Source organism: Coregonus lavaretus, assembly GCF_964263955.1.
Source record: "Coregonus lavaretus genome assembly, chromosome: 36".
Taxonomy (NCBI): Eukaryota; Metazoa; Chordata; class Actinopteri; order Salmoniformes; family Salmonidae; genus Coregonus; species Coregonus lavaretus.
In genome coordinates, this window is record NC_140023.1 from 16,601,602 (window position 1) to 16,719,936 (window position 118,335).

The window sequence follows — 118,335 nt, forward strand, 5'->3', positions numbered from 1 at the left end:
GTTCTGAATTTAGCACCTGCAGATTCACAGCAAAGCAAATGTGTTGTCTTGCCCTTGCAACCTTTTAAGTCTACCACAAAATTCATCCTTAGTCAATAGAACTACCAGAGCGGTAACAAGACCACTTTACTCTCCTCTGTTTACTGAGAAAGGTCCATGTGGATGTGGGTCAATATATGTTTGTTTTTGGATATGAGGAGTTGTTCATGTGATGAGACAATTCGTTTCCTAAAATCCAGACACCATAAAAGCCCACTGCTGTTAACTAAAGACACCCTCTACCTTCAGACTGAAATTACACCTCTGTCTCAAACCACAAAAACACATCCAGCAGACACTCAAATTACAATTTGTCCTGGCAAATCCAGCTGCTATAGACAGCTGGTAGGATGAGACATCATGAGACAGAGGCAGGTTACATGACGCGTACTATACCTTTCCTCCAGGGGGTCAGGATGGCAAAGGACTTCTGCCAGCTGAATACCATGCTGGCTTTAGTCCTCCTCTGGCTCATGAATGGAATTCCACAGGTTCAGAAACTGCAGAAAAAGTGAGTAAAATACTCCCTCCTCCTCAGCCTAAAAAACAGCAGTCAAGCACTCCTCATCCCGTCTTGTTATTTGTCTTATTTTCTGCTTACTCCAGCTCCTCTGAGGCTCTCAAAGTAAACTTCAGTGTTCAGTTCTGTGGTTGACATCTGTTGTCACAGGTCACCGAGCTGAGGCTGTTCACTGTTTGGGTCATGGTGCCTGACTGCTGCCTACCTGTCTGCCAGTCTGTCTGGTAGCCTGCCTGCCTGTAGTGTGTTGCGTCTGTATGTGAGTACAACACGCACAGAGTCGCTGGGAGGAGTGGCAGCGGGAGGAGGGAGGGAAGAGAGGGAGGAGGGGGAAGAGAGGGAGGAGGGAAGAAGAGAGGGAGTTGGGAAGAAGGGAGGAGGGGGGAGGAAGGGAAAAGACTAGGGAGAAGCCTGGGACTCCAATTTATCCTGAGGGTGAACGAGAGAGAATAATAACAGATGGATAGAAGGAGAGAGATAAAGGTAGAGGGGATCGATTGGCGGATTATGTATTATTCACTGAAATATTGAAGAATGGGGATTTTCTTAAAGGTCCAATGCAGCCGTTTTTATCTAAATATCAAATCATTTCTGGGTAACAATTCAGTAACTTACTGTGATTGGGGGGGGGGGGGGTTCTGCATCATGTGTCAATTATGCTATCATAAAACAGATCTGTTTCACTTTTGCCACTCAATATAGAGACAGGATGGAGAATGTGCTTTTCTGTCTTTCATTATTAACTGTCACATGGGCCAGGAAATACCATAGCAAATGAATATGGATTGGATGATCCCGTCTGCCTCACAGTAGAGTTCCTAATCTTCTTTGACAGCAAAAGAAAATCCTCTAAAAGATTCTTCATTTTATTCCACTAGCTAGGTTTCCATCCAATTGGCGACAGACTTGTTGCGGATAGAAGGCTGTGCGTGATGACACATAACAATACCTTTTGCGGTTAAATGTCCATGTACTGAATAAAAAAGACAAGTTAAATGGGTTTCCATCACATTTTCAACTCTACTGATGATTTTCTCACAAAAAAATGGACCTTAAATAGCGAGTGTGCCCACTCTGGTATTGACACGTGTGCTCTAGCCTACAGCTCGCAGATACAGTGTGGGTATAGCCTACATGATGAGATGATTATAGACAAAATAACAAGATTATTTTTTTTTGTCAAATGGCAGTCAAGCATCGATGCTCATGTCAACCAGAATAAGACCCTCGATACTTATTGGAAATCAAATCAAATCAAATCAACTTGTATTTGTCACATGCGCCGAATACAACAGGTGTATACCTTACCATGAAATGCTTACTTACAAGCCCTTAACTTTATTTTCTTAAAACTGCATTGTTAAGAAAATATTTACTAGATAAACTAATGTAAAAAATAAAATAATAAAAAACACAATAAAATAACAATAATGAGGCTTTATACAGGGGGTACCGGTACCGAGTCAATGTACAGGTTAGTCGTGGGGGGGGGGGGGGGGGGGTGTGGGGGGGGGGGGGGGGGGGGGTGTCATGGCCATTCTATTAATTGTTCAGCAGACTTATGGCTTGGGGGTAGAAGCTGTTAAGGAGCCTTTTGGACCTAGACTTGGCGCTCCGGTACCGCTTGCCGTGCGGCAGCAGAGAGAACAGTCTATGACTTGGGTGACTGGAGTCTTTGACAATTTTTGGGGCCTTTCTCTGACACACCTAGTATATAGGTCCTGGATGGCAGGAAGCTTGGCCCCAGTGATGTACTGGGCTGTACGCACTACCCTCTGTAGCACCTTACGGTCGGATGCCGAGCAGTTGCCATACCAGGCGGTGATGCAACCGGTCAGGATGCTCTCGATGGTGCAGCTGTATAACTTTTAGAGGATCTGGGGACCCATGCCAAATGTTTTCAGTCTCCTGAGGGGGAAAAGGTGTTGTCGTGCCCTCTTCACGACTTTCTTGGTGTGTTTGGACCATGATAGTTTGTTGGTGATGTGGACACCAAGGAACTTGAAACTCTCGACCCGCTCCACTACAGCCCCGTGTCCGGTTGGTAGTGTCACGATCGTTTATGAACGGGACGGACCAAGGCGCAGCGTGATATGCGTACATGTTTATTTATATAGAATAAACACCACAACGACAAAATAACAAATGAAATGAAACGTGAAGTCCAAGGTAACCTACAAACAACATACCTTACACGGAACAAGATCCCACAACTAACTGGTGCCAAAAGGCTGCCTAAGTATGGGCCCCAATCAGAGACAACGAGCAACAGCTGCCTCTGATTGGGAACCACACAGGCCAACATAGATCTACACATTCTAGATCTTAAACATAGAACATCGACATAGCAAACACAACACAGAAAATACACACCCTGACTCAACAAATACAAGTCCACTGGCTTGGTGCGGGGAGCAGGAACAGGCCGGACCGGGCTGGCGACGCGCACCACTGGCTTGGTGTGGGAAGCAGGAACAGGCCGGACCGGGCTGGCGACGCGCACCACTGGCTTGGTGCGAGGGGCAGGAACAGGCCGGACCGGGCTGCCGACGCGCACCACTGGCTTGGTGCGAGGGGCAGGAACAGGCCGGGCCGGGCTGGCAACGCGCACCACTGGCTTGGTGCGGGGTGCAGGAACAGGCCGGACCGTACTGGGAACACGCACCACTGGCTTAATGCGGGGAGCAGGAACGGGCCGGACCGGACTGGCGACACGCACCACTTGCTTGATGCGAGGAGCGGGACTGGGTTCCTTTATAAACCCCCGCTCCTTCTGCTGCCTAACCAGCTCCTCTCGCCGTACCTCTACACTCTCCTTCTCCCTTATCGTCTCCTGTAGCGCCTCCGTCTGACCTAATAACTTCTGCTCCCTCTGAACCAATAGCCCCCTTAACCTGGTGGCCTCCTCTCCTAACCTGCAGATCCGCCCTGTCGCTGCCTCCTGCTGCCTCGTCGTCCACACCGTGTGCCCCCCCCCCCCCAACATTTTCTTGGGGTTGCCTCTCGGGTTTCCGTTGTCGGCACTGTTGGCGCCGTTTCTCCTCTCCTACCTGGGCATCCTTCATCGCCTTTCGGTAGCGGACGGCCTACTCCTCCGTGATTCTCCCCCAACCGAGGAGGACATCTACTAACGTAACCTCCTGTTTAATTCCCAGCGTTTGCTCCTGAACACGCTGCTTGGACCTATTTTGGTGGGATCTTCTGTCACGATCGTTTATGAACGGGACGGACCAAGGCGCAGCGTGATATGCGTACATGTTTATTTATATAGAATAAACACCACAATGACAAAATAACAAATGAAACGAAACATGAAGTCCAAGGTAACCTACAAACAACATACCTTACACGGAACAAGATCCCACAACTAACTGGTGCCAAAAGGCTGCCTAAGTATGGTCCCCAATCAGAGACAACGAGCAACAGCTGCCTCTGATTGGGAACCACACAGGCCAACATAGATCTATACATTCTAGATCTTAAACATAGAACATCGACATAGCAAACACAACACAGAAAATACAAACCCTGACTCAACAAATACAAGTCCTCAGAGTCAGGGCGTGACAGGTAGGATAGTCTCGACCGGAGCTCATCCAGTTTATTCTCCAGTGATTGCACTTTGGCCAATAGAACGAATGATACAGGCGGGTTACCCACTCACATGGCACCCTGATCTCTGCCCCCTTTATTTCCTGATTTTCTTCATGCGAATGACAGGGATTTGGGCCTTGTCTGGGAGCAACATTATATCCTTCGTGTCAGACTATTAAAGAAAAAATCTTCGTCCAGTTCGAGGTGAGTAATCGCTGTTCTGATATCCAGAAGCTCTTTTCGGTCATAAGAGACGATAGCATCAACATTATGTACAAAATAAGTTACAAACAATGAAAAAAAACACATAAAATAGCACAATTGGTTAGGAGCCCGTAAAACGGCAGCCATCCCCTCCGGCGCCATTCTTGAAAGGAGCATCACCTTGCACTTTCACCCCCCTGTAAAGTTCATAATCATACATTTCATATGTAGCCTAATAACCCACTGGATACAGATGTAAATACATTTTACAGACAAAAAAAGATCCCACCTTGTCTAGCCTATTTTGTTTTGTCAACATTTGGAAAGTTTACCGACACATTTTCTGTTTCCATCAGGCATGTCATGACATTTTTTATCCAACACGTACTTTATTCACATAAAAAGGTTGGATGGAAAGCTGGTTAATGCTAAAGCCAGAATGTATTGACATCCGCTAATGTATAACATCTCAACAAAACAATGGATCTGTAAATGTTTTACTACACTTCATGCCTGCTACTGTACCAATTGTTAATCAATGATAGCCTAAGTGAGACGTTTGAAAACATTCCAGAAATATCATTGAATTTCCAGTCTTATCGTTTGTTGCTCCTGTCCTGATATTATTAGATATTCATATTACTTAGAAATATTATTGACACATAATTGGATACCATCCAGTCTCCCCTTTTTAAAACAAGTCTTATCCTGTTTTTCTTCTATCGGGAAAACAAAACAAGGTGATGGAATTTAGACACACCCATACACTTGCTGCAGTCAGCTCGGCCACAATACAAGACTTATCCTTTAAACCTTTCTCTCTCTTTCGCTCTCTCTGCAGAGGGATGAGGGGGTGGATTAGCTTTTTGTCTGTTGAGACACTAATGATACTTTCCATTAAGCTTTTCTTTGTTCTGGGTTGAACAAATTAAAGCCTTGTAGTTGTTTGGATGAATAAGCCAAGCGTTTGAGTGATTGTTGGGAGGGAAAAGTTGAGTAGATTCTAAATATACCAAATTCCTTTTAGAGACAGATTAGGCCTTTGTGTTTTGACATTTTTTTCTCCAGTGCTGGCCATTAACAGTGCTTTGGTAAGGGACAGGTGGAGAGGTTAGAGGAGAGACAACACAGGGGTGAAATCCCTCCAGGGTGTGGATGGAAATGAGTGAGTGAGCACTGATAAAGCTTGTATAACTGGATAAGGATAGCCCATCCTTTTCCACCTTTTACCATACCTTCTCAGAAGCTGTGATTTGCATCAGATTTTAAGGAAGGGGATGCAATGCAATCTATATCCTACAGTAGGCTAAGTACTCATTGACCTTATAGCATTTACACACTGGGTTCACCTACATAACTTCTGAAGTCACACCAATGGCTAGTACAGTAGCGCCTAAACAGGAATACTTTCCCACATACATTATTGTGATGGGAAATCAGACATACCCATCTTTCCCATGTCCTCATCCATCCTCTGTGATATTTTTTAACACGTGGAAAAACAAAAGCGCTCCACTCACTGTTGGGTACATTGTCACAAGTGAGATAATGAGATGTGCAAGCGAGTGTTGGAGCCAATACAAATAGGATTTTGTTCATGGTGTCCGCAAGAGAAAACTATTTATGCATACTGATGCGGAGTTAGCTTTTTCAAATGGACTTTTGCAAATGGTCTTGTTGGTCTTGGATCTGAATGGGAACTTTCTCTGCAGGTTCGATACTGATCCTTTCCATGTGTTATATAATATTGACTTTTAAGAATTTGCACAGGCTCATCGCATGCTGCTTTGGACCATCTTATGCGTTATTTTGAAATGTCATAACAGGGGTTCCTTTTCAGTCAGCAGAAAAATACATAACAACATCAACCTGGGGCCTCGTTGACACCTCAGATCCAAGTACAGACCAAGGGCCATGTTCAGTCCACCTACAGTATATTAGACATGAGATTTAGATTTATTTTGTTATTTCACAACTGTTGAGATGTGTGCTGCTGCATATGTAGGATCTTAATTTGATCACCCTGCTGCATGAGAATTTGTGGTGTATTTGAGGTTTTAAAATGTTTCTGAAGTTTGTAATTTCCACTTTGACATTTCAGACTTGATTTCCCCTTACGAAAAATGTATCAACCCCTACAAAAATGTTAATTAATTATAATCCACATAATAACTTCCTGTTGCTGCAGGATTATTTTCCTGCTGTAGCAAACTGGCTCAAATTAAGATTTTACATCTGTAGGCAATCACATGCCATTGCCTAACTATTGGCATGTTATTGTTTTGATAGCCTACAGTTACTATATTAGTCACGTGTCGAATTCTGATGGCACATGGTAAAGGAAATGAAGACTAATTCTCCAAAGCAGAGGTTAATAATTTGCAGGTTTCAGCAGTGACACGTTCAACTGTTGTTTCTTCATGACGGTTTCATTCCAACCATGACATCACAGGGATCCGGTTGACTCAAGCATTAGAAACATATATCTCACTCCTTGCCCTCAGACTGTTCTTGCCTGAAGATCTCAGACAGGTCTCATTGTTACTTTTGGCTTAATGTTGTACCATATGGGTTCGGTTATTACTGTTATGTAAAGTTCAAGATACTTGCTTTACAGTATGAAATGGCCTGATTAAAAAATGTAATGGGGATGAATTTGGTCTGATAGTCCCACTTCCGAATTATTCCTGGTGTTGTTTTTAATACAATAACATGAGAAAGGAATAATAATATACAATTAGAATACAAACACATATGTGTCCTGTATTTGCAGACTCAGTTGGAGCTATTGAGCATGCCACTCTCCAGACATGACTTATCTGAAGGGCTTGTCAGAGCTACAATGTGGGCCACTGATAAACTAAACGTATGGTCAACAGGAGTTGGGGTAACTTTGCAGATACTGAGAGTCTATTGAAGAAAGACCTCCTGTTATAAGATAATTTACTTTACAGGAGAAAACCTGTTCCTTCACTATATTGGCGCAGGGAATTGACGGGCAACAAAGTACAAAGGTGAAAACAACGTTCTACTTTTGACTTGCATGAGCTTGTCTGGCCAGGTAGTCTGTAATTAGGTGTTGAACCCCGGGAACTGAAGATGTCTGAGAGGATGCAAGATGTCTGAAGGGTTCCAACAGAGACGTGATTCCAGAAAATAGGATCTAAATGAAAGAGGAAAAGAGTGCAGCCCCAAAATGTTGGGTTTTGACGTATCACAATGCTGCCGTTGTGCTTATCTTCATAATGAGCCGCCAAAAATGGCTCTAAACTGTCTATCTCTATCCTTATTTTGCTGGTTTCCTCCAACTCTTCACCTTTAACAGTGAGTCCTCTGGTAAATCTAGCCCACGAAGAAATCGTTTTCAGTAAGGTTGGCGTGAGAGGACAACAGGGCAAAGGTTCTGTAATATTGTTAAAGTTAATCCGTACTTCTGAGAATCCTACTTCTGAGAAAACACTAGACACTAATGTTTAGAAATGACTTGGAAGCTGTATATCTTGGCGTTTCTATAAAATGATTACAGTCTGAGAAGATTCTTGGATAAATAAAACCATATGGGTCTCTAAATGTGCCCTGTTCTTTTGAATTAATACTTATTTAGCTGATGAAATGATAAAGGTTGGATCAAAAGGGATGATTTATTCTACTAGACTTTTTCCAATCTTTGCCTTTCTGTTTTATCCCTGAGTTTGGTGAAGGACTCTGAAGCACACACCATGAAGAGGATACGCAGTGTTTACAGGTGGCATGGTTGAAACTTGTACACATTTAGTCCCACAAGACCCTGCCATTGTTTCACTGTGTTGCTCTTATTGTATAATTTCCCTTTTTAGTCAGATCTTTCCTAGATGAGGTCAGAGCGACAGTTACTGCGGAAACGTATGGTGGACAGCACGTTCACTGTTCCAGACCCCCGGCTGCCCTTTCCATCACGAGCAGAGAGCCGTCCTCCCACCTGATCCACAGCCTTTGTCTTGCTTTCCTTTGATTGAGTGAGTTTGACAAAGACATCAATGGGACAGACACCAAATGAAAGCATGAGGGCACACTCATCCACCTACACTCCTACAGTATGCCAATGACATGGCCTTCACCACACACACATCTAAGCCTTTCGCTTTGTCACTAACATTTTGTTTTTCACCCCTCATGTTTGGAGGACGAGGGAGAGACAGCATCTGTGATCATATCTGCTTGGTAGAGTCAGACTGATTTTCTTGGGAGCGCTTTTGGACAATTACTGGGTGGACATAAAAGGAGCTGAATGCTGACTAACCTAAGAATGACCCAATTTAGGGTAATTTGCTTCTGGTGGTCAGAGGATCAAAGAGAAGGGCCATTGAGTTGTTTTAACGAGCCCCCACCCCATCAACATTTCCACATAAACTCTGCTTATTTGTATTTACTGTCAATGCCCGATTACACTCTTGGATGTCCTTTTTTTTTTAGGTGTTAACTTAACTTACTATGTTTGCACGAAACTTACAGGAACTGGGTCAAGGGGGGGGGGGGTTTATTCCAGATCACGCTCTCTTGAGTAGGGGGATGACCTCAGTAATCGGATTATTGTCTCTGTTATCATAAGGCATTACGACTGCTTTTAATAAATCTGACTGCGTGCCTGCAATAGCTTTGCAGCTAACAAACGTATTAGGTGTGCCTGAACTCATAGAGGCTAAAAGCACTGGGGTACATTGTTGGACAATGACGCACCTTTAACCTGAAGCAATAGGATAGGGGTGTATTATTGAATATGTCAGTCTAATATGTGACAATTCATTGTGAGGGTAATGGTATTGGCAAATCATCGCTAAATTGGTTTGACTCATATGTCAATCAAGGCAAAAACCTTAATCAGATAATATACTGTGTGTTGTTTGATTCATGATTTAATGTTAACAAAATGAGAAATGGTCACAATAGCACCCACATATTCTTTAGTGGAAATGAAATAGGTCTCTCTTTTTGACAGCACACTTGTATTTAATACCCACTGATAAAAGTGTGTGTTGATTTGGAATTATAGCCGCTCTGATCCAGTCCCGTTTTCTCTTGAACTTTACAAGGCATTTTGAACTACATGTGGCCTTTATGAGATTAGTTTATGCACACATGATAAAGATTACAAATGTCAATTTTTGTTGTTGTTGTACTTGTTAAGGTGTGTGTGAGTTGTGTCTTTCACAGTACTTAAAGTGCAGTGTTTTCCACATGCAGTATGTGGACAGTTGTAATTCATCATTGTTACTACCATTATAATTGGGAAATAATTGGTGTTCTGACACAAAAAAAAACGAAAGTCCTCAGCTTTATCAATGAATGATAGGGCAAAATGTTGATCTCTGCCTAAATAGACATGCCCAAATGTAACTATTTTCATGAGATGGCCATAAACAATAACTGGTAATGTCGCATAGTTTTAGAAAGGTCTGGAACTCACCTTTCTGGTAAAAATAGTTATAAATTGCTGAGGTGTACTCACTTTTGAGGACACAAGGTCAAGTACACAGTACAAATATGATGAAAATATGACAAATCATGTGATTTTTTTCCTATTCAACAAAAGTGGGGCAATAGGCTTAAAATGACTGAAATGCTTTATTAATTCATTATAAACTACTTACTATAAGATTTCACATTTCTTATAACTGTAAAATAAATATGGTCATACTTAGTGACAGTACAATATTAGCACTATTTCATATAACTTCTGACAGATCATTTTTTCCTAAACGTCCACTGAGTGACGCAGAGACACCACTCAAATGTGTGCAGACTCGTTACAACTTCAGCTTAAAGCACAAAAGGATTTTGGCCATCTGTGACCAAGAGAACGTGGTCTTAGTTCAATTCTATGAAATGATTTAGTATTTTGTCACATTGAGAGCTCTAGAATATCACAGTGAGATGATACTAGTATAGTTGCATCCGTTAGATTCTGCCGTTTCATGAGTTTCACAGACACAGGAAATCGTTCCTTTGTCTAGATAGGCCAGAAAATGTGACACGTCATTCCCTATGCAAATGTTGGGTCTGAAACCTGACACTTCAAGTCAGCCCCGCTGGGAGAGTGGGAGTAGAGAGCAGAGAGATGGGGCTTTCTTGTACTATAAGATGCGAGACCCTACGATGTTCACAGAGTGCTTTGTACCAAAATGTCAGTCGGAACCGGTCCAGAACCGCTCAAAGTCTCCCAAATAGGGGACATAACATCTAAGAGGTTTTAAAGTCTTTATAAGCATAAAGAATTTGACCTGGCTAAACATTTGATAAATTAATTGTTTTATTCCGATTTTGTGAGACAATAACGATATGACCTGAGACATCCTTCAACATGACATATTTCAGGATATATCCCATCAGAGAATCAAACAGTAACTGAGGAAGCAATTGTAATAATTCATCAGGGTACACCAAGGTCAACCCCACTGAATCCCACTGTGAGACACTGGCAGGGAGTCCTATGTAATACTGTGATGTATAGGTTACAGTGTATTTACTCCTCACATCTTGACTACCAAATCGCCACATGAACACTCTCCCCTGTAATTTGAGCCTGCTTGACTCTCAGACAGTGTGTAAGTCTATACTTACTGGGGTTGACTCGATGGAGGAGGCTTGCCTCTTAGCCTCTAGATTTATGATGAGGAGGGATGGCCTTGATGTGTCCACAACAAAGTCCCAGACAAGTCGTTTCTTGCATGTTGCTCTCTTGGTTGAGTGTATAGTGAGAATAACAATATCAAAATGAATGCACAATGAGGCTTTAATGAAAGTCATTGCAAAATGGCAGGTGGTGGGGAACTTTGTGTTAACAACATTTGGTTATATTTTTAACAGTAAAGCGGAGAAACAGTAGCCCTATAAGGTCTCAAAGGGTATAGGAACATGTACAGGCCTTTTCTTTATAAAGCACAAAACTTCCCACACTAAGGGACAAAAAGAAAACATAGCTGAGGAGCCTTTTGCTAAACTAACAGATGGGGCGATGCAATGGAGGAAATGGGTTAATGGGTAGTTTCCATATGTTTACAGCTAGCAGAGTCTCATTGATAACCTCACAGATAACCCAGGCATATTTGTGTGGGCCTGAAGCCTGCACGTGCTGACCCAACGTCTGCTCCTTAGCGTGGGGATTGTAGTCTAAAGCTGCCAAGTCATCCTGGGGTTATAGTATTGTTTCACAGTTTCTTTCTTATCCTTATCACATACTGGCATGACTCACTCCTATGATGTGAATATAGGCCAGGGTGTGATGTGGGGAATTGTGTATTTTCTGATATCTTACCAAAGGTCTATTTGTGGTTGAATGGGGTGCCCATTTGTGTCGATAGAACATGAACCGCAGTTAATAATGCAGAGCCTGTATAAAATGACTAAATATACTTTTCATTCCCTTGGATATCAGATAATTCATGCTTTTTCAGCTTTGAAAGTCCTCTTAAATTGAGCAACATCAGTGATTGTACAAACATGGGCATACCAAACTCAAACAAAAACTGTTTTGCTCTTGAGGACCTCTTCACCACACGTTTTCACAACATTGTTAGCCAAGCCTGGGCACAACACCCAGGAACACAGCAGCAGCTAGTTTACACCATTTACAAGTTTCCACACACTGTCTCCCTGTCAAGTAGCCTATCACATGAAGGGGGGGGGGGGGGACTGTGAAATAAATTGTACTGTAAAATACATTTAGCACCCTCCACCCTCATACAATTAACTCAAAATAAGGTTTACGACCACAAATAACAACTGTAGCGACCCTGTGTTTATAAACGTGAATATTTACTTTGCTTTTGTGGCAGAGCCGGTGCCACGCAGGGCTACGGGCCAGAAGGCTGAGGGTTCGCGGACCACCACAGAGGAGCTCACTCTCCCTGTCTGTTTCATTACTTCACTGATCAAAGCTGGTTGCAGACAATGATCAGCTAGGGGGAAATCAGATTTTCAACATTTTGATGCCATATTCATAATTATATAAAATATTTGCAATGAATTTTCCACCAACAGGTTTCTGTGCCAATCCACCACACAACTAATAAACAAAACATACCGACATGGTTTGCTTTTTTAACACCACAATAAATAGACTATGTCAATCTAGACAAAGATTGAAAGCTCTAATCAAATCCAGACATTAATATGCTTTATATGCTTTAGAATGACACTTCCGGTTTGGGCGGGAAATACCGGGTTAACCGGGAGAAAGGGTTTAAACATAATTTTCTCCAGAACCGCTGGACCGATCGGCACTCCAGAACTCTAGCTCAAACAATATGTCTGCTATGAGCCTATTATTATAATTATAATTATATTATATGACACAATGAGCTTGCATGAATAGTTATTCCTGTCCAACAGCGCCACCATGTGGCCAAACTGAACCATACTTTACAGGTTAGCTAGACTCATGTCCCTGAGCATGTGTGCCAAATTTCATCTGAGTCAAACAGATCAAGAGATATAAACATATGCCCGTGATAGCGGACCTTATGGGTCCTTGATGCGAATGTGTTCCTTTTGAGGACAGGGACCTACAGTTGAAGTCAGAAGTTTACATACACCTTAGCCAAATACATTTAAACTCAGTTCTTCACAATTCCTGACATTTAATCCTAGTAAAAAGTCCCTGTCTTAGGTCAGTTAGGATCACCACTTTATTTTAAGAATGTGAAATGTCAGAATAATAGTAGAGAGAATTATTTATTTCAGCTTTCATTTCTTTCATCACATTCCTAGTGGGTCAGAAGTTTACATACAGTGGGGGAAAAAAGTATTTAGTCATCCACCAATTGTGCAAGTTCTCCCACTTAAAAAGATGAGAGAGGCCTGTAATTTCCATCATAGGTACACATCAACTATGACAGACAAAATGAGAAAAAAAAATCCAGAAAATCACATTGTAGGATTTTTAATGAATTTATTTGCAAATTATGGTGGAAAATAAGTATTTGGTCAATAAAAAAAGTTTCTCAATACTTTGTTATATACCCTTTGTTGGCAATGACACAGGTCAAAAGTTTTCTGTAAGTCTTCACAAGGTTTTCACACACTGTTGCTGGTATTTTGGCCCATTCCTCCATGCAGATCTCCTCTAGAGCAGTGATGTTTTGGGGCTGTCGCTGGGCAACACAGACTTTCAACTCCCTCCAAAGATTTTCTATGGGGTTGAGATCTGGAGACTGGCTAGGCCACTCCAGGACCTTGAAATGCTTCTTACGAAGCCACTCCTTCGTTGCCCGGGCGGTGTGTTTGGGATCATTGTCATGTTGAAAGACCCAGCTACGTTTCATCTTCAATGCCCTTGCTGATGGAAGGAGGTTTTCACACAAAATCTCATGATACATGGCCCCATTCATTCTTTCCTTTACACGGATCAGTCGTCCTGGTCCCTTTGCAGAAAAACAGCCCCAAAGCATGATGTTTCCACCCCCATGCTTCACAGTAGGTATGGTGTTCTTCACAGTAGGTATGATGCAACTCAGCATTCTTTGTCCTCCAAACACGACGAGTTGAGTTTTTACCAAAAAGTTCTATTTTGGTTTCATCTGACCATATGACATTCTCCCAATCCTCTTCTGGATCATCAAAATGCACTCTAGCAAACTTCAGATGGGCCAGAACATGTACTGGCTTAAGCAGGGGGACACGTCTAGCACTGCAGGATTTGAGTCCCTGGCGGCGTAGTGTGTTACTGATGGTAGGCTTTGTTACTTTGGTCCCAGCTCTCTGCAGGTCATTCACTAGGTCCCCCCGTGTGGTTCTGGGATTTTTGCTCACCATTCTTGTGATCATTCTGACCCCACGGGGTGAGATCTTGCGTGGAGCCCCAGATCGAGGGAGATTATCAGTGGTCTTGTATGTCTTCCATTTCCTAATAATTGCTCCCACAGTTGATTTCTTCAAACCAAGCTGCTTACCTATTGCAGATTCAGTCTTCCCAGCCTGGTGCAGGTCTACAATTTTGTTTCTGGTGTCCTTTGACAGCTCTTTGGTCTTGGCCATAGTGGAGTTTGGAGTGTGACTGTTTGAGGTTGTGGACAGGTGTCTTTTATACTGATAACAAGTTCAAACAGGTGCCATTAATACAGGTAACGAGTGGAGGACAGAGGAGCCTCTTAAAGAAGAAGTTACAGGTCTGTGAGAGCCAGAAATCTTGCTTGTTTGTAGGTGACCAAATACTTATTTTCCACCATAATTTTCAAATAAATTCATAAAAAATCCTACAATGTGATTATCTGGATTTTTTTTCTCAATTTGTCTGTCATAGTTGACGTGTACCTATGATGAAAATTACAGGCCTCTCTAATCTTTTTAAGTGGGAGAACTTGCACAATTGGTGGCTGACTAAATACTTTTTTCCCCCACTGTACACTCAATAAGTATTTGGTAGCATTGCCTTTAAATTGTTTCACTTGGGTCAAACGTTTCGGGTAGCCTTCCACAAGCTTCCCACAATAAGATGGGTGAATTTTGGCCTATTCCTCCTGACAGAGCTGGTGTAACTGAGTCAGGTTTGAAGGCCTCCTTGCTCGCACACGCTTTTTCAGTTCTGCCCACACATTTTCTATAGGATTGAGGTCAGGGCTTTGTGATGGCCACTTCAATACCTTGACTTTGTTGTCCTTAAGCCATTTTGCCACAACTTTGGAAGTATGCTTGGGGTCATTGTCCATTTGGAAGACCAATTTGCGACCAAGCTTTAACTTCCTGACTGATGTCTTCAGATGTTGCTTCAATATATCCACATAATTTTCCTTCCTCATGATGCCATCTATTTTGTGAAGTGCACCAGTCCTTCCTGCAGCAAAGCACCCCCACAGCATGATGCTGCCACCCCCGTTCTTCACGGTTGGGATGGTGTTCTTCGGCTTGCAAGCGTCCCCCTTTTTCCTCCAAACATAACGATGGTCATTATGGCCAAACAGTTCTATTTTTGCTGCGTGGTCCCATGGTGTTTATACTTGCATACTATTGTTTGTACAGATGAACGTGGTACCTTCAGGCGTTTGGAAATTGCTCCCAAGGATGAACCAGAGTTGTAGAGGTCTACAAAACATTTTCTGAGGTCTTGGCTAATTTATTTTGATTTTCCCATGATGTCAAGCAAAGAGGCACTGATTTTGAAGGTAGGCCTTGAAATACATCCACAGGTACACCTCCAATTGACTCAAATGATGTCAATTAGCCTATCAAAAGCTTCTAAAGAAATTACATCATTTTCTGGAATTTTCCAAGCTGTTTAAAGGCACAGTCAACTTAGTGTATGTAAACTTCTGACCCACTGGAATTGTGATACAGTGAATTATAAGTGAAATAATCTGTCTGTAAACAATTGTTGGAAAAATTAATTGTGTCATGCACAAAGTAGATGTCCTAACAGACTTGCCAAAACTATTATTTATTAACAAGAAATTTGTGGAGTGGTTGAAAAACGAGTTTTAATGACTCCAACCTAAGTGTATGTAAACTTCATGACTCTAGGTCACACGATGTGAGGGCCGTGGCCTTTCAAAATGTGCTACTTTTAATTACTTGTTATAGCACCACCATCTGGCCAATTGCCATAGCATTGCATGAGAGGGTGTGGACTATGGGCTTTTACCATCATGCAAGGTTGCACCTTCCTAGACCTCATCATTTCATGGGAATTTGCATTTTTAATTTGACCTTACGGAAGAAGAGGAATAATAATAATTATAATAATGAACACTAACAAATAAAATAGGGTTTCATCAGCTTCGCTGCTTAAACCCCTAATATAAATAGAACCACAAGAGGAATAAAATACACAATAATTAAGCTATCTATATACAGGAAGTACCAGTACCAGATCAATGTACAGGGGTGTGAGGTATTTGAGGTAGACATGTACATAAAAGCCGGGTAAAGTGACTAGGTATCAGGATAGATAATAATAAGAGTAAGAATAAAGAACAGAGTTGCAGCAGCATATGTTGAGTGTGAAAGTGTGTATGTGTATGTGCGTGTGTACTTGTATGTGTGTGTGTGTGTGTGTTGTGTCGGTATACGTGTGTGTTATGCGCGTGTGTGCATATGTGGTGTATATGAATGTGCATGGGTTTTGTGTGAGTATCAGTGTAGTGACCATGTTAAGTCCTTAGTGATGTGGACGCCAAGGAACTTGAAGCTCTCGACATGCCCCAGCTAAAAACAAACGTTCCCACAAGTTTAGTTAAGAGTCTCATTAGTTCATTAAATAACGTTTTCATAGGAATGTGCAAGGAATGTTTCCAAGAGACCATCCCCTTAATGTCAAGTAGATCTTACCCAGAACGTGGTTACCATGTTCTCAGAATTCTATGACATTAATGTTCTAGACAGGTTTCATGTCAACATTGCAAGAACATTCATGTGTCCAATTTTCTGAGGGTTAGGAGAATCACACCAAACATCCCACCAACATCCCACCAAACACACACAGAACATGGTTGCCATGTTCTCAGAACATAAGATGTTAATGTTCTAGGCAAGTTTCATAGGAACGTTGCAGGAACATTTATACGTATCAGTTGTCAGGACGTTGCCTAATGGTCTCAAAGAAACGTTCTCCAAAAATAAAGTGTTCACAACCTACATATTTGACACACGATTACATTGTGCATGTTCATTGTTCTACGTGTTCTCACCTGGGAATTGTACTCACAACCTCGTGGTTCACGGTACTCCAATTTTCCCGCTACACAACCATCTCTGTCTCAGGTGTCAGTTAATAAAATAATTTTGAGTGTACTTTTAAAATAAGTGAGATTTACATCAAACTGCATTCACCCTGTTACTTACATCTATCAAGTTGTTTCATCTACATAAGTGCCTAGGGAGGAGGGATTAGGGTATCTTATGGACAGGGACTAACTATACTGGCCCAATTAGCACACTCCCTAGAGATATCCCTTATTGGGACAGTGGTTAGGGTGTTTGTCATTGGTGCTGGTAGCCTGGATTCAAGATCTGCTAGTGGAGTAACAATACACTTACACAGTGATGTAAAGTACTTAAGTAGTTTTTTGGGGTATCAGTACTTTACTATTTACATTTTTGACAAATTTTACTTCACTACATTCCTAAAGAAAATATTGTACTTTTTACTCCATAAATTTTCCCTGACACCCAAATGTACACGTTACATTTCAAAGGCTTAGCAGGACAGGAAAATGGTCCAATTCATACACATCAAGAGAACATCCCTGGTCATCCCTACTGCCTCTTATCTGGCAGACTCACTAAACACAAATGCTTTGTTTCTCAATTATGTCTGAGTGTTGGAGTGTGCCGGTGGCTATCCGTAAAAAATTTTTTTTTTTAAATAGTGCCGTCTGGTTTGCTTAATATAATGAATGTAAAAATGATTCATACTTTAACTTTTGATACTTAAGTATATTTAAAACCAAATACTTTTACTCAAGTAGAATTTTACTGGGTGACTTTTGAGTAATTTTCTATTAAGGTATCTTTACTTTTACTCAAGTATGACAATTGGGTACTTTTTCCACCACTGCACTTACATTCTTAGCAATATACAGTACCAGTCAAAAGTTTGGACACACCTACTCATTCAAGGGTTTTTCTTAAGTTTTACAATTTTCTACATTGTAATGAATACTCAGGGAGAAAAAGGTGTAGATTCACGCGCAGAGCGCGGCAGGTGTTTATTTAGCCTTTAGCCCGCAGAAGGCAGTAATCGTCGTCACAGGCAGGCAATGGTCATACACAGGTAGGCAAACAGGCAGGTGAATCAGAACTTAGGACTGAAGACTAACTGGTTCTCACAAATGAGCTAGGAAAAGGCTTAGTTGAGTCAAAACGAACAATACCTCACAAGGCACAAACAGAATGAACTGAACTAAATAGGAGCTGAGGAGACCAGGTGAGTAACTAACACAGGTGAAATCAATTAACAAAAATAAAAAAAAGACAGGGCTACGTTCAAGAACACAAGTTTGACTAAGAAAATAAATAAACCCCCCCCCCCCCCCCCCCTCCTGACGACCCAACGTCACCGGAGGGTGGAGCGGGAAGACGGGGGAGCAGAGGCGGCCGCCTATCTCGGGGGCGAGGTCCAGCAGGCTGGTTCGACAAGGTCGTGGACTGACCCGACGTTCTGCGTCGAGGCTGATGTCCAGTGAGTCTGTTCGGGGGTCGACCCCGAGGTCGGGGAGCGGGACGATCCGGACGGTTACGGTGGAATGCCTGAATCATCTCTGGGTCGAGGATGTCCTGGTCGGGGACCCAGGACCGGTCTTCAGGCCCATAACCTTCCCAGTCCACTAGATAGTGCATGGGACCTCTCAGGCGTTTGTAATCAAGTATGGCCTGAATGGCGTAGGCAGGTTCCCCTCCGACGTCCAACGGTGGGGGCGCACTGCGGGTTGAGACTGGAAGACGAAGAGGAATGTAGGTGGCCGGTTTTAACAGAGACACATGGAAGGACAAGGAGATTTTATACTGACGGGGGTAACTGGAGGCAGTACGTGACAGGGTTATCTTGAAGGGACCAATGAAGCGAGGACAGAACTTTTTGCAGGGGAGGCGGAGCCGGATGTCTCTGGTAGAGAGCCACACACGCTGTCCGGGGTGAAAGAGGGCGTAGGTCGGCGGCGTCTGTCAGCAAAGCGTTTCTGGGTATTAGAGGCTTCCTTCAGATGCCGGTGAGCGGTCTCCCATACCCGCTCACTATGCCGAAACCAGTCATCGACAGCTGGGACAGCATGGGGGGGTTGGTAACCAAGTACACACTGAAACGGAGTAAGGTGGAGGGATGAATGCATGAGTGAGTTCTGAGCGTATTCGGCCCAGGCCATATACCGACTACAGTCGTGTGGAGAGGCAGAACATTGTTGGCAGAGGTACTTCCCTATTTCTTGGTTCTGGCGTTCCGTCTACCCGGAGGAGAGGCTGAGGACGACCCCCAGTTGGTCACAGAAGGCTCGACAGACCTGGGAGACAAACTGGGGCCCGCGGTCAGAGACGATGTCCTCCGGAATCCCATACAGACGGAACACCTGCTGGAACATACACTCAGCCAATTCCATGGCGTTAGGTAAATGAGGGAGAGGAACCAGAAGACACATTTTTGTCTACTATGACAAGGATGGTGGTGTTACCAGAGGATTCAGGAAGGTCTGTGATGAAGTCAACAGCTATGTGGGACCAGGGTCTGTGAGGGATTGGCAAAGGTTGAAGCTTACCGGAAGGGAGATGACGAGGGCTTTTGGTTTGGGCGCAGACTGGACAGGAGAGTACGTAATCCCTTACGTCGGATGCCAGTGAGGACCACCAGAACTTACGGGCTAGAAGTTCGGTGGTTTGTGTAATGCCCGGATGTCCTGACCCCAAGGATGTGTGACACCATTGCGTCAGTTGGGGTCTAACAGCTGCTGGTACGTAACTCTTCCCAGCTGGTGTCTCAGGAGGAGCCGGGTCCGTGGTTAGGGCTTCTTGTATGGCAGAGTGAACCTCCCACTGTACCGGTCCCATAATGCAAGAGGAAGGAAGAATGGGTATAGGGTCTGAGTTACTGGTCGGAAGGTCAAACTGGCGGGAGAAAACATCAGCTTTTACGATTTTCTTTCCAGGGATGTAAGTAACATGAAAATGGAAGCGTGTAAAGAGCCCAGTGGGCTTGTCTGGAGTTTAACCTCTGGGCCCCTCTGATATATTCCAGATTACGATGATCTGTTAGGACGAGAAAGGGAGGTTGTGCACCCTCCAACCAGTGGCACCACTCCTTGAGGGCCGGCTTGATGGCAAGGAGTTCTCTGTTCCCCACATCGTAACTCCTCTCAGCTGAGGATAACTTCCTGGAGAAGAAGGCACAGGGATGTGATTTTGGAGGTGTTCCCACCCGCTGAGAGAGTATGGCTCCTACACCTACTTCGGAGGCATCCACCTCCAGGGTGAAAGGAACGGTTTGATCAGGTTGACGAAGGACAGGAGCTGAGGTGAAAATGCGTTTCAAATTGTTGAAAGCAGTCAGGGCGGTATCAGTCCATTGAAGGGTCCGGGTATTTTGGTTGGTAAGGGCAGTGAGGGGAGCAGCAGTAGAACTGAAGTTCCGAATGAACCAGCGATAGAAGTTGGAGAACCCAATGAAACGTTGGAGTTCCTTAACGTTGTTGGGTTTGGGCCAGGATGTCATCAATGTAGACGATGAGAAAGCGGTTGATCATATCCTGGAAAACCTCGTTCATAAAGGATTGGAAGACGGCGGGGCGTTAGAAAGGCCGTAGGGCATGACCAGGTATTCATAGTGTCCTCGTGCGGTGATAAAGGCTGTCTTCCATTCGTCGCCTTCATGTATACGGACAAGGTTATATGCACTTCGCAGATCAAGTTTTGTATAGATGTTGGCGCGGCCCACCTGTTCAAGGGTCGCTGGGATTAGAGGAAAACAGTTCTTGACCGTGTAGCTCAGTTGGTAGAGCATGGCGCTTGCAACGCCAGGGTTGTGGGTTCGTTTCCCACAGGGGGCCAGTATGAAAAATGTATGCACTCACTAACTGTAAGTCGCTCTGGATAAGAGCATCTGCAAAATGTAAAATGTAAAAATGTGACGTCATTCAAGGAATGGTAATCAATACATGGACGAGACCACCGTCCTTTTTTCCAACAAAGAAGAAGCTGGACGAAGCCGTGGAAGAAGGACGAATGAAACCGTTTGAGTGCTTCATCAATGTAGTTCTCCATTGCCTCATTTTCCGGGATAGATAGGGGGTAAACACGGCCCGTCGGTGGGGACACTCCAGGGAGTAAGTCTATGGCACAGTCCCCTGGGCGATGTGGTGGCAGAGTGGAGGCCTTGATTTTGCTGAAGATATTGCTGTACTGGACATATTCAGATGGTATGGTGGGTGGCACTGCAGAGGCAGAGTCCTCAATGGTGGTGGCTCTGCAAGGTAGGCTGAGACAACTGGTGAAGCAGGTAGAAGACCAGGACAGTAGATCACCTTGTCGCCACGAGATGGCAGGGTCGTGACGACAAAGCCAGGGGTGTCTGAGGATGAGTGGCTGTTTGGGGGATGAGAGTTCAATGAGTTGAATGGTTTCGGTGTGGAAAACTCCAATCTGGAGGGTGACGCTCTGTGTCAGGTGCGTAATGAAGCCCGAGCACAATGGCTGCCCATCCAGGGTGTTAATCCTTAAGGGAGGGGTGACAGGTGTTAGATCAATGTCAAGCTCTTGTACTAGCTGGTGAAGGATAAAATTACATGCTGCTCCCGAATCTATCAAGCCCTCTATGTAGTTAGTAACCCCCTTCACGGTTATCAATACTGGGATGGAGAATTGCTTCTGGGAGACATTTAGCAATAAGGACACGTCTACCTGCATGGCAGCGGAGGGACCCTTCTCATCTCTCAGTGGGGGATGAACAGGGCAATGGCTGAGTAGATGATCTTTCCCTCCACAGTATAGGCAGAGCCCTTCTTGGATCCGCCTTTGACGTTCGATACACGGGAGAGGAGCATGGCCCAACTGCATGGGCTCTGGAAGACTCGGACGGGATGACAGATTCATGGAAAGAGAAGGTTTCGGGTTCCTGGATGACAGAGTTCTTTGGTGGTTGATGGAGATGGACATACGTATGTATTGATTTAAATCCTGAAGGTCACCTCTACAGGCCAGTTCCGCCTGAAGCTCCCTGTTGAGCCCTCTTCGGTAGTTGGTTAGTAAAGCAGCCTCACTCCATCCACTCCCTGCAGCCATGGTGCGGAACTTGAGGGCATACTTGGCAGCTGAATTGCGTCCTTGTTGAAGTTCAATGAGGAGGTTTCCTATATGACGACCGGTAGGAGAGTGATCGAAAACCTCTTTGAAGAGGGTGTGGAAATAGGTCTCGGATCCAAGTTCTGTGCTGTTGGTAGTCCATATGGCGGTGCCCCAATCCAGGGCTCTGCCTGTGAGTAGAGACAACAAAATCCACCCTGCTCTTGTCGGTGGAAAAGTTAGTGGGGTTGTGCTCAATGTATTTGCTGCATTGCATCAGAAATCCCTGACATTTCCCAGGTGAACCGTCATATTTTCCAGGCCTGGATATGAATGAAGGAGGGCTATGGGATACGATACCGGGCATCGGAAGAGTAGGGATAGGCTGGCGGAGAAGTTGTCAGATTTCCTCCATACGCTCCTCTTGCTGGGTTAGGCGCCGCTGTAGCTCTGCTGAATCCATTTCGTTTTTTAGGTGAGGTATTCTGTAATGAATACTCAGGGAGAAAAAGGTGTAGATTCACGCACAGAGTGCAGCAGGTGTTTATTTAGCCTTCACAGAAGGCAGGAATCGTGGTCACAGGCAGGCAATGGTCATACACAGGTAGGCAAACCTACCAGCCAGCTCTAGCCTGGACTATTATCGGCCAGTCTGCACTGTCTGCACAGCGCGTTATCGGCCCAGAACATATCGGTTTTTCTGCCGGAATCACTGAATCACTGGACCTTTAACACCGGATCATCGCAGCTAGCTAGCTGCAACCAAATGGATGTTGTTGTTGGCTAATCAGCCTTGAGCTAGCCTAGAGCCAGGCCCATCTCCCGGCTATCTCTGTCAACCGGACGGGACCTCCTAGTGTTGACACGGAGCCCCGCCGATCCAACACGACTGGTCTGCTGACGAAATCGTCTGATGTGGTTACAACAGGCTTCCCGTTACGATGTCGACCACAAAGATCCATCTGCTAGCCCCGGCACGCTGGCACACGCTAGTCGTGGCCTCTTGCTCGCCAGTGCTATAGCAACCGCCGAACTACCTCCTACTCTCCTATTGCTGTTCACCGGACCTTATGATAACTCAGCTATACAGATGCTTGCTGGACTGTTCCTTTGTATGGTACCGCATCCTGTTTATGTTTAGCCTCAGCCCAAACTTTGTCGCCATTACCAGCTGTTGTCTTAGCTCTCTCGAATAACACCTGTGATTGCTTTATGCCTCTCTCCCATGTCAATATGCCTTGCTTATTGCTGTTTCGGTTATTTCTTATTGTACTATTTCACTGTAGACCCCCCAGCCCAGCTCAACCTGCCTTAGATAGCTCCTTTGTCCCACCCCCCATACACGCGGAGACCGGCTCAATCGGTGCCTCCAGTGATGCTATCTCTTTCATCGTTACCCAATGCTTAGGTTTACCTCCACTGTACTCATATCCTTCCATATCCTTGTCTGTACATAATGCCCTGAATCTATTCTACAACGCCCGGAAATCTGCCCCTTTTTTTCTCTGTACCCAACACAATAGAAGACCAGTACTTAAAGCCTTTAGCCGTAAAAACTCAGAAATGTCCATCCCCAACTACAACTTTTTCCGTCTCGATAGAACTGCCAAAGGGGGTGGGGTTGCAATCTACTGTAGAGATAGCCTGCAGAACTCTATAGTACTATCCAGGTCTGTGCCATAACAGTTTGAGCTCCTACTTCTAAAAATCCACCTTTCCAGAAATAAGTCTCTCACTGTTGCCGCTTGCTACAGACCCCCCTCAGCCCCGAGCTGTGACCTGGACACCATATGTGAACTGATTGCCCCCCATCTATCCTCAGAGTTCATACTGCTTGGTGACCTAAACTGGGATATGCTTACCACCCCGGCCAACCTACAATCTTAACTAGATGCCCTCAATCTCACACAAATTATCAACAAACCTACCAGGTACAACCCTAAATCTGAAAACATGGGCACCCTCATAGATATCATCCTGACAAATTTACCCTCTAAATACACCTCCGCTGTCTTCAACCAGGATCTCAGCGATCACTGCCTTATTGCCTGCGTCTGCAATGGGTCCGCGGTCAAACGACCACCCCTCATCTCTGTCAAACGCTCCCTAAAACACTTTAGCGAGCAGGCCTTTCTAATTGACCTGGCCCGGGTATCCTGGATGGATGTTGACCTCATTCCATCAGCAGAGGATGCCTGGTTGTTCTTTAAAAGTGCTTTCCTCTCAATCTTAAATAAGCATGCCCCATTCCAAAAATTCAGAACTAAGAACAGATATAGCCCCTGGTTCTCCTCAGACTTGACTGCCCTTGACCAGCACAAAAACATCCTGTGGCGTACTGCATTAGCATCGAATATCCCCCGCGATATGCAACTTTTTAGGGAAGTCAGGAACCAATATACACAATCAGTTAGGAAAGCAAAGGCTAGCTTTCTCAAACAGAAATGTGCATCCTGTAGCACTAACTCCAAAAAGTTTTGGGACACAGTAAAGTCCATGGAAAATAAGAGCAGCTCCTCCCAACTACCCACTGCACTGAGGGTCACCACTGATAAATCTACAATAATCCAGAATTTCAACAAGCATTTTGCTACGGCTGGCTATGGCTACCTCTACCCCAGCCACCAGCTCTGCACACTCCGCTGCAACTTGCCCATGTCCCCCCGCTTCTCCTTCACACAAATTCAGACAGCTGATGTTCTGAAAGAACTGAAAAATCTGGACCCCTACAAATCAGCTGGGCTAGACAATCTGGACCCTTTCTTTCTGAAATAAGCCGCCGAAATTGTCGCAACCCCTATTACTAGCCTGTTCAACCTCTCTTTCGTAACGTCTGAGATCCCCAGAGATTGGAAAGCTGCCGCGGTCATCCCCCTCTTCAAAGGGGGTGACACTCTAGATCCAAACTGTTACAGACCTATATCCATCCTGCCTTTCAAAAGTATTTGAAAGCCAAGTTAACAAACAGATCACTGACCATTTCGAATCCCACCGTACCTTCTCCGCTATGCAATCCGGTTTACGAGCTGGTCATGGGTGCACCTCAGCCACGCTCAAGGTCCTAAACGATATTATAACCGCGATCGATAAAAGACAGTACTGCGCAGCCGTCTTCATCGTCCTGGCCAAGGCTTTCGACTCTGTCAACCACTGCATTCTTATTGGCAGACTAAATAACCTTGGTTTCTCTAATGACTGCCTCGCCTGGTTCACCAACTACTTCTCAGATAGAGTTCAATGTGTCAAATCGGAGGGCCTGTTGTCTGGACCTCTGGCCATGTCTATGGGGGTGCCACAGGGTTCAATTCTCGGGCCGACTCTATTCTCTGTGTATATCAATGATGTCGCTCTTGCTGCTGGTGACGCTCGGATCCACCTCTATGCGGACGACACCATTTTGTATACATCTGGCCCTTCATTGGACACATCTGGCCCTTCATTAACAAACCTCCAAACAAGCTTCAACGCCATACAACACTCCTTCCGTAGCCTCCAACTGCTCTTAAATACTAGTAAAACTAAATGCATGCTCTGCAACCGAACGCTGCTTGCACCCGCCCACCCGACTAGAATCACTACTCCCGGCGGGTCTGACCTAAAGTATGTGGACAACTACAAATACCTAGGTGTCTGGTTAGACTGTAAACTCTCCTTCCAGACTCACATTGAGCATCTCCAATCAAAAGTTAGATCTAGAATCGGCTTCCTATTTCGCAACAAAGCCTCCTTCACTCATGCTGCCAAACATGCCCTTGTAAAACTGACTATCCTACCGATCCTTGACTTCGGCGATGTCATTTACAAAATAGCCTCCAACACTCTACTCAGCAAATTGGATGTAGTCTATCACAGTGCCATCCGTTTTGTCACCAAAGCCCCATATACTACCCACCATTGTGACCTGTACACTCTTGTTGGCTGGCCCTCACTACATATTTGTCGCCAAACCCACTGGCTCCAGGTCATCTATAAATCACTGCTAGGCAAATCCCTGTCTTATCTTAGCTCACTGGTCACCATAGCAACACCCACCCGTGGTCTGCGCTCCAGCAGGTATATCTCACTGGTCATCCCCAAAGCCAACACCTCCTTTGGCTGCCATTACTTCCAGTTCTCTGCTGCCAATGACTGGAACAAACTGCAAAAATCTCTGAAGCTGGAGACTCTTATCTCCCTCACTAACTTTAAGCGTCAGTTGTCAGAGCAGCTTACCGATCACTGCACCTGTACACAGCCATTCTGAAATTAGCCCACCCAACTACCTCATCCCCATATTGTTATTTATTTTGCTAATTTGCACCCCAGTATCTCTATTTGCACATCATCTTTTGCACATCTATCATTCCAGTGTTAATACGAAATTGTAACTATTTTGCACTATGGCCTATTTATTGCCTTACCTCCATAACTTACTACATTCGCACACACTGTATATATATTTTCTGTTGTATTTTTGATTTTGTGTTTTGTTTACCCCATATGTAACTCTGTGTTGTTTTTTATCGCACTGCTTTGCTTTATATTGGCCAGGTCGCAGTTGTAAATGAGAACTTGTTCTCAACTGGCTTACCTGGTTAAATAAAGGTGAAATAAAAAAATTAAAATAAAAACAGGCAGGTGAATCAGAACTTAGGACTAAAGACTACCTGGTTCTCACAAATGAGCTAGGAAAAGGCTTAGTTGAGTCAAAACGAACAATACCTCACAAGGCACAAACAGAATGAACTGAACTAAATAGGAGCTGATGAGACCAGGTGAGTAACTAACACAGGTGAAATCAATTAACAAAAATGAAAGACAGGGCTACGTTCAAGAACACAAAGAAACAGGGCTATGTTCAAGAACACAAGGTTGACTAAGAAAATAAATACAGAACCTTACAAGAATAGCAGTGAAGACATCAAAACTATGAAATAACACATATGGAATCATGTAGTAACCAGAAAAGTGTTAAACAAATCTAAATATATGTTCTATTTGAGTTTCTTAAAAGTAGCGACCCTTTGCCTTGATGACAGCTTTGCACAATCTTGGCATTCTCTCAACCAGCTTAATGAGGTAGTCACCTGGAATGCATTTCAATAAACAGGTGTGCCTTCTTAAAAGTTAACTTGTGGAATTTATTTATTTATTTATTAATGCGTTTGAGCCAATCAGTTGGTTGTGACAAGGTAGGGGTGGTATACATAAGATAGCCCTTTTTGGTAAAAGACCAAGTCCATATTATGGCAAGAACAGCTCAAATAAGCAAAGAGAAATTACAGTCCATCATTACTTTAAGACCTGAAGGTCAGTCAATCCGGAACATTTCAAGAACTTTGAATGTTTCTTCAAGTGCAGTCGCAAAAACCATCAACTACTATGATGAAACTGGCTCTCATGAGGACTGCCACAGGAAAGGAAGACCCATAGTTACCTCTGCTGCAGAGGATAAGTTCATTAGAGTTACCAGCCTCAGAAATTGCAGCCCAAATAAATGCTTCACAGAATTCAAGTAACAGACACATCTCAACATCAACTGTTCAGAGGAGACTGCGTGAATCAGGCCATGGTCAAATTGCTGCAAAGAAACCACTACTAAAGGACACCAATAATAAGAAGAGACTTGCTTGGGCCAGGAAACACGAGCAATGGACATTAGACCGGTGGAAATCTGTCCTTTGGTCTTGAGTCCAAATTGGAAAATTTTGGTTCTAACCACTGTGTCTTTGTGAGACGCAGTGTAGGTGAACGGATGATCTCCGCATGTGTAGTTCCCACCATGAAGCATGGAGGAGGAGGTGTGATGGTGCTTTGCTGGTGACACTGTCTGTGATTTATTTAGAATTCAAGGCACACTTAACCAGCATGGCTACCACAGCATTCTGCAGCGATACGCCATCCCATCTTGTTTGGGCTTAGTGGGTCTATCATTTGTTTTTCAACAGGACAATGACCCAACACACCTCCAGGCTGTGTAAGGGCTATTTTACCAAGAAGGAGAGTGGTGGAGTGCTGCATCAGATGACCTGGCCTCCACAATCACCAGACTTCTAACCAATTTAGATGGTTTGGGATGAGTTTGATATCAGAGTGAAGGAAAAGCAGCCAACAAGTGCTCAGCATATGTGGGAACTCCTGACTGTTGGAAAAGCATTCCAGGTGAAGCTGGTTGAGAGAATGCCAAGAGTGTGCAAAAAAGCTGTCATCAAGGCAAAGGCTGGCTACTTTGAAGAATCTAAAATATACACTGCTCAAAAAAATTAAGGGAACACTAAAATAACACATCCTAGATCTGAATGAATGAAATAATCTTATTAAATACTTTTTTCTTTACATAGTTGAATGTGCTGACAACAAAATCACACAGAAATTATCAATGGAAATCAAATTTATCAACCCATGGAGGTCTGGATTTGGAGTCACCCTCAAAATTAAAGTGGATAACCACACTACAGGCTGATCCAACTTTGATGTAATATCCTTAAAACAAGTCAAAACGAGGCTCAGTAGTGTGTGTGGCCTCCACGTGCCTGTATGACCTCCCTACAACGCCTGGGCATGCTCCTGATGAGGTGGCGGATGGTCTCCTGAGGGATCTCCTCCCAGACCTGGACTAAAGCATCCGCCAACTCCTGGACGGTCTGTGGTGCAACGTGGCGTTGGTGGATGGAGCGAGACATGATGTCCCAGATGTGCTCAATTGGATTCAGGTCTGGGGAACGGGCGGGCCAATCCATAGCATCAATGCCTTCCTCTTGCAGGAACTGCTGACACACTCCAGCCACATGAGGTCTAGCATTGTCTTGCATTAGGAGGAACCCAGGGCCAACCGCACCAGCATATGGTCTCACAAGGGGTCTGAGGATCTCATCTCGGTACCTAATGGCAGTCAGGCTACCTCTGGCGAGCACATGGAGGGCTGTGCGGCCCCCCAAAGAAATGCCACCCCACACCATGACTGACCCACCGCCAAACCGGTCATGCCGGAGGATGTTGCAGGCAGCAGAACGTTCTCCACAGCGTCTCCAGACTCTGTCACGTCTGTCACATGTGCTCAGTGTGAACCTGCTTTCATCTGTGAAGAGCACAGGGCGCCAGTGGCGAATTTGCCAATATTGGTGTTCTCTGGCAAATGCCAAACGTCCTGCATGGTGTTGGGCTGTAAGCACAACCCCCACCTGTGGATGTCGGACCCTCATACCACCCTCATGGAGTCTGTTTCTGACCGTTTGAGCAGACACATGCACATTTGTGGCCTGCTGGAGGTCATTTTGCAGGGCTCTGGCAGTGCTCCTCCTGCTCCTCCTTGCACAAAGGCGGAGGTAGCAGTCCTGCTGCTGGGTTGTTGCCCTCCTACGGCCTCCTCCACATCTCCTGATGTACTGGCCTGTCTCCTGGTAGCGCCTCCATGCTCTGGACACTATGCTGACAGACACAGCAAACCTTCTTGTCACAGCTCGCATTGATGTGCCATCCTGGATGAGCTGCACTACCTGAGCCACTTGTGTGGGTTGTAGAATCCGTCTCATGCTACCACTAGAGTGAAAGCACCGCCAACATTCAAAAGTGACCAAAACATCAGCCAGGAAGCATAGGAACTGAGAAGTGGTCTGTGGTCACCACCTGCAAAACCAGTCCTTTATTGGGGGTGTCTTGCTAATTGCCTATAATTTCCACCTGTTGTCTATTCCATTTGCACAACAGCATGTGAAAGGTATTGTCAATCAGTGTTGCTTCCTAAGTGGACAGTTTGATTTCACAGAAGTGTGATTGACTTGGAGTTACATTGTGTTGTTTAAGTGTTCCCTTTATTTTTTTGAGCAGTGTATAATATATTTAGATTTTTTAACACTTTTTTGGTTATTACATGATTCCATATGTGTTATTTCATAGTTTTGATGTCTTCACAATTATTCTACAAGGTAGAAAATAGTAAAAAAATTAAGTAAAACCCTCGAATGAATAGGTGTGTCCAAACTTTTGACTCGTACTGTATGTTCATTTCATTATTTGGCAACAGTTACAACACACCTATCTGATCTAATAAAATTAGTTTCTCAATGACACGTTTGTTCTAAATGATGTATGTGGTCTAGAGTTCTCTTTGAGATGCTCTGCTATATAGAACTAATAAATATGAATAATTTGTGAGGTATTGGAAATGTGGTCATAATTCATGCTCAGGGGAAAATCCTACAGATTCCCATCTTTCAATGGGAAACTCATTTTAATTATATCCGATAGGTGTGTTGTAACTGTTGCCAAATAATTAAATTAACATATTTTGCTAAGACTGTGGTAGTAGGGTGACTGCCCTCGTGGGTCTCAAACCCAGGCCACCAGCACCAATGACAAATGTCCTAACCACTGTCCCAATAAGGGACATCTCTAGGATGTGCTTATTGGGCCAGTCTACTTAGGCCCTGTCCTGTCCAGAAAAATAACCCGACCCCCTCCTCCCTAGGTACCTGTGTAGCAATAGGGTGAATGTACTTACAGTGAGGGAAAAAAGTATTTCATCCCCTGCTGATTTTTACGTTTGCCCACTGACAAAGACATGATCAGTCTATAATTTTAATGGTAGGTTTATTTGAACAGTGAGAGACAGAATAACAACAAAAAAATCCAGAAAAACGCATGTCAAAAATGTTTTAAATTAATTTGCATTTTAATGAGGGAAATAAGTATTTGACCTCTCTGCAAAACATGACTTAGTACTTGGTGGCAAAATCCTTGTTGGCAATCACAGAGGTCAGACGTTTCTTGTAGTCCACCAGGTTTGCACACATCTCAGGAGGGATTTTGTCCCACTCCTCTTTGCAGATCTTCTCCAAGTCATTAAGGTTTCGAGGCTGACGTTTGGCAACTCGAACCTTCAGCTCCCTCCACAGATTTTCTATGGGATTAAGGTCTGGAGACTGGCTAGGCCACTCCAGGACCTTAATGTGCTTCTTTTTGAGCCACTCCTTTGTTGCCTTGGCCGTGTGTTTTGGGTCATTGTCATGCTGGAATACCCATCCACAACCCATTTTCAATGCCCTGGCTGAGGGAAGGAGGTTCTCACCCAAGATTTGATGGTACATGGTCCCGTCCATCGTCCCTTTGATGCGGTGAAGTTGTCCTGTCCCCTTAGCAGAAAAACATCCCCAAAGCATAATGTTTCCACCTCCATGTTTGACGGTGGGGATGGTGTTCTTGGGGTCATAGGCAGCATTCCTCTTCCTCCAAACACGGCGAGTTGAGTTGATGCCAAAGAGCTCCATTTTACCACAACACTTTCACCCAGTTCTCCTCTGAATCATTCAGATGTTCATTGGCAAACTTCAGACGGGCCTGTATATATGCTTTCTTGAGCAGGGGGACCTTGCAGGCGCCGCAGGATTTCAGTCCTTCACGGCGTAGTGTGTTACCAATTGTTTTCTTGGTGACTATGGTCCCAGCTGCCTTGAGATCATTGACAAGATCCTCCCGTGTAGTTCTGGGCTGATTCCTCACCATTCTCATGATCATTGCAACTCCACGAGGTGAGATCTTGCATGGAGCCCCAGGCCGAGGGAGATTGACAGTTATTTTGTGTTTCTTCCATTTGCGAATAATCGCACCAACTGTTGTCACTTTCTCACCAAGCTGCTTGGCGATGGTCTTGTAGCCCATTCCAGCCTTGTGTAGGTCTACAATCTTGTCCCTGACATCCTTGGAGAGCTCTTTGGTCTTTGCCATGGTGGAGAGTTTGGAATCTGATTGATTGATTGCTTCTGTGGACAGGTGTCTTTTATACAGGTAACAAGCTGAGATTAGGAGCACTCCCTTTAAGAGTGTGCTCCTAATCTCAGCTCGTTACCTGTATAAAAGACACCTGGGAGCCAGAAATCTTTCTTATTGAGAGGAGGTCAAATTCTTATTTCCCTCATTAAAATGCAAATCAATTTATAACATTTTTGACATGCGTTTTTCTGGATTTTTTTGTTGTTATTCTGTCTCTCACTGTTCAAATAAACCTACCATTAAAATTATAGACTGATAATTTCTTTGTCAGTGGGCAAACGTACAAAATCAGCAGGGGATGAAATACTTTTTTCCCTCACTGTATAGGAAAGCCACTCAGCAGCTGGGCGAGAACCTAGGTACTTAGCACACCAGACTTTGCATGTTGGCAAAGAACTGTGAGTTTGCAGATGTTGACATGGAGATCAAAGCACAATTGATACAGAGCTGTACCTCATCTAGGCTGCGCAGGAGAACGCTGACAGAGCCTGAAATGACTTTAACCACTCTTCTCGATCATGGGAGATCATTGGAATTATCTTTAATCCAGGCAACAGGCATAGAACAGGGCACAGGTGCTGTAGTCAATGCAGTGCATCAGAAGCAATACAACAAGGAACCAGCTGCCAACAAGCGCATAGAAAGGGCTAAATCAAACAACCAATGCAGGAATTGTGGAGTCAAATACCCACATAATGGAGACTGTCCGTCGAGAGGAAAAGAGTGCAAAGCTTGTGGGAAACAAAATCACTTTGCAAAGCAGTGCCACTCAAAACCAAAGCAGGAGCAGCACACGGATACCATAGACAATGCTAAACAACACAGATCACGCCAGAAAGTTAACCAAGTAGGTGCAACACATAGTGATGGTGCAAGGCCAAACTCATCAAGCAGTGATTTGTAGTTAACAGTGACAAAAGTGTTAAACAGCCACAGACACACATTCAGCTAAATTATATCAGAGTAGCAGTTCTGATAGATTCAAGGGCTGCAGTGAACATTATCAGTGAGGTGGTTTTCAATACAGTGAAGCCACAGCCGCAGCTCAGTCCAGCAAGAATCAAAATCTTCTTGTATGGCTCCACAAACCCACTACCCATCGCTGGTGCACTCACATGCAATGTAGAGGCAACAGACAAGAACACTTAGAGCACATTCTATTTCATCAAGATGATGTCTACTCCCTGCTAAGATACCAAACAGCTGAGGAGCTAGGCCTGATCAAGATAATCAACTCAGTGTCTCCCCAAACAGTCAAGCGAACAGTGGCAGATGAACTTGTGGACAGTCATCCAGAGCTGTTCAATGGAATCGAAAAGCTGAAATATTTCCAGGTAAAACGTCACATCACATCCACCATGGACGATGTCATCCACGAGCTCAACGGAGCCACAGTGTTTTCCAAGCTGAATCTAGAAGCTGGATATCACCAACTTGAACTACACCCCAAAAGCAGGTACATCACCACGTTCTCCACTCATCTAGGCCTGAGGAGGTATAAACGTTTGAACTTTGGTATCTCTTCTGCTGCAGATGGGTTCCAGTATGCTATCTGTGAGACACTCCAAGGCATTGCAGGTGTGAAAAACCTCAGCAACAACATTATTGTGTATGAAGCACCACAAGCTGACCATGATAACAGCCTGAGAGCAGTGTTCCAGAGGCTCAAGGAGAGCAGACTGACTCTCAACCGCAAGAAGTGTGAGTACAATAAATCCAGACTCAAGTTGTTCTCTGCTGGCGGCATCTCAGCTGACCCGAAAAAAGTCACAGCTATTCACCAGGCCAGTAATCCCCAAAATATAAGTGAAATCAAGAGTCTTCTAGGCATGGCCAACTACTGCTCAAGTGTTTCATCCAGGATTATGCCACCATCACTGCACCACTACGGGAGCTCACAAAGAAGGAAGTTCTGTGGCAGTGGGTTGAGGAACAGGAAATCGCGCCAGCAATACCAGCATATCATACTTTGATCCACAGAAAGAAACAGAGCTCATCGTGGACACCAGCCCGGTCGGACTGGGTGCCACTCTCTACCAGAAACACAGGGGAGAGAGACGCACCATAGCATACGCCAGCCGCAAGCTCAGTAACGTGGAGAGATGCTACAGAATGCAAAGCACTAGCCATCGTATGGCGTTGTGAACACTTCCTTCTGCACATACAGTATATAGCAACCCATTCACTCTGGTAACAGATCACAAACCACTGGAGATGATCTGGAACAACCCGAGGTCAAAGCCACCTGCTTGGATCGAAAGGTGGGACTCCGGCTTTATCCATACAACTACAGAGTCGAGTACAGAAAAGGAGCCGATAACCCACCAGACTACATCTCCCTTCACCCGCTCCCAGCAAAGACAGCTGACAGCACACGAGCAGTGAAAGTGGCAGAAGAATGTCAACTTCATGGCACAGCATGCCACACCCAAAGCAATGACACTGGAGGAAATCAAAACAGACAGTCAGAAAGACCCTACAAAAGGTCAGTGCCCATATCAGAGACAATACATGGCACACAATCACAAATGACACACCACATGCTGCTACACTGACACAATACAAACAAGTCAGTAGTGAGCTTACTGTGTCAACCAACGATGACATCATCCTGCGAGGCAACAGGATCGCCATACCCTCAGTTCTTCAAAGCAGAGTGCTTCAGCTCGCCCATGAAGGACATCAGGGCATTGTAAAGACCAAGACACTCAAAGAAAAGGTATGGTTTCACTGCATAGACCGACAGGCAGAAGCCACTGTTAGAAACTGCTTAGCTTGTCAGGCCAATACCCCAATCACTCACTCAGAACCACTCCAAATGTCTGAGTTACCAGAAGCCCCCTGGCATAGTGTTAGTGCAGATTTCTAAGGCCCTCTCCCCACAGGAGCGTATCTTACTAGTCATTGTAGATGAGTATTCTCGCTATCCAGCCAATGCTGTCATCCCAGTCATGGACAAGGTGTTCTCCATGTTCGGGATCCCAGGAGTCATTAAAACAGACAATGGCCCTCCTTTCAACAGTGACCAAATGACTCAGTTTCCAACCTACCTAGGGTTTCACCACCGCAAGATCACACCCATCTGGCCTCAGGCTAACGATGCAGCAGAACGGTTCATGTGCACTCTAGACAAAACCATCCGCATGGCAGTACCCCAACACTTTCCTCCGTGAGTCCCGTTCCACACCACACAGCACCACAGAGACATCACCTGCTGAACTGAGGTTTCAACACAAAATGTACACAAAGGTCCCCACAGCTGTCCCCACCAAGCCAGGTGGCAAACTGTGAAATCCAACGGAGACAACAAGGCAAAGGCAAAGATGAAGGCTCACTCAGACAAACACAGACACGCCATGCCTAACAATCCCACTCCAGGTGATATCGTGCTACACCGCCAACCCAAGCACAACAAGCTCACAACGCCCTACAACACAAAGCCCTACACTGTGTCAAAGGTCAAAGGCTCAATGGTCACAGCCATAAAAAATGGACACTACATCACAAGGAACTCCTCATTCTTCAAGTACCTCAACCCAGAGATCCAGGGCTCCTCAGCTGAGTCTGATGATGATGACGACACTGTCACTGTCACACCACCACTACAAAGGTCTCCCAGTAGGTGTAACAGACAGCCTCCATCATCCCCCTGTGACTATGACTAGTCTCATGTACTACAAACAAAGACTGTTCCAAACAAGAAATGGTAAAACAAATATGTATTATAATAAAAAAATACTTCAGAAACAAGAGACAGTTGTGTCTTAAAAGGACTGTATGCTCAGTTGAGATAAAATAATGCTTTATGTTTGCATTTGAGTGAATTGTTCACTTACTGCAAAGAGTAACAGTCAAGTTTAAATGTGTTTGTTTGAATACACAGAAACGTTAACAGTTTAAATGCATTGACGGTGATAGAATTACAACCATATTGTCATTTTTTTTTAAAGAGTAATGTAATGTTTAGGCACGACAGTGCAGTAAGATTGATAACTGTTTATGACAACGTGTGTGTGTGAGCCATGCAATGCATCTAGATAAACGACCATCAACTCGATCTGGACATTACTTTATTATTCATATTGAACATATAGAATATTACATATGCCATTACATGGTTATAGCTCATTCATATCCATTCATTACTTTGTTCTATTCATTTCATTCCATGTATATATTCATAGCATTTCCATTTATGTATTACAGAACCATCACCATCATGTACATCCCATGTACTTCTCCATGTTCATCTTGGTCAGTGTGTGTAAATAAAGTTTCCTGTGTGTGTTATCTCTTGGGCTGCCTTATTCCCCTCTAACTGGGGCGGTGTCAGTGGGTCAAAGGTCAGCAAATATGTAGAGCCGGGTTGCTCTCTTTCATGGTCCTTTGTCTCACCGGATTTGAGACTTGAGACCGGGCAGGGACACGTCATGTTCCCAGCCTCCACTGGTCCTCACGAGTTGCTTGCTTCAGAGACTGAGTCCACCCCAGATGTCATTCTCGATCCTCCTTCCACTGCTGTGGAATCTGGGGGAACCCTCTCCCTGGCTCGGGCAGCCAATGCGACTCCAGCAGCATTGCCACGCGGTATTGAGCCTACGATGCTGACCGGACCCCATTCCTCATCATCACCAGATCATCACCAGCCAAAGCTAAGTCTCTGCCCACCAGAAACACTGCCTCTGGGTGTGCGGTTTCTTGTTTGTTCATGGCCCCATACAGTTCTGTTGGCTTGTGGAGGGATGTAGACAGCCGTGATAATTACGGATGAGAACTCTCTTGGTTGATAAGAAGGTCTGCAGCTTACCATGAGGTATTCTATATCAAGTGAGCAAAAGCTCGAGATTTACTTCACACTGGAAGCAGCGCACCAGTTGTTGTTTATGAAGAGGCACACCCCTCCTCCTGAATAATTTCATATCTTAAAGATGAAATAGGGGAAACCACGCCACAGGGGCAAAATTGCAGGGTTCCCAGCACACCCTGTACAAATGTAGTGTGCAGTCTCTGCATTCACAGTAGTCTTTGTTGCATGATACAGCAACTGTGAATCCCAACTTTGTTTCAATTCATTATTTCAGAGCCAGCACCATAGTACCACCTGATTATGGCTTGAACCAAAGACAATGATCCTATTGTCTAGTCTGAGGTAGATACAGGCTTTAGACATTTGTAGCTGTTCAAGGTTGAATGAAAAAGTGGTAAGATGAAGGCACTAGAGTATAATTCTGAAGGTTGAGGAAAAATACCCTGAAGGTTCTCCATTTCACAGTGTATCTGCTGGATACATGCAGCTACCGCTGAGCAGCAGAGGGCAATAAGGTGATACAAAGAGGAGGAAAAAGTACCACAATATTATCATTTGGATAGTGTTATGATGAGGGGTCATATGTCTTGTCCAAACAAAGTACACATTTCAAAACATTAATCACATTCAGATGTCTTCAGTTACTAATAGGTTATAGTATCATGAACATAGCCTATGATGAACATTTACTATGGAATATTTACAATAATAACCAACAACCTAATATATTTTGCTTGTATATACTGCACCTCAGTATATCAGGAATGTTTATACAGAATGAACTCCACAAAGTTATCTAGATTAGATAGTACTTTATTGTCTGTTGTTCACAGAAATGTGTATTACGTACAGAAAATACACTCTGTTAAAAAAAGGATCCATAACAAAAAGAGAGACATAGAACATCTTATAGAACCTCAGAACGGTAAATTAGACAAAAACTGCTGGACTAATTGGTGTTACAGTAAAAAAAAATATTGAGCAGGAGAAGTCCCTAGTGGTTAAGCCAAATCAAATGTAACTTTCAACACCTATCTTGTGGTGCCATCTTGTGGTAAAGGGAAGACATGACATAAAAAAAAACAGCCTTTGAGTATTCTGCAGTGGCGGCTCCTGAAAAAATTCTCAGGGGGGGCAATTTTTCTGATGATTTAGGTGACCTACACACATTTTAAAAAAGATATGTCCAGCAACAACATGAAGACAGGGGCAGCATATAAGTCAATACCAGAAGCATTTATTGACTGATCTGGGGAGATGGATTCCAGTTTCTGTGACAGATTATAAATAATCTCTGATGCCTTTGTTATATTAGCTTTTGGTTGAATGTACACAACGGTAACAAACAATTGGGGGAACTCACGGGGCAGATAGTAAGGTCGCAGTGACACAGAAAGCAGTTCAATGTCGGGGGTACAGAGTCGCTCTCTTACCAGGATCGATTTTCCCTGTGACTGTCAGATCGCGGTCCGCTCTGACCAGGGTGAAGCCGGCCGGCTCCACTTCTCTGTCCGGGACTCTGTCATCCAGCCAAGTCTCAGTAAATGCCAGCAAACAGGCCTCCCGATATTCGTGTTGGAAGCGCAGATTCGCTGACAACTCATCCGCTTTCCCCCTCAGTGACTGGGCATTAATCAGCAAGGTGGTGGGTAAGGGAAGTTTGTTCTTAATTTTTTAAAAGTCGTTGTCTGATTCCCCCGCGTTTTCCACGTTTGCATTTGGGTTTGTAATCCACTCGCAGACAATCAGGTATTAGATGGGCCATTGGGATATCCATCGCGTTCGTATTTGAGTTGCATTGTAGTAAAAACAGCAGGGAGTATTGGATTCCGCTGCCAGCAGCGTTTTCATTATTTAGTCCGTTCGTAGCGGGTATGTACACGATCAACAAGATCAGTCCAAAACCCACCACTGGAAATCCATGGTTGGCAGAATGTTTGTAAACTAAGTGTACAAATTAAAAACATAAAATAACGCCACTAAGTGTACAAATTAAAAACATAAGATAACGCCACACTGCAGGTCGCAACAGAGACGCTGCTACCCGCTATTTTCTTAGTTACGTTCATGGTTACGTTACGTATGACGAAAGCGCGTAAGTGCAAGCCCTCAGAAACCCATAGAGATTGTATTGAAAGCTCTGAAATTTGAAAAAAATAGATTTTACATGGGAGTCTATGACAGACTTCTGGGCGATTTTCAACCTGACTGAAATCGCCCCAAAAGGGGGGGGGGCCATTTGAAGCACGACTTTAGCCTGATTGGACATTTAGTGGCAGTCAGATCAGATTAGAACACTGATAACTACTGTTGCCGTGATATAATTGATTAGAAAAAAAATCCCTTCCTTTTCCCGTTTGGCAGTGCGTCGCCCATATCGCCCTATTGAACACACCGCCCCTGGTATTCTGCACTAGTTCAATAGTGATTTTGTAAAATCAGTAGGCTACTTATGAAAGAGTTTAATTTCTGTGTTGGAATAATTATTTTACAAACAATATGCTAATACAGAGTTGACCTGTAGCTACTACATTTCATTTGAGCTGCAGTGGGCTACTGTAGGCTACACATTATTAGGCAAGTGGTTTGATATGGTGATTGGGATCATCATTGTGGAGTTCTAAGCCCTGAGGGAAGTGTGGAATTCTAATGGCTACTTGAAATACAAAAATATATACAGTGCTTTCAGAAAGTATTCACACCCCTTGACTTTTTCCATATTTTGTTGTGCTACAGCCTTTAAAATGAATTAAATTGAGATGTTGTATCATTGGCCTACACATAATAACCCATAATGTCAAAGTGGAATTATGTTTTTCAAAATGTTATCTAATTAATAAAAAATGAAAAGCTGAAATGTCTTGAGTCAATAAGTATTCAACCCCTTTGTTATGGCAAGTGTTACGAACCCCGTGGCTTTAAACGTCTAGGGTGGATGGAGAAGAGACCCGTAACATAAATCATGCAAATTAGAATCGTGACATGGAACAGGGAGAACAAAAACTACACGACAACCATAAACTACCATCAAACATAAAATGTTTATTTGTGAACACACGGTAAAGGTTTGGGAAAAAGGGCTGAGCAGGACCCAAGAAATGAAACAATAGTGTAAAACACCCCTAAACTGATCTTGCCTGCCTCAAGAACCGCTAAACTACTGCTAATCATACAAAAATACAGTGGGTGGTCCGCTCAGGTCTAACTAGTGTTTATAGACAGTTTTCTTTCTACGGGTAATGTATGCCCAAGGGCAGCTTGCTTAACTTCCCCTTTTCCCAGAAACACACAAAGTTACCAAACAGCGTAACCAGCAAATGAGTGAGTACACAAAACACAGGACACCACAGTATCCATACTCACATACGGAAAATAGTATTCTAACAACAAACACAACTGACCGGCTTTTAAACAATGGGATGTGTGATTGAAAAACCAGAAACAGGTGGTGCAATGCAGAGGAATGTCCACTGATTGGTCCACCTCAGCAATCAGCAGACACCCCAACGACCACCAATCAGGAACATACAGGACACCTGTGATTAGGGCAGAAGGAGAGGAAAAACACAAAAAGACACAGGATACCTGTATCTGTAACAGCAAGCCTAAATAAGTTAAGGAGCAAACATTTGCTTAACAAGTCACATAATACATAATATGCTGCATGGACTCAATGTGCAATAATAGTGTTTAACATTATTTTTTAATGACTACCTCATCTCTGTACTCCACACATACAATTATCTTTAAGGTCATTCAGTCGAGCAATGAATTTCAAACACAGATTCAACCACAAAGACCAGGGAGGTTTTCCAATGCCTAGCAAAGAAGGGCACCTATTGGTAGATGGGTCAAAATTAAAAAGGTAGATATTGAAAATCCCTTTGAGTATGGTAATGTTATTAATTACACTTTGGATGGTGTATCAATACACCCAGTCACTACAAAGATACAGGCGTCCTTCCTAACTCAGTTAACTCAGAGGAAGGAAACTGCTCAGGGATTTCACCATGAGGCCAATGGTGACTTTGAAACAGTTACAGAGTTTAATGACTGTGATAGGAGAAAAGGATGGATCAACAACATTGTAGTTACTCGACAATAATAACCTAAATTACAGAGTGAAAAGAAGAAAGCTTGTACAGAATAAAAATATTCTAAATCATGCATCCTGTTTGCAATAAAGCACTAAAGTAAAACTGCAAAAAATCTGGCAAAGAAATGAACTTTATGTCCTGAATATAAAGTGTTATGTTTGGGGCAAATCTAGCACAACACATCATTGAGTACCATTCTTCATATTTTCAAGCATGGTGGTGGCTGCATCATGTTATGGGTATGCTTGTCATCGGCAAGGACTAGGGAGTTTTTTAGGATGAAAATAAATGGACTAGAGCTAAGCACAGGCAAAATCCTAGAGGAAAACCTGGTTCAATCTGCTTTCCACAAGACACTGGGAGACAAATTCACCTTTCAGCAGGACAATAACCTAAAACACAATGCAAACTATACACTGGAGTTGCTTACTAAGACAACCTTGAATGTTCCTGAGTGGCCTAGTTACAGTTTTGACTTAAATTGGCTTAAAAATCTATGGCAAGATGTGAAAATGGCTGTCAAGCAATGATCAACAACCAACTTGACAGAGCTTGAAGAATTAAAACAATTATAATGTGCAAATACTGTATAATCCAGGTGTGCCAAGCTCTTAGAGACTTACCCAGAAAGACTCACAGCTGTAATTGCTTATTCTAACATGTATTGATTCAGGGGGTTGTACTTATGTAATGAAGATATATTAATGTTGGATATTTCATGGATTTTTTACAAAAGTTAGAATTTTTCTTCCACTTTGACACTACAGAGGATTTTGTGTAGGTCGTTGACAAAAAATGACAATTAAATCAATTTTAATCCCACCTTGTAACACAACTAAATGTGGAAAAAGTCAAAAGGTGTGAATAGTTTCTGAAGGCACTGTATTTACATAACGTAGGCTAGGTAATTAATTGCCTCTAGTCTGGGCATTGAACTCCACACACACTCTCACACGGTCAGTGCAGTATATGCCAGCTGGGCTCGGTTTGGCATGTTCTGACAGATGGTCAGTAGGTCACCCTTCAAATTTCATTTTAGTTTTTAAAAATGTGTTTATTATATTTGATCAGCAGTGGGTTCCATCTCTGTAGTGGTTTTGACTCTCATGTAAGTCAATTTAGATGTTCTTGTGAACTTTATCCCCTCTTGGTTCTTGATTATTCCAAGTTCCTCGAATGAGATTCCCTTCAACCTTACAGAAGACCTGGAAAAAAACATACACATATAAAAATATTACACCTGCACCATAAACTAGACCTTATCAAGCTTATCATACTTTGTTTGATTTACCTTCTCTTCTCTGCTCCTAGAAAGGTTTTATGTTTCTCTATATCCAAAATGAGAATGACCATGGGCCCATCCTCTTGGTTTAGAACAGCTTGGAAGTATTTCCTCCCCGAGCTCCCCGTCTTCACCTTTGAAACGCCATTGATGGTTCCACACGCTATGGTATTTCTCCTAGTCTTCTTCACAACTGATTTTATAGTTTTCTTCACCGGTGTCGTTGCCGATGTCTTTAGAGTGCTTTTCTTTTTCACAGGAGTAGTTGGAATGTTTGAACCTAATAAAAACAACAACACATTTCATTTCTCCCAGATGCCATATCGGTTTATGATTTAGCTCCATTCCAATCATAGTAAAGTTTTAAATTGCAGGTTTTGCCTCAACGTTTTTTCGGCTGTTCTGTATAATAGGTTCACTTTAATGGGACATTGAGTCCTCAAGTTTACATGAGGCTATTAATTACTTAATGTGTATTATCTTATGGTGGACAGATGCACATAACATAAATGGTGGACAGACTGGGATGCGACGACTAACATTTACTAACATTTCTTCCGGTACTTAATAGAACTTAATCATCTGACGCAATTACGTGATATTTCTAGTTCTGGTTGTCTGAAATTACTTGATCTGCAACCCTTTACAAATTAAAATGAGAAGATAAAGGTGTATGCATACATCTTGGGGCTTCCAAGCACATAATATTGGTGTCAGATATTTGAACTACAATTCCACTAACGGTGGTCGAGGGTGGAGCAGGAAAATGAGTAGATAGATTGATAATTATATAGGATTTATTCATAGAATACATAGTCCATGATTCAATCGGTCTGTGCATCTGTGCGAAAAGAATGGAAATGTATGCTTTAAAATGGTTCTACCTGCTGTGGATGGACCTGGGGTGTGGACTGTGGAGGAGGCAGAGGTTGGGACAGCGTCTGGGGGTGCTGGGCCACTGGGTGCCAGAGCTATGTCGCTGCTGTCATTAGATTAGATTAGATTAGATTAGAAAACGTTACTTTGCTTTAATTAGGAGAGCACAACCAACATACATACAAAAAACAGGGCTACATTATATACAAATGTGCTTAATAGTGCATAATATTGTACATACTATATCATCTGTTTGATTTCATTCAGTTTGGGGAGTTCTTTTATGATGGCTGGCTGCTGCAACAGGGTCAGGAATCTAGTGCATTTCTCATCTCCTCCTTTCGTGATGAGTGTATCCAGCAGACCGATGATGGTTTTCTCTGGAGTTAATTCACTGGCAATTTTCAGTTCCATGTAGACGCGTTCAGTCACCAGTTCCTCCTGGTGTACATGCTGCAATATGAAACAGGCTTCCACTGGCAGGATTCCCATCAGAACTGTCTTTAACTTTAGCAATTGATCCATGCTGGACAAGAAAGAGAGTTTTTTTTTTTTATCTACTGTTTAGGCAATGAAATGGGAAGCAACTGAATTGAAGAATTTAACTTAATAAAACCAACATTTGCTATATGATTGGAATCTAATCATTTATACCCTACAATTAGCCTACTGTAGGTACACTAAAAAGTATGTGGACACCCCTTCAAATTAGTGGATTCTGCTATTTCAGCCACACCCGTTGCTGACAGGTGTATAAAATCGAGCACACAGCCATGCAATCTCCATATACAAACATTGGCATTAGAATGGCCCATACTGAAGATCTCAGTGACATGCCAGGAGTACGCTACCTGCCCCAATGCATAGTGCCAACTGTAAAGTTTGGTGGAGGAGGAATAATGAAAAATGTATGCACTCACTAATTGTAAGTCGCTCTGGATAAGAGCGTCCGCTAAATGACTAAAATGTCCCAAAAAAAATGGTCTGGGGCTGTTTTTCATGGTCACAGTTAGGCCCCTTAGTTCCAGTGAAGGGAAATCTTAATGTTACAGCATACAATGACATTCTAGACGAGTCTGTGCTTCCAACTTTGTGGCAACAGTTTGGGGAAGGCCCTTTCCTGTTTCAGCATGACAATGCCCCCGTGCGCAAAGCGAGGTCCATATATACAGAAATTGTTTGTCGAGATCAGTGTGGAAGGACTTGACTGGCCTGCACAGAGCCCTGATCTCAACCCCATTGAACACCTTTGGGATGAATTGGAACGCCGACTGTGAGCCAGGCCTAATCGCCCAACATCAGTGCCCGACCTCACTAATGCTGTTGTGGCTGAATGGATGCAAGTCCCCGCAGCAATGTTCCAACATCTAGTGGAAAGCCTTCCCAGAAGAGTGGAGGCTGTTATAGCAGCAAACGGGGGACCAACTATATATTAATGCCCATAATTTTGGAATGAGATGTTCGACGACCAGGTGGCCACATACTTTTGGCCATGTAGTGTAGTAGGTAGGCATACATTCTATTTCAGTGAAACCCTTAGCCTAGTTCTTCATGATTACATTATTGATAATATAGGATTTTTTTTTACAAAGAAAGACATAGGAGAAAACTGAGGATGGATTAACAACATTGTAGTTACACTTCCGGGTATACAAGGTGGTGTATTGAATACACAGCGGTACAAATCACCTCAAGATACAAACATAATAATCAATATCAATAAGTTAGACTAAATATTAGCACTTCATATATTCGAGGGTAATAACATTCAATCTGGATAATAACACAAAACAAATTATAAGGCTAGAGAAATGTATCAACAAATATTACAACAACACGCAACACCCAAACATGACGGAATATGAACGAGGAGAATCAATCTCCAAGAGAAAACGCGACTCCTCGACTGATACAGATGATTTATGCTTTTCACCACTGGGACTGGTAAGTGTGGAAAGCGACCTGTTGAAGTCGATAAATAACAAACTGGGCATACTAGAGTTGGTCAGTAATGATGTAAAAGAGTTGAAGGCGAGTCTTGAAATGAGTGACGGAAAAGCTGCGATAATGGAGAGCGATACCAAAAAACTAAAAGGGACAGTCACTAGGATGGAAACGGACGTTAAGGAACTTAAAAAGGAGAACAACTTTCTGAGAGAAGCCTTACTAGACATACAAACTAGATCGATGAGAGACAATCTAGTACTTACGGGTATCCAGGAAAAAGAAAGTGAAGTTACAGAAAAAATTGTGAAGGACTTCTTACTTACAGCGCTTCAAATCCCACTCGAGGCTGTCGACAAAATCCAACTCGAACGTGTACACCGTTTCGGACAAAGAGGACAGAGATATGACCGTCCAATCGTTGCCAAATTTGCTTTTTTTAAGGATAAAGTAATGGTTAAAACCCTAGGTAAAAGACTTGCTGGCACGAAAATAGGCATGAATGATCAGTTCCCGATGGAGATTGCAGAACGGCGCAAAGTTCTCTATCCAATCTTCAAGGAAAATAGATTAAAAGGGAAGCGTGTTGCTCTCGTTGTCGATAAACTGTATATTGACAACCAAATGTTCCGCGACACAAAGACTACTCCATGGCTATTCTGAAAGTTCTAATAGAGGAGTAGAATAATGGAACACCCAATACTAGCCATGGTAGGGTTGTAATAATAAAGCACATTTATAGTAGGTATAGTATTTTATAAAGGGAGAAGACGGTATTACAAGAAAAGATAACAAGCAAAATAATACATCTTCAAATACAACTAAATTAGAACACAAGTACTCAATCAACATAGTGGAGATAAAAACATAGAAAAGAGAAGACATAGAAGGCACAGTATGTGGGTATGAATTGTGATGGAAGGTGTGGTGTGCGTTTTTGTGTTTGAAAAAGTGTGGAGTTAAGTGAGTGAGAAAGGAAATGGTTGCATATCCCAGAACCAACGTGTGTATGTGAGCAGGGGTTGTGAGAGAGAGCTTTCAATGTTGTGCAGATGAGGGATATACATTTTAAAATATAGTATACATCTAATCAATTTTTTTATTGTCCTATCATGATGGAACGATCCCCAACCCTATATCCTAGACACCCACCTGAGCGACCCATACACCAAAGAGAAGTCCCCATCTGTTTTATGGACCTGCTGTGAGTTGCCTATATGCAGCCAAAACAGAAAACTAAATGTGGTCAGAGACCTACTTGAGCAGCAACGCCCCCTCATGATTCTGAGCCTAGCTGGCAGGGTTGGTCCTACAAAGCCAGAGCCCCCTGATGGGAGAGCATAATATACATGGAAATTCTCAAAGCTGCTAATGAGAACCTTGACGACCTTGTACCTAGCCGGTGGGGATTCCGGTGGGGTACCCCCACCCAGGTAGTGGCAGTGCTGGCAACACTGGCTGCAGTAACCCATGGGGAGGGGGGTCACACTCGGACAATCATAGAGGGGGCTTATTATTGTGGCCCAGGTGGCACAAAATTATCAAAGGTCTGACTGCACGGAGATGCTTTGGAAAAATGGTTACAACGGGGGACCAGAGTGTTTGTGTCTCAGGTGAAGAGGGTGGATCAGATCTCCATCACCTAGGACTTGACATAGATTAAATAGATTAATCAAATCTCACATTGTTGTCAATTTTTGCTCAATCTTGCATGCTTTCTCAAACAGCTGTAACTGCATTCGTAAATCAGGTCCTTTCTTGAGTTGGGCTCTGGGATGTAACAACCGTTGAGCATCTGATCTTATGGTTGATTGTGGAGGAAAGGGGTTGAGTGTGTTAGAGTATGTGCGTGTGTGTTTATCCCACATCTGTTGCAAGGGGGTGAGGATGTTAGGGAGAATATAGGATGAACCACAATAATTGTTTGCTAAAATAATAATTGCTTGTCAAAAATGTAATGTAATACAATCATACGCATGAACTGCCAACATTATTACACATATTAATTGATAATGATGGAAAATAAGATATGCAAGATATTTGAATAGATATATATTTTGAAATAGCTAATGGGGGGGGGGGGGGGGGGCGAAATATACTTCTCCCATGGGCAAAGAAACTCAAAAGGGGTGATGATATTAATTAACAGTAATTTCGATCCGAATGTGCAAATTGTCCAAAAAGATACACAAGGTAGATGGATAATATTAAATATGTTTTTGGACCATAAACAGATATGGCTCATTAACCTTTACGGACCAAATAATGATGATCCACACTTCTTTGACAATATATATAATAAATGATCAACCCTGCAAGCAATACAAGACTCTATTATTATGGTGGGAGATTATAATACAGTTTTAAATAGCTCAATGGATCGTAAAGGAAATCACACTACAAACAATCACTCTCATGCTCTTAAGGAAATCGTGAATGTCATGGATACATTAGAACTAGTAGATATATGGAGGCTTAAATATCCTGATATAGTGAGATATACATGGCAGAGACTCAATCAAGCTAGTCATCTTGACTTCTTTCTTATGTCATTCTCGTTGGCACCAAAAGTTTAAAAAGTGTTGATAGGGGACAAAATGCGGTCGGACCATCATATAATTGGTATATACATTACTCTTACTGAATTTCCACGTGGGCCAGGATATTGGAAATTGAATCAAAGCCTATTGGATGATAACTTGTTTTTAACTAGGACAGAGGAATTTATAACAGATTTTTTCCAATATAACATAGATACAGCGAACACCCTTATTGTATGGGACACCTTTAAATGTGCCTTTAGAGGCCATGCAATTCAGTACTCATCTCCAAAAAACTAAAGCAATTTAGGTCAAAAGAGTCCATACTAACAAAGGAAATAGAAGGCCTAACAGAACAGATAGATAGCAATAAAAACTGTAACATAGAGGCTCAAAATAACTTAGAGGAAAAACAAAAAGAAATGGAGAAACTTATTCAAGAAAGATCAAGTGTAATATATTATAAAAATAAAGCAAACTGGATGGAATATGGGGAAAAATGCACCAAATTCTTTTGATTCACCAAATGATATTTTGAAGGAGGAAACAAAGTACTTTAAGCATATGTTTTCGTTTCAGTCGCCTCCATCTCCTCTAACTGAAGCTAATTGTAGAGATTTTTTTTTCTATTGATAATGTAAGATTAACAGCCATACAGAAAGAATCATGTGAAGGTTAAATTACATAGGAGGAATTTCTGGATGCAATTAAAGACTTTAAGTCTCCAGGAAAACTACAGGGTTGGATGGCATACCAGTCGAGGTATACCAAACCTTTTTTGATATACTCAGAGGACCGTTATTAGCATGCTTTAACCACTCCTATGTAAATGGTAGATATTCAGACACTCAATAAGAAGGTCTGATTTCATTATTACTGAAAAAAGATACAAGTGGAAAATATAAAGATCCAGTCCATTAAAGAAATTGGAGGCCCCTTACACTTCAGTGTTGTGATGCAAAAAGTTTAGCAAAATGTATAGCGCATAGAATTAAAAAGGTATTGTCGGACATTATTCATTCTAATCAGACAGGTTTTTTACATGGACGATACATTGGAGATAATATAAGGCAAGTATAGGTGTAAAATGGTAAATAATGGCTATTTCTCCAAAAGTTTGTGTCAAGAGGAGTGAAACTGTCAAGAGGAGTGAAACAAGGTTGTCCACTATCGGCATATCTATTTATTATGGCCATCGAGATGTTAGCTATTAAAATCAGATCCAACAATAATATCAAGGGATTAGAAATCCAGGGCTTAAAAACAAAGGTGTCATTGTACGCTGATGATTCATGTTTTCTTTTAAATCCACAACTTGAATCCCTCCACAGCCTCATAGAGGATCTAGATACATTTTCTAACCTCTCTGGATTACAACCAAATTATGATAAATGTACTATATTACATATTGGATCACTAAAAAATAAAAAATTTACATTACCATGTAGTTTACCAATAAAATTGTTTGATGGTGATGTGGATATACTCGGAATACATATCCCAAATGAGATAAATGATCTCATTCCAATCAATTTTAATAGAAAGTTAGCAAAAATAGATAAGGTCTTGCTACCATGGAAAGGTAAATACCTGTCAATTTGTGGAAAAATCACCAACATTAACTCTTTAGTATTATCCCAGTTTACCTATTTGCTTATGGTCTTGCCAACAGTTTTTTAAATTATATGAAAAATATATATTCCATTTTATTTGGAACGGCAAGCCAGACAAAATTAAACGGGCCTATTTATATAATGAATATGAATTCGGTGGACAGAAATTAATAAATATTAAAGCATTAGACCTATCACTAAAAGCTTCAGTCATACAAAAGTTATCCTTAAATCTGAACTGGTTCTCTAGCAAATTAGTAAGATTGATCCACCCAATGTTTAAGAATGGCCTTTTTCCCTTTATTCAGATTACAACCTCTCACTTTCAGTTACTTGAAAAGGAAATCATCTCCTAAATATCACTATTTCTAAAACAAGCCATAGAAAGTTGGTTGCAATTTCAATTTAATCCTCCAGAAACGACAGAACAAATAATGCAACACATATTGTGGTTAAACTCAAATATACTAATTGATAAAAAACCTTCTTTTTTTTAAATATTTTTTTTTTAAGGTATAATCTTCGTAAATTATATCATCGGTAGGACTGGTGGAGTTATGTCGCACATGCAGCTATCAAAAACATATGGAAATGTCTGCTCTACCCAAAATAACAACCAAATAATTGCAGCAAAAATGGAAGAGGAAAGTGGAAGGGGGGAAAAGTAAGGAACTTGTCTGTCGGCCTTGCATTAAAGAACATAATTGGTTAAAGAAAACTGTGATAAATAAAAAAGTATACCAGTTTCATTTAAGGACCAAAGGATTGACAGCCGTCCCATTTAGATTGCAAAATAGTTGGGAAGAGATTTTTGACGTACCGATTCCATAGCATAGTGTTTATGAACTGATACGCAAAACGACGCCGGATTCAAAACTTAGAATTGTTCAATTTAAATGACTATATAAAATTATTGCTACCAATAGAATGTTATTTATATGGGGGATACAATCTTCCCAGCTCTGCAGATTTTGCTGCGAAGTGGTGGTCCGCCAGGGTAGTGGGTTCGATCCCCGGGACCACCCATACGTAAAAATGTATGCACGCATGACTGTAAGTCACTTTGGATAAAAGCTTCTGCTAAATGGCATATTATATTATTATAAGAGACAGAATCATTAGATCATTTGTTTTGGTACTGTCCATTTGTAGCTTGTTTTTGGACACAGGTCCAGGAATAGCAAAGGATTGCAATATTTACCTGGAGCTAACCCTGCAGATAGCATTACTGGGTGATCTGAAAAGTCATAGTCAATCGATCAATAATATAATAATACTTTTAGCAAAAATGTTTATTTTCAATTTACAATCTGTAGAAACAATGAGAATAGAAAGGTTCAGAACTTTTGTAAAACATCACAGTACAGTTATATATGGCAAATAGAAATCCAATATGGATGGTGTTAAGAGATAGATGGGTGGTGTTGAATGGAGTTGAAGGATGGGACTAATAACAACTAACAACAACTAATAACAACAAGATAACTAATAATATAAGCATACTGTGTCCATAATAAGTATATAGGTTATAGGTTGAGAGCTTTTGTGAAAGAGCACAGTTAGAAAGATATGGCATATAGAAGCAAACCGGATGGACATCATCAAAATGATCGGAGAGGTTGAGGGTAGAGGAAGTTCAGGAGTAAAAACAAACAAAATATAATTATTGTAAAATTGACTGTGTCCATAAAATGTATATAGTATGTATAAGCTGAAAGTAGAGGCCTAAGAATTGTTGTTCACTAATTTACTCCAATTAGGGAAGGGGTGGTGGGGTTGGAAAGTAATAAATGGAAATATATATTTTTAAAGGATATGTATATGTGTATGTATGTGTATGTATATGTATGCATGTGTGTATATGTATGTATGTATGTATGTATGTATGTATGTATGTATGTATGTATGTGTATGTATGTATGTATATATGTATATATGTATATATGTATATATGTATATATATATATATATATATATATATATATATATATATATATATAAAGAAAAGAAAAGAAAAGAAAAAGACATAGGCCTTCAACAACAAAAACCGACAATCAATGACGTAGCGACTGGGCCTATGCGATGGGCCAGGTAGACTACGACTGGGTGCGTCATCACGCGCAAAAAGGCATTACAGGTAAATTATGTTTTCCCTTTTACTCAAAGTTAGTGGCCTACTGTATGCCGACTAACAGTGTTGTGTTCGAGACCACAGAGTCAAGACCAAGACCGGAGCGAATCAAGTCAGAGTCAGACCTAGACCGGGGGAAGGGGACGAGAGCTCCGAGACTGAATCAAGACCGAGACCAGAATAATGCGAGTCCAATTCAGGACCTTGACAGTAATTCTGTCAAATCATCACCATAATAAGAGTTCAAAATGTCCAGTATTTATGTTTTCATATTTCATAAGGCCAAAAGGCCAACAGGTCGAAAGCCAACAGGTCACTGTGCAATAGCGAGCAGTAGTTTTCCCATGGTCTAGCTAGCTAGCTTTTGTTGTAGGCTAGTTTGCAGCGGCTGCAGCAGGTATTATAGAAGAGGATGTTATTGCTAATTTGTTAGCTTCTCCCTTTTCAAGAATAACTTTCAACAAGAAGTTAAGTTTCAAATGATCATCATCTGGTGAGTGTAACTGTGTTTTTTTATTGCAGCTCACATGCTGTTAGCCATCTCTTTGAAAATAACTTATGTGTGTGAAACTTTGTTGCATTTCAACTTTAGATCACCAGTTACTTTTTGTGCTAAACGTGAAATGTTTTTTGCAATGGGAAGTAATAGTTGTACATTTCGATTGGGAAATGCTTAGCCTAATGGTTGTGTTTTTGTATTCTTATGATTGGGACCTACTGGCTTATTATGTTTGTGTGATTGGACTGCTGTTTTTCCATTGGCCCTATGCAGTGGTGTAGTGGTGCCTGGAGAAGTGGGTCCTGTATGAAGGAAAGGCACCCTGTGTGAAAAATCCTGTTTTCCTATCGATTTTTCAGATTTTCACTCTCAAAATCACACTTTATTAAAAAAAAATGTTTTGCTTCAGCCACATCAGGAGATCATTTCTGAGGTCTGGGAAAAATAAAATAAAAAAAGATTTTGGGAGGGTGTAGTTGCCCTTTAATTCAATTGAGCAAAACAAATGCCCTCCCCATTGATACAAATCAGCAGTATATAATTATGTCAGGTAGGCCTACAATGCAATCAACATCTAATTGGGAAGGTTTTTTGGGAACCCCTTTAGAAGTGTTCATGCAAACAGCGCATGATGACTGGATTGCAAATAGCCTACTAAGCAAGACTCAGGACCACATTTTTCAATACCTGGTTTGCACACCAATTGTTAGCATTTACTGGTAGATATAATAAGTTGAAAAGTCTTTCTTTCCTACCTACCGGCTACCGATGTCATTATTCTGTGAGCTGCTCCATGCAACAGCCAGTTGAGAGCTGCGCGCTCTTGCTACCTGCAGATGATATTCCGCTGAAACTAGGATGTGTACTGCTCACATGTGAATACATTTCACATGCTTTGCGATTGTGTAGGCTACTTTGTGCATGATTTCTCTATTGTACTACACAATTAATATGTCGTATACCTCCACTACACTACTTTGATACACAACAGAAGGGATTTTAAGAAGTGAGTATAGGCAATGCCCACTGAAAAAAAGTTGGTATAGGGCGTATACCTGCGTATAGCCTCCACTACACCACTGGCCCTTTGTGTTTGACAAAAGGCACTCTTCTCCATGAATTTTTTTTTCATTTTTTTTCCACCTTTATTTAACCAGGTAAGCCAGTTGAGAACAAGTTCTCATTTACAACTGCGACCTGGCCAAGATAAAGCAAAGCAGTGCGATAAAAACAACAACACAGAGTTACATATGGGGTAAAACAAAACAAAGTCAAAAATACAACAGAAAAATATATATACAGTGTGTGCAAATGTAGCAAGTTATGAATGAGTGCGCTGTTATTACGGTTGCTGTCCTTTCAGCGTCAGGAGCCTGTCACACACTGAAGGCCTAGGTCCAATAGGTTTGACACTCCGCAAACACGTCTATAATAGATATAAAGACTGTTACAATTTCCCCGTCTCCACTTTTCTAATATTGAGCATGCAACTTTCCAACATTTTCCCCCACTCGTCCCTGCCAGCAAGTCAACGAAATTTGGACAAAGTTTGAAGATATTTTTCAGTGAAAGTAAAGGACAGTAATGTTACGAGTAAAGTAGGAATCCCATGTTTCAATAGGTGATAAGATATTAATGTTTCAAGAAAGTAGTGTAGCCTATATATTTGGCCTGAGGATGCGCTTTTATGGAAGCTGATAATTCTGAGTTTTTTACTCCGCTGGTCTCGGGGAGAAATTACAAGTCCTCACAGTCGGAGACCAAGTCAAGACCGAGTAAAAATGTATCCGACACCGAGACAAGACCGAGGCACTCAATATATGGTCTCGAGACCGGACTTGAGGAGTACTACAACACTGCCGAGAAATGTATTATGCTATGCTTATTCGATTAGATATTGGACTATTAGAGAAATATTAGGGGGACTTACCTTGAAGAAAGCTTATAGGGACTGCCGAACAATATGCTGTGTAGGTTGACAATAGCCTTTCACTTTCATTTCCTTTAAATTTAGCAGGAAATAGCCAATTCGTTTTTTTCGTGCGCCTGAGTAGAATGGACCCCCCTTTTACTGCGACAGAACGTACAGAAAATTGTGTAAGGTGCAATATGTATGCCCAATATGAAAAACGGATTGGTTTAGGCTAATAGGCCACTCTTTAAGGGCAGCAGAATGAGCAGTGACACTCCTCTGGATGTAAACTGTGTGGATTTGGAAACTAGAAGTACTCCTGAGTAGAATTCACCCCCCTTTTACTGCAACACAAAGTACAGGAAATTGTGTACTATGCACTATGTATGTCCAATATGAAATACGTGAACATCGTGCAATTTAAGTGTTTTCTAAAGTTGATAATAATAATAATAATAATAATAATAATAATAATAATAGTAGCATTATAAATAATGTTTTGTTATTTGTATTATTATTATTATTATTATTAATAGTAGCATTATAAATAATGTTTTATTTGTATTATTATGGTTGTTACCATGACAACTATCTAGTAATCATTACTTTTAATTATGTTAGCAATGTCAGGATATGTTAGTGCAGGCTGGGCCACATCAGGATAAAGAGGGGAACGTTTTCGGTTGCCCACTACAATAGAAGGATGGCGAACAGGGAGAGAATGGAGAGACCATGGCTTGTCTATTCCAAGCAAAACGATGCAGCCTTCTGTTTTTGCTTCAAAAAAAATTCACACGACTGCAAATCTGCGCTGGTCAGGGATGGAACCAGGGATTGGAAGAATCTGTGCCACCTCCTCAGCTCGCATGAGAAGTCGCATGACCACCTAGATAGTTTCCAAAGGTGGAAGGAGCTGGAGATCAGGCTGGTGTCCAAGCAAACTATCGATGCCCAAGCCCAACGGGCTATTGACGGAGAGACTCTCCACTGGCAGCAGGTGCTGCAGAGGCTCATAGCCCTGATGCGCGTAATGGCCACCCAGAACATTGCTTTACGTGGGACCACCGATAGGCTGAACGAGCCAAATAATAGGAACTTTCTGAAGTTTGTGGAAATGCTGGGTATCTTTGATGGAATCATGAAGGAGCATGTAAGGAGAGTACAGTCCAAAGAAACACATGTGCACTACCTCGGTAAAAGAATCCAGAACGAAATCATTGACATGCTGGCACAAGAGATCCAGCAGACAGTGTGCAGTGATCTAAAAGCAGCCAAATATGTTTCTATAATTTTAAACTGCACACCAGACAAGAGCAAAACAGAGCAGATGACCATGGTGGTGCGTTTAGTTTCAACGGAGGATGAAACCCCTCAGCGCCACGAGATGGGAGAACCGGGTGGAGGCTGTGAAACCTGTGCCTTACCAACTCCGGGAGATTTATGATGCCCTGTTGTCGATCGCCACCGACACCAAGCTCACAGGCAGCTGTAGTGCTAAAACAAGGTTGGAGGCAAACAGCATTGCCGCCAAGATGAACAACTTTGGCTTCATGTGCGCAGTGGTCGTTTGGTAAGACATCTTGTTCAAAGTGAACATCACCAGTAAGAGTTTGCAGACGGTGAGTTTTAACATTTCACTAGCAGTGGCTCAACTGAACTCAACCAGGGTATTCCTCCAAGACTACCGCTCCGATGCAGCTTTCGCTGGCGTTTTAGCAAGCGCAAAAGAGTTGGCAGAGGAGGTGGGTTTTGAGCCATGTTTCCCAGTGCAACCCACGGTCCGTCCCAGGAAGAAGAGGAGTCTGTTTGGCTACGAGGGAGAGGATGAGCCTGTGACTGACCTTCAGCAGAAATTCAAAGTACATTTCTTTAATCAGATTCTTGATTTTGCTATCCAGTCCTTCAACGAGCGCTTTACGCAGCTCGAAGAGCACAGCAGTATTTTCAGCATTCTGTACAACATCCCCACCATCAAGGACATGGACACTGCAGCACTAACCAGGGACTGCACAACACTGGAGAGGGCCCTTACGTACAGGGATTCCAGGGACATCGACGCAAAAGATCTGTGTAATGAGCTCAAAGTCTTGAGCAGGAGACTGGACAGTGAGGCAGAACCACTCAACGCAGTCGAGTACATAACCAGACACCAAATGGCCTCCTTGTATCCCAATGCCTTTGTTGCCCTGAGAGTTATTCTCACACTCCCGGAGACAGTGGCAAGTGGAGAGCGCACATTCTCCAAGCTCAAACTCATGAAAAACTACCTGCGCTCTACTATGAGTCAAGAGAGACTCAATGGACTCGCCACCATATCAATTGAGCACGAGTTGTCTTACAAAATCAACCTCTAAAAAGCAGTGCATGCTTTTGCTGCCCGGAAGGCCAGGCGAGTCAACATGTCTTTTAATAAAAGGTAAGCGTTGATCATACACTCGCATTAATTTGTAAGATTACTCAATTTTCTATCACCTGTTTACTTGTATTTTTTAGATTTAAATAGACTTCATCCTAATCTCACTCGCTCTCTCACTCTCTTTCCCTTTCTCTCTCTCTCTCCCCCCCTCTCTCTCTCCCCCTCTCTCTCTCTCCCCCTCTCTGTCTCTTTCAGATGATTTGATTTCAGGACCATTATTGACAGCTACCGAGAGAAAACATTGCTGACTGCAGAGGAAAGAGGCCACTCTAGGCGGAGAGTAAATCAATAAATGCTGAAACTGATGTTGGACAATCAAATTCGCTATGTAAATAAACGAAATTCGTTAAGGCTGGGTCATTGACATAAAGCTTATTTGACACTGCTCCAGCGAAACGAGGCCCGCATTGCATCTATAAAAGCACTTGTTTCTAAAGCTCAAATGATCTCACTCTTTTTTACAGTTCTACAGGAATATTAAAATGTATGTTAAATATGTTATATAATAGTGTTATTTTTATTGTAATTGTAACAATTATGGGATCGTGCCATGTGTGATATCAGGTGACATATTATTAATAAGAAACTCGGTTTCCTACTATAGGTAGTTGGCTGCCAAGTGATATCAACATTGTAACTCTCCGATGCAGGGGTTAAAGTAAAATTCCCTTCTACCTGGTAAGGGACCTCCTATATGTGCACTCCTGCACCCAACATTCTTTATGGGCATAATCATAAAATTACATATATATTGGAGGCTTTCTTCCTATTCCAAAAAATAAGTGGTAAGTCTACCTGTTTGACAGACACAATTATGCTATCCATAGATGTCGGTATAGCCAAATATTCCAATACTGTCGCATGCACTGATTAAATACCTCCATGCCTGGGAAGGGCTTGGTGTGTTTGGTTAAAACCAGGGCTCGAATTGAGTGAGGGTATCACATACCCCTTGTTAAGGAAAAGGGCAAAAAGGATCTCTATTGTTTGCTTTATATTTTGAAAGAAATGCATAAAACGTATACAAATTATATCAAGCGTTCTATAACGATGCTTAACTCGGTGATGCCTTATGGTGGAAACAAGTGCCTGCGAAAGATGTGACTCTGATGCATATGGGGATATTTTAATTCCTCTCTGACATTCTGAAGCTGAGTTGCAGCCTATAATATTCGAGGAGATAAAAAAATGTTTTGCTATTCTATCCCTATTAATTGAGCTTTTCTCTTTCTGAAAAGAGAAGATGTTTGTTTAAACCCAGGCAGCTTTTAGGGAAGCACTTCTGTTGTTGGGTTATACAATGGATAAGTAGCCAGCAGTTGAAGATTACATTTTTCTGCATCGGTAGAGCCTCTGTCTGGGTGGAAATGTAACTTTTTTAAAGTGCCATGCTTAGATTCATAAGGATGTTGTTAAGTTGCGTCAATTCAAATCTGGTATAGGAACAAAAAGAGGTCAATACACGTCTTCTAAAATAGACTAGTATTTTAATGAATGCAAACACTTGAATGGTAAATATGATGTTCCTATATATGGCCCACTGAAAAACCACGCAGGGCAGACAGAGAACTGAGCTTTTGTTATAAGTTCTTCTTTAAATACTCTGACAGAGATAGTTCCCGCTCCCTGCTGGGCCTGTCAGAGTAGAGGCTGGGTGTGGTTTAAACTTACCCAACCTATTGATGGCTCACAGGCTGGTCACAGCCCCTTGGCGCTTCACTGTTGCCAGGCATTAGTTGTTATCTTTACAACTTGTCTTGAGTCAGCAACCTCAGACATAGTTTTTCCTTCTTTGTAGCAGAACACATGTCCTTGAGCGGTTTAACAAAGAGGCTGTGTGTGTGAGTCCTGAGTGGCGCAGTGGTCTAAGGCACTGCATCGCAGTGCAAACTGTGCCACTAGAGATCCTGGTTCGAATCCAGGCTCTGTCGCAGCCGGCCGCGACCGGGACACCCATGGGGCGGCGCACAATTGGCCCAGCGTCGTCCAGGGTAGGGGAGGAAATGGCCGGCAGGGATGTAGCTTAGTTGATAGAGCATGGCGTTTGCAACGCCAGGGTTGTGGGTTTGATTCCCACAGGGGGGCAAGTATAAAAATAAAATATATATATATATGCAGTGGCGGCTCCTGAAAAATTCTCAGGAGGGGCAATTTTTCTGATGATTTAGGTGACCTACACACATTTAAAAAAAGATATGTCCAGCAACAACATGAAGACAGGGGCAGCATATAAGTCAATACCAGAAGCATTTATTGACTGATCTCAAAAGTGTTGGCTTACCAGGGTTGGTGGAGCCCTCAGTTTCATCTTTGCCTCGCAAAGCTAACTCAAACACTCCGCAAAACTTCACACACTGGATTAGCCGGCTGAGGATGTGGCGGTTCTTGCTAATGTCGTAGTAAATATATTTGTTATAGTGAATATGGAATATGATATGTTGAGTAAAATGTTGTGCTAAGATCTATTTAGGTCAGGAGCTGGTTATAAGTTCTGTTCCTATCCAATAACAATGGACAAAAGGGTCCTATCTTGTCAGCCTTGTCAGCAGGTGGCCAAGGACAACACCCACGCCATAGGCCTCTCAGTTCTTCCAACTCACGAGTTCTTGCTCTGAGGACACACACACACACAAACACACACACACACACATCATCACTGTTAAACACACACACACACACACACACATCATCACTGTTAAACACACACACACACACACACACACAAAAATCCCCTCTCTTAGGCTGAACATTTGAAGACAGAGAACCCGACTCAGAGCCAATGCAACAGTGACAGTAGCCTGCAGGGGACCTCGCCCAACTCATCAGGACCAATCAGAAGATCAGAACTACTAGATTGAACCTACTTCATTTATTGCATAAAATGTCTGCACACAATGTTTCGGGGCTCTCTTCAGATAATAATAATAATAATAATAATAATAATAATAATAATAATATGCCATTTAGCAGACGCTTTTATCCAAAGCGACTTACAGTCATGCGTGCATACATTTTTGTGTATGGGTGGTCCCGGGGATCGAACCCACTACCTTGGCGTTACAAGCACCATGCTCTACCAGCTGAGCTACAGAAAGTGGATACTCATGGATGCGCATTGCAATTGTAAAATGTCAACACAATTGGAGACACCACGTCATTTTTGGAGACATGTTATTGACAGTAAACTATTGTAGATGCGACTGCTAACTAAATAAAACATTTTAGCTGGCTAGCTAATCATCTTAGCTAAATGTGGGGCAAACAATTCAGTTATTTACCGTTAATTTGAGGGATTGGGGTGAAAGAAATCGAGTTACATAGTGATACTTTACGATATACTGTATTGACAATATCGCAATATTTTAGCGCTAGTTGGCTGTACCTGCACCAAAACACCATTATTGTTCCTTCATAGCTTGTTCTCAATCTTTTCACATTGGGAGCCAATTTGTTTTCAGCACTTTTATTTCCATGACTGATCAAAACTCGTTCTCATGGCTTTCTGATCCCTCTGCAACAGACATATGGTGCGCAATAAAATCACAGTATCGAATCGCAATACGTATAGAATCATGAGACTCGCAATGCTGATGCATATATCTTATCGTGAGGTTCCTGGCAATTCCCAGCCCAAGTTCATTTGCCACAACAAATCTCTTCGCTAGCAAACGCGATGTCTTCTCCAAAACGGCAATGTGTCTCCAGCAATGTTTACTTTTTTGACGTTCTATGGCATCTCCAATTTCCAAGCATATATGACCACATGTAATATTTTGGTAAGTGATGCAAATAGTGAACTATGTAGGGCCAGGATGTAAAATATATGTAGCTGCAGCAATTTCTCTTATCTGATATGGTAAGTAATGGGGCTTAATTTATAGCTCCCTAAGAGTTTGACGAACGGGTCCGTGAACGCGATTCCAGATATATTTACCTCTGAATAAACTGCCTTTATTACACCATATCCACATCCAGTAAACTTGTGATTATCAACACTAACCTCATCGTTGTGACGGCGGACAGCTAGCCTGTATCCCTCGTCATCCAGTTGAGTGAGTGGCAATGTCTTTTTTCGTTCGTACCAATTTTTGGAAAATCCTCGGGTGTAGGACTTTCCGCCTTTAGTAGAAACCTGTTGAATTATTAAATTTGGTCTGGGAGGTCCTAATTGTTTCGTTGCCAATTTATCTTCATTTGTTCGCCGACAAAAAGGAACTTCTTTCAAACAATCCACTCTTTTCTCAGTTACGTTCATGGTTACGTAACGTATGACGAAAGCGCGTAAGTGCAAGCCCACAGACACCCATTGAGATTGTATTGAAGGCTCTGAAATTTGAAAAAAATAGATTTTACATGGGAGTCTATGACAGACTTCTGGGCGATTTTCAACCTGACTGAAATCGCCCCAAAAGGGGGGGGAGCCATTTGAAGCACGACTTTAGCCTGATTCGACATTTAGTGGCAGTGTGGCACTGTGGCAGATCAGACGTATAGATTACAACACTGATAACTACTGTTGCCGTGATATAATTGATTAGAAAAAAAATCCCTTCCTTTTCCCGTTTGGCAGTGCGTCGCCCATATCGCCCTATTGAACAGGCCGCCCCTGTATATATGTATTCACTAAACTGTAAGTCGCTCTGGATAAGAGCGTCTGCTAAATGACGTAAATGTAAATGAGTCACAAGCCTGTCTCAGCCTACCCCCTAACGGTTCCTCACATTAATCACAGCTTGTTATGTTAAACAATCTATATCAGTACAGCACAAACCTATTATGTTTAATCATTAATTTATTCTTTCTAAGCTAGGCATCACATCTAGTTGTAAGAAAATAGATCCCCACAATGTCTATGATGTAATTATTTGCAAACAGAGTTGCAAACAAGTCACTCTGGTTTGACATTGAGAAATATGGGGGGCTGCAGATTTTTGTGTTGCCTAGGGCGACAGAACGTCCAGGGCCGGCCCTGCTCATCTCTTCACCATAAATATACATCCGCGATAACAGGTAGCGTAGAAAGAAGTGCGACCAGTGCACAGGTAAAAGGGTACGGACAAAGACAGTACCACAGATATAACAATGGCTTAGGGGGCGGCAGGTAGCTTAGTGGGTAAGAGCGTTGTGCCAGTAACCGAAAGGTCGCTGGTTCTAATCCCCGAGCCAACTAGGTGAAAAATCTGTCGATGTGCCCTTGAGCAAGGCACTTAACCCTAATTGCTCCTGTAAGTCGCTCTGGATAAGAGCGTCTGCTAAATGACTAAAAAAAATAAAAATAAAAAAATAGCTTAGTTATATTAAAAAAAATATATATATATATATATATATTTACTGTCCTTACTCTGTGGTATCGGTATCTTCGGTCAGTAGTCAGAGTTCGCGGGAAATATTAATGCGATGGATTTTAGATATATGATCCTAAGGGGTAGATGTTTCATGCAGCGATTTCATATCTCAATTCTGAACAATTGTCTTGCGAGTGAAAATGTAATACGATCTTAGTCATTATCATATAATCAAGTGTTCTCTCTTTCGATGCTCTGCAAACCAAAAATATAAATACTGTTGGATTGGCAAAATATCAGACACCCCTGTCTTTCACATTGGTTGCATCCTCTTTGGCGCGAAATCATGAAGCCCCGCCTTCATGATACAGTCAGTCACACACATACAGACTGCTAGTTCTTCCTAAAACAAATATCCCAGGGAAATAGTTTATTTTGCTACTTATCTAGTTTGGCAACAAAGTTTGGTAGTTTTTCAATATGAGTTGGTAAGTCCTGTTTTGTTTCAAAACTGTCTTTATGCAAGCAGCTACGGTTAGAGATAACCTAGGGCTAGGCGAACATTAGTACCCTAGCTAGCTAAATAGCAATGCCGCTGGTAATAACGTTAGTGTGGTTTTTCGTGTTTCATAGCTTCAAGGCTTTCTGAACTGCTAACTTGCCATACAGTTTACACATGCACGGTTATTTGTCTCACTCATTTAATATTTACAACACAACAGCGTAAAGGAAGAAACCCGAAGCGTGTCTCCTAATTGTCCGAAGCCTAACGAATCTGAAGAACCGCTGGGTACAGCTATGGAGGAGACTTTGCCTGTAAATGGTAAGTAAAGACACTCATTTACATTTTAGTCATTTAGCAGACGCTCTTATCCAGAGCGACTTACAGGAGACACTCCTTCATTTGCCATCGGTGGCTTACTAGCTTGTAGTAGCTAATACCCTTAGAGGTTGCTACCTAATGAGAATTCTTCCCTTCATATAAATGATAACCATATACGCGATATATACAAAAGTATGTGGACATCCCTTCAAATGAGTGAATTCGGCTATTTCAGCCACACCGTTGCTGACGTGTATAAAGTCGAGCACACAGCCATGCAATCTCCACAGACAAACGTTGTCAGTAGAATGGCCTTACTGAAGAACTGTGACATTAAACGTGGCACCGTCATAGAATGGCACCATTCCAACAAGTCAGTAAGTCATTTTTTTTGCCCTGGTCAACAGTAAGGGCTGTTATTGTGAAGTGGAAACATCTGGGAGGAACAACGGCCAGCTGCGAAGTGGTAGGCCACACAAGCTCACAGAACTTGACCGCAGAGTGATGAAGCGCGTAGCGCGTACAAATCATCTGTCCTCGGTTGCAATACTCACTACCAAGTTCCAAACTGCCTCTGGAAGCAACATCAGCACAATAACTGTTCTTCAGGAGCTTCATGAAATGGGTTTCCATGGCCGAGCAGCATACAGAAATGGTTTGTCGAGATCGGTGTGGAAGAACTTGACTGGCCTGCACAGAGCCCTGACCTCAACCCCATTGAACACCTTTGGGATGAATTGGAATGCCGGCTACATGCCAGGCTTAATCGCCCTACATCAGTACCCGACCTCACTAATGCTCTTGTGGCTGAATGGTAGCGAGTCCCTTGTGGCTGAATGGTAGCGAGTCCCCATAGCAATGTTCCAACATCTAGTGGAAAGCCTTCCCAGGAGAGTGGAGGCTGTTATCGCAGCAAAGGGGGGACCAACTCCATATTAATGCCCATGATTTTGGAATGAAATGTTCGACGAGCAGGTGTCCACATACTTTTGGTCATGTAGTGTACGTTAACCATATCACCACTCAGCAGCTGCAAGTGTGGAAGCTGAAGATGTAGAGTGTGCAGTTGTCATCACAAAAGAGATGGAAGAAGAGGAGAAGCAGTTGATGGAGAAAGGAGAGAAACAAGAAGAGGAGATGATGAAAAAGGTTAGTAAAAAAAATGTCTGAACAACTGTAGTGTTCGGCAAATGTAATATTTTCATTGGTCAACATTTGCTCTTTTGTTTTCTAGGCTCGAGAAGCTCGGGAGAAGGAATCTCATGACATTCGCTTCAAGAGACTGCAACACTTGCTGGAGAAAAGTAACATCTATTCCAAATTCCTTCTTACAAAGATGGAGCAACAGCAGCATGAGGTAAGTCCTAATACCAGTGGAGTGGAATATTAGAAGTACCTCTTGCACAGCTTATTGTACAACTACTACCTAACCATAGATTTGATTTGATCATGTTATAGCTAATGAGTGACAGGTGAACAAATACGAATGAGCACAGGAATCTAGGCAGTCACTAGCTAAGCTCCTTAGTTTTGCTATTTCCAGTCCCCCTTTGGGGTCATGTTCATGCATAACTGCTGTAGCTATCCCTAATTGGGGGATAATTGCTTTCTAACTCGTGTAATTGTCTGAAAATGCACGGAAACACGTAGATCTACCCAAGTAGTTGGAATAGTCTTTGAAGAAGCAGTGTCTAATGGTACATTTTCCCTATAAACCCAGGAAATGCTGAAGAAAGAGAGACTGGAAAAGAAGACTAATGTGAGTTTTACATTCATTTTGAGTGTTTTTTTGTTATGTTTCTGATTATTGCTGCCAGAAGCTCCTTAATCACTAAACATATACAATTTTCTTGTCACAGGGCACTGGCAAAAAGACTGGGAGAGGTAGGCAGCACTTGTCCTGTTACTTTGCATCATGACCATTGAAATCCTCTCTAGTTGATGTTGAATTTATATTGATGATTTCCGACTCTTGAATTTGTCTTTCTGTTTTTTCAGTTGAAAGAAAGAAAAGGGAGAGGGAGGAAGATTACAAAATTGCTGATGTCATGTCTAAAGAGGTCAGGGCGTCCGTTTCTTTTGAAATGTAGACAAAGGCCTATTTCACGCTATTCAACTTTTTTTGCATAGGTCATTATTTCTTTGCTTTTTGTTTCAGGAAATTATGTCCAAGGCCAAGAAACCTAAAGTGGAGGACGAGGTAAAGGACTTTTGTTTATACACAGCAAGGATCATTTTTGGACTGATGGTTACTCTTACAGACTCAAGAATTTGGAAAGTGTTGAGTTGAGTCCTAGATGTCCCAGATCCTCTGTCAATATATCTGTCCATGGATAATAGGAGGTCCCCGGGAAGAAGAAGCTAGAAGCGGAGGACATTGAAAAGATGAGTGACTCAAATGCTGACATCAAGGGCCGTCTGTCGGAGGCTGTGAGAGACAATGCCAAACAACTGCTGGACCCAGACAGGAAAGTGAACGGGCAGGCGGTGCCTGCCCAGCAGCCCCTGCTCTTCACTGGGGGAGTCATGAGGTCGTACCAGATAGAGGGCGTGGAGTGGCTCAGGGTGAGTGGACAGTTGATTATGTACATTTTGTTTGTTCATGGATATATTTAATTATAACCTTGGTGTGTTTGTGTATTTTGTTTTCTCCAGATGTTGTGGGAGAATGGTATCAATGGGATCCTGGCAGATGAGATGGGTCTGGGGAAGACCATCCAGTGCATCGCCCATGTGGCCATGATGCTGGAGAGAAAGGTGCTGGGGCCCTTCCTGGTGGTGGCCCCCCTGTCCACTCTGCCCAACTGGATCAACGAGTTCAAGCGCTTCACTCCAGAGGTAAAAACTATTCAAAGTATTACCGAAGTTGTGCAATTGATACCATTTTAAAGTTAATATGTCATGTGTATACCAATTCCAATTACTGATTTTTGATTTCACTGTTAAATTGTCTTTGTTCATCTTGAATTGTAAGGTGTCAGTGCAGCTGTACCATGGGCCTGCTAAGGAGAGGATGGCGTCGTTAAAGAAGATTCGTAAGCCCCAGGGGCCTCACAACATGTGCCCTGTGGTGGTCACCTCCTTTGAGATTGCCATGATTGACAGGAAGTTTCTGCAGGTAGGCCCTACTCATATCATCACTATGTAAGCTGTAAAAGTTACATGTATTACTTTTCTGTACTTGGTATTCAGAAGTAGCTGATGCATTGACATCAAAAGCAAATTTGCCTACCTCAAGTTGTGCAACCTCTTTAACCCATTCAGCCTCACTGATTACCCCCCTCTTGCTGTTCCTCCCCAGCGCTTCCACTGGAAGTACCTGATCGTGGACGAGGGCCACAGGATCAAGAACCTGAACTGCCGACTGGTGAGGGAACTGAAGATGCTGCCCACGGACAACAAACTGCTCCTGACAGGCACGCCGCTGCAGAACAACCTGGCTGAGCTCTGGTCACTGCTCAACTTCCTCCTGCCTGAGGTGTTTGATGACCTCAAGAGGTAAGGGACATGTCTATCTGTGTGTTTGCCTCTACTGTTGGAATGGGGCTATATCTAATATTTTTTTTATTTTGCCTTGTAAACTTAATTGCACTTTACCTATATATCTACAGCTTTGAGTCGTGGTTTGACATCGACACCATCGGATCGGATGCAAAAAAAGTTGTGGCGAACGAACGAGAGCAGAACATCCTGCACATGCTTCACCAGGTAAGCCCTAGCCCTCTAAGTGACTAGCTCTGCAATTCACTTGGAAAGGTAAAACGGTTAAACCAGTAGGGAGATTGTCCATAAACTCTCTTATCTGCAGAAGGCCCTCTTACCAACTGTGCTATTATGTGTGTTTTTTCGTGTTATTTGTAATTTATTCTGTACATAATGTTGCTGCCACTGTCTCTTATGACCAAAAAGAGCTTCTGGATATCAGGACAGTGATTACTCACCTCGTATTGGACGAAGATTTTTTTCTTCAACGAGTCAGATGCGAAGGATATTCTACAGACACCCGACAAGGCCCAAATCTCTGTCATTCGCATGAGAGACTGCGATATCGTGGACGTAGGTCGGGGTGCCTTTTAAGGATCTGACGGCAAGCGAGTAAACTGCCTCTTCCATCAATCCTATTAGCCAACGTACAATCATTGGAAAACAAAATGGACGACCTAAGATCAAGGATATCCTACCATCGGGACATTAAACTGTAATCTCATGTTTCACCGAGTCGTGGCTGAACGACGACATGGATAACATACAGCTGGCGTGATATACACTACATCGGCAGGATAGAACGGCTGACTCCGGTAAGACAAGGGGTGGCGGTCTATGTACAGTGAGGGGGAAAAAAAGTATTTGATCCCCTGCTGATTTTGTACGTTTGCCCACTGACAAAGAAATTATCAGTGTATAATTTTAATGGTAGGTTTATTTGAACAGTGAGAGACAGAATAACAACAACAAAAATCCAGAAAAACACATGTCAAAAATGTTATAAATTGATTTGCATTTTAATGAGGGAAATAAGTATTTGACCCCCTCTCAATCAGAAAGATTTCTGGCTCCCAGGTGTCTTTTATACAGGTAACGAGCTGAGATTAGGAGCACACTCTTAAAGGGAGTGCTCCTAATCTCCGTTTGTTACCTGTATAAAAGACACCTGTCCACAGAAGCAATCAATCAATCAGATTCCAAACTCACCACCATGGCCAATACCAAAGAGCTCTCCAAGGATGTCAGGGACAAGATTGTAGACCTACACAAGGCTGGAATGGGCTACAAGACCATCGCCAAGCATCTTGGTGAGAAGGTGACAACAGTTGGTGCGATTATTCGCAAATGGAAGAAACACAAAATAACTGTCAATCTCCCTCTGCCTGGGGCTCCATGCAAGATCTCACCTCGTGGAGTTGCAATGATCATGAGAACGGTGAGGAATCAGCCCAGAACTACACGGGAGGATCTTGTCCATGATCTCAAGGCAGCTGGGACCATAGTCACCAAGAAAACAATTGGTAACACACTACGCCGTGAAGGACTGAAATCCTGCAGCGCCCGCAAGGTCCCCCTGCTCAAGAAAGCACACATACATGCCCATCTGAAGTTTGCCAATGAACATCTGAATGATTCAGAGGAGAACTGGGTGAAAGTGTTGTGGTCAGATGAGACCAAAATGGAGCTCATTGGCATCAACTCAACTCGCCGTGTTTGGAGGATGAGGAATGGTGCCTATGACCCCAAGAACACCATCCCCACCGTCAAACATGGAGGTGGAAACATTATGCTTTGGGGGTGTTTTTCTGCTAAGGGGACAGGAGAACTTCACCGCATCAAAGGGACGATGGACAGGGCCATGTACCGTCAAATCTTGGGTGAGAACCTCCTTCCCTCAGCCAGGGCATTGAAAATGGGTAGTGGATGGGTATTCCAGCATGACAATGACCCAAAACACAAGGCCAAGGCAACAAAGGAGTGGTTCAAGAAGAAGCACATTAGGGTCCTGGTGTGGCCTAGCCAGTCTCCAGACCTTAATCCCATAGAAAATCTGTGGAGGGAGCTGAAGGTTCGAGTTGCCAAACGTCAGCCTCGAAACCTTAATGACTTGGAGAAGATCTACAAAGAGGAGTGGGACAAAATCCCTCTTGAGATGTGTGCAAACCTGGTGGCCAACTACAATAAACATCTGACCTCTGTGATTGCCAACAAGGGTTTTTCCACCAAGTACTTAGTCATGTTTTGCAGAGGGGTCAAGTACTTATTTCCCTCATTAAAATGCAAATCAATTTATAACATTTTTGACATGCGTTTTTCTGGATTTTTTGGTTTGTTATTCTGTCTCTCACTGTTCAAATAAACCTACCATTAAAATTATAGACTGATCATTTCTTTGTCAGTGGGAAAACGTACAAAATCAGCAGGGGATCAAATACTTTTTTCCCCTCACTGTATATTTGTAAACAGCTGGTGCACGAAATCTAATACTAAGGAAGTCTTGAGGTTTTGCTCGCCTGAGGTAGAGTATCTCATGTTAAGCTGTACACCACACTATTTACCAAGAGTTTTCTTCTATATTTTTCGTAGCTGTCTATTTACCACCACAAACCGATGCTGGCACTAAGATTGCACTCAATGAGCTATATGAGGCCATGAGCAAACAGGAAAACGCTCATCCAAAGGCAGCGCTCCTAGTGGCCGGGGACTTTAATGCAGGGAAACTTAAATCCGTTCTACCTCATTTCTACCAGCATGTTAAATGTGCAACTTAAGGAAAAAAACTCTAGACCACCTTTAATCCACACACAGAGATGTGTACAAAGCTCTCCCTCGCCCTCCATTTGGCAAATCTGACCATAATTCTATCCTCCTGATTCCTGCTTATAAGCAAAAACTAAAGCAGGAAGCACCAGTGACTCTGTTAAGTAAGTGGTCAGATGACGCAGATGCTAAGCTACAGGACTGTCTTGCTAGCACAGACTGGAATATGTTCCGGGATTCTTCCGATGACATTGAGGAGTACGCCCCATCAGTCACTGGCTTCATCAATAAGTGCGTCGATGACATCGTCCCCACAGTGACCGTACGTACATACCCCAACCAGATTCCGTCGATTACAGGAAACATCCGCACTGAGCTAAAGGGTAGAGCTGCTGCTTTCAAGGAGCGGGACTCTAACCCAGACGCTTGTCAGAAATCCCGCTATGCCCTCCGACGAACCATCAAACAGGCAAAGAGTCAATACAGGCTAAGATTGAATCATACTACACCGGCCTCAACGCTCGTCGGATGTGGCAGGTCTTGCAAACTATTACAGACTACAAAGGGAAGCACAGCCGCGAGCTGCCCAGTGACACGAGCCTACCAGACGAGCTAAATCACTTCTATGCTCGCGTCGAGACAAGCAACACTGACGCATGCATGAGAGCACCAGCTGTTCCGGATGACTATGTGATCACGCTCTCCATAGCCAATGTGAGTAAGACTTTTAAGCAGGTCAACATTCACAAGGCTGCAGGGCCAGACGGATTACCAGGACCTGTACTCCGAGCATGTGCTGACCAACTGGCAAGTGTCTTCACTGACATTTTCAACATGTCCCTGACTGAGGCTGTAATACCAACATGTTTCAAGCAGACCACCATAGTCTCTGTGCCCAAGAACACTAAGATAACCTGCCTAAATGACTACCGACCTGTTGCACTGACGTCTGTAGCCATGAAGTGCTTTGAAAGGCTGGTCATGGCTCACATCAACACCATTATCCCAGAAACCCTAGACCCACTCCAATTTGCATACCGCCCCAACAGATCCACAGATGATGCAATCTCTATTGCACTCCACACTGCCCTTTCCCACCTGGACAAGAGGAACACCTACGTGAGAATGCTATTCATTGACTACAGCTCAGCGTTCAACACCATAGTGCCCTCAAAGCTCATCACTAAGCTAAGGACCCTGGGATGTAACACCTCCCTCTGCAACTGGATCCTGGACTTCTTGACGGGCCGCCCCCAGGTGGTAAGGGTAGGTAACAACACATCTGCCACGCTGATCCTCAACACGGGGGCCCCTCGGGTGCTTGCCCAGTCCCCTCCTGTACTCCCAGTTCACACATGACTGCATGGCCAGGCACGACTCCAACACCATTAAGTTTGCAGACGACACAACAGTGGTAGGCCTGATCACCGGCAATGATGAGACGGCCTATAGGGAGGAGGTCAGAGACCTGGCCGTGTGGTGCCAGGATAACAACCTCTCCCTCAACGTGATCAAGACAAATGAGATGATTGTGGACAACAGGAAAAAAAATAGGACTGAGCACGCCCCCATTCTCATCGACGGGGCTGTAGTGGAACAGGTTGAGAGCTTCAAGTTCATTGGTGTCCACATCACCAACAAATTATCATGGTCCAAACACACCAAGACAGTCGTGAAGAGGGCACGACAAAGCCTATTCCCCCTCAGGAGACTGAAAAGATTTGGCATAGGTCCTCAGATCCACAAAGTTATACAGCTGCACCATCGAGAGAATCCTGACTGGTTGCATCACCGCCTGGTATGGCAACTGCTCGGCCTCCGAACGCAAGGCACTACAGAGGGTAGTGCGTACGGCCCAGTACATCACTGGGGCCAAGCTGCTTGCCTTCCAGGACCTCTATACCAGGCGGTGTCAATGGAAGGCCCTAAAAATTGTCAAAGACTCAAGCCACCCTAGTCATAGACTGTTCTCTCTGCTACCGCACGGCAAGCGGTACCGGAGCGCCAAGTCTAGGTCCAAAAGGCTTCTTAACAGCTTCTACCCCCAAGTCGTAAGACTTAATCATGGCTACCCGGACTATTTGCATTGTCCCACCCAGTCTTTTACGCTGCTGCAACTCTGTTTATTATCTATGCATAGTCACTTTAACTCTACCCACATGTACATATTACCTCGACTAACCGGTGCCCCCATACATTGATTCTGTACCGGTACCCCCTGTATATAGCCTCCCTACTGTTATTTTATTTTACTGCTGCTCTTTAATACTTTTTTACTTAACTGCATTGTAGGTTAAGGGCTTGTAAGTAAGCATTTCACTGTAGTATTTGGCAAATAAAATGTGATTTGATTTTGAGATTCTGACGCCGTTCCTGCTGAGAAGACTGAAGTCTGACGTGACGTTGGAGGTGCCGCCCAAGAAGGAGATTGTTGTGTACGCCCCACTCACTGCCAAACAGGAGTGTTTTTACACTGCTGTGGTCAACAAGACCATCGCCAAAATGCTGGGCCAGGAGAAGGTAAGGCCTTCAGTTCACTGCTACACTGTCATATGGTTGTACTATAGAAAAACAAGGGAATAGAATGGGGAAAAATGATTGTCGACTTCTTCTCAGAGGCCAGGCTTTGTTTTGAAGGAAGATTCTAACAAACGTGTCCCCTTTGACGTGTCAGGTGGAGGCCCCAGTGGTGCTGACGACTGACGGCAGGCCTAAGCGCAGGACCAGGAGGCCTGTGGATTACAAAGAGACTGATGGTGACACTCCCTATGACCTGGAGAAATACCTGGAGAGGGTTCAGAAGGAGGCAGAGCTGAGGTCAGAATCTCCTCTACTATGGTAGTGTTCTGTGTGAAGCAAACAATGCTGTGACCATAGAAATGGAATGATTCTAATTTGATGGCTGTGCCTTTACCTAATAGGGGGTACACTGGTCATATCAATTATAGTTTATCAAGTCCATGTAATCTCTACATTATATGAATTGATACATCTGATACACACCTCCCCCTTTCCCTCCCATGAGGACGAACTACATGATTCAATTTTTTTTGTGAATGTCAACCGCATTTTAATTTAGCCTCTTAGTATAAATCAACCATAAAGACTAGAGTTTGATAGTTGCCCCAGCAGTGGTCTAATGTGTGGCCTGTCTCTGTCCTCTCCAGCCCTGCCCTGGTGGTGGATGTGCAGATGCCCATAGACTCCCAGATCAACCTGAAACTGCAGAACATCCTTATGCTGCTGAAGAGGTGCTGTAACCACCCCTACCTCATCGAGTACCCACTGGACCCGGCCACTCAGGAGTTCAAGGTAAAGGCCCTGCTGGATTTAAATGGCTACTGGCATGGCTACTGCCACAGAATTATGTAGAAATGACATGGCCAATGTTGTGGGTGCATTCATGACTTCTCAGCACAGCTAAGTAGAGGCTTTTGTCAGAGCGTTTAGGGAGTTAGACTGCCATCTGGTGTAGCTCATGTGTAAATGCATTCTTGTTTCACCCCTCAATCTCTTTCCCCTGCAGATTGATGAGCAACTGGTGCAGACCTCTGGGAAATTCCTCATTCTAGACAGAATGCTACCAGAGCTGAAGAAAAGGGGACACAAGGTAAACTGCCAAATTCTTATATTTGGTGTCCTCTGTCAAGTGATTTGTTTTAATACTCCATTTTGCTTGAATATGTATTTATTGAGAGATGTTTGTGACCACTTCTGAACCGATGTTGTGGACAGGTGCTGATTTTCAGCCAGATGACGTCCATCTTGGATATCCTAATGGACTACTGCTACCTGCGGGGTTACCAGTACAGCCGACTGGACGGGAACATGGCTTATGCCGACAGAGAGGAGAACGTGAGTAGCGGCAGGGTCTACTCCCCACAAAGGAATTACCCTTCTTAAAGCACTCATTACCATTAAGCAGTCATAAAGCACTTATAATCATGTGGCAATCCCTCGCTATTTCTTGTGCTCTGCGGTTATCCCTCCATTTTTTTTGCAGATGACAAAGTTCTCTTCTGACCCAGAGGTGTTTCTCTTCCTACTGAGCACCAGAGCAGGTGGCCTGGGCATCAACCTGACTGCTGCTGACACGGTCATCATCTTTGACAGTGACTGGGTAGGTGTAGAACTCATGCTCTCTGGCTGAGCGCAACAAACGTTGCCTACTACTATTTGTTTGGTACTGACTGGTCTAGTGCCATACAATAATGAATGGACTTCTTCTGTCAGAACCCCCAGGCAGACCTGCAGGCCCAGGACAGGTGCCACCGTATCGGGCAGACCAAACCCGTGGTGGTGTATCGCCTGGTCACTGCAAACACCATCGACCAGAAGATCCTGGAGAGAGCCTCAGCCAAGAGGAAACTGGAGAAGATGGTCATTCACAAGAGTGAGTAGAGTACCGCTCCTCTCACATCCAGGACACATAAAAATGATTACATTGAGGGAAATCTAAAACCCACATGAATGGAAGAAGATGCATTAACGCAGGGATGAGAAACTGGCGGCCTGGCCCCCCCTTTTGTAGGCCAATGGACCAATAAATAAATAAAAATGTTAGAATAGTAGAATACACTAAGTGCAATTTTGAAATTTGGTTTTGAATCAGTAGTTTCTCATGTCAGTCACTCACCCTTGTCAGCGAACATTTTTTAGATTGGAAAATTTGTCTAGCCAGCTATCTAAACTTGTAGTAATCATGGTTGATTATCAACCAGGGGGCCCCCATTGATTTTGTTAGTCAGTCTCACTCAGATATCATATTAAAAACTGCAGACATTTCTCTCCACCCTATGGCAACATTTGTAGAATTGCATGAAATTAGTTATACAATTGCTAAATCTTCTCTCTGCCCAATGGCAACATTTGTAGAATTGCAGAAAATTAACTGTTTCTGTCTGCTGTCAAGAGGGGCCGCTAAAATGTTTTGCTCGCAAGGGGAGGGCGGGCAACAATTTTGCTTTGGGCACCCAAAAGGCTAGTGCCGGCTCTGACTGCATGTGTGGGTATGGATGTTGGTACACAGACCTGCGAGCCACTGTGGCCGCTCATGAGGAGTTCCCATTTTTTTACGTCCCCCACCCCCATCAGTTGCCCATCCCTGCATTAAAGAGATGCTAAATATTTCAGAACAGAGTATTGTAGTGGTGATTTTAGGTGCGTGTGGTGCATGTGTTCACATTTTGGTACCTTTTTATCTTCAGACAAATTCAAAGGAGGAAAAGCTGAGCTCAAACAGGCCAAGAGCTGCGTTGACGTGTCCGAGCTGATGGATCTTCTCAACACAAGAGATTACGAGAAGTACTGGATTGTTGATTTAATGTTCATTGTGAAACTCAGTAGAGAAATGAAAATTGATAATAAGTTGGTGTAAGTCTATTGTTATCTAATGATAGTCTTTCTCAGGGAGGTGAAAAGCACCAAAGGGAAGGTCATTAGTGACAAGGACCTGGAGTTTCTGCTGGACCGCAGTGACCTAGTAGGTGAGTTCTGTTAAAAATACATCCACTGTCATGGAATGGGACGTTGGGGTGCTTTCTAGAATGTAACGTCGTCAAATCAAATCACATTTTATTGGTCACATACACGTGTTTAGCAGATGTTATTGCGGGTGTAGCAAAATGCTTGTGTTTCTAGCTCCAACAGTGCAGTAATATCTAACAATTTCACAACATATACCCAATACACACACATCTATGTAAAGCAATGGAATTAAGAATATATAAATATATGGACGAGCAATGTCAGAGAGGTATAGACTAAGAGACAGAATAGTATAGAATACTGTATATACACTGCTCAAAAAAAATAAAGGGAACACTTAAACAACGCAATGTAACTCCAAGTCAATCACACTTCTGTGAAATCAAACTGTCCACTTAGGAAGCAACACTGATTGACAATACATTTCACATGCTGTTGTGCAAATGGAATAAACAACAGGTGGAAATTATAGGCAATTAGCAAGACACCCCCAATAAAGGACTGGTTTTGCAGGTGGTGACCACAGACCACTTCTCAGTTCCTATGCTTCCTGGCTGATGTTTTGGTCACTTTTGAATGTTGGCGGTGCTTTCACTCTAGTGGTAGCATGAGACGGAGTCTACAACCCACACAGGTGGCTCAGGTAGTGCAGCTCATCCAGGATGGCACATCAATGCGAGCTGTGGCAAGAAGGTTTGCTGTGTCTGTCAGTGTAGTGTCCAGAGCATGGAGGCGCTACCAGGAGACAGGCCAGTACATCAGGAGATGTGGAGGAGGCCGTAGGAGGGCAACAACCCAGCAGCAGGACTGCTACCTCCGCCTTTGTGCAAGGAGGAGCACTGCCAGAGCCCTGCAAAATGACCTCCAGCAGGCCACATGTGCATGTGTCTGCTCAAACGGTCAGAAACCGACTCCATGAGGGTGGTATGAGGGCCCGACGTCCACAGGTGGGGGTTGTGCTTACAGCCCAACACCGTGCAGGACGTTTGGCATTTGCTAGAGAACACCAAGATGGGCAAATTCGCCACTGGCGCCCTGTGCTCTTCACAGATGAAAGCAGGTTCACACTGAGCACATGTGACAGACGTGACAGAGTCTGGAGACACCGTGGAGAACGTTCTGCTGCCTGCAACATCCTCTGGCATGACCGGTTTGGCGGTGGGTCAGTCATGGTGTGGGGTGGCATTTCTTTGGGGGGCCGCACAGCCCTCCATGTGCTCGCCAGAGGTAGCCTGACTGCCATTAGGTACCGAGATGAGATCCTCAGACCCCTTGTGAGACCATATGCTGGTGCGGTTGGCCCTGGGTTCCTCCTAATGCAAGACAATGCTAGACCTCATGTGGCTGGAGTGTGTCAGCAGTTCCTGCAAGAGGAAGGCATTGATGCTATGGACTGGCCCGTCCGTTCCCCAGACCCGAATCCAATTGAGCACATCTGGGACGTCATGTCTCGCTCCATCCACCAACGCCACGTTGCACCACAGACTGTCCAGGAGTTGGCGGATGCTTTAGTCCAGGTCTGGGAGGAGATCCCTCAGGAGACCATCCACCACCTCATCAGGAGCATGCCCAGGCGTTGTAGGGAGGTCATGCAGGCACGTGGAGGCCACACACACACTACTGAGCCTCATTTTGACTTGTTTTAAGGACATCAAAGTTGGATCAGCCTGTAGTGTGGTTTTCCACTTTAATTTTAAGGGTGACTCCAAATCCAGACCTCCATGGGTTGATACATTTGATTTCCATTGATACTTTTTGTGATTTTGTTGTCAGCACATTAAACTATGTAAAGAAAAAAGTATTTAATAAGATTATTTCATTCATTCAGATCTAGGATGTGTTATTTTTGTGTTCCCTTTATTTTTTTGAGCAGTGTACATATGAGATGTGTAATGCAAGATATGTAAACATTATTGAAGTGACTAGTGTTCCATTTATTAAAGTGGCCAGTGATTTCTAATCTATGTACAGTTGTGTTCAAAAGTATTGGTCTTCTCAAAGTTCGCTGCTTTAGTGTTATGAGATTTGTCAGATGTTACTATGGTATACTGAAGTATAATTACAAGCATTCCATAAGTGTCAAAGGCTTTTATTGACAATTACATAAATGTATGCAAAGAGTCAATATTTGCAGTGTTGACCCTTTTTCAAGACCTCTGCAATCTGCCCTGGAATGCTGTCAATTAACTTCTGGGCCACATCCTGACTGATGGAAGCCCATTATTGCATAATCAATGCTTGGAGTTAGTCAGAATTTGGGTTTTTGTTTGTCCACCCGCCTCTTCAGGATCGACCTCAAGTTCTCAATGGGATTAAGGTCTGGGGAGTTTCCTGGCCATGGACCCAAAATGTCAATGTTTTGTTCCTCGAGCCACTTAGTTATCACTTTTGCCTTATGGCAAGGTGCTCCATCATGCTGGAAGAGGCATTGGTCGTCACCAAACTGTTCTTGGATGGTTTGGAGAAGTTGCTCTCGGAGGATGTGTTGGTACCGTTCTTTATTCATGGCTGTGTTTTTAGGCAAAATTGTGAGTGAGCCGCTGAGAAGCAACCCCACACATGAATGGTCTCAGGATGCTTTACTGTTGGCATGACACAGGACTGATGGTAGCGCTCACCTTGTCTTCTCCGGACAAGGTGTTTTCCGGATGCCCCAAACAATCGGAAAGGGGATTCATCAGAGAACATGACTTTACCCCAGTCCTCAGCAGTCCAATCCCTGTACCTTTTGCAGAATATCAGTCTGTCCCTGATGTTTTTCCTGGAGAGAAGTGGCTGCCATCCTCCAAAAGTCTTCACCTCACTGTGCGTGCAGATGCACTCACACCTGCCTGCTGCCATTCCTGAGCAAGCTCTGCACTGGTGGTGCCCCGATCCTGCAGCTGAATCAACTTTAAGAGACGGTCCTGGCGCTTTCTGGACTTTCTTTGGCGCCCTGACGCCGCCTTCACAACAATTGAACCTCTCTCCTTGAAGTTCTTGATGATCCGATAAATGGTTGATTTAGTTGCAATCTTACTAGCAGCAATACCTTTTTGTGCAAAGCAATGATGACGGCACGTGTTTCCTTGCAGGTAACCATGGTTAACAGAGGAATAATGATTTCAAGCACCACCCTCCTTTTTAAAGCTTCCGGTCTGTTATTCTAACTCAATCAGCATGACAGAGTGAGCTCTAGCCTTGTCCTCGTCAACACTCTCACCTGTGTTAATGAGAGAATCACTTACATGATGGCAGCTGGTCCTTTTGTGGCAGGGCTGAAATGCAGTGGAAATGTTTTTTGGGGATTAAGTTCATTTTCATGGCAAAGAGGGACTTTGCAATTCATCTGATCACTCTTCATGACATTCTGGAGTATATGCAAATTGCCATCATCAAAACTGAGGCAGCAGACTTTGTGAAAATTAGTATTTGTGTCATTCTCAACTTTTGACCACGACTGTATATAGGCGGCAGCCTCTAATGTGCTAGTGAAGGCTATTTAACGGTCTGATGGCCTTGAGAGAAGCTGTTTTTCAGTCTCTCGGTCCCAGCTTTGATGCCCCTGTACTGACTTCGCCTTCTGGATGATAGCGGGGTGAACAGGCAGTGGCGCGGGTGGTTGTCCTTGATGATCTTTTTGGCCTTCCTGTGACATCAGGTGCTGTAGGTGTCCTGGAGGGCTGGTAGTTTGCCCCCGGTGATGCGTTGGAGTGCCCTGCGGTTGCGGGCGGTGCAGTTGCTGTACCAGGCGGTGATACAGCCCGACAGGATGCTCTCAATTGTGCCTCTGTAAAAGTTTTAGGTGACAGGCCAAATTTCTTCAGCCTCCTGGGGTTGAAGAGGTGCTGCTTCACCACACTGTCTTTGTGGGTGGACCATTTCAGTTTGTCAGTGATGTGTACCCCGAAGAACTTGAAGCTTTCCACCTTCTCCACTGCGGTCCTGTCGACGTGGATAGGGGGGTGCTCCCTCTGTTTTCTGAAGTCCACAATCATCTCCTTTGTTTTGGTGACGTTGAGTGAGAGGTTATTTCCCTGGCACCACACTCCCAGAGACCTCACCACCTCCCTGTTTGCTGTCTCGTCATTGTTGGGTATCTAGCCTACTACTGTTGTGTCGTCTGCAAACTTGATGATTGAGTTGGAGGCGTGCTTGGCCACGCAGTCTTGGGTGAACAGGGAGTACAGGAGGGGGCTGAGCACGCACCCTTGTGGGGCCCCAGTGTTGAGGATCAGCGAACTGGAGGTGTTGTTTCCTACCTTCACCACCTGGGGACGGCCCGTCAGGAAGTCCTGGACCCAGTTTCACAGGGTGGGGTTCAGACCCAGGGCCTCGAGCTTAATGATGAGCTTCTGAGGGTACTATGGTGTTGAATGCTGAGCTATAGTCAATGAACAGCATTCTTACATAGGTATTCCTCTTGTCCAGATGGGATAGGGCAGAGTGATGGCGATTGCATCATCTGTGGATCTATTGGGGCGGTAAGCAAATTGAAGTGGGTCTAGGGTGGCAGGGAAGGTAGCGGTGATATGATCCTTGACTAGTCCTCTGTAGCTCAATTGGTAGAGAATGGTGCTTGTAACGCCAGGGTAGTGGGTTCGATCCCCGGGACCACCCATACGTAAAAATGTATGCACACATGACTAAGTCGCTTTGGATAAAAGCGTCTGCTAAATGGCATATTATATTAAAATTAGTCTCTCAAAGCACTTCATGATGACAGAAGTGAGTGCTACAGGGCGATAGACATTTAGTTCAGTTACCTTCGCTTTCTTGGGTACAGGGACAATGGTGGCCATCTTGAAGCATGTGGGGACGACAGACTGGGATAGGGAGAGATTGAATATGTCCGTAAACACACCAGCCAGCTGGTCTGTGCATGCTCTTGAGGATGCGGCTAGGGATGCCATCTGGGCCGGCAGTCTTGCTAAGGTTAACACGCTTAAATGTCTTACTCATGTCGGCCACGGAGAACCAGAGCCCACAGTCCTTGGTCGCAGGCCGTGTCAGTGGCACTGTATTATCTTCAAAGCAGGCGAAGGTGTTTAGCTTGTCCGGAAGCAAGACGTCGGTGTCCACGACGTGGCTGGTTTTCCCTTTGTATTCTGTGATTGTCTGTAGACCCTGCCACGTGCTTCTCGTGTCTGAGCCGTTGAATTGGGACTCCACTTTGTCCCTATACTGACGTTTTGCCTGTTTGATTGCCTTGCGGCGGGAATAACTACACTTTTGTATTCTGCCATATTCACAGTCACCTTGCCATGGTTAAATGCGGTGGTTTGCGCTTTGTTTTGTGCGAATGCTGCCATCTACCCACGGTTTCTGGTTAGGCTTGGTTTTAATAGTCACAGTGGGTACAACATCTATACACTTCCTGATAAACTCAGTCACTGTATCAGTATATATGTCGATATTATTCTCTGAAGCTACCCGGAACATATCCCAGTCCGCGTGTTCAAAACAATCTTGAAGCGTGGATTCTGATTGGTCAGACCAGCGTTGAATAGTCCTTAGCACAGGTACTTCCTGTTTGAGTTTCTGCCTATAGGAAGGGAGGAGCAAGATGGAGTCGTGGTCAGATTTGCCGAAAGGATGGCGGGGGAGGGCCTTGTAGGCATCCCGGAAGTTGGAGGAGCAGTGGTCGAGTGTTTTAGCAGCACGAGTGCTACAGTTGGTGTGTTGGTAGAACTTCTGCAGCCTTTTCCTCAAATTTGCTTTGTTAAAATCCCCAGCTACAATAAATGCAGCCTCAGGATATGTGGTTACCAGTTTGCATAAAGTCCAGTGTAGTTCCATGAGGGCCATCGTGGTATTTGCTTGAGGGGGGATATCCACCACCATGGCTATATCCAAAGAAAATATCTTGGGAGATAATACGGTCGGTATTCGATTGTGAGGTATTCTAAGTCAGGTGAACAAAAGGACTCGCGGTCCTGTATGTTATCACAATTACATCATGATTTGTTAATCATAAAACATACACCTCTGCCCTTCTGCTTCCCGGAGAGATTTATTCCTTTTTATTGTCTGACATGCTTCATAATATACTCAGATCTTGTCTTTGTCAGCATGCTTTACCACTGTAGCGCTCCGGTGCCTCCCCCCGTAGAATGGCCCCCTGATGAACCTTCAACATAATCTATTCTGTCATTATAAACGTAGCTTTTGTTTGGGCTCATAATTGTATGAAACGTAATCATTTGTCTCCTTCCAGACAAGGCCAAGAGGAGCTCTAAACGGGAGAAGGTTGGAGTCTTCAAGGTTATCGAAGCCAAGGAATCATCTGAGATTAACTTGACCAGAGTTTGAAAGAAGACGAGATACTCCTAAAGGCATAACCAAAAAGATCTTAAGCTAGAGCTGGATCCTAAGGGTCCACAACGCTGCTGTTGGTTATAATACTGAGACTGAAACCAGAGGACTTACTCAAGCCGTCCTCCTAAAACTACTGTTTATACTACAAGAAAGTATTTCATTTTAAAGTTTTGATGTGGCTGTTTATTTTTGTTGTGGAGTTTGTCAAATGCTGTTGGTTATAGTGGAGACTGAAACCAGTCTTCCAGAAACTGTTTATATATACACTACCGTTCAAAAGTGTTAGCCTTTTTAAAATGATAAACTTGAATTAGCAAACAGAGCGTGCCATTGGAACACAGGACTGATGGTTGCTGATAATGGGCCTCTGTACGCCTATGTAGATATTCTTTTTTTCTTTTCTTTTTTTTATCAGCCGTTTCCAGCTACAATAGCCATTAACAATGTCTACACTGTATTTCTGATTCAATTCAATAATTTTTAAGTGACCCCAAACTTTTGAGTGGTGAGATATATATATATATATTTTAATTAAAGCTTTGACATCTTTCTTAACTGCCACTATGTTGTTTTTGTTGTGGAGTTGGATACTGTTTGGACTTTTTTAACCACTTCAGGTGCAGTGATTCATTCACTTTGAAGTAATTTTTTGTAAAAAGCCAACTTTTTGCATTAGAATCAATGACTTTTCACAATACATGCTTAAGAAAATGCTGTACTCTTGTCCAGTTCACTAAATGGGTTAATTGATACTGTATGTTGGACCAGAACTCCAAGCACTTTTATGTAAGGACAGGTATTTCTTTACATGCTGAGACCATGCCCTTTAATTGTTTTGTATGCAACCCCTTTTCTAAAAATAAACCATCTCCTGAATCTGTAATTATGGTCACGTGAGTTCTATTTCTTATAATAGAGGAACATGGTGCTGCTTACATACAGATGGTCTATGTCAATAGGCATGTGCCAAAAAAGATGAATGTGCCTTTGAAAGGGTTATGCATGTTTTCACATATAAAAACAATGTTTGATACATATGTCATGGTTGGGGATCAATAAGTGTGCCACTAAAACAGTTCACATACTTAATCCGAGTAAAACAACTGTAGAAAAGACTGGATCTTAAAAGAGTACAGCAAAGTCATTAAAAGCACCTGTCATTCAAAGGTCAGTAATTGTTATACAGTGTTGAATTCGGTTGCACCTGCTCAGTAGGAGCTAGTGAACACACCCTCCATTCTCTCCTAAAGCCTCTGATGTCTTGGTGCTCAGCCTTGCACACACACTACTGGGGTGTGGTCAAAGAGGACACTAACCTGGCTGGTGCATTTTCAACCTCTGCTCGGACTCTTGAGACTCAACCTCTAAAAAAGCACAGAAAATACTAGTACGGTAGTGACATTTTGATTCAACACTGGAATTAAGTTTATTCTTCAGTGAGGACTATTTTGTGGTAGGGCAAATCTTACCTGTTTTTAAAATAAGGTTTTTACAGTTACTTTTGTACAGTATTTCTGTTCTAGTATCTAGTGTGTTAACCTAGTTGGACCACTTTACTGGATCATTGTCATACGTGTCCCATAAGCCTTCGGTCTAACTAAACCATGGAACATCTGAAGTTAGTTCTGCAGTATTTTCAGTTCAACTCCAAGTCTATATCAAATGGAATATGCATCGTACTGGCCCTGATCAGTGTGAAGCTCTATACCAGCTTTGACTTCAACAGCCCCTGTATTTCACAATACAACGAACTCTACGCACTGGGAGGGATGTTTGTCCCGCCTTTAATATTCTTCTTCCTGGGAATCTTGGTCAATCGACCCACAGGAGTCATGATGAAAGAATGATTGAGACCCATTGGGAAGAGAAGCAAAGATCCTGCCATTGTCAAGTGAGTTTTCAAGTGCTGCTGTCAAACCACCTCATGTTCCTGTGTTTATTACCACACCATTACCACTACCATCACAGCTTTTAGTCCAACAACTACTACTACTTCCTGTAATTATTGGGATGTTATAACCCTCTGCAGGTACATGTTCTCTGCCATGATGCGGAGGGCTCTACTGGCGCCAATGGTGTGGATTCTGGTCACTCTGCTGGATGGGAAGATCTTCATCTGTGCTTTCAGCGTGAGTGTAGACCCCAAGCCGTTCTCTGGTAGCTATAACCACAACACCTTTTAATTACAGTATAACCTTAACTCATAGCACTGCATCTCTTATTCTGACTTTGACCCAAACCCTCACCCAGAGTAAAACTAGTCTTGTCCAGTCTAGTCTTGTAACATTCCAACTTTAACTTAGTTGTACTCTATTCTTTCACAGGCATGCCCAACAACACTGGCCTGGACCTGGACAAGCTCATGGCCAAGGTGCCCTGCAAGGAGGACATGGTCTTCAGGAACAGCACATTTCGTAAAGCTGTTTAACGCTAACGTGCGCTGCTACTCTCAAGTGAGTGTACTCCCATTTTTAAATAACCCTGAAACTGGGGTGTGTCAGAAACAATCGTCCTGATGACCTCCATTCTCTATTCCGAATGCCAATGCTTTCTACTATACTTCCCTGACAAGCGATTGGATGGTCTATCCTCCTCTTCTTCATTATTTTGGGTGCACTGGGCCGTCTCATCAAGCCCTGCTTCGACGACCATGCCACCAACCTCCAGACTCTCTACTAGAACAACTACCTGGACATCGAGCAGAAACTCTTCGACGAGATGCGTGCTGCACTGCCGCGATTTTGCCCGCAAGTGCGTGGTGCAGTTCTTCGAGGGCATGCGGGAAGACACGGTGCTAAGACTGCCTCTCTCACCCGAAGTCAGGTACGGGAGGAAAGAAGATATGGTGGAAGAGGAGGAAGAGAGACTCCATGGGATTACCAAGCAGGAACAGATGGATCAGCTGCTTCAAACATGGTTCCAGTGTAAGCCTGAGCTGGATGTCACTAGAATGGCCTACAGGCCTAGAGTGTGTGTCACCTGGGAAGACCACAATGGAAAAACCCTCTACTCAGACATTTAGCCGTGTGTGATTGTGTAATTGTTTAAATAGTACTTATTCACTTATGCCTGTTTTCCACGGGCTGTATACTAAACATTCAACACAAATATGTTTAAACTAGTAGAGAGTGGACCTAGAAACCATGTGCTGAATGTGCTGAGACTTAGACTGACTTGTTTTGCATAGTTCATTTTACATACTGCTCAACTCCATGGATATCAGACAGATGCAAGTTAGAAATGGACTGACTTACTCAACATGTAACATTTTGCTATTTTTTTCCCAAAAGGTACCTGGTACTAATTAGTGCCTAGTGGTGTTAGATTTAATTAATCCCAAAGTAATTCATAATTCTACTGTGTAATTACAATTTTACCATACATGTGTTTTGGTAAATAATTGGTAATTTTTGTACTGTAAAATTAAGTTTAAATGAATATTGTTTATATTGTATGTGTAGTTTCTTAGATATATTCAGTTGTGTTGATATGGCAGCTTGCAGCCGCCATGTTGCTCTGTGATCATTCAACACGTTTACAGTTAAAAAGAAAGAAACTTTTTTTCCACTGGGAGAGGAAACCGGAGGGCAATTCCTGACGATGAGTCACTGAACATGCCCAGACCCCAGACAACACACACGAAGAGGGATGTTTCTTCCCCTAAACCTACCAGCATGGACTCTTTGGTACTTTAGGAAATTATATACCCATTTTTGCTTTTACTCACGGTTTTAGTTTTTCAACCGTTCTACCTCAAATATCCTATCTCACGGCTATAGAATGTAAGTTTGCATTACTTAATTTACTCCAGATTTTCTTCTCTGTTATTTTCCTGTGTAATCACATGGTTTGTTTTAGGGCTTTAGCTCTACACGGCATGTGCTAGTATGAACCAATGATGAAGTTATGCAGTTGATCAGCTTCAGTTTAGCAGGAAACACAAGTTATAAACTGTTACCTTACATTAGACTGTTATACTTAATTTTATGTTCTGCGATCAAATTCAATCCATTAGTAAATGAAGTAGGCATTCCCAGTTGTTGCAGCCCCAATTACCAATAGATAGAATGCTCTTATCACCATATTCTCTTACTGGGCAGCTCAGATTAAAAAGATCTCATGTATCTCTCTAACTTTCTGCAGCGTGACTCCCCAGTGTGCAAGCTCCAAAATAGGAAAATCCTCCATTGCTCTCCAGTGTCAGACCACACAACAAACATTTCAAAATGGCTGCTCTCATCACAGAGAACTTCAAGTTTGTCTCGCTCTTCTTCAAGAGCAAGGACGTAATGATCTTCAATGGCCTGATAGCCCTGGGCACGGTGGCAAGTCAGACCATGTACAACATCTTTGCCTTCGACTGCCCGTGCTCCTCCGGGCGGAACTATCTCTACGGCCTGGCAGCCATCGGGGTGCCCGCCCTGGCATTCTACCTCGTTGGCATCATGCTGAATAAGAGTACCTGGGATCTGGTGTCTGAGTGCCGCCTCAGGAGGTGCCGGAAACTATCGGGGGTGGCTGCCTTCGCTGTCCTAGGCACTGTCGTTGGCAGAGCGGCCGTGGCTCCCGTGACATGGACTGTCATCTCACTATTACGTGGGGAGGCCTATGTGTGTGCCCTCAGTGAGTTTGTGGATCCTTCAACCTTGGAGGGTTTTCCCTCTGGACAGGGGTTAGACGTCATGGCCAGGTTTCCCTGTAAGGCCACGGTCCCACAGGAGATGCAGGGTTTCTGGGCGGAGATTGAACGCCGGCTGAAGTACGAGTCTCAGGTATTTCATTTTATCTCATTCCACTATTCCATTTTATTTTCCTGTGTGTTTGATAACAATATGTTTGTGGCATTATAGCTGGTGGAAAGAGGAAGTCCGAATTAAAATGATTTATCACTGTGTCATTACATTAAAAGGCTTATCATTGCCCTTATGTTTCCTGGATTAATTTCTTGGCTGTTCGGCTTCTCTTCCTGTGGTGAATTGTCATAGTGTTTTTCCTTTCAGCTGCTAGGGTGGCTGATGGTGGCGGGGATGGCAGTGGTTCTGTTTCTCCTGCTGTGCATGAAGCGCTGCTGCTCTCCCCTAGGCTACCAACAGGAGGCGTACTGGTCCCAGTTCCGCTCCAACGAGCACGACCTCTTCCAGCGCACGGCCGAGGTGCACTCCCGTATCCTGGCTGTTGAGAGCGTGAAGAGCTACTTTGGCTTCGTGGCCCTGGAAAAAGAGGAGAAAGAGCAACTGGAGGAGCACCAGAATGCCAGCCCCATCTCTAGTACAGAGTGGAACCGGATCACTGGGGTCTACCTGTACAGAGAGAAAAAGGGATTGCCCCTCTACAGCCGCCTCAACAAGTGGGCCCAGTACAGTGCGGAGAACAACATAGATGCCATGGAGAAAGAGATGGACACTCTGAGCTGACTGGCACTGGACACCCCAGTGTTCTTCAGCCCTGATCCTGGAAACCGACCGGGAGTGCAGGCTTCTGCTCCAGCCTAGCACTGACACATTCAACTGATTAACTTAATAGTAAAGTCCTTGATTAGTTGAACGAATCAGGTGTGTAAGCACAGGGCTGGAGCAAAAGCATGCACATCCGATGTGTCCCCAGGACCAGGGTTGAAGAACACTGGCCTAGGTAGATTAGTCTTTTACTTGTATTATCCCACATTTATATGTGTAACAACCTTCAGCTAGTGATGGCACATAATAACTATGTCAGTAAATTGGAATGGACTCAAATGTGGGTTGAACTAATGTTCCCAAAGTTACACTGTCATTGTTCCCCATTTACGTTCTCTTCCAGTTTTCAAATGGTTGTAATGGTTGATAAAGGATGATAGTCCAAATGATTTTTTCTGAGTTTGTGTTCATATGCTTATTGTCTAGTTCAGGGTCCATGTTTAACATAATGTTGTATGCAGGTGTTTTACCCACCCTCTCAATAAGAGACAAGCTCTCAGACTAGATGGCCAGTTACTGTAACATCCTGCACTTCCAAACATCAGCTCATAGACAGAGCACCTTTTTCTCTGTCAGGATTCAGTTCTATAGATTTGTTCTTAAAAACTGCCTATTATGCCTGTCGTCCTGATTATCTCTAAGATAGTCGCTAAGTCTGTCTGTCTGTCTGTCTGTCTGTCTGTCTGTGTGTGTGTGTTTATCTCTTTGTTTATCTGCTTGTCTGTCTGACTATCAGATTCACTGGCTGCCTGATTGTCCGACTGTCAAACCCATCTAAATGTCTGCTTATCTGTATAGGACAGGAATCTGAACTCATCATGAGGGACCGCAGATGCTTGTGGGGCTTCGTAACCCCCCCCCCCCCCCCGGCCCATCCCTGGTCTAGGAGCCGTTCATGTGTACCTACCTGTTTGCCTGATTGTCTGTCTATGTTTCCATCATTGAGTTCCTGCCCAACTGCATTGCATCAACCAATAGTTGCGTGCCACAACTGCAATGTCATCAACTGTGCAGTCAGGCATCAGATTGCTATATCATTTGATGTGGTTAGCTGATATGTTGAATATGTATCCAGGCGTTGTAAGCTCTGGCATGGCGTCTGCAATGTAGTCGGCCAGAAACTCGACCCATCTGTCTGCCTGCTGCCTGTCTGCCTGCTTGCCTTTCTGCCTGTCTGCCTATATGGCTCCTGCTCTGTTGTCGCCTAGTAATAGCATACAGCTGGAAAGAGGGCGGTGGAGGGAGGGAAGTAAAATGAGAGGGAAAGTGAGCAAGGCAGAGAGAAAGGAGGGGGCGGGTGAAAGCAGAGCTGTGATGCAGACAGCGAATCACATGAGCAGGGATATGTTTACAAACTGAGCTGAGGAGGCGTGCTCACTAGCTCCATTATGAGGAAGCAGGACTGAGAGCCAAGAGAGAAAAAGAGAGACTGGGACCAGAGGAGAGCGGCTGCCTGGGTTAAACTTAGCAGTGTTAGGCTCATTTTCTCTCTCTCTTTTTTCACCTCCTCTTTGTCTGTTTTGGAGGAAGGGGGGAGCAGATGGTTGGGGCTGACAGAGCAGAGAGCACAATGCCAGTGCAGGCATGAGGAGCTGCTTTCACAGGAACACTGGGCACTGCAGGGAGCCATTCACATCTTTCCTTTGTTTCCCATAATTGGCAGAGTCAGGTTTTAACAGCAAGAGAGGAAATCTATGTCGAGAGGAAGGAGGACTTCAGAGGAGCAAGGGAGGTATGGGTAAGCCTTGTGAGAATGTTTTCTCTCCTTTTGGACTAATGTCTTTAACCTGCCAGGTTTGGATGTTTACCTCCTAATATAAACAACGCTATGATCTGGATATCTTTTTGTTTATTTGAAGAGTGGAGCCATTGCAATACGGCTATATATGATTCTATAATACCTTTTCACACTTGTTTTGAGCATGATTTTTGATTGAAAAAAAGTAGCTATCAATTCCTGATGACGTTGCTTGATTATTCACATCATGCTTACCTAAATCATCACAAAGGAGAGTGGATTTCAACAATGAATGACTTGTTTTTGTAATATTTTACTGGAAAACAGAGCATCATCCACAAGAGAGCTTCTTGAGGAACTGAGAGTTTTTATCCCAAAGGGATTGACTCATAGCCTACAAACACAATAAGGATTGACTAATCAGTCCTTTTCATTGGGGACAGAAGAGTTTGGACTCACATCATTGTCTGGAAGACAAGCTCCTCGATCTGTCTGCACCCCAACAAACAAAGACCTAGGAGTGGTTGTGATCCGAGACACAGTGACCCTGGTGGTCGTGAGTGACTTCAGACGTTTTGACCCCAATCCACTGATTCCCTGGGTCTCTGGCCGTCTGGAAGCTGATTTAATGCACCCGGTCCGGTGGTGTAACGGTGAGTGTGTCCTTCCTATGTGTAGTCGTGTAACAATGACCTTTGTGTTTGTGGTGTAACAATGTTTTGTAACGTTACAATTGGTTTGCATCTGAATGGATACGACTCTTATGGTCCTGTCTGTTTTGCTTAGCCCTAAACCCTCTCCCAGACAGCATGTGTTCAAAGAGTGGCCTACCTCTTAGAGCTCGACTATCAATGATTTACTAACATCCTCCTAAAATTACAGATGCCCCCTCCCTCACCCAAACCCAGCACCCCACCCCCCTCAGAGACAGAGACGGTGGAATGGCCCTTCTGGCCTGACCTTTACACAGGCAGAGAGTGACCTTTGACCCAGAAAGTACTCTACTCATTGTGGGACTATGGGTGGCATTAGACCTTAGGGTTGCTCACCATTCTCTCCCTAGATAGTTCTGCTGATGATGGTCTGAAATGGCTGCATGGACTGAAAGAACCCAATTCCCCATCTCCCCTCAGACCCACACAGCACACACACACAACACACACACAGCACACACACACACACACACACACACACACACACACACGTCTAAACGTCTGAGTAGAGGGTTTTTCCATTGTGGTCTTCCCAGGTGACACACACTCTAGGCCTGTAGGCCATTCTAGTGACATCCAGCTCAGGCTTACGCTGGAACCCTTTTTGAAACAGCTGATCCATCTGTTCCTGCTTGGTAATCCCATGGAGTCTCTCCTCCTCCTCTTCCTCCTCTTCCACCATCACACACACACACACACACAGTACAATTATTCATGCCAATTGTTGACAAGCATGTACCTGTTAAGAAACTAACTGTGAAAACTGTTAGAACCCCCTGGATTGATGATGAATTGAAGCATTTTATGGTTCAAATAAATTATGCAAATTAGGTGGCAAACCAGTCAGACTGCTCAGCTGATTGGTTGACATACTGTCAATTGAGAAAAGTTGCAACTAGACTTAACAAAAAGAAGAATACATTATATTACCAAACAAAAATAAATTACATAAAACACAATGGAAAAAAACTTTGGAGTACCTTAAGTGATATCATGGGCAGAAAACCCAATGAATCTCCATAGTTCATTGAAGTTGATGGGTCATTTATAACAAAACCTTTCGATGTTGCCAATCATTTCGATGACTATTTCACTAGTAAAGTGGAAAAACTTAGAAGTGAAATGACAACATTGAACACTGAACCATCATATTAAGATCTAGTAATGAAATAGAAGGAATGCTGTTTTGAATTTGGTCAAGTTAGTGTGGGAGAGGTGGAAAAACTATTGTCATCCTTCAATAATGATGAGCCACCAGGTATAGACAACCTTGATGGGACACTATTGAGAATGGTAGCAGACTGTATTGCCACCCATATTTGCTATATCTTTAACTAAAGCCTAAAAGGAGTGTGTGTGTCCACCGGCGTGGAAGGAAGCTAAATTAATTAATATAAAACTCACTTGCTATGGCTTTACTATTTATTTTTTTACCTTTATTTGAACAGGAAGTCCAATTGAGACCAAAGTATATTTTACTAGGGTGCCCTGCATTTTACAATTTACACATTTTATAGAATACAAGCAACAGTTAAAATACACAAAAATACACCAAAATCTCTCAGCTACCTGGTCTTCAATCAATACCCTAAACTGCCGGAGCGGCACCAGAACATCCAATTTCAACGAGATCTGCAGATTGTTCCAACAGTGGGGTGCATCAAAAACGAAAAGCGGATCTACATCACCTGCCATCACATGGTTGGAGAGTTATTTATCCAATAGAACCCAGAGAGTGTTCCTCAATGGAAGCTTCTCTAAAATCAGATACAGTTGAAGTCGGAAGTTTACATACACCTTAGCCAAATACATTTAAACTCAGTTTTTCACAGTTCCGGACATTTAATCCTAGTAAAAATTCCCTGTTTTAGGTCAGATAGGATCACCATTTTATTTTAAGAATGTGAAATGTCAGAATAATAGTAGAGAGAATGATCTATTTCAGCTTTTATTTATTTCATCACATTCACAGTGGTTCAGAAGTTTACATACACTCAATTAGTATTTGATAGCATTGCCTTTCAATTGTTTAACTTGGGTCAAAAGTTTTGGGTAGCCTTCCACAAGCTTCCCACAATAAGTTGGGTGAATTTTGGGCCATTCCTCCTGACAAAGCTGGTGTAACTGAGTCAGTTTTGTAGGCTTCCTTGCTCGCACACGCTTTTTTAGTTCTGCCCACACATTGTCTATAGGATTGAGGTCAGGGCTTTGTGATGGCCACTCCAATACCTTGACTTTGTTGTCCTTAAGCCATTTTGCCACAACTTTGTAAGTATGCTTGGGGTCATTGTCCATTTGGAAGACCCATTTGCGACCAAGCTTTAACTTTCTGACTGATGTCTTGAGATGTTGCTTCAATATATCCACATCATTTTCCTTCCTCATGATGCCATCTATTTTGTACAGTGCACCAGTCCCTCCTGCAGCAAAGCACCCCCACAGCATGATGCTGCCTCCCCCGTGCTTCACAGTTGGGATGGTGTTCTTCGGCTTGCAAGATACCCCCTTTTTCCTCCAAACATAACAATGGTCATTATGGCCAAACAGTTCTATTTTTGTTTCATCAGACCAGAGGACATTTCTCCAAAAAGTAAGATCTTTGTCCCCATGTGCAGTTGCAAACCATAGTCTGGCTTTTTTATGGCGGTTTTGGAGCAGTGGCTTCTTCCTTGCTGAGCGGCCTTTCAGGTTATGTCGATATAGGACTCGTTTTACTGTTGATACAGATAGCTTTGTACCTGTTTCCTCCAGCATCTTCACAAGGTTCTTTGTTGTTGTTCTGGGATTGATTTGCACTTTTTGTACCAAAGTACGTTCATCTCTAAGAGACAGAACGCGTCTGCTTCCTGAGCGGTATGACGGCTGCGTGGTCCCACGGTGTTTATACTTGCGTACTATTGTTTGTACAGATGAACAAGGTACCTTCAGGCGTTTGGTGCAGCACAGAAAGACCTAGCAAAGCTGCAGCTGGCTCAAAACAGAGCAGCACGCCTTGCCCTTAAAGGAAAACTCCACCCAAAAACTATATTTTGGTATTTGTTTCATTAGTCCATTGTTGATATATTCCCAAAATGTTTTGCATTCAGCAATCAAGTTTTCAAGATATGTGCATTTTGCATCATATGATGCGAAATGCATCATACAGGCCATATTTCTGTATTTTGAGAACATTTTGGGAATACAGTATATCACTAACTGACTAATGAAACAAATACAAAAATATAGTTTTTGGGTGGAGTTTCCTTTAACTGCACATACCGAACTAACATCAACAACATGCATGCCCGTCTTTCCTGGTTAAGGGTTGACGAGAGATGAACTGCTTTTCTTCTCCTTATGAGAAATATTACTGTGTCGAAAATTCCAGATTGTCTGCATAATCAAATAACATTCAGATCAGATACCCATACATACCCCACAAGACATGCCATCAGGGTTCTCTTCACAGTCCCCAAGCAAACATTTCTAAAAACATGTTTTTACTTTGTCATTATGGGGTATTGTGTGGGTGAGAGAAAGAAAATCTATTTAATCAATTTTGAATTCAGACTGTAACAACAAAATGTGGATTAAGGCAAGGGGTATGAATACTTTCTGAAGGCACTGTACACACACTCACATACACACAGACATCCCCAGGCCGACAAACAATCCACATGAAAAAATAATATAGTATAAAATGGTATAAATACTGTAGTGTTACTATCTTTATATACAATAGTATTCACTGTAGTGGACTTTACTGTATTACTCACTGTAGTGTTTTTGCAGACATTACTGTAGTTTACTGTAGTATTTACTATAGTGTTTTTATTTTACTATATTTGACATAGAAGTGGGGGCTTTCTCCTTGAGGAAACCTACTGGACAAATACTAAAATAGCAAATGTACCATAACCTGTAGGCAGGCAGGTCTGCAGACTGAACCAATTGCTCATAGTGTATGCTTTTTTCTATAACCTGTATGGAACACAATATATGGTCTATACTTGGTATGTAGGTTTCTCACTCACGGGTGGCATAAATTGGAATATGGGGGCGGGGAATGGGTGGGGTATATGCAAATCAAAACTGTAGTATTACTTTTCTTTTTATATAGTGTTTTTGCGGACACTAGTGCTTTTGCAGACATTACTGTAGTATTTACTACAGTGTTTTTGTGGATAATACTGTAGTATTTACTATAGTATTCTACCGTATACTATAAAATTATATAGTAAGGACTACACATGATCGAGGGATACTACAATGTGTAGTGTATTCTACAGTGTACTACAAAATTCTATAGTAAGGTACTACACATGATCTAGGGATACTACAGTGTGTAATTTAGTATTCTACATTAAACTACACAATTCTATAGTAGGTACTACACATGATTGAGGGATACTACAGTGTGGAGTATACTACAGTTTACTACAGAATTCTATAGTAAGTTCTATAGTACTCTATCGTAAACTGTAGTATTTTTGTATGTGGGATGTGTAACACATTTCAGTCTAACAAAAATAATGTTGTTATTCCTATGTAATTGCTTTTAGATGTTTAATTATAGGGATAGAGTTTGTGTTTGAAGGACCATGAATGGAGAGAATATGTGGTCGTGGAATGTTTCTGTGCTGGAAACATTGGTTATGGAAATGTTTTGTAACAGATTAGCCTCCAAGGAATGTTACTAAAGTGTTTTTCTTGATGTCATTATCGAGTGCCTGGCTGCTGGGGTGGCCTTCAGACATGGGACACACACACAGGCCTTACTAGGAGAGCTGGTCCAACACACACCCCACTCCCACTGACAGCTCACTTTTCAGTTGAAGTAACTAATTACTTTGTGAAAAGTTTGTGCAACTCAATGAAGTTCAACAATGGAAGTAGTGTTATATTGATATGTGAAACAAGAAGCTGCTGAATGGCTAACAGTATGCAATATGCATGCCCAGCCTTGGGAGCACACATGCAATGAGATGAACCAAGAGTCCAGTGCTGGTCAGACAGACTCTGCAGCCTACCTCAGAGGATAAAAGAATGGAAAACATTCATGCTAATAGGACATTCCAAATTCCAAATTTAATTAGATTCAGTCTGCTTCAGATGTAAAACATCCTCTGTGCACTTAGTAGATGAACACACCAACACACACACACCACTTAATGTTTTGAAATGCCACATGTAAAACATACTAATTCCTCGAATGTAAAACATCCACGTCACTGAAATGTGCTTCAGAATCCATTATTGAGAATGACGTACGCACTGAACCCCTCTTGTCTTTTGTGTGCAAGGACAGAAGGGCCTGTAGAGTTTGGTCAATTAGACTCAAGGCTCTCTGTCTTTCTCCTCTCAGGATGTCTGTGCGGTTTAGGATCGCAGAGCTCAGACCCTTACGGCAAGATGACATCGGAAGATATCTACAACCTGCCCCTCAACGTGTACGTCATCATCCTGGGCATCGGCCTCTTCATCTTCATGCTCAGCCTGATCTTCTGCTGCTACATGTTCAGGTGAGGCTTAATTCACGGCAGTGATCACCTACATTCTTGGAAAAAAGGGTTAAAAAAAGGTTATACGGCTGTCCCAACAGGAGAACCATTTTGGGTTCCAGGTTATAAAACTCTGTGGAAAGGGTTCTACAGGCAACCCAAACGGTTCTACCTGGAACCAAAAGGGTTCTAGCTGGAGCCAACAAGGGTTCTCCTATGGGGACAGCCGGAGAACCCGTTTAGGTTCTAGATAGCACCATTTTTTTCTAAGAGTGTAGGGGCTATATCATTAAGCAAGGTCAATGACTTATGGGTGTGGTACTCTCAGTAACCCATAGTCAGCTATAGCTTCCTTTATAGACCACAATGTTAAAGAGTTATGTTTTTGTCAATGTTAGCTCAGCTGGCTAAATTATTGATCCTGCTTTGGGAAGTACAACCCTGAGGCAGACACAATCAGGTAGTACAATAGGTTTTAAACAACAATGTGATTAATGCTAGGTATTGAACAACCTCATGACATCATCAGCTGCCAGGCTTTTTGCTAAGACTGTGTTTACACCTGGAGCAAAATGTGTTTTCTGGCCAAATCTGAGGCAACATATTCTACACTTTCTTGTTGTCCAGATGAAGAACCAAAAATACATACTGAAATTTGCTCCTGATCAAGTGCTTTGCAGCTGTAGCACAGCCAAGTGTAGACACATTGTGACTTGCATTTGACATTCATGTGAATACTATAGGGAAAACTGGTCTCCATGCCAACACATTGGGCACAATGAGACATGATATGATAGAGAGATTAGATATACTGAACAAAAATATAAACGCAACATTTAACAATTTCAAATATTTTGCTGAGTTACAGTTCATATAAGGAAATCAGTCAATTGAAATAAATCATTTAGGCCCTAATCTATGGATGTCACAACTGGGAATACAGATATGCATCTGTTGGTCACAGATACCTTTTTTAAAAAGGTAGGTGCGTGGATCAGAAAACCAGTCAGTATCTGGTGTGCCCACCATTTGCATCATGCAGCGTGACACATCTCCTTCATATAGAGTTGATCAAGCTGTTGATTGTGGCCTGTGGAATGTTGTCCCACTCCTCTTCAATAGCTGTGCGAAGTTGCTGGATACTGGTGGGAACTGGAACACGCTGTCATACACGTCGATTCAGAGCATCCCAAACATGCTCAATGGGTGACATGTCTGTTGAGTATGCAGGCCATGGAAGAACTGGGATATTTTCAGCTTCCAGGAATTGTGTACAGATCCTTGCGACGTGGGGCCGTGCATTATCATGCTGAAATATGAGGTGATTGCGGCGGATGAATGGCACGACAATGGGCCTCAGGATCTCGTCACGGTATCTCTGTGCATTCAAATTGCCATCGATAAAATGCAATTGTGTTCGTTGTCCATAGCTTATGCCAACCCATACCATAACCCCACCACCACCATGAGGCACTCTGTTCACAACATTGACATCAGCAAACTGCTCAGCCACACGACGCCATACACGTGGTCTGCGGTTGTGAGGCCGGTTGAACGTACTGCCAAATTCTCTAAAACGACGTTGCAGGTGGCTTATGGTAAAGAAATAAACATAACATTTTCTGGCAACAGTTCTGGTGGACATTCCTGCAGTCAGCATGCCAATTGCACGCTCCCTCAAAACTTGAGATATCTGTAGCATTGTGTTGTGTGACAAAACTGCACATTTCAGAGTGGCCTTTTATTGTCCCCAGAACAAGCTGTACCTGTTTAATGATTATGCTATTTAATCAGCTTCTTGATATGCCACACCTGTCAGGTGGATGGATTATCTTGGCAAAGGAGAAATGCTCACCAACAGGGATGTAAACAAATTTGTGCACTACATTTGAGAGAAATAAGCTTTTTGTGGGTATGGAACATTTCTGGGATCTTTTATTTCAGCTCATGAAACATGGGACCAACGCTTTACATGTTGCGTTTATATTTTCATACCAGATTAATCTAATATGAAATTATTTGGCGTCAAAACACTATGTGTATCTGCCAGTGTCAAAAATAAAAAAATGTAATCCCTTTTTATCATTCTGTTTCAGGTTAAGGCGACAAGGCACAAGGGAGCAATACGGATATAATGAGGTAATTTCATCTTGTTTGAATAAACATTTGTACTGTCAGACATACAAACACTAAACAAAACTCTTCAAAAAAGTTGTACATTTCTCAATTCATGATGACTTTGATCTGTTGCTTCTTGATATCTTTGGATTGGCAGATGTTGTTGTTGATGATATGTTTAGAAAATTGATTTATATGGATTTATAAAGCTGTTCTTTTGTTTTTATTTTATTGTATAAAATAGTTCCCTCTGTCAAATATATGCATCTTTGTTTCTAGGTTGTTTTGAAAGGAGCAGGAAAGAAACTGAGTCTTCTTGGAGTAAGTTGATTTCATTGGTCCAGCTATGCACTTTACAAATAAGAACATTTTGTTTCAGCAGGGGGATATAATATTGGCCTTGGCATCAGAGGGTTATGGTGGGGAGTGAGAGAGTTAGTTTTTTGAAGGGGAGTGTAAACGTGATCTCTTTCCCATCCTACAGCAGACCTGTGCCGTGTGCTTAGAAGAGTTCAAAAGCAGAGACGAGCTTGGAGTTTGTACCTGCTCACATGCCTTCCACAAGAAGTAAGTCCCTTCCCACAGTCTTGGCTTTGATGGCATGAAGTGAACAGCTGCAGGTATACTCAGAGGGAAGAGATCAAAAGCAATGAAACACTAAAATTGTAATGTTAAAAAATCATGACAAAGCCCTCCAGGTGTAGTGTCAAAGTGACAGGCATTTACTGTCTGTGTGACTTTGTCATTTGACTATATGAGCCTGTTTACCCCTAACGCAAGCCATCTGTCTCTCCCTAGTCCAGGGGTGTCAAACATACGGCCCGGAAGCCCATTCAATCCGGCCCGCGTGTGATTTGAGTAAAAAAAATGAGTGTGTAACAATTGCCGAAATGAGCATAGAAAATTCCTAAAACAATTGATAGACAACTTGTAGCGGGTGATTTGGAAGGAGTCAGGCGCAGGAGGGGTAAATCACAGAATAAATGGTTTATTCGGCAGATACAGCGGTACGCAGCAATGCGTAAAACAACTACAGTGAAGTAATAACGGCGCACTGGAGAAAACAAAAAACACACAGGTGAAAATCCTGGCGATAAGGTACATAAAGCTCCACCGAGCTATCGACACCTCCACATGAAACAATCACACACAAAGACATGGGGGCAGAGGGAATACTTATACAGGGACTGATGAGGGGATATGAACCAGGTGTGTGTAAAAACAAGACAAAACAAATGGAATGATGAGATGAGGAGCGGCAGTAGCTAGAAGGCCGGTGACGACGAATGCCGAAGCCTACCCGAACAAGGAGAGGAGGCAGCTTCGTAGGAAGTCGTGACAGTACCCTCCCCTTGACGCGCAGCTCCAGCAGCGCGCCGACACCGGCCTCGGGTACGGCCAGGAGGACGGGGAGCAGGGCGAGACGGATGGCGACGGTGGAAATCCCGCAACAGGGAGGGATCGAGGACATCCCTCACCGGGACCCGGCACTGCTCCTCCGGACCGTACCCCTCCCACTCCACGAGGTACTGAAGGCCCCCCACCCGACGCCTCGAATCCAGGAGTACGCCGGGGGCCCCTCGATGTCCAGAGGGGGCGGAGGGACCTCCCGCACCTCAGACTCCTGGAGCGGACCAGCCACCACCGGCCTGAGGGAGATACGTGAAACGAGGGGTTAATACGGTAATCAGGAGGGAACAGCAACCTATACGTAACCTCGTTAACTCTCCTCAGGACTTTGAATGGCCCCACAAAACGCGGGCTCAGCTTCCGGCAGGGCAGGCGGAGGGGCAGGTTCTGGGTCGAGAGCCAGACCCGATCACCCGGTACAAAGACCGTGGCCTCACTGCGGTGGCGGTCAGCGTTGGGTTTCTGGCGACGCACGGAGCGCAGGAGGTGGACGTGGACGGCGTTCCAGTTGTCCTCTGTAGGAGCTTCGGTCTGGCTCTGATGCCATGGTGCCAGGACCGACTGATACCCTAAAACTCATTGAAATGGAGATAGGTTAGTGGAGGAGTGGTGGAGAGAGTTCTGGGCATATTCGGCCCATGGCAAGAACACGACCACTCCCCCGGCTGGTCCTGGCAGTAGGACCATAGGAACCTACACACATCCTGATTCACCCGTTCCACCTGCCCATTAGATTCGGGGTGAAACCCAGAGGTCAGGCTGACCAAGACCCCCAGACGTTCCATGAACATCTTCCAGACCCTAGACGTAAACTGGGGACCCCGGTCAGACACTATGTCCTCTGGCACCCCGTATTGCCGGAAGACGTGAGTAAACAGGGCTTCCGCAGTTGGCAGGGCCGTGTGGAGACCGGGCAGAGGAAGGAGGCGGCAGGCTTTAGAAAAGCGGTCCACAGCGACCAGGATGGTGGTGTTACCCTGAGAGAGGGGAAGATCAGTTAGGAAGTCAATCAATGAGTGGGACCATGGCCGTTGTGGAACTGGTAAGGGATGTAACTTAACCACTGGAAGGTGCCTAGGTGCCTTACTCTGGGCGCAGACCGAGCAGGAGGAGGCATACACCCTCACGTCCTTAGCCAAGGTAGGCCACCAGTACTTCCCGGTCAGGCAGCGCACTGTACGGCCGATGCCTGGGTGACCAGAGGAGGAGGACGTGTGTGCCCAATAGATAAGACGCTCATGGACACTAGACGGCACATACCGCAGCCCAGCTGGGCATTGAGGTGGAGATGGCTCTGTGCGTAACGCCCGCTCTATGTCCATGTCTACCGCCCACACCACCGGCGCCACAATGCAGGAGGCCGGGAGTATGGGGGTGTTGTCTATGGGCCTCTCCTCTGTGTCGTAAACCTCCGATAGTAATTGGCAAAGCCAATGAAGCGCTGCACCTCCTTTACCGTGGTTGGAGTCGGCCAATTACGCACGGCTGAAATGCGGTCTCCCTCCATCTCCACACCTGAGGTGGTGATGTGGTATCCGAGGAAGGAGACAGATTGTTGGAAGAACAGACTATTTTCTGCCTTGGCATATAGGTCATGCTCCAACAGTCGGCCCAGCACTCTGCGAACCAGGTACACATGCTCGGCGCGCGTAGCGGAATACACCAGAATGTCATCGATGTAGACCACCACACCGTGACCAAGCATGTCCTGAAACACCTAGTTCACAAAGGACTGGAAGACTGATGGAACATTCATCAACCTGTACGGCATCACCAGGTATTCATAATGCCCCGTGGTTGTGCTAAATGCTGTCTTCCACTCGTCCCCTTCCCGGACATGCACCAGGTTGTATGGACTCCTGAGATCTAATTTCGTGAAGAAGCGCGCCCCATGCATTGATTCGATAACAGAGGAGATGAGGAGTAGAGGGTAACTATAGCGAATGGTAGTTTGATTAAGTGCACGGTAATCAATGCAAGGGCGCAGACCTCCGTCTTTCTTCTTCACGAAAAAGAAACTTGAGGAGGCGGGTGAAGTAGAGGGACGTATGAACCCCTGGCGCAGGGACTCAGAGACGTATGTCTCCATAGCCACCGTTTCAGCCTGCGACAGGGGATGTACAGTGAGGGAAAAAAGTATTTGATCCCCTGCTGATTTTGTACGTTTGCCCACTGACAAAGACATGATCAGTCTATACATTTAATGGTAGGTTTATTTGAACAGTGAGAGACAGAATAACAACTAAAAAATCCAGAAAAAAGCATGTCAAAAATGTTATAAATTTATTTGCATTTTAATGAGGGAAATAAGTATTTGACCCCTCTGCAAAACGTGACTTAGTACTTGGTGGCAAAACCCTTGTTGGCAATCACAGAGGTCAGACATTTCTTGTAGTTGGCCACCAGGTTTGCACACATCTCAGGAGGGATTTTGTCCCACTCCTCTTTGCAGATCTTCTCCAAGTCATTAAGGTTTCGAGCCTGATGTTTGGCAACTCGAACCTTCAGCTCCCTCCAGAGATTTTCTATGGGATTAAGGTCTGGAGACTGGGTAGGCCACTCCAGGACCTTAATGTGCTTCTTCTTGAGCCACTCCTTTGTTGCCTTGGCCGTGTGTTTTGGGTCATTGTCATGCTGGAATACTCATCCACGACCCATTTTCAATGCCCTGGCTGAGGGAAGGAGGTTCTCACCCAAGATTTGACGGTACATGGCCCCGTCCATCGTCCCTTTGATGCGGTGAAGTTGTCCTGTCCCCTTAGCAGAAAAACACCCGCAAAGCATAATGTTTCCACCTCCATGTTTGACGGTGGGGAAGGTATTCTTGGGGTCATCATAGGCAGCATTCATCCTCCTCCAAACACGGCGAGTTGAGTTGATGCCAAACAGCTCAATTTTGGTCTCATCTGACCACAACACTTTCACCCAGTTCTCCTCTGAATCATTCAGATGTTCATTGGCAAACTTCAGACGGGCCTGTATATGTGCTTTCTTGAGCAGGGGGACCTTGCGGGCGCTGCAGGATTTCAGTCCTTCACGGCGTAGTGTGTTACCAATTGTTTTCTTGGTGACTATGGTCCCAGCTGCCTTGAGATCAATGACAAGATCCTCCCGTGTAGTTCTGGGCTGATTCCTCACCGTTCTCATGATCATTGCAACTCCACAAGGTGAGATCTTGCATGGAGCCCCAGAACGAGGGAGATTGACAGTTATATTGTGTTTCTTCCATTTGCGAATAATCGCACCAACTGTTGTCACCTTCTCACCAAGCAGCTTGGCGATGGTCTTGTAGCCCATTCCAGCCTTGTGTAGGTCTACAATCTTGTCCCTGACATCCTTGGAGAGCTCTTTGGTCTTGGCCATGGTGGAGAGTTTGGAATCTGATTGATTGATTGCTTCTGTGGACAGGTGTCTTTTATACAGGTAACAAGCTGAGATTAGGAGCACTCCCTTTAAGAGTGTGCTCCTAATCTTAGCTCGTTACCTGTATAAAAGACACCTGGGAGCCAGAAATCTTTCTGATTGAGAGGGGGTCAAATACTTATTTCCCTCATTAAAATGCAAATCAATTTATAACATTTTTGAAATGCGTTTTTCTGGATTATTTTGTTGTTATTCTGTCTCTCACTGTTCAAATAAACCCAGTGAGAACCCTCTGCGGCCATGAAAAGGTGGGGTCGTGTAGTGCTAGCCAGGGAAGGCCCAACACAACAGGGAAGTCAGGGGACTCAATAATATAAAAGGTGATTTGCTCTCTATGGGTCTCCTGCGTAATCATAGTGACTGGTGCTGTAACCTCCCTAACAAAACCTGACCCTAATGGTCGACTGTCAAGTGCTTTGATGGGCAATGGAATGGACAGGGGAACCAAGGTAATACGTAGACTATTAGCTAAAGACCTGTCCATAAAGTTCCCAGCAGCGCCTGAATCGACCAGCACCTAACACTGGGGAACTACAGTGTAATCAGGAAAGTTGACGTGGATGGTGAAATGCGCAGCAGAGGGCTCTGAACGAGTGAGGGTTTGCGCTGCCTAAGGTGACGCGAGAGTGCCCTGCCTGCCGCCTCCAGACCCAGATGAACTCTGACGACAGCAGAATGTCCTCTCTTGCCACAAGAGTGACACTGGATCTGTCATCCTCCGTTCTCCCGGATCGCTGCACCACCCAGCTCCATCGGAACGTGATCCGGGTTGAAGGGGGGTGAAACATGGCAGGCACCTTCCAGGACGTCCTCTCGAAGCCAGCAGGTTGTCCAACCGGATGGCCATGTCCACCAGTTGATTGAAGATCAACGTGGTATCCCGGGAGGCTAGCTCCCATCGGATGTCCTCACGCAGGCTGCACCAGAAGTGGTCGATGAGGTTCCCGCTCGTTCCACCCAGACCCAGCCGCTAGAGTTCTAAACTCCAGGGCAAAGTCTTGCGAGGTCCTCGTCCCCTGCCTCAGATGGACCAGCCACTCGCCTGCCTCTCTTCCTTCAGGGGGATGATCGAAGACTGCCCGGAAGAGGCGAGCGAACTCCCCGTAGTTGTCCAACACGTCTCCTCCTTCACTCCAGACCACGTTGGCCCACTCCAGGGCTTTCCCCGAGAGGCAGGAGACGAGGGCGGACACCTTCTCCCGACCCGATGGAGCCGGGCTGATGGTGGTAAAATAGAGGTCCAACTGCATGAGGAAACCCTGGCAGCGGGCCGCTGTCCCGTCATATTCCCTCGGTCGAGACAGGTGAATACCTCTGGGCGCTGGGGTGTGGGTGGCTGGATCCGGTTGCTCGGCTGGTTCCGCAGGGTTGGGTCCTCTCCTCTCCAGGCGCTGGAGGACCTGGAGAACCCGATCCATCGCTTCACCCAAGCTGGCTAACATGTTGGAATGCTCCCGGACCCGCTCAACGACTCCATGCTGTTGGGCATGAGCATAGAAAATTCCAAAAACAATTGATAGACAACTTGTAGCGGGTGATTTGGAAGGAGTCAGGCGCAGGAGGGCTAAATCACAGAATAAATAGTTTATTCGGCAGATACAGCAGTACGCAGCAATGTGCAAAACAACTACAGTGCGGTAATAACGGCGCACTGGAGAAAACAAAACACACAGGTGAAAATCCAGGCGATACGGTACATAAAGCTCCACCGAGCTATCGACACCTCCACATGAAACAATCACACACAAAGACATGGGGGGCAGAGGGAATACTTATACAGGGACTGATGAGGGGATATGAACCAGGTGTGTGTAAAAACAAGACAAAACAAATGGAATGATGAGATGAGGAGTGGCAGTGGCTAGAAGGCAGAAGCCTGCCCGAACAAGGAGAGGAGGCAGCTTCGGAGGAAGTCGTGACACAACTATTTCTTTTAAATTTAGACTGCGATGAAATATAACACATTTTCAGTGCGGCCTCTTTGAAGACGGAATGTGGCCCCCGGGGCAAAATGAGTTTGACACCCCTGCCCTAGTCTAATGACTTCTCTCACAGGATATGTTTGACATGTTAGTAGCCAATGGCCTATATAATAATATGCAGGGTGGTGTGTACAGTTTAACCTTCCCCTGAATTGTTATATTATTAACTGTGTACAGTGTTGTTACAATGTGCAAATAGTAGAAGTACAAATGACAAGGGGAAATAAATAACCAGATAAATATAGGTTTTATTTACTTTGGTGTTTGTGCTCCACCAGTTGCCCTTTTCTTATCGCAACAGGTCACACATTTTGCTGCGATGATTGCACACTGCGGTATTTCACCTAACAGATAACGGAGCTTATCAATATTTGATTTGTTTTCAAATAATTTTTGGGTCCTTGTAATCTGAGGGAAATATGTGTGTCTCATATTGTCATACATTTGGCCGAAGGTTAGGAAGTGTAGCTCAGTTTCCACCACATTTTGTGGGCAGTGTACACATAGCCTTTCTTCTCTTGAGAGCCAGGTCTGCCTATGGCGGCCTCTCCCAATAGCAAGGCTATGCTCACTGTCTGTACATTGCAAATGTTTTTCTCTGTTTTCTGTCAGTCTGAATCTATCTCTCTCTCTCTCTCTCTTTCTTTCTCTCTGTCTCTCTCTCTGTCTGTCTATAATATAATACCTTCCCCGCTCTGCCCCCACGCAGGTGTCTGTTAAAATGGCTGGAGATCCGCAGTGTCTGCCCCATGTGCAACAAACCCATCTGCCGTTTGCAGCCAGACCCCCCACAGGGCACAGAGGGGCCCCAGAGCCCAATGGAGGTGTGAGAGGAGAGAAGGACCCCACCACAGCACCTCAACACCACTAACTACAGTCCCAACCTGCCTCTCCGACCCCTAAAAATCACACCCTGGTTCAGGTGAAGGGAATCAGGCATTCCATCCTGACCTCTCCCATATATCCCCATCCTAGATTTCTGACAGACTATTTGAATCCACTCCACTCTTTGAAGGTGTTAGAGCCCTGCAGGTGTGTGTGAGATGAGACTTTAAAGTGGAACTCATAGAACAATATTGGAGGACAAACTGACAAACTGTCAATACCCTCCATCCCATGTTGCCAAGTGAACATAGGGTGTCCACTCTGATTGGTCGATGAGTAACATGGAACCTGGATGGAGGTGACACCCACATACCATGCCCATAGCTGCCAATATGGGCCTATGAGGTATCCAGCTATGACATAGGGTACAGTGACCCTGTCTCTAAATAACACATCAGGGTCATTCTTGATTTGCAGTGCCTTTTGGGCATGGCATTTTGGAAGAAATTAACTTTATTTTTGTTTAATTGTTTTTATTTAAATGTATTTGGGTATATCTTCACATTCTAAATCAATTAATATGGCCGATTAATGACTTTAAATCATTTTGACAATAACCTTGTGCCACCAGTAGGAGTAGTAACACCAATGATGCCATTGTTGTACGTCAGATTCAGCCTGCACTGTCGGTTGAGGGATGAGCATCGCGTAGGAGTGACCCACCTGTCGGAAGACAATGCAATTATGGTAATACCAATGACAAATTTTTTGTAATTGAGGATTTTCTTAAATGGAGGCCACAGCTGCTCAAATCTAATGTCATTAACCCTTTAAAAATAATTTACTAAAGTTATATGATTAATCGCTCACAATGTAATTTCCCTTCATTTAAATTGATTAGCCTAACACTAATGACACTTTATTTAGACACACCAAATTATAACACTCTAAAAGGTTGTGATTAGCTAACAACTTTCTTTAATATAGACTCTTCCCCCAATAACAGTTTGCCCTGGAGGGAATGCTCAAGGTCCTTATATATATTTTGTGTAATGAGTAATCTCAGAAACCCAGAACTAACATCTTGTGTAATTGCGTCAGATGCTTGATTAGATTCTGGAGGAGATGTATGAGGAAAGATACTAACACGCTTAGCGAAGTCTCTTTAAACAATGCATTAAAGATACAGTTTTGCAGTAGAAAGGACATGCATTATGTTTTATTATTAATAAACAGTTCAATATAAACAAAAACGTGTATAATGTGTAACTATTTGTCATTAAGTGTTTTTCATGGTTGAAAAGCTGAGGGACGCAAATGCCATAGAAATTCAATTAAATACATAGTCTTTAAGTTATTTCTAAGGAATTGTTTTGTATTATAACTGACTTTCAATAAAGTGTAGTGTTTCAGCGATATTGAGAACTCTGTCATTCATTCTGAAGCATTAAGCATGCAAATGTTGTACATTCATCTGACCCTGCATGGCCTTAGCTGTGCATGACTGAATTATTTTGACATTCCATCAAACTATACTGAACAAAAATATAAACGCAACATGTAAAGTGTTGGTCCCATGTTTCATGAGCTGAAATAAAAGATGGCAGAAATTTTCCATACGCACAAAAAGTTTATTTATCAAAAGAATTGTGCACAAATATTTTTTACCTCCCTGTTAGTGAGCATTTTATCCTTTGTCAAGATGATCCATCCATCTGACAGGTGTGGCATATCAAGAAACTAATTAAACAGCATGATCATTACACAGATGCAGCTTTTGCTGGGGACAATGTAGGCCACTCTAAAATGTGCAGTTTTGTCAAACAACATAATGCTGCAGATGAAGCCCTTTTGTGTGGAAAAACTGATTCTGATTGGCTGGGCCTGGCTCCCCAGTGGGTGGGCCTGGCTCCCAAGTGGGTAGGCCTATGCCCTCCCAGGCCCACCCATGGCTGTGCCCCTGCCCAGTCATGTGAAATCCATAGATAAGGGCCTAATGAATTTATTTCAACTGACTGATTTGCTTATATGAACTGTAACTAAGCAAAATCCTTGAAATTGTTGCATGTTGCGTTTATATTTTTGTTCATTATAAGTACTGCTATCTTAAACTACTGTGAACAGAAAATAGATTAATGTTAAATATCCACAGCCAAAATGGGCTGGTTTTATAATATAATGTCCTTGCCTTCAAGTTTGTCTTCAACTTCATCTTCAAGTATTCAGTGTAATGGTCTCTGAACCAAGATTGAACCATGATTTTGTAGAGAATTCCATTTTGGATTTTCTTTCAGCAGCTGGTGGCAAAGATAGCTGGGGTTTCCCCTCCTTTGCTGGGGGGGTCCGGGGGCATGCCCCTCTGGGAGAGAAGGTAACTTCTGGTGACTTTTTAAAATGAATTAAAATGTTATTATTTTGACATCTGAAATATAATTTCCCCTTTAAAATCATTATAACCTGTAGCCCAACTGATGCAGCATAGCGGCTTTAAATAAATAAACTGAAGCATGGGTTTGCCAATCTGCATTTACCACATTGAAAACCCCCAAAAGACTCTGAATTCATCAAATGCTAAAAATATTTGTTGTAACGTGTCACTCTGACCTTAAAAGCAGAAATAAAGTATTATGGTAAATATGGTACTTGAATAGTGGACAGGAATGCAGGAATGAGAAGGCAGGAATGAGAAGGGAGATGAATGCCTGTGCTGCTCAGACTCGCTGCTGTCAGATTCAGAGATGTCCTACTCAACATGTTCCAGCACAACACTCCCTGAACACTCACACAGTAACAGGGATCTCAAAGCAGACAAGGTAGATGTAGGAGTTGACACACTATGTGAAGTGTACATAGACCAGTTTGCATACGATTTGAAGGATTTAATTGTTGAACCACAATCCAAATGGTACCACACACCATAAGGAATAATTACTGAATACATTGACACTGGTTGCCCTTTTCTTGTGGCAACAGGTCACAAATCTTGCAGCTGTGATGGCACACTGTGGTTTTTCACCCAGTAGATAAGGGAGTTTATCAAAATTGGGTTTGTTTTCGAATTCTTTGTGGATCGCTGTAATCTGAGGGAAATATGTGTCTCTAATATGGTCATACATTTGGCAGGAGGTTAGGAAGTGCAGCTCAGTTTCCACCTCATTTTGTGGGCAGTGTGCACATAGCCTGTCTTCTCTTGAGAGCCAGGTCTGCCTACGGCGGCCTTTCTCAATAGCAAGGCTATGGTCACTGAGTCTGTACATAGTCAAAGCTTTCCTTAAGTTTGGGTCAGTCACAGTGGTCAGGTATTCTGCCACTGTGTACTCTCTGTTTAGGGCCAAATAGCATTCTAGTTTGCTCTGTTTTTTTGTTTGTTCTTTCCAATGTGTCAAGTAATTCTCTTTTTGTTTTCTCATGATTTGGTTGGGTCTAATTGTGTTGTTGTTGTTGTTGTTGTTGTTGTTGTCCTGGGGCTGTGTGGGGTCTGTTTGTGTTTGTGAACAGAGGCCCAGGACAAGCTTACTTAGGGGACTCTTCTCCAAGTTCATCTCTCTGTAGGTGATGGCTTTGTTATGGAAGGTTTGGGAATCGCTTCCTTTTAAGTGGTTACTATCTGCCCCGTGAGTTCCCCCAATTGTTTGTTACCGTTGTGTACTGTTGATAATCACAAGTTTACTGGAGAACTGAGACCAAGTAGAGACTTTGGACAGGGTGGATATGGTATAATAAAGGCAGTTTATTCAGAGGTAAAGATATCTGGAATCGCGTGCACGGACTCGTGCACGTGTGTAGGTCACCTAAATCATCAGAAAAATTGCCCCTCCTGAGAATTTTTTCAGGAGCCGCCACTGATTGAGCCATGTTTTAAAAGATGAGAGATGCAACAACTAAGTGAAATACTGAAGCACTTCTATCTGATGGCATATTATATAAAACCATGAGGACTTTGCTGCTTGCAGAGCTGGGTTCTGTGCTCCCTGCTGGTCAGGGTATATTACTGCCATGCAACCATTCATCATGTTTGACATTTCCCTGTATCCTGCATGGCCAAATTAATAGTTATAGATTTTTTCAGCCCATTGTTTGAAGGCACCCGATCCATACACGCAGAGCCATGTATCCCTATAGCTACCAATAGTAAGCCTATAGGATATACGTTTGATAAAACTTCAATAAACCATCCCTGTTCCTGGAGGGATACCCTCCTGTAGGTTTTCACTCCAACCCTAATCTAGCGCACCTGATTCTAATAGCGGGTTGATAAACGGATCCAGGTTAGTTACAACTGGGGTTGGAGCGAAAATCTACAGGAACAGGGTTGGAGACCCTGTCATATGAATGAATTAATTAATTAATGTTCCTTCCTATGATGCACGATAAGAGAAGCAAACTGTGAGCCAGTCTAGACATTCTATTTCTAGGGGACTCTGCTCAGCTTGGATTTCATTGGCTAGTTTCACCGCCATGGCGACAACCCGGAAGTTGCTGAAACTCGAAGGACAACAAAAGTAGATAGCGAGCAACTGTTACAGTTGGTTTTGTTAGTTTATTTTGTGTTAACGTTAAGGCAAGAGTTAATGGTTAAAATACGTATGTGGTTAATAGGTAGTCCGTTAAGGTAAAGCTAGGACTGTTATCGTTTTGTGTTTTGTATTCCTAACCACAGTAGCCAGCACGCTTGCTAACGTTAGCAACACTGCCCCTCAACGGACAGACCAGGGTCAGGTGATTATCAAATTATTGATTAATTGAAAAAGTTATTGACGCAGAAATCAAACCAATTTGCAGTAACATGGAGGACAGGACCAAGGAACTCGAAAGACCCGGCGGTTGCTTGAGTGTCGGTCAGAATTCAGAAGAGGCGACACCAACCGATGGTAGCCGCCAGAACAGTGTTGACAACGATGGATCGGAAGACCACGATGGGACGTCCAATAATGTTGACTCCGAGGATGAGGTACAGTACTGGAGACTTGGACAATATCTAGTGTTTCTTATATTGCTAGTGGCGAGTCATAATGTACTGTTATGAATATGGTAGTTACATGGTAGCTACAATGGTTTGTACTCTATAAATGTAATGCACTGTAATATGGAATTACATTGTTTTTACATCTTTTCACAGCCTGAACTCCCTCTTAATCAATTCTACCCTTATATCCGCTGTGCTCTCTGCTGCGGATTCCTCATTGATGCCACCACCATAACAGAGTGTCTGCACACTTGTGAGTTACGATAATTAAGATGAACATTCCTGAAATATGACTGCAATCACTTCAGGCTCATCACATCAGTCATAACTGCTTTGTTATGTGTTTTCCCTTTCCCAGTTTGTAAAAGCTGCATAGTGAAACACTTCTTCTACAGCAACAGGTGTCCCAATTGCAGCATTGTGGTCCACCAGACACAACCACTGTACAATATAAGGTATTGGTTTATTGTAGTCCCCTGTAGCTCGGTTGGTAGAGCATGGCGCTTGCAACGCCAGGGTTGTGGGTTGATTTCCCACGGGGGCCCAGTATGAAAATGTATGCACTCACTAACTGTAAGTCGCTCTGGATAAGAGCGTCTGCTAAAATGACAACAACAACAAAAAAGGTAAGCATGCCTGCCTGACGATATCTAAGAGCACACAGGCTCTTGTCTTGTTCAATTGTATCAGAGGTTTTGAATTTGAAGACATCGGTTCATGTTGTTTATAACAGTTGTTCAAAAAGAGAGATCAAAGGTTGTTTTTCTGCTAGTCATCATTCGTGTTCTTTAAAGATGACGTTTCTATGGTTACCCTCTCCCTGCTGGGGAGTTACCTGGTACACAATAGCCTAGTGTGACGCACAGGTACTGATTTGTCTGTCAGTAGATGCCACTGTTATCCATTTCAAGCACTCGCTTGTCTACTGAATCGCTGTGCACAACTCTGCTTTCTGCACAGTCCAAAGGGGCACAAATGTACAGATTACTAATGTGCAAACTAGGGCTGTCCCAAACAAAAAAATATATTGGTTGACCAAGAGTCATCTGTTCCAATCGATTGGTTTACATTTTTTAATGTGTATTTTTACATATATAGACACCCTATGTTTGAATAAAATAAACTATATCTAGGCTACTGAGCTTGTCTGATACTTTCAGCATGGCGCTTAAAAATGAAGACCCAAAAAATCTCTGAAGCTGGAGACTCTTATCTCCTTCACTAACTTTAAGCATCAGTTGTCAGAGCACCTTACCGATCACTGCACAGCCCATCTGAAATTAGCCCACCCAACTACCTCATCCCCATATTGTTATTTATTTTGCTCATTTGCACCCCAGTATCTCTATTTGCACATAATCTCTTGCAGATGTCTATCATTCCAGTGTTAATACTAATTGTAATTATTTTGCACTATGGCCTATTTATTGCCTTACCTCCATAACTTGCTACATTTGCACACACTGTATATATATATATTTCTGTATTTTTTGACTTTATGTTTTACCCCATATGTAACTCTGTTGTTGTTTTTATCGCACTGCTTTGTTTTATCTTGGCCAGGTCGCAGTTGTAAATGAGAACTTGTTCTCAACTGGCTTACCTGGTTAAATAAAAGTGAAATAAAGAAAGATGGAGCCAGAGATCAATATATAGCCTAACCAGAAGAAAAAAACCCTGTTCTGACCCTCGTCCTCCTGCTGCCCACTGCTACTGGCCTTTGCAGATTCTGCATTATGCTTCTGAAGTTGCCGTTAATAGGCTACACCAGGGGTCGGCAACCTTTTCCATTTGGATTGCCAAGTTATCGTACCATTTCTACTGATCTGCGTTGCGTGCCAGTTATGATTTTCATATGCACATTTCTGTGGAACAGTTTAATTTCATTTATAGTAAAGTCTTCATATCTCAAAATGTCATGTGGTTAATCAAAATTCTATCTTAATGAAAAGGATACAAATCTAAAAGTAACTTCTATTGCCAATATGTAAAAATAGCCTACATAAAGACAACAAATAAAGACTTTGCAGCCCGCAGGTAGAAAATATCCTGATAAAAATAAGTATCCTATAAATCACATTGGCTACAAGGAACTTGAAACATTGTATCAACTATTGTTTTAACTTGGTCAGGCCTGAAGCTCCTGCTAGCAAACTTGCAACATTGTATAAATGTGAGCTCCAGACAGACATAGCTGTAGGCTATTTGCGCAAGGGATAAGAAGTAATCAGGTAGGACTATTTTAGGATGTTTCCACTGGATCAGAGCATGACATTTTTCCCCCTTTCATGCTGAGTGGTACTCGAAAGGAAGAGAGCTGGAAAGATTTTTCACATAGGCTACGTTGAGGAACTATTGTCATTCTCAATGGATGTAAAAACAGACTTTGTTTACTTGCTGTTTGAGGTGAAGAAAAAATTACTTTGAGTAGCTTATATATATTTGCCACTGCTCGACTAAAAAAATCTTGGTCGACCAACAGCCTATCGACCAGTCGACTAAATGGGTGCAGCCCTAGTGCAAACTCATTTTAAATGTAAATGTTGCCACGATAAACTGACATTTTCACTGAAACAACGTGTGCAGAAGTCCGCTTTGCAGTAGATAACTATAACTCTCCCATTGGCCCATTATCAATGATAATGGGGGGCCAGTATGAAAAATAAAAAAAATATGTATGCACTCACTAACTGTAAGTCGCTCTGGAGAAGAGCGTCTGCTAAATGACTAAAATGTAAATGTAAAAATCTATAGGCTAATACTCAGTTATACACAGGTATGTAAATACTAACTGTATGGTGGGTATTTTTATCTCTCCACAGGCCTGACAGACAGTTGCAAGATATTGTTTACAAGATGCTGCCACATCTAGAAGAAAGTAAGTATCCACAAGCCTTCCATTTCTCACATTTTCCCAACCGCCACATGTCAATCTTTTGTTCTGCAATTAAGATAAATATTGTTCTTACTCTTTATTTTCTTTGCAGTGGAGAGAGCAAGGATGATAGATTTTTACAAACAGAGAGGACTGGAGGTGCCTAAACCAGGTATAAAATACCTACTTATTTGTTGTTGCTGTTAATTGTTTTTGGCAGATATTTGATGGAGCTTTGATTATATGAAGGGTTTGCATATTTGAAGACTGAAGACAGCCTCTACCTCTGGTGTTATCCATGTCAGTCTCTGTCTGTCTCAATGCTGTGTGTGGAACATTCCCCTAATACTACTGTAACTCTCGTCTTTCTCTCTGACCTCAGTGGTGGCATCCCCCGCGGTCCCTGTGCTGAAGAACCAGAAGCAGAGGAGAGAGTTGCTTCCCCAGTCTGTCTTCACCATCCCTCCTGAACTGGACGTGTCTCTGCAGCTGGAGTTTGTGGGGTGAGTCTCTCCCTAGCATTAGCGTCTTCTATTTGAGGGATGGGGGATATTCAGTGAAATGTTATTGTTTATGTTTGTCTCTGGTCATTCTTGCCTCCCCAGTAGATTGTGCTGTTCTTCCATTGAGTGCATAGGGACTAGGACGAACATTTCAAGTTATAAGATTGATGGTTAACTTTACAAAATTGGTTGCAGGGATTAAGAAAATTCTATGTCATGTTTTGTTTTGATCCAGAGCGGAAGAAGGCATAAACAACTATAAGGTAATTACTGCTGACAAGCTCTTTTCTCAAGTTTTAATGACAGTTGTATGAGACTGTTAAAAGAAATAACAGTCACAGCGATAACGCTGCTATCCAGCCACTATATAGCAATGGTCATACATAAAGTAATGTTGTTGAGTTGTTTTGGTTATATTGATATATTGCTCAAATTAATAAGGGATTGAAATCTGTAACACTGGTGTCCCTGACCAGCCTTTGGAGAGGCGGTACGTGCGAGTGTCGGGCGAGGCCACCGTCCGCCATGTGGAACTTTTCATCAGGAGGAAGATGGAGCTGAGTCCCACCTGCCAGGTCAGTGGGAGGAGAATTCACGTTGACTTTACCAGGATGTCTGATGAGGTTATGAACTATTTCTGAAAGGGAAACCTGGCAAGATGCCCGATAGGGAAAGGCATAAATATGGACATACAGTATATCTCCTCGTTATAATGTGAGAGTGCGCTCTGCTTCAAGAAAGAGGCATGTTGTGTATATACCTGTGTGTGAGGAACCCATCTCAATCGCATCCCCTGAAATATACCTTAGTGACCTGCATTGTTGCAATGCCGGGGCACTCTAGGACAAGCAGCCAAGTGCGAGGTCGATGCACGTTAAGCTCATTCAAGGACAGTGAGAGAAGTGTTCTTGTGTCTAATATGAAAGTGCAGAGTGTAACAACACAACCTGGGAGCAGAGCTACCTGTACATAACGTGTTTAGCAGTAACACACCTGGACAGGGATTATAGGCTTAGGCTGATTTCTTGGCACTCACCGGCTTCGTCTGGGAGTAAGATCTGCAGAGGACAGAGGAAGGGTAACTACCCCAGAGCTCAGAGTGCACTGAGTAGCAGGAGAACAGATTGTAAGCACTGTCACAAGCAGTGACATTGTCCAGAGTTCTGTTCATTTTTTTTTAGATCAGTTCTAAACCAGGGATGGAAATGTGATTATTCAGGAATACTATTTCTGTATCTTATTGAAATTGATCTCTCTCAGGTGCCCCCCCCCCCCATTACATTTGAGTCATTTAGCAGACACGGTTTTCTAGAGTGACTTAAAGGAGCAATTAGGGTTAAGTGCCTTGCTCAAGGGCACATCGGCGGATTGTGCACCTAGTCGGCTTGGGAATCGAACCAGCGGAATTTCGGTTACTGGCCCAACGGTTACTGGCCTTAACCGCTAGGCTACCTGCTGATGACCCCCATGTACGTTGTCACACGGTGTGTCACTCTCATATGATGTCATGCAGTCTATCGAAATGATATGATGTCGTGTTGTGGTGCAGGTGGATGTTGTGTGTGGAGACCACCTCCTGGACCGTTACCAGTCGCTGCGAGAGGTTCAGGGCTCCATGGGAGACGATGCTCTACAGGTGGGTCCACTCAAAGACCCTATGTACTCCTAGTCACTCTTTGGTCTGGAAATAGCCCTGATATTGTTAGCCTCCATTTATGAGTTTTTACTGTGTTTTTATTCCCAGGATGGTCTTTTGGTTCTCCACTTTGGACTGGTGCTGCCTGCTCACATGTGAGCAGGGGAAAGTGGGATGCATGTGATCCTGATATTAATGCTGACCTTCAGGGAACCATGGTCTTCATTCTGCTACTAATGCCTTACAGAATCAAGTCTTCTCCTCTCTGCCTACTTGCCTGACTATTTTCAGTAAATTGCTGAATCCAGGGTCCAGATGTCTTCTTCTGTAAATTGGTAGGGTTATGTTAGGATTAGGTTATAGTTTTATATCTGAGAGACTGAAGTGATTTCAGAGGGCTCAAAGAGAAAAAGGATCTGTCATGCTACTACTACCAAAAGCTCATGTTTTTGCTACACTGTAGTTATGAGTTGAATGTACACTGTATCTGTACGGTTTCCTTGTTTTACATCATACATAATTTAAGCGCTTTGAAAGTTTGTACAGACTGTCTATAAATGCTTATTGTCACTTCATGTGATTGTCTTGAATATTGATGAACCGTTTGAGTTTTTCCTGACCAGAGTTTAGAGACACACAGCTGTTACTTGAAGATAATTCAAACAGGCCTTTTTGATACATGTAGTTTCTCAATATTAACACTAATAAAATACTATGCAATATATTATATACCCATTTTGTGTTTTATTGGGCTACATTTTGCATTAGCAGGTGTGGATATGGTAATTATGTGAATTTGGTTTCTGGTCACGTTTGGATATGCTAAGTAGGTTTAGGTTATGTTTTGACCTGTAATGTGGCTCTGAAGAAGGAACGTGACTCCCTAGGGGTGAGGGTTGATCTGTTCAGTGCAGTGTCATACTCTTAGTCACTAAGCTAGGACTGACCCTGAGCTCATGCAGTAGCCCGTGCCTTTCAGAGAAGGACAGGGAGGTAATGGGAAGTCCCATCACTCTGCAGTAACTAAAATGTAAATAATGATGCATTTGTCTTTAGCAGGTTGTCAGCGTTGAAAGGATGATTTTCAAGTTGATCCAAATGCCAAGCCAATTAGCTGTGGAGAGTTCATATCCTCTCAGCTCAGTGCGTGGCCTGGATCTAAATCAAACCTATTTGCATCCTTCCTGCTCTACTCGGCTCATGGGGGATCTGAGAGAGCAGTGAACAGACTTGTCAGTCATTTATTGATGTGTTCAACAAGGTTCAATAAATAGGGACAAAATGGTTACAGTACATTTTCAATGGCTTCATCAATAGAGCCCCAACTCACAAAAATATTTTCCATGTACTGTACATGCATGGCATGACAACGAACGACAGAAGAGTTGGCTAAAGCACAAACAGATCTGGCAGCCAGGCTACAAAAATATATCAATTTCTTTAAAATATTATCTTTGTTTAAATTACAAAACTCACTCATTTCAACTACCTACCTTCCATATATCATATTACTAACTAAGACATCTCGAATCCCACTATTTTAAGTGAAGCTGGAAAGTGTAGCAGTGCTCAGCTGCACATAATGCATCATAGTAATAATTATAGTAATAATTGAAGATATACAGTACATTTGCTCTGTGCCTGTAGTTAACTGGCTCACAAGCTCTGAATTTATGTTGAGTGTCTCTAGTTTGAGTTGATATCTGCTTCATCGCTCTTCTCCACTTTTTCCTCAGTGATCTCCTTGAAGCCATCTTTCTGAACAGACTCTTTCTCCTTATTGGTACTCCGTGCAGAGCTTGAGGCACGTGGCTGATATCCAAAATGACGGGTGCCATGGTTTGAGGCGCCGAATAATATTCCTGTGCTAAAGTGAGTTTCCTCTCCCTCCAACAGTTTTCTGAGGACCAAACACAGGTCAAAGTGTATGTTGTCAATACATTTATAGCTGAGAGTGATTAGTGACTTACATATTGTAACATTCATATTGGAAGAGGATGGAGGGCTACGGCATGTTCCCAAAATGGGAGTCACTGTAAGACTTTTTGCAAACAGAACCAGGTCACAGGTCCTGGTATAGAGAGAAGGATATTACCTGTAAGCAGCTATTTCAATGTCCAGAGCCATTTTGACATTGAGCAGATCCTGGTACTCTCGAAGATGCTGAGCCATGTCGTTCTTGATGTTCCGCAGATCATTGTCCAGGTGGCCAATGGTATCCTGTTTAGGTGAAAGGTAGAAACAAATTAGACCTTAAAATCTCCTTTGCAGAAGGCCTCTCAGTACTGAATGTCATTATAATATAATATAATAATATAATATGCCATTTAGCAGACGCTTTTATCCAAAGCGACTTACAGTCATGCGTGCATTCATTTTTTTTGTGTATGGGTGGTCCCGGGGATCGAACCCACTACCTTGGCGTTACAAGCGCCGTGCTCTACCAGCTGAGCTACAGAGGACCAAGGAAAAAACTTAGTCCAGATGGGTCAACCCAACCACCCCTTTTCAGAAAACGTAATCTATATCCTTTCCTTAAACCCTACTCTTTGTTTAATATGTCTACTGTTTAGTCTGGCATTGTTCTTTTCTACAATTGTAAAGCAGCTTTGGTCCTTGAAAAGCACTATATAAATACCATGCCTGTTTAATTAGTATTATTATATATATACCTAAAGTGACATACAGTGGGCTATCTATACATGAATTTCCAGATAACCATATGCATTCTCTATAAGGACACCGTAGCCTAGTTAAGTGTTCGCTTGTGCGTGGCAAGGAAGAGGATTTGAACGCTTCCTCCCCCGAGACTTACCGTGGCCGTCTGCGCAAGATGCCAAAAACGGATGACCGCTAATCCGATTTAGGGTAGTATAAATACACAGGGTCCGTTCAGTATAATGCACTGCATTTGGTCAGTCTACTCTAGGGGGTTGAAGCTAGGTTAGTAGACTACTCTGATGCCAACGTGCCGTTTTGTTTCCTGTCATGTCAAGCAGTGTGATAGTGATACACTGAACAAAAATAACACAAATATAAACGTAAAGTGTTCGTCCCATGTTTCATGAGCTGTAATAAAGCCATTTTGTGGGGAGAAACTGATTCTGATTGGCTGGGCCTGGCTCCCCAGTGGGTGGGCCTATGCCCTCCAAGGCCCACCCATGGCTGCACCCCTGCCCAGTCTTATGAAATCCATAGATTAGGGCCTTTATATGAACTGTAACTCATTAAAATCTTTGAAATTGCCTTTAATTTTTGTTCAGTATATATGATGACCTCACGCCACAGGAGCCCCCGCAAGCTCTCATGATCAGTCTTATAAGAGTTTCTCAGCTGGATAGGATACAACATACAGCTGTGATGATTCAAGCAGAAGGTTACCCTTGCTGCTATCTGCTATAAATCCTAGCAGATAGCAGAGGCTGGATCATGAAGAGGCGATCCTGCCTCTTCGTGCAGTTTCAAGTTAAGAGCATTTCAGAACCATGGACAGGGAAGGTTGAGGTCCAGATATCAGTGTCTCATCCCAGAACATGCAACAGTCTCAAAATAATAACAATGTTTTAAGATGCAAAGACGGCTACCAATTGCAATAGAAATTATGCATTGACGTGTTTATTCTACAAATAATTTGCGTGCGTAATCTTACTTCTCCATCATGCATAGGCATGATGTTCTCACTTCCCCAACACAGGCGCACCTGTGCAATGGGGGGTGCGTGTATGTGTGAGAGAGAGAGCAGTCAAAGTGCAAACAAACTTATTTTACCTGAAAACCTGCGATTTCAAGATTGTGTCCATCTTCTATCTCTCGAATCTGCCGTTCCAAAGACTCGTTGGTACCACGCAGGGTCTCCACCTCAATTGTCTTGGACTGCAGTTGTCTCCTGAATTCGTTGATCTCCTCCCTGCTGGCCCGCATGGCCTCATTACTCCTGGTGGCCTGCTCATTGAGATTGGCAAACTTGGATTTATACCACTCTTCCGCGGAGTGCAGGTTCTTAGAAGCCAGAGTCTCGTACTGATTGCGGATTTCTTTCAGAGCCGAGGTGAGGTCGGGTTTGGCCAGCTCCACGTCGACTGACACATGAGCTGCCTGGACCATACCGCTCAGTTCGGCCACCTCCTCGTCGTGGACCTTCCTCAGGAAGGATATCTCATCCAGGAGGCCCTCCACCTTGCGCTCTAGATCCAGCCGAGCCATGGTGGCGTCATCCACGTCCTTTTTGAACGACCGCAGGGTCTGCTCAGCCTCCTCGCGCGCCCTTATCTCCTCCTCATATTTGGCCCGAAGCTTATGCAGGTCTTCTTCTAAGTTGTCCCTATCGATGAGAATGTGCGCTTTCTCGCTGCCGATCTCCTCCACTTGCGCGCGAAGCTCGCGCATCTCCTGCTGGTATAGGTCCGCGATGCGAGATGGCTCGTGCTGTCTCTGGCGCAGGGTCACCAGCTCCGTCTCCAAGACTTTGTTCTGCTGCTCCAGGGTACGCACTTTCTCGATGAACATCGCGAAGCGGTCATTGAGACCCTGTAGCTGTTCTTTCTCATTGGTTCGGGTGACTTTCAACTCAGTGCTGAGGACGGAGGATTGAGTCAAGTCGAGGCTGTCGCCTGGCACCGGCGAAAAGGAAGAAGACTGACCGGTCCTTCTGTAGTAGCTGCTGCGGGGGAGAGACACCGCAGACCTGTAACTGCTGGAGGACACAGAACTGCGGGAGGAGGCGGAGGGACTGCTCATACGAGAGGTTGAGGGTGAGAAACGAGGAGCGTCCCCGAAGACCTTTCGGTAGGACGACGAGGTATAGTGGTCAGATCCGTAGTTCATCTTTGCGGTTGGCGAGAGAGGCTTTGGAAAGCTTTGGCTGTGCTTATATAGGTTAAGACAGACCGACCCAATACACACTGAGATTTACATTATCGCCATAACATAAGCGCATGCTAATATAAGATTTTCTAAAACGAATTTATTTGAACAAAACGTTTATAGGTCTAGGCTACAATATATATATTTAAATCCATTGATCTGTTCTACTATTGTGAGGTGGAGGCTATGTTCCTTTCCCCGAGCATCGATGGAACTGTCCACCTGGTGTAGCGCTGATGTCAGAGGATTTTTAACTAT

At 43.4% G+C, this 118,335-nt stretch overlaps 4 protein-coding genes, 1 long non-coding RNA gene and 1 pseudogene across 11 annotated transcripts; 4 read left to right on the plus strand and 2 right to left on the minus strand.

Annotated features, from left to right (window-relative positions):
* Positions 1–39,665: 39,665 nt before the first annotated feature.
* Positions 39,666–43,421, minus strand: LOC311110900. The gene is made up of 4 exons (XR_014610735.1): positions 43,138–43,421; positions 42,905–43,002; positions 42,030–42,300; positions 39,666–41,943 (listed from the first exon to the last, which is right to left on the minus strand). It is a non-coding gene; the product is annotated as an uncharacterized lncRNA (long non-coding RNA).
* Positions 43,422–61,598: 18,177 nt separating this feature from the next.
* Positions 61,599–80,318, plus strand: LOC311110899 (lymphoid-specific helicase-like). The gene is made up of 23 exons (XM_084153526.1): positions 61,599–61,724; positions 61,959–62,059; positions 63,087–63,208; positions 63,294–63,416; positions 63,780–63,818; positions 63,919–63,943; positions 64,058–64,119; positions 64,218–64,259; positions 64,400–64,624; positions 64,715–64,897; positions 65,034–65,177; positions 65,361–65,557; positions 65,671–65,767; positions 70,664–70,825; positions 70,980–71,122; positions 71,473–71,617; positions 71,832–71,915; positions 72,041–72,160; positions 72,309–72,425; positions 72,539–72,698; positions 73,513–73,609; positions 73,715–73,791; positions 79,989–80,318. Exons 1-23 carry the CDS (start codon positions 61,717–61,719, stop codon positions 80,081–80,083), a joined length of 2,568 nt encoding a protein of 855 aa, XP_084009652.1. The 5' UTR covers positions 61,599–61,716; the 3' UTR covers positions 80,084–80,318.
* A 1,375-nt stretch (positions 80,319–81,693) lies between these two features.
* On the plus strand, positions 81,694–83,111 carry LOC311110544 (calcium homeostasis modulator protein 3-like; annotated as a pseudogene). Its single transcript has 4 exons — positions 81,694–81,980; positions 82,119–82,246; positions 82,414–82,546; positions 82,662–83,111. The product of its transcript is annotated as a calcium homeostasis modulator protein 3-like (transcript).
* A 449-nt stretch (positions 83,112–83,560) lies between these two features.
* Positions 83,561–104,651, plus strand: LOC311110895 (calcium homeostasis modulator protein 2-like). Of its 6 annotated transcripts, XM_084153519.1 has the most exons (9): positions 83,724–83,871; positions 84,233–84,861; positions 87,209–87,283; positions 87,727–87,936; positions 93,341–93,497; positions 95,573–95,615; positions 95,874–95,915; positions 96,079–96,161; positions 103,119–104,651. In XM_084153519.1, exons 3-9 carry the CDS (start codon positions 87,280–87,282, stop codon positions 103,237–103,239), a joined length of 660 nt encoding a protein of 219 aa, XP_084009645.1. In that variant the 5' UTR covers positions 83,724–83,871; positions 84,233–84,861; positions 87,209–87,279; the 3' UTR covers positions 103,240–104,651. The 6 variants fall into 6 exon arrangements, with proteins under 6 accessions (XP_084009644.1, XP_084009643.1, XP_084009645.1 ...); XM_084153520.1 differs by lacking the exon at positions 83,724–83,871 and having other exon boundaries at positions 84,842–84,861; positions 87,730–87,936; XM_084153521.1 differs by lacking the exons at positions 83,724–83,871; positions 84,233–84,861 and having other exon boundaries at positions 86,961–87,283; positions 87,611–87,936.
* Positions 104,652–107,680: 3,029 nt separating this feature from the next.
* On the plus strand, positions 107,681–113,944 carry pcgf6 (polycomb group ring finger 6). The gene is made up of 10 exons (XM_084153523.1): positions 107,681–108,185; positions 108,354–108,453; positions 108,559–108,655; positions 111,023–111,078; positions 111,188–111,247; positions 111,458–111,578; positions 111,814–111,841; positions 112,055–112,153; positions 113,128–113,214; positions 113,323–113,944. Exons 1-10 carry the CDS (start codon positions 108,021–108,023, stop codon positions 113,371–113,373), a joined length of 864 nt encoding a protein of 287 aa, XP_084009649.1. The 5' UTR covers positions 107,681–108,020; the 3' UTR covers positions 113,374–113,944.
* A 956-nt stretch (positions 113,945–114,900) lies between these two features.
* Positions 114,901–118,038, minus strand: inaa (internexin neuronal intermediate filament protein, alpha a; the record flags this gene model as incomplete). Its single annotated transcript, XM_084153515.1, has 3 exons — positions 114,901–115,114; positions 115,310–115,434; positions 116,983–118,038. 3 exons carry the CDS (start codon positions 118,036–118,038, stop codon positions 114,901–114,903), a joined length of 1,395 nt encoding a protein of 464 aa, XP_084009641.1.
* Positions 118,039–118,335: the final 297 nt, after the last annotated feature.

What these genes read in the sequence shown, in the direction of transcription:
- LOC311110899 (XM_084153526.1), top strand. An exon ending in AGGGCGTGGAGTGGCTCAGG is followed by an intron (nt 64,625 to 64,714) that starts GTGAGTGGACAG and finishes TGTTTTCTCCAG; the next exon opens with ATGTTGTGGGAGAATGGTAT. An exon ending in TTGACAGGAAGTTTCTGCAG is followed by an intron (nt 65,178 to 65,360) that starts GTAGGCCCTACT and finishes GTTCCTCCCCAG; the next exon opens with CGCTTCCACTGGAAGTACCT.
- LOC311110895 (XM_084153517.1), top strand. Translation starts at nt 84,316, where the DNA reads ATGGCTGCTCTCATCACAGAGAACTTCAAGTTTGTCTCGCTCTTCTTC. An exon ending in GGCTGAAGTACGAGTCTCAG is followed by an intron (nt 84,862 to 85,074) that starts GTATTTCATTTT and finishes GAATTGTCATAG; the next exon opens with TGTTTTTCCTTTCAGCTGCT.
- pcgf6 (XM_084153523.1), top strand. Translation starts at nt 108,021, where the DNA reads ATGGAGGACAGGACCAAGGAACTCGAAAGACCCGGCGGTTGCTTGAGT. An exon ending in CAACCACTGTACAATATAAG is followed by an intron (nt 108,656 to 111,022) that starts GTATTGGTTTAT and finishes ATCTCTCCACAG; the next exon opens with GCCTGACAGACAGTTGCAAG. An exon ending in ACTGGAGGTGCCTAAACCAG is followed by an intron (nt 111,248 to 111,457) that starts GTATAAAATACC and finishes CTCTGACCTCAG; the next exon opens with TGGTGGCATCCCCCGCGGTC.